A 144,179-nucleotide genomic window follows, 5' to 3' on the forward strand; every position below is an offset into this window, starting at 1 on the left:
GTGGTCCAAAGGTCCCTTTGCCCCTTATAAAAATACCAACCAGTACTGTAATGAATGCATCATCATTGGGAACTTTGTTAGGGTGAGACCACACGGTCATGATTTGGTTGGGTTATGGCCATGCTGCAGTCAAGAACCGAATGACCAATTAGCCCGCAGCTGTCTTTCATTTAACTAATGGAGACCTCACTACACAATTAGTCTTCATTGTTAATGGCCGTGCAGCAACTTCAATCCCGTGCGATCATTAACAATAAAAATCGACTAAACAGTGCGGCGGTCTTCATTAGTTAAATGAAAGGCAGCTGCAGGCTAATTGGCCGCTTGGTTCTTGACTGCAGTATTGCTGCAACCCGACCATCTCAAGACCGTGGTCGCACCTTAAGGCCTCTTTCACACGACGGATCAGGTCCGGATGCATTCAGGGTGCGTTCAATTAAAATCGCACCATTTTGCAAGCAAGTTCAGTCAGTTTTGTCTGCGATTGCGTTTAGTTGTTCAGTTTTTTCCGCGCAGGTGCAATGCATTTTGATGCGTTTTTCACGCGTGTAATAAAAAACTGAAGATTTACAAACATCATCTCTTAGCAACCATCAGTGAAAAATGCATCGCATCCACACTTGCTTGCGGATGAAATGCGTTTTTCACTGAAACCCCATTCACTTCAATAGGGCCAGAGCTGCGTGAAAAACGCAGAATATAGAACATGCTGCGTTTTTCCCACAACGCAGAATTGATGCGTAAAAAAAAAGCACTCATGTATGCAGACCCATTGAAATGAATAGGTAAGGATTCAGTGCGGGTGCAATGCGTTCATGTCACGCATCCCACCTGAGTGGAAAACTCGCTCGTGTGAAAGAGGCCTAACAGATATTGCATTAGAGCTGACGAGCTCTTACCACCATGGTTTTGAAGACAGGTTTTCCAGCCTCATAGATATCTGCCTTAGTAAATAAAGATTATTCATTGTAGGATGATAATTTACTGGAAAATCACTTTAAGGGAATACATATTCCGATGTGAGACCATTTCCAGCTACTCGTTTGATAGCTAATTTTTTGCAGTTTTTAATTTACCATTTACCTGGCTGCTCATAAAATCTTACACTTCAAAGAGAAATCTAAGTTAGAAGATGAGAAGACTGTATATAACACAATGCAACACTGCGCGCTACAATACAAATGAGTAGACAGCCAAACTAAACAAACACCTTCCTCCTTATCACGCAAATACACAGAAACGCTACAAACATACAGTATATATCTCTGTGTCTCGGTCCTACCTTAACCCAGGTGTGTCTGTTGCGAAACAGTGTTATGCGGCGGTCCTTATGTCTTTTCTGTATATGGTACAGAGCAGGGAGAGCAGATCCAAGGGAGGATGGCTGTAGCATAGGCTGTCTAATATTATTAAAGTATTGGGAGTTCGCCCCGGCCGGTGGCGGATTGCTCCCGTTACCTGTTTAGCTGACGCTCACGTCTGAGCGGGTGACGTCACCGCAGGTGAGCTACGGATAGCAGTGAGGGTCAAACTTCCTACGCGTTTCGAGTGCCTGATTTGTGTCCAGTAGGCAATGCTAATGACTAGGGATAAGCGAACCCGACCCAGCCTCTATTTAAGCTGGAGTCACGTAGCGCCGCACGTCACTCTGCTATGATCAGTATAGGGAGGGGTTGCAGCTGCGACGTTAGGGCGAGATTAGGCAGATTAACTCCTCCAAAAGACTTCATTCTGTGATCGATCTGCAGCTGTGGATCATTGAAGTGCTATTATTGACTTGCTCACTTTTTTGAGGCTGGCCAGAGCGTTTTTAGATCACTTTTTTTCTGGGGTGATCGGCGGCCATTTTGTGACTTGTGGTGCGCCAGCATGAGCTATCACCAAGTGTATTTAACCATCGATAGTGTGGTTATTTTGTGCTATATCCTACATCAGCTGCAGGCTGAGCCTGTGTCACCGAAGTGCATTTAACTATCAACAGTCTGGTTATTTTTTGGCCATATACTACATCAGCTGCAGGCTGAGCCTGTGTCACCCAAGTGCATTTAACCATCAACAGTCTGATTATTTTTTGGCCATATACTACATCTGGTGCAGGCTGAGCCTGTGTCACCCAAGTGCATTTAACCATCAACAGTGTGGTTATTTTTTGGCCATATATTACATCAGGGGCAAGTTGAGCCTGTCACCCAGCGCCTAAAAAATAGACCTGACATTTCTATTCAACCAAATCTGCACAGTTTTAGCTGGTCAAGTTATTTGTAGTGACCGTAAAAGCAGACTTTTTGTTCTGGGTTGAAAAAGCATTCCCAAATTTGCCATTCTGAAAATAACTAGTTTGTGGTATTTGAGGCCTACTTGAAATCTATCCCAAAAAGAAAATCTTACATTGAAGGTATTGATAGTGTCATTCAGAAAAACCTAAGACACACGCTAGGGTGCTGATAGAAGTGTCATTCTGTGATTAAACCTATAACTGTCAGAGTGCAAAAAAAAACAGGTCTCACATTTCTATTCAACCAAATCTGTACTGTTTTAGCTGGTCAAGTTATTTGTAGTGACCGTAAAAGCACACTTTTTGTTCTGGGTTGAAAAACTATTCCCAAATTTGCCATTCTGAAAATAACTAGTTTGTGGTATTTGAGGCCTACTTGAAATCTATCCCAAAAAGAAAATCTTACATTGAAGGTATTGATAGTGTCATTCAGAAAAACCTAAGACACACGCTAGCGTGCTGATAGAAGTGTCATTCTGTGATTAAACCTATACCTGTCACACAGCGCAAAAAAAAACAGGTCTCACATCTCTATTCAACCAAATCTGCACTGTTTTTGCTGGTCAAGTTATTTGTAGTGACCGTAAATGCAGACTTTTTGTTCTGGGTTGAAAAAGCATTCCCAAATTTCCCATTCTGAAAATAACTAGTTTGTGGTATTTGAGGCCTACTTGAAATCTATCCCAAAAAGGATATCTTACATTGAAGGTACTGATAGTGTCATTCAGAAAAACCTAAGACACACGCTACCGTGCAGATAGAAGTCTGATTCTGAGATTAAACCTTAACCTGTCACACAGTGCAAAAAAAACAGGTCTCCCATTTCTATTCAAGCAAATCTGTACTGTTTAATCTGGTCAAGTTATTTGTAGCGACCGTAAAAGCCCTATTTTTTTTCTGGGTTGAAAAACTATTCCCAAATTTGCCATTCTCAAAATAACTAGTTTCTGGTATTTGAGGCCTACTTGAAATCTATCCCAAAAAGAATATCTTACATTGAAGGTACTGATAGTGTCATTCAGAAAAACCTAAGACACACGCTACCGTGCAGATAGAAGTCTGATTCTGTGATTAAACCTTAACCTGTCACACAGTGCAAAAAAAAAACAGGTCTCACATTTCTATTCAATGGTCTGCCGGGTGTTCACTCCAAGGTCATGGAAGTCACGCCTGCGGCCACCCCGTTCTCCGAGGGATATGTCCTGAAATCCAGCTGAAAGCTGCAGAACATCAGTCGGAGGTCTCTCCACTACTGGCGGGCCTCTCTGGCGCCCTCTTCCCACAAGCAAAGGCTTGGCTGGTGGCTGCTGGGGTCTTTCAATGCGTCTAGGTTCTTGAGCCTCTTGTTCCTGTCCAGGCTGTCCTTGGCTGGGCTGCCCCCTGGCACGTGCTCTTCCGCGGGCTCTGGCTCGTCCACTCATCTTCTATTCCTGAGAGGATATAAACCGCTAATAAGGTCAATCTGCCGCCTAGCAGCTCCGCCGTGGCACAATCACCTCAGAACTCGCACCCTGGTGACTTTAGGTATCTTCACTGGTCACTTTGAGCAGAATGATGACATCCGAGTCACGGCACCAAATGTAACCCTCTTTTCCTTGCACCATCTGCGACACCTCCAGCTTTCACACTCACTCGGTCACCAGCTCCTCCAGGCATAAACTCTAAGTGGACTCTAAGGGACGACACTCAGGTCTTCTGTGGTTGAAAGCTTTATTGAGGTGTAGTGCACTTGGCTGGAGCCTGTAATACAACAGGGAAACACTGCCACTATGTGGTATACAGCCAGGTCACCAGCCCACCTATATCATAACAGGCAGTCATTATATTACATTCCCACATACATGTTACAGGATATAACAAAGCATACAGAAAAATGAACAAGAGAAAATCATTTACAAAGATATTGCAGCAGGGTGACCTGGAATACAGCATGTCTTGCAGCCATTTTCGGAAGAACACATGTCTCTTTAACTGTACATCATCTACTCAGCCTAGCAAGTGCTGCAGGGTTTAAAGGCTGCTAAAAAACATACAGTCACCTCTTTACATTCTACAGAACTATTATGGGTATATATTATAACTTTTTACAATAGATAAATGAACTTTAGATTTAGAGAACTTAGACAGAGATCCTACCTCCTTCACAGTAAATGTCTGCACTGAGGAGACCAAACCAAGTAGCAGAATACACAGGGGGCTTTCTGGAAGAGTCCACTGTAAAGACTCTGTCTGTTAAAACTTTCCTCAGTTATCTAATAGCACATTTGAAGAGGTTTATTTAGCATGTCCTGACTCTCTGCTAACAGCTTATGAATATATGGAACTATATTTAACAAGTGATCATTGCTGCAGCTCCTGTATATTGGTATGACCCTATTGCAAACCTGCAGACTGGATATTTGGTGAAACTTCATGTGGTTCATATCGACTGTACTACACCACTGACTTGGTGCCTGTGCCTAAATATGTGACAGTGGCCTGTTCCAGTGGTGGGTGACGTGATGCCTGATTCTCTGCTATGACATGAAGACTGATTCTGCGCTGACATAAGGCCAGATTCTCTGTTACGGGACCTCTCTCCTCAGCCTGGGTGCCTGGGCCTAAATGTGTGACAGTGGCCTGTTCCAGTGGTGGGTGACGTGATGCCTGATTCTCTGCTATGACATGAAGACAGATTCTGTGCTGACATAAGGCCAGATTCTCATTTATAGGACCTCTCTCCTCTGTCTGGGTGCCGGGGCCGAAATGTGTGACAGTGGCCTGTTCCAGTGGTGGGTGACGTGAAGCCTGATTCTCTGCTATGACATGAAGACTGATTCTGCGCTGACATGAAGCCAGATTCTCTGCTATGGCATGAAGAGACTGATTCTCTGCTGACATGAAGCCAGATTCTTTGCTATGGCATGAAGAGACTGATTCTCTGCTGACGTGAAGCCAGATTCTCTGCTATGGGACCTCTGTTGATATTGGTTCATTTTTATTTTTTTTATTTTAATTTTAATTCATTTCCCTATCCTCATTTGTTTGCAGGGGATTTACCTACATGTTGCTGCCTTTTGCAGCCCTCTAGCTCTTTCCTGGGCTGTTTTACAGTCTTTTTAGTGCCCAAAAGTTCGGGTCCCCATTGACTTCAATGGGGTTCGGGTTCGGGACGAAGTTCGGTTCGGGTTCGGATCCCGAACCCGAACATTTACGGGAAGTTCGGCCGAACTTCTCCAACCCGAACATCCAGGTGTTCGCTCATCTCTACTAATGACATGTGAGTAGTATCATCATGACAAGATAATGTGGGGAAGTGATCACTGCTCAATAAAAAAAATCAATTATTCACTAATATATTTTACTGATACTTACATTACTCCTTGTATGAATGAGTGACATTAAAATAGCAGGTGAGACCAGCTTGTAAAGAGGATAAACTATGGTACCCCCATTTTTAGCCTATGGACTGCCCACATATTCGTTAAGTTTACCTGTTTCTTTAAATAGACTGCAATTTTGCCGCAGATGTTCATAATTTATTCTATCTATCTATCTATCTATCTAAAAATAGACCTTCTCATTCAAAGAGTTTTCTTTTTTTCATGACTATGAAGGCATCAAAACTATGAATTAACACATGTGGAATTATATACATAACAAACACCCAGTGTCAGGCAATACTGGAGTGGGGACGTCCTCTACCAGACCCCACTCTACAGTATGGCCATAACACGCTCCCGGTTTGAGGCCATCTGGAAATGTCTGCATTATTCAGATAATGCAGCATGTCCCCCCCCGAGGTGATCCTGCCTATGACCGTCTGTATAAGATACGGCCGGTCATCGATCACTTTGGGGCCAAATTTGTACAGGCCTACGTACCTGGAAGGGAGGTCGCGGTTAATGAGACTCTCGTTGCGTTCAAGGGGAGACGCAGTTTCCGCCAATACATTCCTACTAAGCGGGCGAGGTATGGCGTGAAGCTGTACAAAATTTGTGAGAGTTCCTCAGGGTACACTTACAAATTTCGTGTGTACGGGCAAGATTCCCGTATTCAACCCCCGGAATGTCCCCCCACTCTGGGTGTTAGCGGGAAACTCGTGTGGGACCTTATGTACCCACTGCTAGATAAGGGTTACCACTTGTACGTGGATAACTTTTATACTAGCATTCCCTTGTTCAGGTCCCGTGCTGCCAGATCCACATTCGCTTGTAGGACCGTGCAGAAAAATCAACACGGCTTCCCTGCCCACCCGCTCCAGGTACCTATCCCCAGGGGTGAGACCCGTGCACTTACCAGTGGAAACCTGTTGCTGGTCAGATATAAGGACAAGAGGGATGTCCTTGTACTGTCCACAATCCACGGTAATGGCATCACCCCTGTCCCTGTGTGAGGTACCGCCGCAAAGGTCCTCAAGTCCGATTGTATCGTCGACTACAATCGGTATATGGGAGGAGTTGATCTCTCTGATCAAGTCCTCAAGCCATATAATGCCATGCGCAAAACCCGGGCATGGTACAAAAAAGTTGCGGTCTACTTGGTACAGGTTGCCTTGTACAACTCTTTTGTACTATTCCGAAGCGCTGGCAGCACAGGGACATTCCTCCAATTCAATGAGGCAGTCCTTAAGGACCTGATTTTTTCAGACCGGGAAAGAGCAGGCCGGAGTACCTTGGGAATTGGAGGTGCCCGGATAGTCCCTGGCCAACATTTTCCAGGTGTGGTCCCCCATTCTGAAAAGAAGGGACGAACCCAAAAAAGATGCAGAGTGTGTCACAAGAGGGGGATACGGAAGGACACCACTACTCAATGTGAAATGTGCCCCGATCATCCGGGCCTCTGCATTATCGATTGCTTCAGGGAGTACAACATTTTTATAATCCCCAACAGTCCCCTAGAGAACATAAAAAACGATGGCTCTCAGACTTTGGAGACACGGAAACAATTTTTTTTCCACAAAAAATATTAGTTTTAGTGCAGGCATCCTCAAACTGCGGCCCTCCAGATGTTGTAAAACTATAACTCCCAGCATGCCCAGACAACCTACAGCCATCAGCAGGGCATGGTGGGAATTGTAGTTTTACAACATCTGGAGGGCTGCAGTTTGAGGATGTCTGCTTAGTGTCTCCAAAGTCTGAGAGCCATACATATTGGGCATCGCCGCGTCCTTAAAAAATCTTCTCTATAAAAATAACATTTAACCCAACCCCCCCGGATGAACAGCGATGTTGTCACCTAACATCACAAAAAGTGTAATAGCGAGCGATCAAAATGTCATATGCACCCCCAATTAGTGCCAATAAAACCGCCATCTCATCCCACAAAAAATGAGCCCCTACATTAGATAGTCGCCCAAATAAAATAAAAAAAACTGTAGCTCCCAGGCTATGGAGATACTAAATTTTTTTGGTTCCTAAAATGATAATATAGTGTAAAATCTAAATAAATTCTAAAATGTAGACATGTTAGGTATCGCCGCATCCGTAAGAATCTGCCCTATAAAAATAACATTTGACCAAACCCCTCGAATGAACAGTGTTAAAAATACCTCATATGTGGTCGTAAATGGCTATATAGCCACACGGCAGGGCATAGAACGAAGGGAACGCCATATGGTTTCTGGAAGGCTGATTTTGATGGACGTTTTTTTTTTACACCATGTCCCATTTGAAGCCCCTCCTGATGTAGCCTAGACTAGAAACTCCAAAAAAGTGACCCCATCTAAGAAACTACACCCCTCAAGGTATTCAAAAGTTACTTTACAAACTTTGTTAACCCTTTAGGTGTTCCACAAAACTAAATAGCGAATGTAGAAACAATTTTAGAATTTTAATTTTTTGTTACCTTGCCTCAAAAAAGTGTAATATAGAGCAACCAAAAATCATATTTACCCCTAAAATAGTCCCAAAACAACAACCACCTTATCCTCTAGTTTCCTAGATGGGGTCACTTTTATGGAGTTTCTACTCTACGGGTGCATCAGGGGGCTTGAAAGGGTACATGGTGTAAATAAACAAGTCCAGCAAAATCTGCCTTCCAAAAACCATATGGCGTTCCCCTTCTTCTATGTCCTGCCGTTTAGCCAAATAGTAGTTTACGACCACATATGGGTTGTTTCTTCAAACTGCAGAATCAGGGCAACCCATATTGAGTTTTCTTTGGCTGTTAACCCATTTTTCCAGTAATAAAGTAAGGGTTAAAATGGAAAATTTTCAAAAAAATAGAAATTCCAAAATTGTTTCCTCATCTGCCATTAACTCTTGTGGAACACATAAAGGGTTAACAAAGTTTGTAAATCCAGTTTTGAATACCTTGAGGGGTGTACTTTCTTAGATAGAGTCACTTTTTTGGAATTTCTATTCTAGTGGTGCAAGGGGGGGCTTGAAATGGGACATGGTATAAACAAAACCAGTCCTGAAAAATCTGCCTTCCAAAACCCATATGGCGTTCCCCTCTTTCTATGTCATCCCGTTTGGCCAAACAGTAGTTTAGGACCACATATGGGGTGTTTTTGCAAACTACAGAATCAGGGCAACCCATATTGAGTTTTGTTTGTCAGTTAACCCTTACTTTATTACTGGAAAAAATGGGTTAAAATTGAAAATTTTCCAAAAAATATACATTTCTAAATTGTTTCTCCATCTGCCATTAACTCTTGTGGAACACCTAAAGGGTTAACAAAGTTTGTAAACCCAGTTTTGAATACCTTGAGGGGTGTACTTTCTTAGATGGAGTCACTTTTTTGAAATTTCTATTCTAGGGGTGCAACGGGGGACTTGAAATGGGACATGGTATAAACAAAACCAGTCCTGCAAAATCTGCTTTGCAAAAACCATATGGCGTTCCCCTCCTTCTATGTCCTCCCGTTTGGCCAAACAGTAGTTTACGACCACATATGGGGTGGTTCTGCAAACTAAAGAATCAGGGCATCCCATATTGAGTTTTGTTTGGCAGTTAACCCTTGCTTTTTTCCTGAAAAAAAATGATTATATTGGAAAAATTTCCAAAAAATCGAAATTCTTAAATTTTATGTCCATTTGCCATGAAGTCTTCTGGAATACCTAAAGGGTTAACAAAGTTTGTAAAATCAGTTTTGAAAACCTTGAGGGGTGTAGTTTCTAGAATGGGGTCATTTTTGGATGGTTTCTATTATGTAAGCCTCACATAGTGACTTTAGACCTGAACTGGTCCATATAAAATCCGGTCCGGTATTTGACCTTACCTGGCTGTAAATCAGCCCAGCAGCACATGCTGGGAGGAAAATACCTGTTTTCCCAGACGAAACCTCTCACTGTGTCACAACATATATATATATATATATATATATATATATATATAGTAGTTAACTGATAGTCAGGTCACGTGAAACTTATGAGGGTCACATGACAGCTCACATGACAAGTTTAGTCCTATTCAGCTCTCCTATGGATGCATTTTACAGGACTAAAATGGGACATACCTTTATTCTTCTTTAGGGAAAGGATACAATGTGGATATAATAAATGTCTGTGAGTAAAATTTTAAATAAATGTATATTAGAAAATTGTTCAACATCTTAGTCTCTAAATAAGTAAATGTAATCATTAAATCCATAATACCTCTCTAATTAACATAGAATGTGATATCTCATAAGATATCATTATGACATCATTACATGTGGTATCCTAAGATATGATTATAATATCATAAAAAAATCTAAATCAAAATGCATGACTGTGACATCATTAAACTTGAACTATGACACCATAAGTCATAATAATGACATCTTAAGGTATGTTTGTGATATAACCAGCATAATTTATGACATAAGACATGCATATGACATCATAAGACATGATTATGACTGCATAAAACAGGAATATGACATCATATCATATGGAAAGATATCATTAGAATGGATTATAACATACTGTAAGACTAGACCATGAAATCAGCAGAGGTGATTATTATATCATAAGACATTATGACATCAAAAAAGGAGATTATACACTGCTCAAAAAAATAAAGGGAACACAAAAATAACACATCCTAGATCTGAATTAATTAAATATTCTTCTGAAATACTTTGTTCTTTACATAGTTGAATGTGCTGACAACAAAATCACACAAAAATAAAAAAATGGAAATCAAATTTTTTAACCCATGGAGGTCTGGATTTGGAGTCACACTCAAAATTAAAGTGGAAAAACACACTACAGACTGATCCAACTTTGATGTAATGTCCTTAAAACAAGTCAAAATGAGGCTCAGTAGTGTGTGTGGCCTCCACGTGCCTGTATGACCTCCCTACAACGCCTGTGCATGCTCCTGATGAGGTGGCGGACGGTCTCCTGAGGGATCTCCTCCCAGAACTGGACTAAAGCATCTGTCAACTCCTGGACAGTCTGTGGTGCAACGTGACGTTGGTGGATAGGGCGAGACATGATGTCCCAGATGTGCTCAATTGGATTCAGGTCTGGGGAACGGGCGGGCCAGTCCATAGCATCAATGCCTTCGTCTTGCAAGAACTGCTGACACACTCCAGCCACATGAGGTCTAGCATTGTCTTGCATTAGGAGGAACCCAGGGCCAACCACACCAGCATATGGTCTCAAAAGGGGTCTGAGGATCTCATCTCGGTACCTAATGGCAGTCAGGCTACCTCTGGCGAGCACATGGAGGGCTGTGCGGCCCTCCAAAGAAATGCCACCCCACACCATTACTGACCCAATGCCAAACCGGTCATGCTGGAGGATGTTGCAGGCAGCAGAACGTTCTCCATGGCGTCTCCAGACTCTGTCACGTCTGTCACATGTGCTCAGTGTTAACCTGCTTTCATCTGTGAAGAGCACAGGGCGCCAGTGGCGAATTTGCCAATCTTGGTGTTCTCTGGCAAATGCCAAAAGTCCTGCACGGTGTTGGGCTGTAAGCACAACCCCCACCTGTGGACGTCGGGCCCTCATATCACCCTCATGGAGTCTGTTTCTGACCGTTTGAGCAGACACATGCACATTTGTGGCCTGCTGGAGGTCATTTTGCAGGGCTCTGGCAGTGCTCCTCCTGTTCCTCCTTGCACAAAGGCGGAGGTAGCGGTCCTGCTGCTGGGTTGTTGCCCTCCTACGGCCTCCTCCACGTCTCCTGATGTACTGACCTGTCTCCTGGTAGCATCTCCATGCTCTGGACACTACGCTGACAGACACAGCAAACCTTCTTGCCACAGCTCGCATTGATGTGCCATCCTGGATAAGCTGCACTACCTGAGCCACTTGTGTGGGTTGTAGACTCCGTCTCATGCTACCACTAGAGTGAAAGCACCGCCAGCATTCAAAAGTGACCAAAACATCAGCCAGGAAGCATAGGAACTGAGAAGTGGTCTGTGTCACCACCTGCAGAACCACTCCTTTATTGGGGGTGTCTTGCTAATTGCCTATAATTTCCACCTGTTGTCTATCCCATTTGCACAACAGCATGGGAAATTGATTGTCACTCAGTGTTGCTTCCTAAGTGGACAGTTTGATTTCACAGAAGTGTGATTGACTTGGAGTTACATTGTGTTGTTTAAGTGTTCCCTTTATTTTTTTGAGCAGTGTATTATGACATGACATGACATGATTAGGAGGCGGCCAAGAGTTTGCATATCTTGTGACTCACAGTCAGCCCAGCTATTAATACTTTCCAGAATCCCCAGAATCCAGGATGTAATAGATAGCACAAAAACAAAGAACAATAATAGTACTAGTAATAATAACAACCAATTGAAGGAAAACAACTTCACAGTTCACACTAAACATATCATCATCACCACCACTCAGGGGTGTAGCTGTAAGGGCTGCAGAGGTACAGTAGAGGTTGCTACTGTACCCTGGAGCCTTAGGTGTCCCAAAAGTCCCTCTTCCACATAAGAAAACCCGGTATTACGATTACGAATAGGGTAGGTGGTGGTCCAATTACAGATTTTGCATTGGTTTCCGAAGAGCTTCAGTTTACTCTTCTGCCACCATTGCCTTCATCATCATCTGGGGCAGCCACTTAACTAAGGGCTCACAGGCACTGGTCCATTGTTTATCATGCTTTCCAGCCTGTCCTAAACCTTTTTAGAATGTTTCTTAAGTGACCCATAGATAAAGCACTAGCAGCCAGTAATTACAGAGCAGTTACGTCTTCTCTGATTGGAGTTGTCCGATTCCCACATAGTGACTGCAGCATCTAAGGTGTTTGACAGAAGAAGGAGAATTTCAAACCACATTGTGGTTTTTGTGTACTTTTATGTATGCATTTGCTCTCGGGTGTCAGCTAGTGCATAAATATTCTATTGTAATCTACTTGGGCTGTACGTCCTGATATGGTTCTCATATTACTGGATACACCACCACTATAGGTAGTTGCAGAGGTGGAGTATCAGTAGTCTCTTCATATTGACATGTGCTATGATAACAATGCAACCCTCACAGCTGCCCAACCGCATTTTTCTCCACAGCTTCATCGCTTTGTCTATATACTGAGCTGCTTCTACATTTGGCATTAAAAGGTTAATGATCTCCTTTCTGACAGGATTTCCAGCATCATACGTATTCCTCCCCATGTCTCCTCCACCACAGTGTTTCATTTTTATAATACTTTGGATGCCAGACATCAAAGAAAATCAGAAATGAGAGCAAACAAATAGTGTGGTGAGGGGGCATGGTTTGAGGACCCCGACTGCTGCTGTTCCAATCTTTATAGTTACACCACTGATCTGGGGCATAGTTCTTGGACCACAATTTGTAATAAGCCTCCCCCTACCATCTGCCATTTATAACACTGGTATCTCTCAGAGGGGAATTAAGGCTTCATCAGGCTCCAAAGCCTGGTTGAATATGCTACCTTTGCACTCGTTGTCCTCATAATCATTCCTCCCTTTCCCATCATAACCTGCATCGACATCTTAAACACCACTTTCAGAATGTTCCACTATCTTCATTATCACCACCACCACTTCCACCGCCCTAACCTGTTAAGGTTTCCACGTATTATTTTGGAACTGCTTTTCTGATCATTTTTAAGGGGGAAAAAAAAAGCAGCAACAATATAACAACCTAAGCATTTCTCTTCAAATTTCCCAAACTTTCCAAATAAACTCTTCAGCATCTGCATGTGTTTATCTCTCATCATCCTCCTGAAACACGATTTTCCTTGACACCACTACAATCCATCCAGAGACACCAACCCTTTTAAATGTTTGCAGAACTCAGATGACGTCATTAAATCAACTGCTGATGGAGCCCATTATTGCTTTGCCCTTAAGACACGTCTATCTGGCAGATACATGGCTGGCACCGTACGGGAAGAAGAGACTGCGGTGATTTACTCAGGCTGTTGCTATGGTTACCAGAAATTGTTCCTAGCGCTCACCTGTCAGTATATCTATGAAGGGAAGGCCCCATGCATTGTTCGTGGGAGAACGGAGCTAGTGTATAATTTAGAAAACTCATGAATATTATTTTTCCATTTCTTACACCTGTCTTTGATAAACAATACCGTGCAGCTTTTTTTTCTGCGCACAACAGGTTATTGTGCAATTGTTAGTAATACAGCGCAGCTTAGCGACTTTTCTACTTCAACAACCCCCTTGTCACCACAGAGGTAAAAGCAATTGGGTTCCCGTTCATTTAAGGCCCCCACCCCTTGGGAAATAAGTAATTCTTCCGCATACTCTGTGTTCACAAATGAATAACCAGTCACAAAATATAGAAATGTTTCTCAGGTAACAGATCCATTGCAACAGGCCTATTAAACAGTCTGATTGTTCACAAATACACTTTCCATTCTCATTTAAAAGCCATCAAATAGATAATCCGATTCTGCAACCTTTCAAGCATCACATCAAATAAATGCTCTGCGTTGCAGTCCTGGCTGCTGTGATATTGATGGACCATCAGCTTCGGACATGTATGTTTTAGCAATAATTATTGTCAGTAAAAATTGATTTTGTGAGCTCAGTCGGCCAGAATTAGATTGTCAGCCATGCAGAAAGGAGCATTTCATGTTCAGAGCATCCGCAGTCTAATGACTCTTCAACCACTCAGCTTCCTTCTTCCTGTTCAATATTGGAAATAAAACTTAACACTCACTGAGACAACAGGTTATCAGGTTACACTATAAGTCAGAGTTGATGACATCACAAAACCACAAGTTGGTAGTCGGAGAAGAGAAAATGAATGGGCTCTTCTACTGATTTGGCAATGCCTCTGACATTGTTGAGTCCATCTTCAACAATTGATTTGATCTGAATGGACTGGTGGGTTTATCCATGTCTACGAGTTCTTAAGATTCATAAGGGATGCAGTCAAAGGGTATATGGCCCATGAGAGATGCAATTGTTATGGTTTCAGTTTGGATTTAAAGGGCTTAACTATGCCTAAACTATGCCTAAAACAGGCGTAGAAAATGGTGAATGAGATGGGTTTGCCGGACCATCCCCTTCCCTACCATGCCTTTATTAGACCTGTTGGGAAAAGTTGCAGATTGCACCTCAATCTGCGCCAGAAGTACACCTAATACAGGCATATTTACCCCCATGACTTTTCTTATTGCTATCAATTCTCTAAAGAGATACTACTATCAACATGTTTCATTAAATACTAATTGCATACAAGTGAATATTCTATGTCATTTTTTTATTATTATAAAAATGAGCACATGGTTTTCTGGATATAATTCTTCGAAGTCACTCCATGTAAGGTATTCTCTATTCTTCCTGTCCTGGCGCTTCAACTTCCACGTTAGATTTTTAGCATGGCAGACAGGCTTGCTTACCTTTTTCAGTCAGACCGTCACTTCAACAAGGGATAGCCCCATGTAGAGACTCAACTGGGGACTCACGCTTTGCACTAATCAATGCAATGCTCTTCTGTGAACAACTTTATCTAGGCCTATGAAGAGAACAGCAGAGTTGTCAGGTTGCATGTGTTATTTCATTCACTTTAGAGCTGAGCTGCTTGTGAACATGTGAGTGGTGCATGTCTTAACTAGGTTGGTAATATCAAAATCAAGACCAAAGCATTGTTCTTCCAAAGGCACAACTAAAAGCACCTCTGACCTAATATAAAAGCTGTATGTAACAGGGCCTTCTATTTAGAATTAAAGGGGTTATCCAACCACTATAATGGCTACACAATGCCTGGGCCCCTCATATAGATTATACTTACCATACTTCCTAGCACCCGCGTCGCTCCTGATGCCCATCTCGGCTGCATCTCCCCGTCATGCTGATCAAAACATCCGGCAATGGGGGGAGCAGCCAATAGCAGGCCAAGCCTCCCTAGCATTGCAGGTGGGGGCCCGAGCATTGGGAGGGTCATCATAGGGGTTGTATAACCCCTTTAAATACTGAATACCTCATACGTGAAAGAGATATACAGTCAGGTCCATAAATATTGGGACATCGACCCAATTCTAAAATTTTTGGCTCTATACACCACAACAATAGATTTAAAATTTAACGAACAAGATTTGCTTTAACTGCAGACTGTCAGCTTTAATTTGAGGGTATTTACATCCAAATCCGTTGAACGGTGTAAGAATTACAACAGTTTGCATATGTGCCTCCCAGTTGTTAAGGGACCAAAAGTAAGGGGACAATTGGCTTCTCAGCTGTTCCATGGCCAGGTGTGTGTTATTCCCTCATTATCCCAATTACAAAAAGCAGATAAAAGGTCCAGAGTTCATTTCAAGTGTGCTATTTGCATTTGGAATCTGTTGCTGTCAATTCTCAAGATGAGATCCAAAGAGCTGTCACTATCAGTGAAGCAAGCCATCATTAGGCTGAAAAAAACTAAACAAACTTATCAGAGAGATAGCAAAAACATTAGGCATGACCAAAACAACTGTTTGGAACATTCTTAAAAAGAAAAAGGGGGTCAGTCAGCACATCCCAAAGCGCAGGGGCACGTTGCTATGGCTGAGAACAAGACTGTTAAACAAAACAAGCAATGCAACAGCTCACTGCAAATCAAAAAGGTACAAAATTGCATCATAATAGCAAATGCTGAACTAATAAGTTAGAGATACTTGGCAAATCGTTTTGTACAAAATTATTTGAGCCCGTCTGCCGAACGTCAAGGCAATCTCTAGTTAGACAGGTTCCTAACACTAAATATACCTGTTATGTGCCATAGCGGCTATCATAAAATTCAGAAAGTGCAGGTTCCACTTACATGCTGGATCCGCCTGAATTTCCGTCATTTTCGGTGCCAAAATGGCCTCCATTATATCCAGGGAAAGCAGTTACCAGCATGCATGCCGGGCCCACTCCACACCACCCCTGGCGCCACATGGTCACCAAGGACTGCAATGAGAGTCCACACACTATCTCTCTCCTGGTGCCAGATGGCTTCAGTGAGTGAGGAGAAGCAGGCCAAGCTAAATACTAACACTAATAAAAGAGAAGAGAAGAGTATGGAGAAGGAAAGGAACTGCTCATGATCCTAAGCATACCACCTCATCAGTGAAGCATGGTGGTGGTAGTGTCATGGCGTGGGAATGTATGGCTGCCAATGGAACTGGTTCTCTTGTATTTATTGATGATGTGACTGCTGACAAAAGCAGCAGGATGAATTCTGAAGTGTTTCGGGCAATATTATCTTCTCATATTCAGCCAAATGCTTCAGAACTCATTGGACGGCGCTTCACAGTGCAGATGGACAATGACCCAAAGCATACTGCAAAAGCAACCAAAGAGTTTTTTAAGGGAAAGAAGTGGAATGTTATGCAATGGCCAAGTCAATCACCTGACCTGAATCCGATTGAGCATGCATTTCACTTGCTGAAGACAAAACTGAAGGGAAAATGCCCCAAGAACAAGCAGGAACTGAGCATAGTTGCAATAGAGGCCTGGCAGAGCATCACCAGGGATGAAACCCAGCGTCTGGTGATGTCTATGAATTCAAGACTTCAGGCTGTAATTGACTGCAAAGGATTTGCAACCAAGTATTAAAAAGTGAAAGTTTGATTTATGATTATTATTGTGTCCCATTACTTTTGGTCCCTTAACAAGTAGGAGGCACATATGCAAACTGTTGTAATTCCTACATCGTTCACCTGATTTGGATGTAAATACTCTTGAATTAAAGCTGATAGTCTGCAGTTAAAGCACATCTTGTTCGTTTCATTTCAAATCCATTGTGGTGGTGTATAGAGCCAAAAATGTTAGAATTTTGTTGATGTCCCAATATTTATGGACCTGACTGTATTTGGGCCTTCAGGGCTGAATGTAACTGTTACCGCTGCACTGTCTATGTCCTTCACACTAAACCTTTACAAGTAGGTATGGACTTGTTGCTGCCTTTTAGAAGTTACATATGAACATATAACAAGGTATGTAGTTACAGTTAGTGTCGGACTGGGGTGCCAAAGGCCCACCAGCAGAAGTGACTCTAGGGGCCCACCCTATAGTTAAAATATTTAAAATAATCCTTTATATAGGAAGCTGTAGTGTAATAGCGCACATGACCGCTGCAGCTAATCACTGGCCTTGGTGCTGTACACCAGTGAGGCCAGTGATTAGTTACAGCAGTCAGGTGCAGTACACAGGCATTTTACAGAGGCAGCCAAAACATTATGTCCCAGCTGCAGCGCGAAGGAGAGGGTATTGGTGCTGGATCAAATAGTGATCAGGATGGTGAGTTTAAGTTTTTTTTTTTAAAAGCATCCCTGTAGTTTGGCCTAAAAAATTTGAACGTGGGCCCCCCTTCAAGCTCAGTACTTACACTCTTACATACACTCTTACAAACACACACTGTCATACATGCAGGCACCCTTTCATACACACACTGTCATACAGGCAGGTACTCTTACATACACACACACACACACTGTCATACATGCAGGCACTCTTTCATACACACACTGTCATACAGGCAGGTACTCTTACATACACACACTGTCATACATGCAGGCACTCTTACATACACACACTGTCATACATGCAGGCACCCTTTCATACACACACTGTCATACATGCAGGTACTCTTACATACACACACTGTCATACATGCAGGCACTCTTACATACACACACTGTCATACATGCAGGCACCCGTTCATACACACACTGTCATACATGCAGGTACTCTTACATATACACACTGTCATACATGCAGGCACTCTTACATACACACACTGTCATACATGCAGGCACCCTTTCATACACACACTGTCATACATGCAGGTACTCTTACATATACACACTGTCATACAGGCAAGCACTTTTACATATACACACTGTCATACATGCAGGCACTCTTACATACACACACTGTCATACAGGCAGGCACTCTTACATACACACACTGTCATACATGCAGGCACTCTTACATACACACACTGTCATACATGCAGGCACTCTTACATACACACACTGTCATACATGCAGGCACTCTTACATACACACACTGTCATACATGCAGGCACTCTTACATACACACTGTCATACATGCAGGCACTCTTACATACACACACTGTCATACATGCAGGCACCCGTTCATACACACACTGTCATACATGCAGGTACTCTTACATACACACACTGTCATACATGCAGGCACTCTTACATACACACACTGTCATACAGGCAGGCACTCTTACATACACACACTGTCATATAGGCAGGCACTCTTACATACACACACTGTCATACAGGCAGGCACTCTTACATACACGCACTGTCATATATGCAGGCACCCTTTCAGCCTGGTTACAGTCCTAGATGTAGTTGACAGAGTCATGGCTGTTGGATTTGATTAACGGAGGACATTTAATTCGTGCAAACTGTACAAAAGCAGAGGTGTCCTAGTGACAGTGGGGACCATACCAATGTTAAAAATGAGAATAACTTTGCTTTTTACTGTCTACCTAATTGCATAAACTGCATTAAAAGAAATCCAGTGACCTCCCTATCAAACTGTTGGCATAGACATATACCTGTGGATCACCTAAAAACCTGTTTTTCTTTTGTTGACCCGAGGCTCTGTATCTGAGTTATGATAATTTTTCCTAATATGCCAATTAGGCCTTTGGAACAATCACCTTTGCACTTTTTGCACCCAGGCTCCAATGCTGTTTGTGGTCCGCCCCTACATCACCACTTTGCCACTGCTAAGCCCTGTCAATGCAATTAGCAAGAGAGGGGCTTTTCACAGAAAGGAGTGAAGCTTGGGTGCAACAACAGCAATGGTAATGCACTCATTGCACCAAAGGCCTAATCTACATATTAAGAAAAGTATCATAACTCGAGAACGGAGCCTCGGATCAACCAAAGAAAAACATTAATTGTTAATCAGGTGATCCACAGCTATGTGTCTATGCAAAGAGTTGGATAAAGAGGTTGTTATTGACAGATTCCTTTTAATAGTTATGGGCCTTGGCATACAAATGATGGGTGTTACAAATATCTTGGAAAGTTCTCCCTCACACAGTTGAAAGACAAGGGTCCCTAACAGTGTTGGAATGGGGTTTCCTGGGCCCACCACAGGAAATTATTCTAGGGGGCCCAACCCCATACCTCCTCATTACCCAAATTAAGTCTAATAGGTTTTAATTTAAAGAAATTGTTGCAAGTTATTATCCCCAAAGGATTTTTTCTCTTGGACCATTAGGGATCACAATGGTATCAGAATCTGGATCAATTGGAGGATCCTCTGGTACTTGGTGAGCCAGTACGACACTGGTTCCTAAGATCAGAGTAGCCCAGTAGAGGATCCTCTGGTGGACCCATGCTTTGACACAAAAATGGTCCCCGAAGGTCCAGAAGACATCCTGATTTGGATCTGACTTTGGAAATGATTACTAGGATCTACAGAATTTCTTATTGGATAATTCCAGATAACACACTGGACCTTTTTGATGATATGTCCTGTGTCTGCAATGATAACACAATGTAATTAAAGTAGATTATGTCCTGTGAGGTAGCACCCTCAGAATAATCTCCTGTGATGGGTCCAGGAAACCCCAGTGTGACATTAAAGACCCCTTTACACTACTCAATTGAGTAGACGATTGTCAGGATGGGAGCTTTTCTTCGCGAAAGTTGCCTGCTCGTCAGTGACCACTGTATTTACATGCAGCAATTTCCTCCACAGTATGGGGAGGAGCGATCGCTAATGTTATCCTTAGTCCCATACACAATCATTTTTTGCAGGAAGCAGAGTGGGTTTTAGACAGCACGATCTGCTGCCGGCAAACAATGATATGGGTGACCGCATGAAAGATCCAATTACCCGATGAACGAACAGCACCTTTACAACAGCAGATTATCGCTAATGAGCATTCCTACGAGTGCTTGTTAGCGATGATCTGCTCATTGTTTGGGCAGTGTAAAGGGGCCTTAACCACTTGCCTACCTCCGCACGACTTTGTACGTCATGGCGGTAGGCTCTTTTGTGTAACCCGACGTATAAAAGCGTCTGGTTACATAGCGATCTGCTGGCGGCCCGTCATTAGACAGCTGAGGTCACAGGAAGATAAGCCGTGTCAGCTGGAGCGGTCAGGCAGTAATAAACGCTTGTAGCATCCAGCTACAAGTGTCTATTACATTGTAAAATCTAAAAGCCGACAGGGGGCGTTTTTTGTTAGTTAAGAGCGCCACCTGCTGGCTATAAAATGAAATGTCAGCCTTCCTGTCTTGACTGTGGCAAAAAGGGGTTAATTCACAAAAAAATATAAAAAAATAAAAACAAAAAAATGTAAAAATCTATAAAAAAAAATTATAAAAAAAAAAAAAGAAATAACAAAAAAAAAATCACTTTAAAGAGGCTTGTAGCGTTCTGGCGCTATACAAAATTGTTCTGCCACTACGGTGCTATAGATCCAGCAATAGAAAAATAGACTGCCAAAATCCAAAATGCGCTCAAGTCTTGCAGTGGGCCCAGCTAGTAGATAAATTACATAAATAGCGCTTCTTTTCAGAGTACAATAGTACGGTAATGGTTTTAGAAATGTTTTGTCTTGAAACCTTTTATAATAGTTAGAAAAAAATTGATTAAAAAAAATAAAAAATTTCATCACTTTCACAGTTTTTCCTTATTTTTTTTTTTAACTATATCTAGAGAGGAGCGAATCGAATCCCAAGAAGTGGAATTCGATCCGAATTCCAGGATAAATTCCATTCGCCTAGAAGACAAATTTCCTTGTGCTTCGTGTCAGCGAATCGATTTAACCTGAAATAGTCTAAAAAACAAAAAAATGTAAACTAACCTTCTCTATTTGCTCGCGACGGGCTGCCAACCTCCATCTTACTTGAAGATTTTAGCCGAAATCCCGTGCGGCGCGAGATTACACGACATACGTCACCACTAGAGATGATCAAATTTTTTTAAAATTCGGCTGGTTCACCGAATTTTATGAAAAAATTTATTTAGATCTGAATTTATTCTCGGTGAATCTCGTTAACAAACGTCTATTTCCTGGCTGCAGAGATCTGTCATGGCTGAGGATGGGGGAAATCCTCAGCCGTGCGATGCCAGAAGATGTTAGTGACTGCTCGGCCAGGATGACAGAAATACGGAGCAGGTCACCTCCTAGAGCTTCCCTAATCTGACCCTGACTCCTAGCTGCATGAGCCGACCTTGAAGGTAGGAGGACTCATGCTCAGGAACCTCGGATCCCTACTGACCCTCCGCCGATCCCTGAGCTAGGAGCTGGGTAGACAGCACGTTTCTCCTGGACACGGAGGAACAGGAGTCTCACTGGCCAAGCTGCAAGGAAAAGGGATACAAAAACAGACCTATGGATATGGCAGGTGAACTGCACTAGTTCCACCTACCTGCCACAGCCTTGCTGACTGGATCCCTGTGCTGACACGCTGACGTCCACACAATACTTAAAAGGACACAGCCAACACACATACAGACAGGAACCCAGATCCATAGCTGCATTAAATAACAGAAGGAAAACAACATCGACTAAACATCACATAACATTTGCTATGACCATAAGGGTGGCCCTCACTGGCAGATGGTATAAGGTATGAGGATGACTCCAGCAGACCATGGCTGAAGTACCCCTCCGACTACTGCTTTCAGCAGAGGCTATATAGGCCCAAGTAGCCACACCCACACAGACACACCCAGTGCTCACAGTCTTGGAAGGGAATTAACCCTTCTCAAACCAGACAAGGGAAGACAGCAACTTAAAGGGGAAGTGAACACAAAAACAACCACGTGCACACCAAACATGGAAAGTGCAGACATACACACACACAAACCGAACCAGGTGTAACCGCATGCACTTGACAGCAAGCTGCCTAGCAAGTACAAACATGTTGCCAGCAGCAACCACATGTGAGGCAACATAACAGCAGCCCTCACCATGTGGATGACAATAAAACCAAACCGCAGGCAACTGCCTGCGGATCCAGAAGTCACGACCATAACCATGGTCGTGACAAGATCCTTTATAGAGGTGTAGAACACTGTGCCTTGCAGTAACATGCATAGGGAGAGTCTGCTCTGGTAGTGAAATAATACTGTGAGTCAGTATGACATGCAGATGACAGGCGTCGCTCTTAGAATCACTGCACACTTCACTTATTTGGGCCAAAACTGACCAAATAACTTAAGTATGAACTCAGCCTTACAGGTTGATGTTAGCACTAAGAAGAAGTGCACTCCTTATGCACCGTCGTCAGTTGATTCCACATAGATGTCAACAGAACCTGTTCTATTAAACACTTATACAAGTAGAGCCCCCCGACAGAGTGGAGAGGGTGTCAGCAGTAAGTTTGTGTTGACGTCACAGATTATTTTGCCCTTCCTCTGATCCGTCAGAACAATAACCCACAAAAACGGATCCTGTCTGTGGAGCATCCGCCTTCACTTAGTCAGCATTTGGTCAGTAATTCATCAGTATTGCTAATGAGAAAAAAACAGGAGAGGATCCAAAACAGAGATGACACGTGAATGGAATATTTGTATGTCTTCTGTGTTTTGTACCCACTCCTGCTTTTGGCTACCAAATCATAAGCCAATTCTGATGGGACCATAAAGGCCTTACAGCTGCTACACAGACAGGATCCGTTGTGCGTCTCATTTTTCCTTCCTTCTGACAGATCAGAAGAAGGGTCAAATAAATGAGGATGTCAGCCAGGCCGAAAGGCAAAATAGTGGCCCAGTCATGAAGTGGGGAGGGTGGGAACAGCATGAGAAGTCCACAGAGAGGCTCTATGAGATAGTGGTGAGGTGAAAGCAGCATGAGAAGGCCACAGAGCGTCCCAATGACAGAGTCTGGAGGTGGCAGAAGCATCAGGAGGAGACCACAGAGTGGCACAATGGCAGTGTGGAGATGGCGGCAGCATCAGTGGGCTGTAAAGGACATGTATTGTCCCTGACTGTAGTTACAGCTCCACACGTTGGTGCTGCCGTGCACTTTGGCAGACACCGACAGGCTCAAGGACTGGACTACCACCTTCTGTTCTACATGTGTGTGCAGGGCTGGTACTGCCTTTTTGGCAAAGAAATGATGGCTTAGGACTCTCCACCTCGGCTTGGCACAAGCCATCAGTTCTCTAATAGGTGCAGAGTCCACCACTTGGAAAGGGAGGGACTGCAGCACCAGCAACTTGGACAGGAGCACGTTCAGCTTCTGCACCATTGGATGAGTGAACGCATACTGTTGTCTCTTTGCAATCGCTTCGGTGATCGATTGCTGATGAAATGACTGACAAGGAGTAGGAGGGCGAGTAGCAGGAGCATCAGGACCAGCAGATGATGGGAAGGACAGACAGATCCCTTCGGCTGAGGTGATGGACCCTTGACTGCCTGAAATTGGCTGCGTGCCACTTTTTCGGCAGGCTGAACCACCACATCGGAGCCACGGTTCTCCCAGACCACTTTATGGTGACGCTTCTTATGTTGACGCAGGGCCATGGTGCCAACATTGACACCCTGGCCACGCTTCACCTTCTGCCCACAGATTCTACAAATTGCCATGTTCACCTCCTCCAGCAGCTTACCAAAAATCTGCCACACCGCCAAGTAGGTGATTTTACCCAACACTACGCACTGACTGACTACTACCGCAACTGTCTTTGTGAACCCGTGCACCACTACTTCCCGGACAGGTAGGCTCCTGCAAAGTGAGTGGTCTACCCCGGGCACATTTTGCTCCCAACCTCCCACTGCTGCCACCCTGCTGACTCCCGGCCACGCTAGCGACTTGATGGCTCCACTGCTGCCTTACGGGCAAGCTGCCACCCTCTTCTTCCGATGAGGATGAAGTCCTTCGTCACCCGGCTCCCAAGTGCGATCAGCTACATCATCATCATCATCAAGTTCTGTCTGCACGTCACTGATTTCCTCCTCAACCATCTCTGGGTCAGAAGCCTGACCGCTCACAACACCATCTCCCACGCCATTCTCCTCATCACTACTTGCCCGCTTAGTGGAGCAAGTGGCGGATGTCTCCTCCACATCTTGGCTTGGCAGTAGCTGCTGACTGTCTTCTAGTAGATCATCCTCACTGTATAGTGGAGCTGAGCCCACAGCATACAATACTTCTCTGGCTGAGGGAACAGAAAAGGACAGATGCAGGTTGAGGACAGATGAGGGCACAGGGCTGCTCCTGGGCCATGCCAACTAAGGGTTGTATCTGACAAACCCACTGACTCTTGGCTGGGGGGTGTCTAATATCACTTGTGACAAAGTCGAAGATCGAGTCAACCATTCAAGAACCACTGGGTTGCTGGTCAAGACACGACCGCTAGCTGACACTGGGAGCTCAGGCCTCTTGAAGTGACCACTGCTGCCACGTCCCCTTACTCTGCTGCGACCTCTGCCTTTGCCAGAAACATTTAGGCCTCTGCCTGACATACTGTTAGATCAAATAAATAAAAAGGAAATCAAAAACACCCTAAATAAGTCTGTAATTTTCTCACTTCACCACACAATGGCTAATAAGCCCTTTTTTTTCACACTAATACGCACAAAATTTTAGAACATATAACTGCCCCTCTGAACGGCAAATATATTTTTCTTTTGCCACTAATACACACAAAAAAGGGCTATAGAACATATAACTGCACCGCTGAACGGCAAATATATTTTCCACTTATACATGCCACAGAAGGCTTTAAAACTTTTGCCAGTAATACATGACAAAAAGGGCTTAAGAACATATAACTGCACTGCTGAACGGCAAATATATTTTTATTTTGCCACTAATACACGCCACAGAAGGCTTTAGAACATATAACTGCACCACTAAACGGCAAATATATTTTTCTTTTTTCCACTAATACATGACAAAAAGGCTTTAGAAAATATAACTGCACCGCTGAAAGGCAAATATATTTTTATTTTTGCCACTATGTCACGAGTTGGAGGTCCCAGGAGAGACCACCGCGTCGTCAAGCAATAAACGGAAATCAGGTATAGACATATTAGAGTTTATTGCACAAACAAAAACATGAAAGGCAGCACAGAGAAAACATGAGCTCTATGTACCGTCAGCACAGTGGGAGAAAACCCCCACTGCGCCACTGTCTAGTAATACTCCAGAGGGGCGTGACTAAGCAACTCCTGGTTTTCACTAGGGCCTCAGAAGGTAAGGTTAGGCTTTGCCGCAGGAAGTTGCCAGGGTCCACTCTGGAGCGTGAACTAGACAGTGACAGCAGGAGCGAATGGACAACAGGTAACAGAAGGTACCGACGGCACATAGGCATACATAACATACAGGCAAATACAAAACAGGGCAACTAATAATACAAGCAGGAGTTCACGCAAGGGAGCAGGAGTGGCAATGAGCAGAGAAGGACTTGCTCCACCAGTAGTAAACTGCATGGCCTTGTCATGCCACTCTGCTGCAAAGGCTTGCTGAACACAGACATCAGAATAAACACAAAGTAACTAAAACATAACTGACAGAACAGATAACAGACAGGAAAGAGGACATCAAAGAAGACGGGAGAGAACGTAAATGAACAAGTAGGGAAACCCACAGAGCACAGGCAGACAGACACGGATCCCATGGGGAAGCAGCATGGGAGAGAGAGTACAAACCAGGAGCAGGACAAGACAACACACACCAGGAGAGCTGACACAGAACTGAGGAAACCTCAGCCTAATATACAGGTTCCATGGGTGCAGCAGAGAGACCACACCCATGGAACAGACAGAGGATTAACTCCTAATAGGCACACAGGGGAGTTAACCCATAAAGAACCACAAATGACACAGGAACAGAACTTCAGCGAGGAGCGCCGAACAAGCAATGACGGAAGGTCACAGCCAGAGATAGTGGCTGTGACACACTAATACACAACAAAAAATGCTGTAATTTTAGCACTTCACCACAAAATGCTTTAGAACATATAACTGCACCACACTAGGGCAAATTAGACATAGAAATTTTTCCTTGTAATAAACCCCTTTAATGGCTTTAACACCCCAATAACAAGAACGGTTTGCTGGAATTACAGAGCTGTATAATGGCAATTTGGCTGCCCAGTCAGTGCAGCAAGGTGTAATAGGATTGTTCCTATTACCCAGGCTATAACCACCCCTAGTGAACCTTGTTCAACATAAATGCTGTGGAATGATTCCTCCCTATCCTTTCCCTACTCCTTGAATAACCTTTCCTTGCACTTGTAAATCTTTTTTTAGCCCAATGAAGTTTTTTCTAGAACTGTCCCTAGCGCCTGCGGACATCTCTCCCTGCACTAAGTACACTATTTATAGGGCTGTGACATCACAGGGTCGCTGGCTGCTGATTGGCTGCATGCATGGCATTATGGGTGATCCCCCCCTTCCCAGAGTTTCTTGCTCCATGTCCTCACATGTGCAGCAACCACTTCGTCAACTTCGATTCGCTCATCACTAGTCACCACGCCAGCCGACGTGATGACGTAATCTCACGCTACACAGAATTTCGGCCGAGATCTTCAAGCAAGATGCCGGCGGTCGGCCCGTCGTGAGCAAATGGAGGCGGTAAGTTTGTTTAAAAAAAAGTATTGTTAATTTTACACTCATGTATGAATGCGGCATCTGAGGGGTACAATGACGGGGGCAGCGCTATCGCAGCTCCCTGTAATTGCACCCGTTACTTACAAGAAAATGCACTTCGTGACAAAGTAATTCGTCACAAAGCTAATTTTTTTGTGAAATTCGGCGAGTCAGCCGAATCTAACTTTTAACATATTTGCTTATCTCTAATTATAGCCATCATCTAATGGCACAAAAGAAAGTTCTAAGGTGTCCCGAGAAAAATTATATCAAATACATGTAGGCTGGCTCAGAAGTTATTTGCAGTTAGATAGACGCATTGCTACAATTGAAAAACTGGCCTGGTAAGGAAGGAGGATAAACACTCCGGTAATGAAGTGGTTAAGAAACATGTTAGAGTGCATCTACCCCTGAGGGTAATACATAGGATGGAGTTGAGTCTGGTAGAGATCATTAGAAACTAGCCAAATCACCCCATTTAAGCTCACAGGAACTTGAACGTTGAGAGCTAGCCTCTCATAACTTGGCCTTCTAAAGAATTATACAGTATGTCTCGTAGGACATAAATTCTAAGGCAGCAGGCGTCTGAGAAGACTACTCCATACCATGCCCCCCTGGCCGCCCTAAATGTAATGGTAATGTTCTAACAGAATAAAAGAATATATTAATGTAGTATTTTTAATTTTTAACATAAGCTATTAGCGTTTTCTGTTGGTTGCTGCATTAGCACAAAGTCTTTGATGTTTGATATATAGAAATCATTAAATGGATAACTGTAACGCACATGAATCATACAGACTCCATTTTATCTTTGCTTAAATCCTCATAAACAAGCCATGCATTGATATGGAAATGAGGGCTTCACATACTTTTATGTACACTTTATCAGGAAATAATTATGTGACTGACAACTGTAGAAACTGGAACAGAAAAAATCAAGGTCCTATTCTTATCCATCAAAATTATTCACCCAACCTGTGCCCAGTATAAAAGTTTTAACAGGCCTCCTACCACGTACAATGTTCTCTTTATAACAATGGTGTCTTCTTATATATCAGAGGTAACCTTTGGGCCCCCTTCAGACACCCCCATAGCTAAGTGCTGCTTTCAATCCTGACAAAAGCCTAGTAAGTAAAGTCTATTGTTTGTCTTTAACATGATAAGTGGGTTAAAGAGAAAATTTAACCACCAAATTAAGTGCCATTTGCAGGCAGCATGTTATAGGCCTGTGTACAGCTATCGCTGTATACACCCTTATGGCGGGTTTACATGACCTGATTGTTAGTCTGATTACCGGCAATGAACGTTCCTATGAACGCCTGTTCCCAATCATCTGTGTTAGCCCAGCGCTCAGTGCCTGCGCTGCTGGCCCTACACGCAGGCTCCCTCATTTCCTCTTGCTGCCGTGCACCGTCCTGACAAGCGTGGGCAGCAGGTACCTTAAATGTTGTATCTGTGCTCGATTCCAGAGCTTACTTCATGCTTGAGTCCTGTAGTGCTGTTGAGGCATGCACGGGTGTGTCTCTTTTCCTTGGTAAGGCAGCACGGACTTGATCGCTGCCTGCCCAGACTCCGGTCTTCCTTACTACATCTTTTCCATTGGTGCTTGCACTGGTATCTCTGCCCCCCTGGTCAGCTGCCACTAACCCGGGGACTGCTCTGGAGTGGTACCTGGTAACTACCCTAAAGGCCCAAGCCTATCTATCAGAGGCTCTACTGAAGACCACATAGTTACTTAGTCACGCCCCTCCAGGGTATAGTCGGTTAGAGACGCAGTGGGTCCACACCCGCTTGCATGACAATCTGCCTGTCCAAAGGTGTAACTGATCACCCGATGAATGAGCATAACACTGTGTAGATGATCCCTGCAGTTCTTCATCTGCACTGAGCAAGCAGCCAGTTGTCAGGAAGGAAGGCTTCCTTCCCGATGATCATCTGCTTCTCGTTCGAGTAAACCCGCCATTACACAGAGAATACTATTAATCACTAATAACACCTCCTCCACGGACAACTAAACTCAGCGAAAGCAGAGATTTAAATTAATAAATTACAAGTTTTACTGAACGTATACATCAATCTGCTCAGCTCCTCCTGTTCTATAACATGCTGTCCTCAGATTGCACTGCATTTTGTGGGCACGGGTCCTCTTTATTTTTTGGGTTTGTCACAGCCAGGGTTTGTTCAAAAACATTGAGGCTGCATGGCTCAGTAAAGCACCAGACCTGTGAATGTTTATAGGCAGCTCTAATGCGTGCACCACCCTCTTGTATATGTGCCAGGCAGTAACCAGACTACATGGGGTATATTTTATTTTAATAGAAACCATTAAGAATATGAGCTTTGCATACTGCCAAGCTGTTTCGCCATCTTCCTAGTGAGGGACAATTCTGCCTAGAGCTAAGGACCCATGTAACGGACAGTGAGCAGGACAGCCATTTAAAATGGTCAGTGTCCTTCATATCATCTCTTGAGGTCTGTACCCTTTCATCTGCTGTTGATATTTTTTTTTTTTTTTTTTACCTTTCCTCAATGAACTCTGAAATAAACTTACCCGTATTTTTCGTTTTATAAGACGCACTTTTTCCCCCTCCAAAGTGGATGGAATAAGTCACTGCGTCTTATAAAACGAATGCGATGCAAATTAGGTGGCCATTATCTCCATCCCAGACCCAGAGACCTGTGCCAACCAAGCCCGCCCGCGGTATACCCCCCCGTAGACCTGGCTCCGATAGTATGCTGGTGGTGTCAGGAGCCTGGCCACGTAAGGGCCGACTGTCCCCATCGGGGTTAACCCATGGAGACTAATTATGGATACCGCAAATCGTTGTACGCCAGGAAGCTGTGGGCATCAGGTATCCCAGAGACTGTAGACAATAATCACCTGTGCCAGGTAAAAGTGGGAGACACTCTGGCAGTGGCTTTGTTGAACTCAGGGAGTCTGGTGTCCCTGGTAAGAGCTACCCTGTTGCGGCCCGACGAGTATACTGGCCGAATAGTGTGTTCAGAGAGGTTAAAGAGTTTTGTAAGTCTTGTCCAACCTGCCAGATAAATAGCCCCCAGCAACATTTTCGGAGCCCCCTGGTGCCTCTCCCGATTATCAAGGTCCCGTTCGAGCGAATCGCTATGGATCTCATAGGCCCAGTCCCGAAGTCCGCTAGAGGGCACCAACACATCTTGGTCGTCCTCGACTACGCAACTCGGTACCAGAGGCGGTGCCACTGCGACATACATCAGCCAAACTCATAGCTAAGGAGTTAATGGAGATGTTTTCCTGAGTGGGACTACCTAAAGAGGTTCTGACTGACCAAAGGACCCCTTTTGTGTCCAAGGTGATGAGGGAACTCTGTAAGTTGCATAAAACATAAAACAGCTACGGACGTCCGTGTATCATCCACAAAACGGATGGCCTGGTAGAGAGATTTAATCAAACATTAAAAAACATGTTAAAAAGAGTGGTGTCTAAGGATGGGAGGAACTGGGACCTTCTTCTGCCCTATCTCATGTTCGCAGTGCGAGAGGTGCCCCAGGCCTCTACTGGGTTCTCGGCCTTTGAACTGCTATATGGCAGACAACCTCGTGGTCTGTTGGAAATAGTCAAAGAAGCAGGGGAACAACAACCCACACCGCACAAAAGTATTTTTGAGTACGTCACCTAGATACAAGGACGGACGGAGACAGTGTTGCATCTGGTCAGGGAGCATATGGAGGCAGTGCAGTGAGCCCAGAGTAGGGTCTATAATTGACAGGCTCGGGTCTGGAACTTTAACCCAGGTGATCTGGTTTTGGTTCTGGTACCAACTGTAAACAGTAAGTTCCTAGCTAGGTAGCAGGGGCCCTACAAGGTACTAGAGAAAGTGGGAGAGGTAAATTACAAGGTACACCAACCGGGGCGGCGAAAGCCGGAGCAGGTGTACCATGTGAATTTACTTAAACCTTGGAAAGATAGGGAGTCCTCTACTGAAGACAGCCCACGGCCAGGTTTTCTAGGAGAAGAGGTTCAGGCCCCTCAGTCTGATGCAAGAGAAGCTGTTGCCACAGTAAAGATTGCTGACAGCCTCTCATCTAAACAGGCTCAGGAAGCCAGGGAGTTCATTAGTCGGAACACGGATGTGTTCTTGGACCTCCCTGGACGCACTTCCATAATCCAGCATGAAATTGTCACTGAGCCTCAGGCAAAAGTCCGGTTAAAACCATACCGGGTACCCGAGGCTCGGCGACAAGCCATCGTGGAGGAAGTACAGCTAATGCTGCAACTAGATGTCATTGAGGAGTCCAAAAGTGAATGGGCCAGTCCGAAATTCTTAATACCCAAGCCGAACGGGACGTTTACGGTTCTGTAACGATTTTCGCAAACTAAACGAAATCTCTAAGTTCGATGCGTATCCCATGCCCCGGGTAGATGAGGTTATCGAGAGGTTAGGACAAGCCCAATATTTTTCTGTTTTGGACCTCACGAAGGGCTACTGGCGGGTGCCCTTAAAGGAGGCTGCCAAAGAGAAAACTGCCTCTGTCACCCCTGAGGGGCTGTATCAGTATAAAGTGTTACCCTTTGGTCTGCATGGTGCCCCCGCCACAATCCAACAACTCATGGACAGTGATGGACGAACATCGTCCGGAACGGTTTACTAACGCTGTCAAATGTTCTCGAACTGCTATTTCGCGGCGGGCCCTATTCACTTTAATGGCATGAAAAACTTCAGCTCATATTTTTAGCCACCAAATACAAAACATGGACATACTAGAGGGGGATCTATGACAAAAATTACATCAAAAAAATATGTGTCTTAATCAGGGGACATGTTTATGTGTCTTAAAGGGAAATTCTCTTAAATGTGCCCTGTTGGAGCCTAGAAAAAATGTATTTCAGGCAACGGGAGTACGGGCCTTAAAAATGTGGCATTCACCTGACATAAAAGAAATTCTGATTATGTGGCTCGAGGTACATTATGCGGTCAATAGATAAAAATTTTACTGCAGGCCACTGGACTACAAGCCCCAAACATTAGCCATTCACTGGACATAAAAAATTAAGGGATTGTGTGGCCGGAGGTATATTACACGGTCAATGGATATCAATTTTACTGCAGGCCAGTACAAATACAGGTCAAATACATATATTTAAAATAACAAAAAATATAAAATTGGATCAAAATCATGGCTAAAATAATCCCCCCTCTTGAAAAAAAAACTAATGATAGTTGAAATTTGATAATACGTGGTCATCACTGGTGTTGAATTCCTTCGAGGCCGCAACAATTTATCATTCAACATACAGAAAAAAACAAGTAAGTATGTGGCTGGAGGTAGATTACACGATCATTGGATATCAATGTTACAGCAGGCCAGTGGAAAACAGGCCCCAAAAATAATGCATTCAGCGTACAGAATAGAACAAGTAAGTATGTGGCTGGAGGTAGATTACACGGTCATTGGATATCAATTTTCCAGCAGGCCAGTGTACTACAGGCCCCAAACATTATGCGTTCAGCGGACAGAAAAGAACAAGTAAGTATGTGGCTGGAGGTAGATTACACGGTCATTGGATATCAATTTTCCAGCAGGCCAGTGTACTACAGGCCCCAAAAATGATGCATTCAGCGTACAGAAAAGAACAAGTAAGTATGTGGCTGGAGGTAGATTACACAGTCATTGGATATACATTTTCCAGCAGGCCAGTGGACTATAGGACCCAAAAATTATGCATTCAGCAAACAGAAAAAAACAAGTAAGTAAGTGGCTGGAGGTAGATTACATGGTCATTGGATATCAATTTTACTGAAGGCCAGTACAAATACAGGTCAAATTCATATGTTTAAAAGAACTCAAAATATAAAATTGGATTAAAATCATGGCTAACAAAATCCCCCCTCTTGAAAAAACCCCTAATGATAATAGTTGAAACACGTGGTCTTCACAGGAGTTGAATTCCTCCGAGGCCCAAAACATTATGCATTCATTGGACAGAAAAGGCCTTTTATGCCGCTGTATTTACCTAAGACAGGGATCATTATTTGTTCTGGGTGGTGGCGGATATTTGTGGGCTGTCATGAGGAAATTCAATTAAACGTGGTCGACTCATCACGTGTTGAATTCCTCTGAGATCCGTGCCTCATTCATTTTTAGAAATGTGAGGTAGTCCACACTGTCGTGAGCTAGGCGAGTGTGCTTATCAGTCATGATCCCCCTGCTGCGCTGAACGTCCTTACAGACATTACTCTGGACGAGGGGCAAGCCAAGAGTTCCAGGGCAAATTGTGCCAGCTCTGGCCACAGGTCAAGCCTACACATCCTTGCTTCTCAGAACGTCCACATCGGCCGTTAACCCAATGTAGTCGGACACCTGTCGGTCTAGGCGTTTCCTGAGGCTGGATCCAGGAGGGCGGCTGTCGATGGGTTGACTACAAGAATTATCTCATATCCGATGTGACCAACACATCTTCAAACCGGCCTCTTCTTGCATGCGCTGTTGGATTGGTACCCGCAACTGTTTGTGAGTGGAAATTCCTCTGCCAGCGCCCGCAAAAGCAGAATGCAGCATTTCTCGAAGCAAGGCTGGAAATGCTGCATTATAACAACCCTTAGTGATGCTGGTAACATGTCCACCATTTTGTGTTTGTACCGGGGGTCTAAGTACATTGCCACCTAGTACTGGTCCTTACCCTTTATGATTTTTATACGGGGGTTCCTCTTTAAACAATGGAGCATGAAGGCCCCCATTTGCACTAAACTGGCCTGGCTCCTGCTCATCGTCCAGGATAATGTTGTCCTCTGTCTCCTCCCCCCAGCCACGGACAACACCAGGGATCCCAGAAATGTTTAAAGCATGCTCTTCTTGCTCCTCCTCCACCCCAGCACCATCCTCCTCTGACTCCTCTTCAGACTCCTGTTGACTTGTCTCAGATGGAGTAGCCCGCCCCCTGGGAATTCATCCAGCATTGCGACTTCCTCCTCTTCCTGCTCCTGCTCCTCGATGGCTTGATCAATGACATGATGCAATGCACGCTCCAGAAAGAAGGCGTAAGGTACGATGTCACTGATGGCACCCTGGCTGCGACTGTTCAGTTTGATGATCTCATCAAATGGCCGCAGAAGTCTGCATGCGTCACTCATGAGCAGCCACTGGCGTCGTGAAAAAAAAAACAAGCTCCCAGAACCTGTCCTGCCGCAGAGTTCGCACAGGTAGTCATTAACTGCACGTTTCTGCTGGAGCAGCCTATCAAGCATATACTAGTGTTGATCACGAATATTCTAATTTCGAATTTTTATTGCGAATATAGGTACTTCGAAAATTCGCGAATATTTCGAATATAGTTATATATATTCGTAATTTCGAATATTCTAATTTATTTTTTTATTTTAATTTTTTTTTATCAGTACACATGATCCCTCACTGCTTCTAGCTTGTGGGCCAATAAGAAGGCTGCAATATACTTGACTTTGAATATTCGCTATATTGCTATATATTCTTGTTTTAGAATATTACGAATATTCGAAAAAACGAAGTTATAGCAATATAGAGAATATTCGAAAAAAATCGAATATAGAGCAATTTAGCTAATATAGTGCTATAATCTTCTTTGTCTAATAGTTATAAGTTGAAAAATTTGCAATAAAAAATTTGAATCCGAAAATTCGCATATTACACAATCATTACCTTTCTGATTTTTCGAGAAAAAAAAAAATAAAAATCGAGAATTTTCAAATTTGCGAATATTCGACGAATATTCGACAAAATATTCGCGAAATATCGCGAATTCGAATATGACCCCTGCCGCTCATCACTAGCATATACAAGGTGGAGTTCCAGAGCGTTGGGCAGTCACAAATCAGACATCTGACATGCAGGTGGTGTCGCCGCTGAACGTCAGCAAGGCGAGCCATGGCCGTGTAAAATCTTCTAAAATGGCCAGAGATTTTCCTGGCCTGCCGCAAGACGTCCTGGACCCCGGGGTATTTGGCCATGAATCGCTGCACGACTAAGTTCAGGACATGTGCCATGCATGTCACGTGTGTCATTTTGCCCTGTTTCAGCGCGCTTAGCAGATTGGCACCATTGTCGCACACCACTTTACCAACTGTCAAATTGAGCGGGGTTAGCCACTGATCGGCCTGTGACCGCAAAGCTGAAAGGAGTGCAGGACTGGTGTGGCTCTTGGTTTCAAGGCACAACAGCCGCAGGACAGGATGGCAACGTATCACTTGGCACGTCAAATAGGTTCTGGGGAGCTCGAACATTTTGGCCACGGAAGCCTTGCCTTTTGCCAGATGAATGCGATGACGGCATGGTGGAAGGTCGAGTGGAGGACAAATGGGAGGAGAGAGGAGAAGAGGCAGGACGTGGAGCACCAGGAGTGTGGCTTTGTGGGTTCTGACGGTGTTGCTCCCACTGGGCTCGGTGATGGGAGGCCAGGTGCCTTCTTAAGGGGGTCGTCTCTAGGTGAGTGTTGGCCTTACCGCGACTTATGCGTTGACAGCACAGGCTGCAGATGGCAACACTATTGTCAGCAGCGGACACATTAAAAAAAGCCCACACTGTGGAGCCATGTGCCGGCATCCTAGGAGCGCCAGATGTGACCGTGCATGGCGAATGGGTCGTTCCAGACACATTAGCATTACCTGTGCACTGTAAGTTCTGCCTGCTTCTCCTCCTTCTCCTCCCTATCTGCTGCTCCGTCTCTCCCTCTGAACTCCCCTCATATTCCTCTCTTGTGGGCACCCACGTGACGTCCATAGATACGTCATCACCGTCCCCTTCACCACCACTGACATTAGAGATCTCGGAGTAGGCAGCAACAGCGGGGATCACCCTCCTTGGGCTGATCTGGGTCTTTGGGGTGCACACAGCAGAGAGTGAAGAGGGTGCAGATAGACAGGATGAGGATGGTGCAAAAGCGGAAGGCTGAGTGAGCCACTCAACCAAGTCTGGTGCGTCCTTTGACGTAATCGCACGGACCTTCTGCAACTTCCCACTTAGGCTCCGGCCTGATGCACCTGCCTGACCCCTACCACCCCTGCGGAATGACCTGCCTCTTCCTCTGCCTGTCATTTTCAAGATGACCCTGTGACAAAAGTCCCTTGTGGAAGAAGGTATATCAAACTCCTATTTCAATCACTTTTTGGGGGGGGGCAACTGGTATATCACACCAGTAGAAAGTATTTGTTCCAATGTCGTTTTTCATTATCTGTAGCTGAGGTAACGCAGCTAAACCACAAACAAATGCTGCACTAACCAAATGCAGAAAGTATATAATTGACGTTTGTCGCTATCTTTAGCTGAGGTAACGCAGCTCAGGGGCAGACATACCGGCTGCACAGGGGCCCAGCAAGGGAGGGGACCCATCCCAGTGCCAGCAGAGGCGTTTATTTTTTTATCTTATCATATTTTAGATGTGTATAGTTATGCTTTTGGCAGAGTTAAAGGCCTGACCTAGTATGAAAAGAATATATATACATATTGTAAACATATTCACAAGATGTTTTTTATTTGCACATATATGTTTATATTTGTATGCGTGGTTTGGGGGCGGGGGGATGGGGCAGGTACATCCTTTGCACAGGGGCCCATTGCTGCCTGTGTCCGCCCCTGATGCAGCTAAACCGCAAACAAATGCTAAACTACCCAAATGTGCTATATAGAAAGTATATAATTGGTATATAACACCCCTGCTTCAATCAGTTGTTTTTGGGGGGGGGGGGGGGGGCAACTGGTATATCACACCAGTAGAAATTATTTGTTCCAATGTCGTTTGTCACTATATGTAGCTGAGGTAACACAGCAAAACCACAAACAAATGCTGCACTATATAGAAAGTATATTATTGGTATATAACATCCCTACTTCAATCCGTTTTTTCGGGGGGCAACTGGTAAATCTCACCAGTAGAAATTATTTGTTCCAATAGCGTTTGTCACTCTATCTTGCTGCGGTATCTCAGCAGAACCGCACACAACTGCTGCACAATACAAATGCACTGTAATATAATTTCTATGTTAGAAAGTATATTATAAGTATATCACACCCCTCAGTTGTTCACACCTATCGATAGCACACCTATACCAGTCCTTAAAAGGACTTTTGTGAACCTATTAGCTAGCGTTTGGTGTCCCTAACAGTCTGTCCCTGCTCCACACAGCAACCTCTCCCTACACTGGCAAAAGACGGAATGTAAAATGGCGGCCACATCGGGTTTATTTATAAGGTAGGGGGTATGTCCATGTGCGGAAATGTCTCAATTGGCTGTCATGTACCACCTGATGGATGTGTCATGGATCAAAGTTCTTCACAATGTAAAATAATATGCCACCTGCGGACATCGCCATATGTTCGCCCGTTCGGCAAACCACAAACGAGAAAAGTTTGCCGCGAAACGACAGCCGGGGCGAACCGCAAGGCCATCTCTAATTATGAATATTACAAAGCATTACATTACAAACCAATTGTAATACCTTCAGGTCCAGGGTACTACACTGTGATGACACATCCATATTGATTCTCCCCAACCTTCTCAGAATATATTTGACACTATTCAGAGATCTTTTTTTTCTAGATACAAATTCTGACAGCCCACTACGAATTCCTCATAGTTACCTCTCAGTAGTATATGCAACATATATATTTTCCTATTTTATTCCAAATAAACCTTTTGTTCCAATTAAGGTTCTCTTATTTCTTCACGTTCCTTCTCCAACTGTGCACAGGTTTCATTTCAAAGCTATGACACGATGAAGACGTATTTTGCTCTCTCACATGTAAGGCGGTGAGGAGAGATTATGTGTGAGGAGCTAAGTCTCACCTTTTATCAGTTAGTGACAATGTGAAGGACTATTAGTGCGAAGCTGGAATTTTCACCATGTAGTCATTATAATGGCATTCCACTTACCTGTCATGAGACTATAGCTGGAGGGAAATTTCCAGCTCATTAAAACTGGGCTTTGTTGGCTGTCATTATCAATAGTAACTGCGCAGGGATTTAATATTTAAATACTGCTCCTTGCCGGCTCCTACATTGTCATTGTCACACATGTAAGACAGACCTGGTGAGCAATTTTTAGGCTTAACTGAGAATGACTAATATCATTCAGTCAAAATATAGACAGACAGAAACTGAGAAATTCAGGATTGATTGGACAGACAGATAGATATATAGATAGACAGACATACAGTATTGTGCAAAGGTTTTAGGCAGGAGTGAAAAAATGCTGCAAAGTAAGGGCGGGTTCGCATTGGCTTTAGGGAATTCTGTAATAGGTTCCGTTATAACTGAGTTATAATGGAACATAACAGAATTTTAGGACGGAAAGCAAAACGGAAGCCTTTAAGAGGCATTCCATTTTGCTCCGTCCTAATACATGTCTATGGGGCCAAATAACGGTTACGTTTGTTTCCGTTACGCATGATGGAAAAAAAGTCCTGTCGACAGAACGCTTTCAAAAATAGAACTATTAGCTTTTTTTTTTAGCAATTAATAAAATGCAAAATTTGGAACCAGTCAGACGCCTCCCTGATGGTATTTTATGATGGATAAGTATCTGCCTGTATTTCTCAGCATTGAGGACACCATTAATCCTGATAAAAATCCCAGCTCCGTTTACTGAAAATTTTGTGCCGCAGATGAAAGACACATGATGCTTAGTTCCATTGGAAATTGGAAGATGTCCAGCTGTGTCATCAGCTCAGAACTGGGAGAAATCAGTGGGACCAAGGTATACCCATGTACCGTTCAAACCAGAAGTGGTTTAAATGGAAGAAATGCGGCCAAAAATCTATACCTTTGACATGGAAACAAGGCCAAGAAACTCAAGCATAAAAACATAGGAACTAAGGAGCAGAGAAATGTGAACCCCAAAAATCACATGACCTCTTTCAGATTTTCGGGTCGATCCCAGTCCAACACAGCACAGACTTTTTCCGGATCCATACAAAAACCCGAAGATGAGAGTAGGTATCCCAGGAATTGCTCTGGACTTATGGGTAAAATTTGAAATATTTGTAAACACAAGGCAGTTTGTTACCGAAGGGCTAAAGAACAGTACAATAGTGAGCGTCTGCATGCACCAGTGAAGCATGTTGGAGGTTCCTGGCAAGGGCCTGCCTTTCAGCAAATAGAGTTGGGGATTTGGTCAGAATTAATGGTGCCCTTAACCCCCAGAGGACTCTGCTATTTTTTCATTCTTGCATTTCCGTTTCACTCCCCACCTTCCCAGAGCCTTTTTCATTTTTACATTCACATAGACATATGAGGGCTTATCTGTTGTGTGTCACAAACTTACCTGTCCGGGCTTCAGCGCTGCAGTCTCTGGCTTTGGCGCAGCTGGGTGAGGCATGCAGCCAGGCCATGCCCCCTGTGATGCAGTCACATCACTAGCAACAGAGTGCAATGCTCTGTTTCTCCCCACAGCGTGCATGCACTGGAGGAGATTTGCAGCAGGCTGAATGACTGCCCAGCTGCCCAGTTACTGAGTACTTTGTATCCTATCCCATGGAGCACCGAGTCCATGGACCTATCAGGTTCTGATCCAGGGACTCAGCGCTCTATTTAAATTCCCTCCTGGCCATACACCTTTGCCAGTGATAGTCTCTGACTCACTAGCTGTGTTCCTGGTTCCTGTATTTTTGGATTACTTTTGTTCTGACCTCAGCTTGCCTTTTTGAACACTCTCTATCTCGCGTATTGGTACTGAGCTTCTTGTCTGGTTCTGATCTCGGCTTAGCTTTTTGACTACTCTCAGTCTCTAAATTTGGTACTTTGTGGTCCTACTGGTTCCGACCCATTTCTGTACGACTCTGTCTTTGTGTCTTGTTTTGTCCCTTGGTGTTTGTTTCACACCTTAGCACATTGCTGAACATCAACCAGTTGTAGACTTGCTACCTAGGACTTGCACTGATAGTAGGCATGGAAAGAGGGCGGAGTTCCAGTTAGGGCTCACTGTCTGTATCTGTCCTTACCTACAGTCATTACATTGCAGGAGAAGTTGCACTTTCTAATGACACCATTTATTATTCTTTGTGATGTTGTGAGGACTGAAAAAAAATCCAAATAGGGTAGAATTGGAAAAAAAAAAGCACAATTCTAACAGTTTTATATATATATATATATATATATATATATATATTTATTTATTTTTTTACAACGTTCCCTATGTGCTAAAATTGACATTCTCCAGGTCAGTACAATTACAATACCACACTTTTATAGTTTTTCTATAAAAAAAAACTTGAGGGCTTATTTTTGCTGGGCAATCTGTTCTTAATATTCAAGTGTGTGTGACTTTTTAATTACTTTTTATTCAATTAGTTTGGGAAAGTAAAGTGACAAAAAATGGCAAACTGGCATTTTGTTTTGTTTTTTTTCTGGTACGCCATTCAACGTAAGTGAAAAATAGTGTTATATTTTAATAGAACGAGTGTTTTCGGACATGGAGATGCCTATGATTTTTTTATTATTATTTGTTTATCTTTATTTTAATTCTGGGGAAAGGGGGTGATTTGAACTTTTATATTTTTAAAAACTTTTTTTTAAGTCACCCATGGTGACTATAACCAGCAATCATTAGATTGCCAATTGTATTCTGTGATGTGTATTTATTCATTACAGAACACACCATTCATTGCATTCCAATATAGTGCTGCCACCTGCAGATCTGCATTGGAATATAACTGTCACGGTACCTTCTGTAACAGAGGTTAGAAGATCGGAGAGACTGACTGCACATGAGGTTAGTCTCTTGATTCTTAGTGTTGTGGTTTGGTAATGACCACACCTCTTGCCAGGTGCAGCCCGTGGTCATTACTGCTTTCTCTACTTAGTTTGGTCTCACACTTCATACCATGCTGTTGGTATTCTCTGCTTGGATTTGGAAGAGTTGGTGTGTGGACCTTACCTGAGTTCCTGCTTATCCATTTTCTATAAGATAAGTTGTACTGCTCTTGTATTTGGTTGTTCCCCTGTGCTTGTTGTTACTAGGCCTCAGGAAGATGCTTGTTCGTTCACCTGGGAAGGGACCAGTAGTCTCATTCCCTGCCACTACCTAGGACATTTCAGGGTTCCTAGGGTCTAGGCATATGTATTTTCCCATTTTCAGGGTCTATACATACTGAGTCAGGGCCAGGTTTAGGGGCTTCCTAGGAGGTGACCTTTTCCCTCTCCCTAGCCTTGAGGCCTAGTTCTGTGTTCCTCCCCTGTATTTGTGACAATACCAGTGATAGGTATCGGAGCCTGCTTGAGGCTCTGAGCTATTACTGGGATTTAATAGCTTCCCTGATCTCAGCCAAGAAAGGCCATTACAGGTGTATGAGCACGCAGCTCCCACGTCTTCATCACGCAGATCAAATGTGACCATGGCATTTGAGGGGTTAAATGTCTGCCATCTGCCTTATGGCTGATCACAGACATTCACCCCGAGTCTCTGCTGTTGGAAACAGCAGAAATCTGGGGTATGTGGCGCCCACTGCAATTGCGAGCGGCGCCATCTTTAAAGTGACAACTTCAACAGTCATCAAAGGGTTAATGCTGAAAAATACAGGCAGATATTTATCCATCATGCAATACAATCAGGAATCCAATTTTATTTAGCAATAGGATAACCCCAAACATACAACTAATGTCATCTTCAGTGTAAAGAACAACAAGGAGTCCTGGAAGTAATTAAATAGCCTCCTCAGAGCCCAAATCTCAATATCATTGATTCTCTCTGGGATAACAAGACAGAAGGATTTCAGTAGGTCTACACCCACAAATGATCTATGGTTAGTTCTCCAAGATGTTTGGTAAAACCTCCCTGTCGAGTTCCTTCAAATTCTATGTACAGTTGCAAGAAAAAGTATGTGAACCCTTTGGAATGATATGGATTTCTGCACAAATTGGTCATAAAATGTGATCTGATCTTCATCTAAGTCACAACAATAGAAAATCACAGTCTGCTTAAACTAATAACACACAAAGAATTAAATGTTGCCATGTTTTTATTGAATACACCATGTAAACATTCACAGTGCAGGTGGAAAAAGTATCTGAACCCTTGGATTTAATAACTGGTTGAACCGCCTTTGGCAGCAATAACTTCAACCAAATGTTTCCTGTAGTTGCAGATCAGATGTGCACAACGGTCAGGAGTAATTCTTGACCATTCCTCTTTAGAACTGTTTCAGTTCAGCAATATTCTTGGAATGTCTGGTGTGAATCGCTTTCTTGAGGTCATGCCACAGCATCTCAATCGAGTTGAGGTCAGGACTCTGATTAAGCCACTCCAGAAGGCGTATTTTCTTCTGTTTAAGCCATTCTGTTGTTGATTTACTTCTATGCTTTGGGTCGTTGTCCTGTTGTAACACCCATCTTCTGTTGAGCTTCAGCTGGTGGACAGATGGCCTTAAGTTCTCCTGCAAAATGTCTTGATAAACTTGGGAATTAATTTTTTCTTCGATGATAGCAATCCGTCCAGGCCCTGACACAGCAAAGCAGCCCCAAACCATGATGCCCCCACCACCATACTTCACAGTTGGGATGAGGTTTTGATGTTGGTGTGTTGTGCCTCTTTTTCTCCACACATAGTGTTGTGTGTTTCTTCCAAACAACTCAACTTTGGTTTCATCTGTCCACAGAATATTTTGCCAGTACTGCTGTGGAACATCCAGGTGCTCTTGTGCAAACTGTAAATGTGCAGCAATGTTTTTTTTGGACAACAGTGGCTTCCTCTGTGGTATCCTCCCATGAAATCCATTCTTGTTTAGTGTTTTACGTATCGTAGATTCGCTAACAGGGATGTTAGCATATGCCAGAGACTTTTGTAAGTCTTTAGCTGACACTCTAGGATTCTTCTTCACCTCATTGAGCAGTCTGCGCTGTGCTCTTGCAGTCATCTTTACAGGACAGACACTCCTAGGGAGAGTAGCAGCAGTGCTGAACTTTCTCCATTTATAGACAATTTGTCTTACCGTGAACTGATGAACAGCAAGTCTTTTGAAGATACTTTTATAACCCTTTCCAGCTTTATGCAAGTCAACAATTCTTAATCGTAGGTCTTCTGAGAGCTCTTTTGTGCGAGGCATCATTCACATCAGGCAATGTTTCTTGTGAAAAGCAAACCCAGAACTGGTGTGTGTTTTTTATAGGGCAGGGCAGCTGTAACCAACACCTCCAATTTCATCTCATTGATTGGACTCCAGTTGGCTGACATCTCACTCCAATTAGCTCTTGGAGATGTCATTAGTCTAGGGGTTCACATACTTTTTCCACCTGCACTGTGAATGTTTACATGGTGTGTTCAATAAAAACATGGTAACATTTAATTATTTTTGTGTTATTAGTTTAAGCAGACTGTGATTGTCTATTCTTGTGACTTAGATGAAGAAGATCAGATCACATTTTATGACCAATTTGTGCAGAAATCCATATCATTCCAAAGGGTTCACATACTTTTGGATAAGGGAGAAGGACACCTCCTATCGCCATCCTCATCCTATTCTGGCTTCCAGGCCTAGTGGCTTTCCTTAATTTCAAACTTTGGATGGTGGAGAGTTTCCCCCACTCCCCATCGTGACAGTATGTCCAACAAGGTGGCCCTCAAAGACTGGGCAGATGGAATGGCCACAGAATGGAGCATAGCTTCCAGCCCACAGCAAGGCTAGAGCACAACTAAACTCCAAGATACAAGCAAAGGCTAAATAGCTAGAAGAGACCAGACCCTGATCTAACCAAGTCAGGATATTAACCCCACGCACACCACACAGCAGTGAGACACGACTTAAAGGGAAAGTGCACGTGTAAACCACAAACTACACATTGCCACAAGCAACGAGTCTGCACGGCAACCTTGTCACGGTCAAACAACAATATGACCGTGACACTAATGCTTTGATTAAGATTCATCCTTGCATGTGACTTTGTATTTTGTTAACTAATAAAAATAAACTGTTGGTACTTTAGGGGGTGTATATCTCACCTACAAAGCTCTGAGGGATCTTTGCATGGGCATAGCCATCAGGGAGAGCTCTAGGGGTTTTATAGGGCTCACCCATATGCTCCTTAGTTTGGGATCAAGCCAGTCGGATGTTTATTTATAAGTTCCAGCTTTCTGCAACACCATCCGTGACACATGGACTAACTTTAGAATTTTCAGTCTTATTGTTTCGGGTATATATAGCTGCTGCCCATGGGTCCACACCTTTTTCTTAAGCATTAAATGCACATCATCAGGTGGTCGAGACAGCAAGGAGTCGGTGTCATAGGCTTTTTTTTATCTTTTCAAGCAAGTCCTTATGGATTACTCCCATAAAATAGGAACAATAGTCTTGAGCGGAATCGTAGAAGTGGAATCATTGGAAAAGATTCTAGATAGAACATCTGCCTTGCCATTACGGGAACCAGGCCTGTACGAGATTACAAAGTTGAATTTATTGAAGAAGAGACTCCAACGAGCTTGGCAAGGAGATAAACATTTGGCAGATCTAACGAATTCCAAATTACGGTAATCAGTCAGAACTATTATTTGCTGTGAGGTTCCTTGAAGATAATTTCTCCATTCCTTAAAAGCTGCAATGATACCCAACAGTTCTTTATTCCTCACATCATAATTCTTTTCAGCAGGGGATAAACGTTGGGAGAAAAAAGCACACGGATGCAATAAACCCTTGTTTCCTGTTCTCTGAGACAGAATAGCCCCTATAGAAAAGTCTGAAGCATCTACTTCCACAATAAAGGCGAGTTCGGGGTCGGGATGAACTGATACAGGGGTTGTAGTGAACTTTGACTTTAGGAGACAAAAGGATTCCTGTGCTTCGGGAGACCAGGCAAAAATATTTTTTTTCTTAGTCAACTGTGTAATAGGAGTAATTATTTCTGAGAAATTCTTAATGAAGCATCTATAAAAATTGGCAAAACCTATGACACATTGAACATCTTTTATGCTCCTGGGAGTAGCCCAGTCTACTATTGCTTTAATTTTGCTAGAGTCCATGTGTAGACCATAAGGTGAAATTATATAGCCAAGGAATTGGATCTCAGTCTGGTGAAATTCACATTTTTCAATCTTAAAGTAAAGTTGATTCTTTCTTAGACGTTCCAAAATGAGTCTCATATGTCTCTGATGTTCTTCTATAGAGTTGGAAAAGATCAAGATATTGTCCAAATAAATGACTACGAACTGGTCCAGAAGATCTCTGAAGATATCATTGACGAGATGTTGAAAAGTGGCCGGAGCATTGCAAAGACCAAAAGGCATAACAAGATATTCAAAATGTCCGTAACGTGACTTAAAAGCTGTCTTCCATTCGTCTCCAGATCTGATACGGACCAGGTTATCGGCGCCTCTCAGGTCTAACTTGGTAAAAATGTTTGCATGTCGTCAGGGGCAGACAAAGACGGCAGAGGGCCCCTGTGCAAAGAATGTGCCTGGGCCCACCCCCCTCCACAAACCATACATACAGACAAAAACATATACAATACGTGCATAATCCTGGAAGACCAAGAAGCATATAAGGCTGCACAGTGCTTTTGGCCAACAATGTGTCGTGCAACCAACGATCACAGCAGCACAATGCTGCAATGTATTGAGTTAAAATGAACTGGGTAGCATTGTGACCTTTGAGTTTCTTACAATCACAATCAGAAAGTCGCAAGAAATTCAGCAGGTTGGATTTTTTGTGACCGTCGGGTCACGGCCCCATTTACTTTACTAGTTGCTAGTGTAGAGTAGTGTTGCTTCAGGCTTTGGCTGCACAATGTGTGTTGCAGCCACAGCCACCTTGTGGTGCTAGCCTAATGGACCATTAAGACCTTCTTTTTTGCAGGGCCGAGGAACAGAAGTACGGATGCGGACAACACACATTGTGCTGTCTGCATCATTTGTAGCCCCATTGAAATGAATGAGTATTTTTCACACATCCTCACAGGCACTCTCACATACACAGACTGTCATACATGTATGTACTCTTACATACACACACTGTCATACATGCAGGCACTCTCACATACACACACTGTCATACATGCAGGCACTCTCACATACACAGACTGTCATACATGCAGGCACTCTCACATACACACACTGTCAAACATGCAGGCACCCTCACATACACAGACTTTCATACATGTAGGCACTCTCACACACAGACTATCATACATGCAGGCACTCCCACATACACAGGCTGTTATACATGCAGGCACTCTCACATACACAGACTGTCATACATGCAGGCACTCTCACATACACAGACTATCATACATGCAGGCACTCTCACATACACAGACTATCATACATGCAGGGCCTCTCACATACTGTACACACACTGTCATACATGCAGGCACTCTCACATACACAGACTATCATACATGCAGGGCCTCTCACATACACACACTGTCAAACATGCAGGCACTCTCACATACACAGACTTTCATACATGTAGGCACTCTCACATACACACACTGTCAAACATGCAGGCACCCTCACATACACAGACTTTCATACATGTAGGCACTCTCACACACAGACTATCATACATGCAGGCACTCCCACATACACACACTATCATACATGCAGGCACTCTCACATACACACACTGTCATACATGCAGGGCCTCTCACATACACAGACTATCATACATGCAGGCACTCTCACATACACAGACTATCATACATGCAGGCACTCTCACATACACACACTGTCATACATGCAGGCACTCTCACATACACAGACTATCATACATGCAGGCACTCTCACATACACACACTGTCATACATGCAGGCACTTCCACATACACAGACTGTCATACATGCAGGGCAGCCACTCTTTTACACTACATTACATATAGATCCCTTCCTCACCTCCTGGCTCTGTATTGCTGGTTCTTGTGTCCTCAGCCAGGCTCCTCCCCCTCTCAGTAGCAGGGCTCGGTCTACACACAGCAGCAGCCCTTCATTCCTTCTAGAAGAGCTGGCTCATTGGAGAAGAGGCTTCCAGTGTTTTTGAGTGACAGTTTGTACACCAATCAGCTCTCCATATCCTGGTCAGTAAGGTTGGGTCCAGAAAGTCCTATTTTTCGATAAAAGCGCGGCAAAATGCGGTATTTTTTTTGTCGCGATTTGTTAAAAATCAGACCCTGTGGATCCAGCCTTACTGACCAGGAGTGCTGATTACACTAAAACCTACCAGCCCTCCTATGAATCAGCGCTGCTATTCAGCCCCTGACCAGCAGATCATCACTTAGTCCCTCTGAAGTTCAGGAAGGGGGCCCCACTGCAGCCAGCTACTTTTCCTACTGTGTGCAATCGCACAGTGGGAGGAGCTTACCGGCAACTCAGAAAGCTCATTTGCTTGTCACGATTTCCCCAGTGGGCCAGTTCAGGCTGGGCCCCCTCACACTCTGGGCCCCTGTGCAGCTGAACCAGCTGCACAGGTGGTATGTCCCCTCCTGCATGTTGCACTTTCTCCAAAAGCTCGGGGATCAATGGTAGAGGATAACGGTTTTTGATTGTAATTTTGTTAAGTTCTCCGTAATCAATGCAAGGTTTTAGAGAACCGTCCTTCTTCTTAACAAAGAATATGGGAGCCCCCGCCGGTGAGGAAGATGGGCGGATAAACCCCATAGCCCAATTTTCTTCTATGTAGTCCTTGAGGGCTTTTAGTTCAGGGCCTGCCAAAGGGTTGATGTTTTAAAAAGGTATAGATGCACCAGGAAGCAATTCTATAGGACAATCGTAGGGTCGGTGTGGGGGGACCTTGTCCGCATTTTGTTTATCGCAAACTTCCACAAATTCCTTATATACAGAGGGTAACTCTATTACTTTATTATCTTGAGCTGGATTTTCTGTACCTTGTTCAGACTTAGCTGTTGAAAGAACATCCTCTACTGGGAAACTTATTTCTTTGGTTTCCCAGTTGATAACAGGGTTCTGTGCTTGCAACCAGGGTAGGCCTAGAATAACAGGGAAATGTAGAGAAGAGATCAATAGAAACTATAGGACTTCACGGTGATGGGTTGTTATAATGATTTCAAGAGGTTCAGTCTCTTGATCCACTGGCCCTGAGCTCAGTGGAGATCCATCCACGGGTGAGAGTATTTTCTGAAATTTAACCCATGCCTTTAAGCAAAAGAAAGGTCCATGAAATTGCCACTAGCTCTAGAGTCCACAATAGCAGAGGTGGATATCCATGGAGAGTTAATCAAGAACTTAATGGGAAGGATGCAATGGGAGTCTTTATTCTCTTTCTTAATATGAGGGGCCACTGATGAAATGGAATGGATGATTGCTTTCTCAGATAATTCTGTTTCCGAAGCAATTGATTTTCCATCTGAAAAGTCAGGATCTGTAATAGCTGCCACCAACCACTGCGGACGGCTAGGGCAGTTGATAAGGAAGTGGTCAGACTTTCCACAGTAAAAGCATAGACTTTCCCGGAGCCTGTGCTCCCTTCAATCATGGCTTTCACGTCTTAATATGGAATCTACTTGCATAGGCTCACTTCCTGATTCTCTGTAAATCTTTCCTTGGGGTTCCTTGGAAATATAGACAGGAAAAGAGGGGGACTGCTTAGTATCATAATTCAAGATAGCCCATTTCTCTTGTCATCGTTCAGACAGTCAGGTATCGATTCAAATGCAATGGTTAATAAAAGCATCCAAACCTAAAGGAGCCTCAGCACGGGCAAGTTCATTTTTTAATGCGCTGCATAGTCCTTTCCTAATAAAATACATTTTCGCTGTGTCGTTCCAATCGGTGTCGACAGTCCACCTTTTGAACTCCATTGCATACTCTGTGACAGGGCGTCTGCCCTGGCGCAATGCTAGTAATGCTGCTTCAGCTGTAGCACCTCGATTGGGATCGTCAAACATTTGACTCATGGCATCGATAAAGTCCTCTAAGTGATTTAGCCGGGCGTCTTGAGTCTCAATCAATGGACTAGCCCAGGCAATGGCTCTATGTGTCAGCAGCATAATAATACATAAGACTTTAGATATATCAGTAGGAAACTGAGTTGAATTTGCATCAAAGTATAGCCTACATTGATTGAGGAACCCCCGAAATTTGTTGCGGTCTCCGCCAAATCTGAATGGTGGCAACTTAGGGGTCATTGCAGGCACTGTAGTGGGTGGTACAGAAACTCGATTCTCCAAGTGGACTATCCGGTCAGATAAGGTCTGCACGGTACCACGTAGCTCTTGAATCACTTGTCCATAAATTTGGATGTTGTGGGAAGTCTGCCCTTCAAAGGCGTCATATTTATTTTTTAAAGTCTGCATCTCTGTGCGCATATTAGCCATAGCAGTCTGGAGTTGCTTAATGCAAACCTCTGAACTCCCAGTCCCGGCGGACTCCATCTTTGGCTTGAGTATTCTGTCACGATACTAGTGGAATACTGCTAGAATCCAATGGCAGGGACAAGGCCTAAACACAGGAGGTACCGGAGTCTTGAACAGGAGGTAGCAGGAATGCAGATGAAGGCAGGGATCCAGACGAGAGGTCAGGGGGAAACCCAGCGAGCGGTCGGCAGGTGTCCAGGAGTAGCAGGGTAAACCGCAAGGAGAAGGAACAAACCAGAGAGCAAGTTCCAGACAAGAGGACTGCACAAGCAGGAGCTAAAACACAATACTCAAGCAATAAGTAACAGGCTTGAGAGGTTTATATATGAAACAGGAAGTAAGATGGCACCCAGCTGAGACACAATCCATCATCTTAACTGAGGGAAAACTTAAGGGCAAGACAGTCTGAATTAAACAGACATAACAGGATGATTCGTGACACTAGTAGATGAATTACCCACAACAGTAGGCGGCATATTTATGTACGCTATGGCATGCATGAATGCCACCTAGCCTGGTGAGTTTTTGTTTTTTGTCAGTCTGTGGCTTTGCGTTGCATTGCGCACAAGAGCCATCATGTTAGAACCAGGAATAACCAGGAATAACCATATTCTTTTACATTGTGAAGAACTTTGACCCATGACACATCCATCAGGTGGTACAGGACAGCCAATTGAGACATTTCAGCACATGGACATACCCCAACCTTATAAATAAACCTGATCTGGCCGCCATTTTACATTCAGTGTTTTGCCAGTGTAGGGAGAGGTTGCTGTGTGGAGCAGGGACAGGCTGTTAGGGACACCAAACGCTAGCTAATAGGGCAACAAAATTATTTTTAAGGACTGGTATAGGTGTGCTATCGATAGGTGTGATACACAGAGGGGTGCGATATACTTATAATATACTTTTATAATGAGTCAAAAACACATAGATCTATATAGTGATTACCTGGAAGTCAGGGGCTAGGGGATAGGGGCTTACTAGTGCCATTTTTATATAGGGTAAGGTTCCGGACGGGGTCGCTCTTATCAGGGTGGGTGGTCTGTGGTTAGTCTATCAGGGCCAGAATAGCACTCCCCTGTAGGGCAATATCAGGGACAGTTCTTTGCCCACCCTGTCCTTCAATACCACATCATCATATAGCCAAGGGATAGATGGTGTTTGCTTTCCCTCCGGGATTCATGGATGTGCACTGGAACCCCCCGGATTGTGGTAGGACATATTGTTTCTGATTTGGTGCCGCCGAGCACCTGATTTAGTGCCGCCGAGCACTTGTTATTGCCTACCACATCTATGCTTTTTGCTTAACTTTAATAATTTCATTTATTTTCATTTTGAGGGATATCTTTTCCATTCACACGTCCGCAAAATGAGTCTGCATCCGTTCCACAATTTTGCGGAACGGGTGCAGACCCATTCATTTTCAATGGGGCCGGAATGTGCTGTCCGCATTTGCGGATCCACATCCACATTTGCGGATCCGCACTTCCGCATCCGTGCTTCCGTTTCCGCAAAAAAATAGAACATGTCCTATTCTTGTCCGCAATTGCAGACAAGATTAGGCATTTTCTATTATAGTGCCGGCGATATACGGTCCGCAAATTGCGGAATGCACATTGCCAGTGTCCGTGTTTTGTGGATCCGCAAAACACTTACGGACGTGTGAATGGACCCTCATAGTAACATTATTAAAGGTTACGTTTTATCTTTATGTATATTCTAATGGATTGCCTTCATTGTACAATGTTATAATATACTTTCTATGTTAGAAAGTATATTATAGTGCATTTATATTGTGCGGCAGTTGTGTGCGGTTCTGCTGCGATACTGCAAGTATATAGAGGGACAAGCGTTATTGGAACAAATAATTTCTACTGGTGTGATATATACTAGTCGTCCCCCAAAAAAACTCATTGAAGCGGGGTGTTATATACCAATATACTTTCTTTATAGTGCATTTGGGTACTGTATAGTGCATTTGCGCATGCGCATACGCGAAAATTATATTGCCGATATTTCGCATAAAAAAAATAATGAATGGAGATCGCAAATTAGAATAATACATCTGGTATGTCACTGTCCATGCTGTGGGACTATTTGTGCACTTCTAGTAATTATTTCTGGGCTGCAAATATGAGCTGAAGGTTTTTCAGGTTCGCCTGCCATTAAAATTAATGGGACCCGCCGCGAACTTGCAGTTCACGAACATTTGATCGCGTTTGTGCAATCGCGTTCGCGAACCATCCCGGCAGATGTTCATCCTTCACTAGTCAAAATTAATATCCCTAGCATTAGCAACGTTTAGTGTGATCTATACTGCTGAAACTGACCAACTCATTATCAGGAATACCCAAATCAGTGTGTATCTTTCTAGCCCGTGACAATAAACTACCGTTGTCGACATCACCATCAGCTATCAGAGGGCATAAGCTGGCAGCAAGACACAAATTAGAGTCGTCATTATTAAAGTCATACAACCACCTCTTTTTCTGCTGAATAATCTTACTGTAAACAATGGATTTCAAATAACGTTTCATCCCACCACGTCGATTTCTAATGACCATAACCACAAGTTTGAGCTGCTGTGAAGAGAGGATTTCAGTGTTACTCTGGAGATCAGCCGCAACCGCATTGAGAAACGTCTCTGCGTTAAAGACCTCTCGCGACTGCTTTGTAGAATAAACCGCGTCTAAGGTGTGACCGCCTTCAAGTCTTAACTGAACAAAAATCACCAGGGTTAATATCTCTGAGGTCTCTGTCCAGTAAAGACTGAATGGCAGCATGCACAGCCTCCTGAGCATCGACAAACTAATGTATACGTTCTAAATTCGTAAACCTAAAGTGATTAATATACTCAACACCGTTAAACCTGTTTAGACCTCTCTCATTTTGAAAATGATGGTCTAGTATCACAGGGATGTCTACCGGATGAACAATGTTGTCTGGTGACGGTAATATTGGGCTGGATGCAGGATGTACAGATCTGTCTGGTGTTGCCCTCTGTGTACGGGTTTATGAGACACGCAAGGTAGTATCGCCGCCTTCTAGAGGAGCACCATAACCACGCGTACCAATCTCGGGTGTGTGTTCTCTGTCATTCAAACCTGCACCGCTAGGACCTTCTAAGGGATCGTCATAGTGTTCGTGTTGTTGCGTCGTTGGCTGTTGCGCTGTGTCTGGTGCTTTTGCTCTGTTAACCCTTCTGCGTCTCTTGGGGCTAAAGATCTCTTAGAGACCGTCAACATTTTCAGAGCCCTTTTTACAGACTTTGACCTTTTAAAAAGGTGCTGTTTACGTTTAGACATTTAATTCAAACTACCACCAACCATATGTAGCCATAATGAATCAGGTCTTGTCAGAGCAGTTTGAATTTATGACTTGTTGCTTACCAGTGTTGTCTTGATCGGCTATGCTTTCGTCCACTTCAGGTATCGTAGCTAGCGTTGTAGGGTTATTACAAGTGTTTTGCTGGTGGAACAATGATTGTGCAACAACGGGGTCCTTCGCTTTACTAAGCGTTATACGTCGCTTTTGGCGTGTAGCTGTACGTGTACGTGTTTTTGCCAGCGACGCAAACTCTTGATAAAGGCGTAGATTCGTCGTGCGGGTGAGAAGTCACGGGTGTTGGGATGCTCTTTTTCATCGGAGTGTCCTTGTACGGATGTGTCAACGGCTGATGGTGTGACGGTGATTTGACTTTTCCTGTTATTACACCTAAAAGAGAGTAAGACTTTGTATCATGTATCAATTATAAACAAACGCTAAAATACACTGTTGAACCGACACCTCGGGAAATAACAATTTACCTACGGGTAAAACTAAAGCGGATGCTGGTCTCGAATCCACGCGGATAACAACTCGGCCGCTTTTTATAACTTATTTGTATAGCACAGGCTAATTATATATACTTACTAGGCTGGTTCGATGTGCTAGGACCGGGGGTTTCACATTTGTACACTGCTCGGTTGGGGTGTATGTTCTCTTTAAAACTGTTGTTTCTTGATTTAGTAAATTCCCACTCTATCAACAAAATTCTAAATGTGTGAATATAGATAATAAACTTATTTTACTGTCACCCATTTTTTCTTTTTAAACTACAATATGCGCTAGTACCTTTTTTAGCCTGGGAGTTGGGTGCTGTCATCTTTTTCCGTGCGTAGTGAGTATAACAGGCATTCAGCGCTACCGTTGTCTCGTCTACACTAGATAAATTGACCGCTGTATAAAATCAGCAAATAATGTTAGATTTTTGCATATGTTTTGTTAGATGTTTATGTACATTTATGAAAATTACTTACAGTTGAGGATTGGTTCCAAAATATCATTGGCGATGCTGATCTGACCCTGAGTTACACTGCATTGCTTCGATGCTAGGTGTGCTTTATCGAGAGGGATTTCAAATGCCTCAATTTAAGAAGAATACAGATTACCAACAGTGTATAGTGTTTGTGTGTGTAAAAGCATAAAACTGTTAATAAACTCTATTTACCTAGTTGAGAATTCGTCATTCCAGGAAACAAATCTTCAAAACCACAGTGATTCAGTTGCGACATCTAAAAATGAAAATTTTATTAAAATAGGTTTACTACAGGCTATCTGGTAAGAAGTGTATGCCTTTTATATGTTGGTTACCCTTCTTAGGTATTAACACATCTTCATGGTAGGGGCTGCTGGTGGTAATAGCCCATCTAGCAGTGGTGTCTATGAATTGGATTGTGGTCCTCTCTATTTTAAAGGTATAATATTAAAAGTTACATTTTACTACTGCCCGTTTTATTACTTAGGTTTACTACAGTGCTCACGTCACGAGTTAACTTTCAAATATTAAATTATAAATTGGAGGACGCTCACCAGCTAACTGGTGCCTGGCCTGCTGGCCACCTTCCAGTAAAAAGGTATTATTAAATATAAAAGCAAATAGTGCCTTTACTCACTCTACTACTGATAAAAATACATAAAACATTTTATATTCCATTCAATTCATAAAATTAGAAAAATAAAAATTGTAGCTTCAATTTGATGATACAAGTCCTTTACATGCGGAGCTCACGCATAAACATTTTACTAAAATAGTATAAAATGCGGTTGTTACTATCTTGATTAAACTTATAGCCAATTGGTGTCGGATTTGCTGTAAACTCGTGATGTTCTCAATGGAACATAGCTCAGAAGCGTATTAGTTTCATGTTGTCTACCAGCATTTTTGTTGTTAAATAATTTTGGCACTAATGTGGCAGGTAGCTTCAAATGTGCTGTTAATAGGTGTTAAGGTGTTTATAAAACACTTGTGCGGTCCACCTGTTGTTATACCAGGTTTTCATTATGCTGTTAGCAGTTAATATAAGTGAAATATTGGATGCCACCACATATAAATAGGTTAGCTTCAGATATATTGTTAGTTAGTATTTGAGGTGTTAATAAAAACACTTGTATAGTCCGGTTATTATTGTAACCAATTTTGATTAGATTGTTGATCCAGAGTTAGTAAGTAGGTTGGATGCGGTCACATGTGATTTATTCAGTTGCGTATGTCAAAAGTTCATCAGAATAGTCTCTGTATTTATGCAGCCCTTGATATATTCACATAGTGCTTACTGCATTCAGCCTTCATATGGCACCTGTTGTGTTCATGTGGTGCTCATGTTCGTCAATACAGCTCTTAATATTGTGACACTTACTTTCATCCACCTTTTAACAATGTGTCCGTGTTATTCACTTTTCTGCTGGACCCATTCAGTCTCGACTTGGCTGTATAACTTCTTTTTGGAATGCTCCCAGCTAGGCTTGCACATTAGCGGGCTATGATCTTTCGTCGGATGTTCTCTGGCGCATGCGCTTAGAGATCTCTGGGACGCAGGCACTTGTTTGAAAACCGTGACAGTAGTTATGCTTCTAATCTTCCATGCACACTATTTTCTTGTAAACCAACACACCACAACCGCCACCAGACTCGTTTCGGAATAAAGTCCTTCCTCAGTGGTAAAAAATGCAAAATTAAATGAGGTACTGGGACCTGATACTAGGCTTTTAAATGGTATCAGGTAAAATCAAATGTCCGGACCGGATCATCTTTAAACAAAGTATCGCTAATTACATAATTTGATCAGTCATTCACATTGTGCATCTTTGTTTTCTTTCATACAAAAATTCAACAATAACAATAAATAGCTGAAAATGGATAAAATAAAATAGAAATAAAAATAAAATATAATATATGGGATATATGGAAAATACATGCATTGTGGCATAAGGGTGGTGGGAAAGTCACAAAAGGCTCCAATGCACTGACAACAACCCAGCATTGGCGCCCATCCCCACACCCATTATTAGGAATCCAAAAATCTCTAATTCTGCATTGAGGCCTTTTGGCATCAGGGAACCAAAATCATATATTTTCTTTGTTTCACATCTAGACATTTGGAAATAAAGTCCTTCCCCTCCAATTTTTGCTGACTGACTTAATTGCAGAAAATTCTGAAATCCTTCGGATTACTGGCATGATGTGTTTTGAAGTGACTGGACAATGTGTGTTTTTCATATCCTTTTTTGATGTTATTGATATGTTCTGCAATTTTGACTTTCAGAGCCCTTTTTGTTCGTCCAATATATTGCTTTTTGCACTTTCAAATATTACCGAAATATTACCGAAAGTAAAACAATTAGCACTTGTGCGGTTATTTGATAATACCGCAGCGGATAACGAAATATAGAATAACACTAAACACTATGTTTCAATACATTTCTAGTGCAGAAAAAGACATCTAGGGCTTATACTATACAAATTTCGAGCTCTACTCAAACAAAAATTCAAATTTGAGTTAAACTGTATAGTATCGGGTCACTGGCTGTCTCGCAAAATAAAAATAACAAGATAATAAAATACATTTTTAAAATTTGCAAACTAATTTTGTATACACAAAACTGTGAAAAACAAATATAAAACAATAGCCGTAAAATGATACATAAAAAATGTATGCAAAAAAACGACTTACATTTATGGATGATCCGCCGTGAGGGTGTGTGTAAACTTGACAAGTATCTAGTGAGTCTGAAATAGACTACAAACATACACGCCCCCCTCCCCCTCCCACCAGAACTGTACACATGGTATTAATTTATTTAGAGGAACAATCCATTAATATAGTGTAAAACAGTATATAAAAGCTGTGTTAGTATATACGCGGTGATAGCTTTGCTGATATAGCACACACGTATGAAATAAACACGCATAAGGAGTCTTCTTCACGGATCTTGATACAATCATGATGACTCAGCAGCCTGAAAAATATTTGCAAAAGACATATTTTAATCCTAAAGCACCCGGCTCTTTTGGTGAGTTTATACAGATTTGTTAAAAAACATGGTATAAAGAGAGCGACTATAGCCGCGTGGTTAAACAACCAAGACGTGTACATGCTGCATAAACCCACAACTAATTTTTTTGTGAGAAATAAGCTCATAGTGGCAACCATCGACTCACAATGGCAAAGCGACCTGTGTGATACGTCAAACTACGCCAAAGAAAATGACGGTATAAAATATATTTTAACCGTAATTGACGTATTATCAAAATATGCGTGGTGTGTTACCCTGAAAGATAAGACAGGTGCCTCTGTAGCGAAGGCCTTTGAATTAATTTTCAAGAATGATCACCGTGTACTTAAAAAACTACAGACGGATGGGATCAGGAATTTATGAACAATGCTATGAAGCAGCTTTGTAAATAGCGCAATATCCACCATTTCTTTACTACAAACACGGTGGAAGCCGCTTTAGTGGAACGATTTAACAGAACGTAAAAAACAAAAATGTTAAAAAATTTTAATAGATGCAATACATTTCAATATATAGATGTTCTAAATAATTTTTTTATACAGCTATAATCATACATACCACAATACAATCCTGTGCAGACCTGTTGACGTAACAAAAAACTATTCTTTAAGACTATGGAGGATCATTTATGGCAAATGCATGAGTCTTAAACCAGCGAGACCTACTTAAAAAATTGGGGACCATGTCAGAATAAGTCAGTATAAAGGAACTGTCGCTAAAGGGTATGAACAGTCTTTCACGGAGGACGTTTTCATCGTATTGGGCGTTAGCACAAGATTTCAAAAACCTATGTATAAACTCGTTGATTTGGGTAATAATCTAATATAAGGCTCGTTTTACAAATAAGAGTTACAGAAAGTCCCAGCGGATGCTGAACGTGTGTACAGAATAGAAAAGATACTGAGAAAAAAACGTGTGAGGGGTCAAACTAATTTTTTCGTAAAGTGGCGTGGTTACCCCGCAAAATTCAATAGCTGGATCGGTGAAGAGCAACTGACTTCTCTATAAGCCATGGAATCTGGGTCCTTTTATATAACGCTGTCTTGTAACGCATCTTCCAAAATTTACCCTGAAAATTCAATAGCTGTTTATACAACAAAACTCGCAAAAGCCATTCATTTGTCGGGTCCTTATTATGTCGCCTGACCGAAATCCAACTTTTAAAACTGTTGAAATTACCGGTAGAAACAAGATTGTCACCCTAAAGTATATGCGACCCGACTATATCCCGGTATCCAAGCATAATTTTGATGCAATTTCAATAGCCGTCCTAACGGACCAATCTCGACCTGTTAAATTCAGGTACGGTAAAACCATCGTGAGATTACATTTCAGACCATGCATGGAGGTGACACGCTAAAAATGCTGTCCCAGAGACTGTACGGCGATCCCGGTGTGTATGCCCGGTACTACGTTAATCAGGCAGGTAGCGGGTTAGAGGGTTTTCTGGCCTTGCTGGCTTGTTTAGAGGTCTTTTTAGGAGAGCAGTCCCTCTTTTCAGGAGGGGTATTGAGTTTTTGAAACCGCATGTAAAAACTACGGCCAGAAATTTCGCTAAAGACGCCGTCACGAGTATATCAGCCGCTGAGATGGATAAATTAAACCAACGCCCAAAAGATCAGAAAGGCCCGGCCTTGTTTATGTTGTGAAAAAATCCGCTAAAAGAAAATCACGCTCCGGTTCAAAGTTTCCGCCCGCGCTCAAGAATAAAACACCGGCACGTAAAAGAGACGTCAGAAAGCTGTTAGACGATCTGGAGACAACATCTTTAAGTGAAATACCAGGGCATTCATACACGACAGTTCTGTGGAATGTACCAAATCGGAGCTAGATATTTTTGATTTACCCCCGACGCAGACGAGTATTGAAAATTCGCTCTTTGTAGAAGTCCAGTCCATAGCTGCCTTGGCCGACAATGCCCCGTTGAAGTTCTTCATTATAGGCAGCGGCGAATATTATTACAACCTGAACAACACACTCTTGTATATCAATTGTCATATTGTGAAGTCAGATAATATCGCTATTCCCCCGGATGCCTGTGTTGGTTTGATTAATTATCCAATCGCCACGCTTTTTTGCCAGACGGACGTGACACTCGGCGACAGACTAATTTCACACTCAGATTATTTGTATAGTTACAGAGTGTACATAGAGACTATTTTAAATTACAGTCCGCAAGCGCCGTCGCCGCAGTTTACGGCTGGCCTGTTCTATAAAGACACAGCGGGTCATCATCATGAAAGAGCTCTTGGCGGTAACAATTCGGGTTTTAACAAAAGGGTTAGGGCTACAGCCCGGTCTAGGCCTGTAGAGCTTTTGGGGCCCATTTTTGGTAATATATTTAATCAACCAAAACTCATACTGAACGGACTGGACCTGGAAATTAAACTGACCAGAAATAAAAATGCTTTTTGCCTGATGTCTGCAGATGCGGAGCATCTCTGTATGTAAAAAGAGAACAGGTATCCCCTGCAGTCAGAATAGGCCACAGTTGGGCCCTTCTATCAGCTACCGCAAAATACGCCATCGATAGAGCCTGTCTCAAGGTGTACAGCATACGGGCTGCTATGAGAATTACGAATCAGGAGAATCTGTTTCTAGCAGTGGCGTAGCTAAAGGCTCATGGGCCCTGGTGCAAGAGTTCAGCTTGGGCCCCCTTCCCTCAGTGCTCTGTGGCAAGGGGCAGGGAAGCACATAGGCTTCGTGCTGCCTGAGGCAAAAATTGAAATGCCAACCCCCCATGCCAAATTCTTGACCTAACCCCTTCCCTCCAGCCAGAGGTGTAACCTGACCAGCATGCACTTTCTATAATACTGGTGTCTTCTTATGTGGCACAAGTCTTTTTGGGCCCCCTCAGGCTCCTGGGCCCGGTAGCGACTGCTACCTCTGCACCCCCTATAGCTATGCCCCTGGTTTCTAGGGCAGCTTCCTAAAACAGTAATAATAGGTTTTGTTGAAAATGAAGCCTTTAGCGGATCATACTATGATGTGAATCAGGCATCGCTGTACTTGGATGGCCAATAGATACCCGCAAGACCATTTCAGCAGGATTTTGAGATGGACTCGGCAGTTAGGGAGTACACGGCACTTCTACATATATCGGGAAAACAAAGAAGTGATAGTGGATTAGCCATAGACAGAGATGAATTTATGAACAGCTACACATTTTTTGCATTTGATTTGTCACCAGATCAAGAACCAGGTGGACATTTTTAGCTTATTAAAACTGGGAATCTTAGAGTAGAGGTGCGCTTTGCAGTGCCAACACCTCACACAGTAAATATAATAGTTTACTCTATAAATACAAATATAGTGGAAATTAATAATAGAAGGGACATAGTGTGTGACTTTTAACTAAACCGCCCTGCAAGTTTGAGAAATGAATAATCTACAATTTACGATTCTGGCTAAATCTGATCCATATATGAGGTTCCTATTCGCAGGGGTATTTCCGAGCGACTTTCTTCCGGACGAGCCTGTACTACAGAGGCCTGCTGCATACATCGTGAATACAGATGAACTCCGTAAACAGGGCAGTCACTGGGTGTTAATTATACTGTAAGATAATGACGCTATATTCTTTGACTCTTATGGGTTATCACCGACTTTTGAAATGTACCCTCGAACCCTTTTTCAATTTATAAAAAGGAATTGTGAGAGATATATCTATCAAAGTAGCCAATTGCAAGACATGAACAACACTGTTTGTGGGGAATACTGTATTTTTTTTTATATCATCTAGCGCGGTGAGCCTCTTATAAGAATGTTTTAGATTTCCTTAATAAAAAATGTGACCATAATGATAAATTAGTTGAAATATTTATAAAAAATAAGTAACCAGGTTTTAAAGCCAATTCTTTCTCATGGTGTATTTATCACCAAATTTGTGGGGCTCATTGTTAAGTTACTTTTCAGACTTTATTGTAGTCTGCATCTTAATTATTTGCCAACGTAATTAGTTAAAGTTGATTGACAGCTAGATAGTCAGGTGATGGATAGTTAAAGATATGAGATAGATAGATAGATAGATAGATAGATAGATAGATAGATAGATAGACAGATAGATATCATGCTTGATAAAGACTGCAATGAGCAGTTGAAACATTGCAGAGGGAAATAAAGCGAGTCTTTTCACTTTTTACATTGGAGTGCTGCCTCTTTTTTGGAGAATTAGATAGATATAGATAGATAGATAGATAGATAGATAGATAGATAGATAGATAGAAAAGAAGGATAGCACTGGAAAAGAAGGAAAACAGGAAAAACAAAGGTGCAAGCCAAAGAGGGCTAGACTATATCCTAATAGAAAAAAGGCAAAAACACTCAAGTAAATGGTAAATTAGTAAAAAATTACCAAAAGGTCTATTATTTACCCATGTGATAGATAGATAGATAGATAGATAGATAGATAGATAGATAGATACGATAGATAGATAGATAGATAGATAGATAGATAGATAGATAGATAGATAGATAGATAGATAGATAGATAGATAGATAGATAGATAGTAATAGAGATGAGGGGCACTCCGTATAAGGGAAAAGGAGGCGGTGGTGAAGGATTAAAATTTAATTAAAAATAGCACACTAATACATCAAATGGTCATAAATACAAACGTATTATCATATCACAATAAAATAAAATAAAATAAATCAATGAGAGCAGGGCCCTAGAATAACCAGATAATGATAAAAGTTCAAGGGTTAATGGGACACTCCCCACAATGTAAGTCAGTCCCAGCAGGTTAAATCAAACTAGATGAGGCTCCAAAAGCGCATAGCTCAGACGGAGGGTATGAATATCCAACACTGTCCAACTTCACACCTCCACAGTAGGAGTATAGACAATTGTGTCAAGTCCAGAAAGGTATAATTATTCGGATGTTGTAGCGAATAAGTGGCAAAACGTCTCTTACCCTGTGTCTTCACTCGGCTTACTGCGGTGAATCCAGGAAACAGCCGATCAAACGTGGCGTCCCACGTGATGTAGAGTCTAAACGTGACGTCTCACGTGACTCATCGGCTGGAGCTGTAGTAACGTAACCAGTTGAATTTGAAAGCAGCCCCTCATGCGAGACTGGCTATGCAGATCACCCCGACCGATGTGATTTCTTCTCGGTCACTTGTAGTGCTTGGGGGAAAAAGGCTCACTGTCCCGACTTGTCCAAACGCGTTTCAGGGTATACACCCCTCTACTCACCACTGTGGAGGTGTGAAGTTGGACAGTGTTGGATATATATATATACACTGGTTTCTATGTGGCATCAATATGATGCAACTTACACTATAGCACTTTAGTTTTGTATTGTGATTGTTATATTATGTGGGATATTGCAGTAATTATACTACAGATAACGAAGGTAGTTTTTATAATCACAATGTAGGTATATTATTAATTTGTATGTGCACGGGTCACCTTCATCACTTGGAGATATTTACTCCATTTTCATGTTTATGTAAAATACCCAACATCTTATATATATATATATCTATGTATTTAATTATCTTTATTTATTTATTTATATTCATCTTTATTTATGCCATCACTATTATACTTATCTGTTTACATATATATAGCAGAGAGTGTTGATCATATACTATATGATGTGGACCCTGGTCTTTTCCGCAAACAATAACACTGAAGTTTCGATATGCCGCTGGTCCGATCATGTGACCCGCCTCGTGACTCGGTTGCTAGGAAACAAGGTTGCAATGGAAGTACGGCGTTAGTACAGAGGGTGACGTCACTCTCTGGCGCCGCTGGCTGATGTAGCCGAGTCATGATGCGGATCGCGTGACGGCAATGGATCATCCGAGTGCCACCTGTGATCTAGTATATGCAACCTTGGGGAGCGATGCGGAGGTACAGTGAGAGGAAAGATACAATAGTGTTTAAAGCTCAGGATTGAACGGTGCCGCAACACGATCTGGAGAGAGAGGTGGGCGGTGCCAATACCTTATGATCAGGTGACTGATGACGAGACTGAACATGACTGACTATTGGTTGGGCATGTTCCCCACGGCCAGGAGTAACTGATTTGCTCAATTATGGAAAGCTGAGTAGGTGTGTGTTGATTGGATGAATGTAGATGTCTGGAGTATATAGGAGATCAGTATGGAGTAGTTCAGTAGGCCCCAAGAGGAAGCATTTTGCGAAACGATCGTCGGGCGGCTGTTTCAGACCAGGGTCAGTAGGTATTTATTGCATTTGCACTTTAAACTGTGTTTTTTCCCCCCCTCTTCCCTTGCAGTCTCCGCTTGATGTGGGCGGCACCCAGGCTTACACTCCCTTAAATGTTTGGAGTGTTTGTGTATGTATGCTCTGGATGCTATCATTGCTATATGCGCCCCACCAAGCTGATACTGCCTCATTGTGTATGGGGGGATACTAGTCCCTTATTGGTTTGGAGCTTACTCTGTTTTTATACATTTATTGTAACACCGTTGTATATGTTTTTTAATTGATATACCATCTATGTGTTGGATATCCAATAAAGAATAATTAATTAGAATTACTCTCTGTGTGGTTGCTCTCTGAGCTGTGTAGGTGATAATACGAATAACTCCATGCGAGATATTTATGATATAGTTGTTTTTTGGTGCTTCAAGATAGATAGATAGATAGATAGATAGATAGATAGATAGATAAGATAGGTTATGTCTTGTAAGAGGATTAGACTGCTGCTATTTCCGTTTTACATAAACTACACTTGGTCTCTGTTTGTTCAGATTGGCCACTGGATATAAGCATAAGCCCACCAATTAGGAAGCCAGTTAAAGGTGAGCCAATTTCCATAAAAGACAGGCTAGACGATTATTAGGTAACCCCAAACACGTGGTGGTAAAGTAATCTGAATTAAGCTTTGGAGCTCTGCTATGCATATATACGTACCATAGAGGGAGACCATGGAGAGAGGAGCCAGACCTGGTTGGCTGCATCCAATTTGCTACCTGATGATGAGAATGAACATTCATAAATGTTCAAAAAAATTTGCGGCATGTAGTTCTACTCTTTTTATGATTTCTACATTTACCCTGATGATGATGTTACTGATCTTCTCTTATATTCCCACAGACCTATTGATCCACTGTTGTGGGCATGCTTTAATTGCCAGATCTGGCTTTCATTATCTCCAGCACGGATGATGTGTCGTGCAGTAAATATACAATGTGCATCTCTTTCAGCTAATAAACTCTCCGTTTCCATGTGAAGCACAAAGAGCTGTCAGGGCTGCTCCTGCAGTATCACAGTTAATCACATTACAATATAGATGCCGTACAATATGTTTTATGGGAGTTTACTTCGTTCCTCAGAGCTCAATTAAAAATTAAATTTGACTTACTGTCCGAAGCGCTAGAAATTAATGTCTTAATTTGATAGTGTTGGATTTGACAAATTGGATAGTGTAGAAAGTTAATTTACACGTTCTAAAAATAATGAAGTCGCATTTCTTTATTAAAGGGATGATGGAAACTGATCTGCTATTGTAAAGGAAGACTAATGTAATGATAATGGATTTAACCCATGGGTAGCCTTTTTCAGTTTCTTCATGAGATGCTTTATATCGGGCTGATGATGGATCAAAAGAATATTCACAAAACTTCAAGTTCTAGCTGAATGTTCACTTCATGGAAATAAATCCTAAGAGGAGAGTGGATTTCTAATTGCCAAGGTGCATGTGGCCTGTAATGTCCCCACATTGGTGTAGAAGTAACTTCCCCTTCTGTACCAATAAAAGAAAGGTGTGGTTACATGTATAATTGTATACTGGTGGGTGACTGGGTGATCAAAGACAGCCCCCCCTAATTTCTAAGATGGCTGACCAAGATTAGAACTGTCCACTTCAATTACAGTAATATTGGAATAGTGGTATTGAAGCATGAAGGGCTGATCTAATAAATGAAATTGTTTGGAGATTAAAAAATAAACATATTAAAGGTAGATAGATATAAGATAGATAGATATGAGATAGATATGAGATAGATAGATAGATAGATAGATAGATAGATAGATATAAGATAGATAGATATGAGATAGATAGATAGATAGATAGATAGATAGATAGATAGATATAAGATAGATAGATATGAGATAGATAGATAGATAGATAGATATGAGATAGATAGATAGATAGATAGATAGATATGAGATAGATATGAGATAGATAGATAGATAGATAGATAGATAGATAGATAGATAGATAGATAGATAGATAGATGATAGATAGATATAAGATAGATAGATAGATAGATAGATAGATTAAAAAAAAAAAAGCAGCAAACAGAAGTGAGGGTCCACTCAATAGTGAGGGTCCACTCCATAGTAGTAGAAAAAAGGCAGCACTCCAGCGTAAAGTGAAAAAAAGTGGATGGTTTATTAACCCATCTAGCAGCAACGTTTCAGCTCTACTCAATGGAGACTTTGTCAAGCTGTGACAACAGGTATGAGGGTTTAGTAAGACCGCAGAGTGCACCTGTCTTTGTAAAAGTTATTGTTATTTTGTTTTATTGTTTATCACATCCACACATTTGCTATCCTGTGTAGGATGTCTATTGTGGTACTTGTAGTCCGCTGCGGTCATCCTCCATTGTATGCATTTTTGCTGGGGATTGCCATTAGCAGCGGACCACAAGTGCAGGATCTGCCCCCCCAGTTCAGATGCACCACTGCATATGGGGTTGAGCACTTCCTGCTTTCATTACCACGCCAATTTGTAGTTTATTTATAGAATTGTTTGGAGGTGTAAAAACTCCTAGTCTGAATGTGCCTTTATTTCCATCTACAGGCAGCATTCTGGTGCACATGTGAGGCCTGGGGTATATCAGCCAGTCTTGGGTGGGGCTCAGAGCTCTCTCCCTCCTCCCATTGTAAGCATGGCTGCATGCTGGAGGTAACTGGGAATTTGCTGTGAGTCAGACCTTGTGCTTTTGTAATTCGCCCACTGGCTCCTGGTATTGCCCATACGGCACAGGTAGGTTTAGCGTTTGGTCCCGAGCTACTTGAGAAACCTTGGTGCAGTGCTCAGGCTCAGACATGTCCTCCACAGTAGGATATGTTGGCTAATCTCAAAATTTTACATCAGTATGAGGGTTTAGTAAGACCGCAGAGTGCACCTGTCTTTGTAAAAGTTATTATTATTTTGTTTTATTGTTTATCACATCCACACATTTGCTATCCTGTGTAGGATGTCTATTGTGGTACTTGTGGTCCGCTGTAGGCATCCTCCATTGTATGCATAGTTGCTGGGTATTGCCATTAGCAGCGGACCACAAGTGCAGGTTCTGCCCCCCCCCCCCCCCGTATAGATGCACCACTGCATATGGGGTTGAGCACTTCCTGCTTTTCATTACCACGCCAATTTGTAGTTTATGTGATAAGCTGATAACATGACGTGTAACATAATTGCATAATTATCAAAACAATCTAATAAAACATGATTACAGTTCAAAAATTTAAAAAATGCATGATTATACAGTGTCTCTTTGATTACAAAAAAGTAAAGTAAATCTAGTGCATAAAATCCATAAAGTGGCATGATACACATTAGTGAATTAATCAGGTGTACAGAATAAATTAATTGTGCATAATAAAAACAATTCAAAATCTCTTTGTAATCTATAGGCAAGTCTCACCAGGAGCTGGAAAACCACGAGATCTGGTTCAGCGTCAGGAAACATGGTGCTCGCATGTGCCACCCATCCGTACTCACGCGAGATATGGGATTACAAAGAAAGAACTCAGAAACCACAGTAAAGATGGCCGCCGTCTATTAAGTATTCAGAGCGCATGCGTCTGCCCATAGAGTTACGCAGCCAGCCTGGTTCGTATCAACATATTGGTCACCTAGCTGACCTTAAACAAATCATGTTCCATGGATACCATATAGCGATCAAATACCTGTTCACATTCATATATAGTGATATTGCCTAAAGTAAAAGCAAAGAGAATATAAGTAAATCAAAAGTACATGTCTTTCTATATACTACGTAATTTCAGTGTGAACACTACAGAATTGCAGATCTGTAATGTATAGATTTCCCTATCTTATACCACCTTAAATTCCACATTCAGTCCCCTCGGTTTGACGGTCTGAAGTGTATAGATTCAATAGAGTTCCCTTTTCTTTAATAGAGCTGTCCTATCGCCACCATGTCTCAATACAGGCATCTGTTCCAGAATCCTGAATCTGAGATCTCTTTCAGAATGCTTGGCTTCTATGAAGTACTTGGCCATGGGTAAATCCAACCTTTTCTTCCTAATGGAATATCTATGCTGATTCAGTCGGGTTTTTAAGTCCCATGTCGTTTCACCTACATATAGTAGGTGGCAGGGATATTGTAGCAAATACACCACATACGTGAAATCACAGGTCAAAAACTGCCACACTATAGGTGAAATCACAGGTCAAAAACTGCCACACTATAGTCTGAAACAAATGGAATCTGCAATGCTTGTTGCTTAATCACAGTGGATCCCTTAATAGTATCTTGTCTGTCAAGGGCCTTAGTTCTATTTAGGCAGTCAGAGACTAGCTTCCTGGGGTAACCCCTTGAAATTAATTAATTTCCCATCTCTCGTAACATAGACTCAACCTTTGTTGGATCCTGGGCTATCTTTTTTACTCGCAGCATCTGACTATATGAAAGAGACCGAATTATCGGTTTAGGATGATGACATTTCTTATCAGTTGCCTTAACGTATAAATCAGTGCTAAGTGTCTCGCCTTTTATGCTGACCTTAGTATCCAAAAATTGTACCATGCCTGTTGAGTAGGTCAATGTAAACTTAACCCCCGGATTAATTGAATTAAGAAAAGAATGGAAACCCATGAGGTCCTCCGCGGCGCCGACCCAAATGAGAAAAATATTGTCTATGTAATGCCACCACCCCAGTACATGGCTGAAGTGGTGACTCACATAGACAAACTCCTCCAGATGTGTCATATAAATATTTGCATAGGTCGGTGCCACATTAGACCCCATAGCGGTCCCTCGAATTTGTACAAAATAATCATCTTGAAACCCAAAATTTTTTTGAGTTAGAATGAACTTGAGTAGAGATAAAAATAATTCCTTACATTCTAGGGTATATTCTGTAGAGGAGAGACACCGTGACACTGCCTGTAGGCCCAAATCATGCTCTATCTGTCACAACCAGACAGCTGAGAAGCTCTGACAGAAGCCTTTCAGAACCTCCTCCTTGAGTTTTCTTTGTTTTGGTTTTCAGTTCCTCATCTCGTTAGTCTCTCTCAGCTGTCATGTAGTTGGACTGATTGCATCCCTTTAAATTCCTTCCCATAATGCATTAGTGTGCGGCTTATACAACTTCCTGGAGTGTGTGTGCATGCTGTTCCTATTTCCCAGTCTTCTACAAGATAAGTGCTGTACATTCATTTGTGATTTTCTGTTTGCTGGATCCCAGATGACCCTGACTCCCTCCGTGTCTAGTGTAGGGAGCCGGTGGTCGTGTCCCCTCACTATTGTAGGGTGTTCAGGTATTATATAATCGAGGTACGGGGATATGCGATCATCCACCTTTGGGGTGTTCGCATAAGTTGAGCAGTCAGGGAGAGTGCCAGGTCTCATGCAGGGGTCTCCCTTTTGTTCCTTAGTTTTGGATCCAGTGAGTCATAGATTCTTTTGCATTGTCTTGTTTCCTGTACACCTTCCGTGACATTATAAGGCTTATAATGTCACGGAAGGTGTACAGGAAACAAGACAATGCAAAAGAATCTATGACTCACTGGATCCAAAACTAAGGAACAAAAGGGAGACCCCTGCATGAGACCTGGCACTCTCCCTGACTGCTCAACCTATGCGAACACCCCAAAAGTGGATGATCGCATATCCCCGTACCTCGACTATATAATACCTGAACACCCTACAATAGTGAGGGGACACGACCACCGGCTCCCTACACTAGACACGGAGGGAGTCAGGGTCATCTGGGATCCAGCAAACAGAAAATCACAAATGAATGTACAGCACTTATCTTGTAGAAGACTGGGAAATAGGAACAGCATGCACACACACTCCAGGAAGTTGTATAAGCCGCACACTAATGCATTATGGGGAGGAATTCAAAGGGATGCAATCAGTCCAACTACATGACAGCTGAGAGAGACTAACAAGATGAGGAACTGAAAACCAAAACAAAGAAAACTCAAGGAGGAGGTTCTGAAAGGCTTCTGTCAGAGCTTCTCAGCTGTCTGGTTGTGACACTATCGATGTGTACAAACTTACTACGTCGAAGAAAGCCAAAATGGCTTCCTTTCGGAACCTGTATATTACTTATTTTAGTAAGGAAGTTATTAGTATGCTTTATGTAGGACCCAGCTGATGTGGCAAACGGACGTAGTATTTTGTCCCAAAAAATAGCTGCATTACAGAAAAGTGAACATCTCCCTGATACAATGGATACAAAGGATTTGTGTATTTTAGGGAGGGTATACAGTATAGGAGTAATGGGCTTCTCACAGTATAGAAAAGAAAACAATTTGTCTTCTATAATGCCACCATTTCTAGCCATGTCCAACATACTCCTCAGTTCACAAAAAGTGAACTTCGGATCATTCTGAACCTTTCTGTAAACTTTCTTATCTGCCAGTTGTGATTTTATCTAATTAACATAAATGTGGTATCCATGACCACAATCCCACCCTTATCTGCTGGTTTGATGGTAAGGCTGTGGTCTGATGCCAAATCAGTAAGTGCTTGAGTTTGCTCAGAGGTCATATATATTCACATTGTCAAGTGGTCTATGGACGGACCTTTGTCTGAGTATTTCAATTTCCTTTCTCACAGCATTAACAAAATGCCTCAATTGCCGGATGGTTAATTATTGAGTAAAGTAACTTTTCAGAAAAAGACCCTTATTTTTCAGACTCAGTTCGCTTATAGGACCCAAATATAATGCGGGTCTCTGATTTTGCTCCGCAAAAGCATATTTTTAACTTAATCGATCGAAAGAACCTATGAAGGTCCATCGCTACATAAAAGGGGTTGTCAGACTTCAGGAAATAGCATTTATTATGTATAGGAAGTTAATACAAGCCACTTTCTAAAGTATTGTTATTATCCCTATTGTTTCCTTTGCTGACTGAATTCATTTTTTCATCACATTATACACTGCTCGTTTCCATAGTTACAACCATAGAAACATAGAAACATAGAATGTGTCGGCAGATAAGAACCATTTGGCCCATCTAGTCTGCCCAATATATCTGAATCCTATTAATAGTCCCTGGCCCTATCTTATATGAAGGATAGCCTTATGCCTATCCCATGCATGCTTAAACCCCTTCACTGTATTTGCAGCTACCACTTCTGCAGGAAGGCTATTCCATGCATCCACTACTCTCTCAGTAAAGTAATACTTCCTTATATTACTTTTAAACCTTTGCCCCTCTAATTTAAAACTGTGTCCTCTTGTGGTAGTTTTTCTTCTTTTAAATATGCCCTCCTCCTTTATCGAGTTGATTCCCTTTATGTATTTAAAAGTTTCTATCATATCCCCTCTGTCTCTTCTTTCTTCCAAGCTATACATGTTAAGGTCCTTTAACCTTTCCTGGTAAGTTTTATCCTGCAATCCATGTACTAGTTTAGTAGCTCTTCTCTGAACTCTCTCTAGAGTATCTATATCCTTCTGGAGATATGGCCTCCAGTACTGCGCACAATACTCCAAGTGAGGTCTCACCAGTGTTCTGTACAGCGGCATAAGCACTTCACTCTTTCTACTGCTTATACCTCTCCCTATACATCCAAGCCTTCTGCTGGCATTTCGTGCTGCTCTATTACATTGTCTTCCCACCTTTAAGTCTTCTGAAATAATTACTCCTAAATCCCTTTCCTCAGATACTGAGGTCAGGACTGTGTCAAATATTCTATATTCTGCCCTTGGGTTTTTACGCCCCAGGTGCATTATCTTGCACTTATCCACATTAAATTTCAGTTGCCAGAGTTCTGACCATTCTTCTAGTTTTCCTAAATCCTTTTCCATTTGGCGTTTCCCTCCAGGAACATCAACCCTGTTACATATCTTTGTGTCATCAGCAAAAAGACAAACCTTACCATCGAGGCCTTTTGCAATATCACTTATGAAGATATTAAACAAAATTGGTCCCAGTACAGATCCCTGTGGAACCCCACTGGTAACATGACCTTGTTTTGAATGTTCTCCATTGACTGCAACCCTCTGCTGTCTGTCACTCAGCCACTGCCTAATCCACTCAACAATATGGGAGTCCATGCCCAATGACTGCAGTTTATTGATAAGTCTTCAGTCAGTGTCAAAAGCCTTACTAAAATCTAGATATGCGATGTCTACTGCACCTCCACCGTCTATTATTTTAGTCACCCAGTCAAAAAAATCTATAAGATTTGTTTGACATGATCTCCCTGAAGTAAACCCATGTTGTTTTTCATCTTGCAATCCATGGGATTTTAGATGTTCCACAATCCTATCCTTTAATAGGGTTTCCATTAATTTGCCTACTATTGATGTCAGACTCACTGGTCTATAGTTGCTCGATTCCTCCCTACTACATTTCTTGTGAATGGGCACGACATTTGCCAATTTCCAATCTTCCGGGACGACTCCTGTTACTAATGATTGGTTAAATAAATCTGTTAGCGGTTTTGCCAGGTCACCACTAAGCTCTTTTAATAATTTTGGGTGTATCTCATCAGGCCCCTGTGACTTATTTGTCTTCACCTTAGACAGCAAACTTAGAACATCTTCCTCTGTAAAGATACATGCATCAAATGATTTATTAGTCATCCTTTCTAGTGGAGGTCCTTCTCCTTCTTTTTCTTTTGTAAAAACTGAACAGAAGTATTCATTAAGGCAGTCGGCTAGCCCTTTATTCTCTTCTACATACCTTCCGTCCTTTGTTTTTAATTTAGTTATTCCCTGTTTTAATTTCCTTTTTTCATTTATATATCTGAAGAATGTCTTATCCCCTTTTTTCATAGACTGAGCTAGTTTTTCTTCTGCCTGCGCTTTAGAAGTTCTTATAACTTGCTTGGCCTCTCTCTGCCTAATCTTGTAGATTTCCTTATCTTCATTGCTCTGGGTTTTTTTTATAATTACAAAATGCTAGCTTTTTATTTTTAATGATTTGGGCCACTTCTGCTGAGTACCACAGTGGTCTCTTCCTTTTTTTTGCTTTTACTGACAAGTCTAATGCAATTTTCTGTTGCCTTCAATAATGCACCTTTTAAGTAGTCCCATTTCTCCTGGACTCCATGTAATCCGTTCCAGTCTGATAAGGACTCATTTATGACTAATTTCATTTTTGAAAAGTCTGTTTTTCTAAAATCTAAAACTTTTGTTTTTGTGTGGTGGGACTCTTTCACAGTTCTTATATTAAACCGCACTGACTGGTGATCACTAGATCCCAAGGTTTCGCCTACAATGACATCATATACCGAATCCCCATTTGTGAATACCAAATCCAAAATGGCCTCCCTCCGGGTTGGCTCCTCAACCACTTGTTGTAGAGATAACCCCAGTAGGGAATTTAGAATATCTGTACTCCTGGTAGAACTTGCTATTTTGGTTTTCCAGTTTATATCTGGAAGATTGAAATCTCCCATAATGATAACTTCTCCTTTCATTGTCATTTTAGCTATTTCTTCAACCACCCTGCAATCCAGCAGTGGTGGTCATGTTTGAACTCTATAGAAAAAAAATGCTGGCCTCTCTGGTGGTCGGGACTGTAGGAGCACACATAGGCTGGAGCATTTTTCTATAGTGTGCAAGCATGACCACCACTGCAGGATTGCAGGGTGGTCATAATCATGGAAACGAGCAGTGTATAATGTGATGGAAAAATGAATCAAGCCAGCAAAGGAGGCAATATGGATAATAACAATACATGAGTAAGTGGCTTGTATTAGCTTCCTCTACATAATTAATGTTATTTGATAAAGTGAGACAACCCCTTTACACCCTTAAGGACCCTGCCATTTTTCACCTTAAGGACCAGGCCATTTTTTGCAAATCTGACATGTGTCACTTTATGTGGTGATAACTTTAAAATGCTTTTACTTATCCAAGCCATTCTGAGATTGTTTTCTCATCACATATTGTAATTCATGACCGTGGTAAATTTGACAATGGTAGTGAGAAACCGGCGCTCTGTATGGTAGCTTATAGAGTTGCTTTTTATTGTAACATATCTCTGATACTGTGACGCGTTTCGGCAATGAATATGCCTTTCGCGTCACAGTATCAGAGCTATGTGACAATAAAAAGCAACTCCATAAGCTACCATACAGAGTGCCGGTCTCTCACTCCTATTGTTGAATTTGGGACGCCAACCGTGGGACACGTGCACCGACCAGCAGGTACATCGCAGTGCCGACTGACTACTGTTACAGAAGTGGTAAATTTGAGTCAAAATGTTTTGTTTTTATTTATAAAAATATACCAAATTTACCAACAAATTTGGAAAAATTAGCAATTTTCAAAATTTCTATTTCTCTGCTTTTAAAACAGATAGTGATTAGAGTTGAGCGAACACCTGGATGTTCGGGTTCGAGAAGTTCGGCCGAACTTCCCGGAAATGTTCGGGTTCGGGATCCGAACCCGACCCGAACTTCGTCCCAAACCCGAACCCCATTGAAGTCAATGGGGACCCGAACTTTTCGGCACTAAAAAGGCTGTAAAACAGCCCAGGAAAGAGCTAGAGGGCTGCAAAAGGCAGCAACATGTAGGTAAATCCCCTGCAAACAAATGTGGATAGGGAAATGAATTAAAATAAAAATAAAAATTAACCAATATCAATTGGACAGAGGTCCCATAGCAGAGAATCTGGCTTCACGTCAGCAGAGAATCAGTCTCTTCATGCCATAGCAGAGAATCTGGCTTCATGTCAGCAGAGAATCAGTCTTCATGTCATAGCAGAGAATCAGGCTTCACGTCACCCACCACTGGAACAGGCCACAGTCACATATTTAGGCCCAGGCACCCAGGCAGAGGAGAGAGGTCCCGTAACAGAGAATCTGGCTTCATGTCAGCAGAGAATCAGTCTTCATGTCATAGCAGAGAATCAGGCTTCACGTCACCCACCACTGGAACAGGCCACTGTCACATATTTAGGCCCCGGCACCCAGACAGAGGAGAGAGGTCCCGTAACAGAGAATCTGGCTTCATGTCAGCACAGAATCAGTCTTCATGTCATAGCAGAGAATCAGGCTTCACGTCACCCACCACTGGAACAGGCCACTGTCACATATTTAGGCCCCGGCACCCAGACAGAGGAGAGAGGTCCCGTAACAGAGAATCTGGCTTCATGTCAGCACAGAATCAGTCTTCATGTCATAGCAGAGAATCAGGCTTCACGTCACCCACCACTGGAACAGGCCACTGTCACATATTTAGGCCCAGGCACCCAGGCAGAGGAGAGAGGTCCCGTTACAGAGAATCTGGCTTCATGTCAGCACAGAATCAGTCTTCATGTCATAGCAGAAAATCAGGCTTCACGTCACCCACCACTGGAACAGGCCACTGTCACATATTTAGGCCCAGGCACCCAGGCAGAGAAGAGAGGTCCCGTAACAGAGAATCTGGCTTCATGTCAGCAGAGAATCAGTCTTCATGTCATAGCAGAGAATCAGGCTTCACGTCACCCACCACTGGAACAGGCCACTGTCACATATTTAGGCCCCGGCACCCAGACAGAGGAGAGAGGTCCCGTAACAGAGAATGTGGCTTCATGTCAGCACAGAATCAGTCTTCATGTCATAGCAGAGAACCAGGCTTCACGTCACCCACCACTGGAACAGGCCACTGTCACATATTTAGGCCCCGGCACCCAGACAGAGGAGAGAGGTCCCGTAACAGAGAATCTGGCTTCATGTCAGCACAGAATCAGTCTTCATGTCATAGCAGAGAATCAGGCTTCACGTCACCCACCACTGTAACAGGACACTGTCACATATTTAGGCCCAGGCACCCAGGCAGAGGAGAGAGGTCCCGTAACAGAGAATCTGGCTTCATGTCAGCACAGAATCAGTCTTCATGTCATAGCAGAGAATCAGGCTTCATGTCACCCACCAATGGAACAAGCCACTGTCACATATTTAGGCCCAGGCACCCAGGCATGGGAGAGAGGTCCCGTAACAGAGAATCTGGCTTCATGTCAGCAGAGAATCAGTCTTCATGTCATAGCAGAGAATCAGGCTTCACGTCACCCACCACTGGAACAGGCCACTGTCACATATTTAGGTCCCGGCACCCAGACAGAGGAGAGAGGTCCCGTAACAGAGAATCTGGCTTCATGTCAGCACAGAATCAGTCTTCATGTCATAGCAGAGAATCAGGCTTCACGTCACCCACCACTGGAACAGGCCACTGTCACATATTTAGGCCCAGGCACCCAGGCAGAGGAGAGAGGTCCCGTAACAGAGAATCAGTCTTCATGTCATAGCAGAGAATCAGGCTTCAAGTCACCCACCACTGGAACAGGCCACTGTCACATATTTAGGCCCAGGCACCCAGACAGAGGAGAGGTTCATTCAACTTTGGGTTGCCCCGCAATATAATGGTAAAATAAAAATAAAAATAGGATTGAATGAGGAAGTGCCCTGGAGTACAATAATATATTGTTAAGGGGAGGTAGTTAATGTCTAATCTGCACAAGGGATGGACAGGTCCTGTGGGATCCATGCCTGGTTCATTTTTATGAACGTCAGCTTGTCCACATTGGCTGTAGAGAGGCGGCTGCGTTTGTCTGTAATGACGCCGCCTGCCGTGCTGAATACACGTTCAGACAAAACGCTGGCCGACGGGCAGGCCAGCACCTCCAAGGCATAAAAGGCTAGCTCTGGCCACGTGGACAATGTAGAGACCCAGAAGTTGAATGGGGCCGAACCATCAGTCAGTACGTGGAGGGGTGTGCACAGGTACTGTTCCACCATGTTATTGAAATGTTGCCTCCTGCTAACACGTTCCGTATCAAGTGGTGGTGCAGTTAGCTGTGGCGTGGTGACAAAACTTTTCCACATCTCTGCCATGCTAACCCTGCCCTCAGAGGAGCTGGCCGTGACACAGCTGCGTTGGTGACCTCTTGCTCCTCCTCTGGCTTTGCCTTGGGCTTCCACTTGTTCCCCTGTGACATTTGGGAATGCTCTCAGTAGCGCGTCTACCAACGCGCGCTTGTACTCGCGCATCTTACTATCACGCTCCAGTGCATAAAGTAAGGTGGGCACATTGTCTTTGTACCGTGGATCCAGCAGGGTGGCAACCCAGTAGTCCGCACACGTTAAAATGTGGGCAACTCTGCTGTCGTTGCGCAGGCACTGCAGCATGTAGTCGTTCATGTGTGCCAGGCTGCCCAGAGGTAAGGACAAGCTGTCCTCTGTGGGAGGCGTATCGTCATCGTCCTGCGTTTCCCCCAGCCACGCACCAGTGATGGGCCCGAGCTGCGTTGGGTGCCAGCCAGCTGTGAACCTGCTTCATCCTCATCCTCCTCCACCTCCTCCTCATCCTCGTCCTCCTCATCCTCCAGTAGTGGGCCCTGTCTGGCCACATTTGTACCTGGCCTCTGCTGTTGCAAAAAACCTCCCTCTGAGTCACTTCGAAGAGACTGGCCTGAAAGTGTTAAAAATGACCCCTCTTCCTCCTCTTCCTCCTCCTCCTCCTGGGCCACCTCCTCTTCCATCATCGCCCTAAGTGTTTTCTCAAGGAGACATAGAAGTGGTATTGTAACGCTGATAACGGCATTATCGCCTCTGGCCATGTTGGTGGAGTACTCGAAACAGCGCAACAGGGAACACAGGTCTCGCATGGAGGCCCAGTCATTGGTGGTGAAGTGGGGCTGATCCGCAGTGCGACTGACCCGTGCGTGCTGCAGCTGAAACTCCACTATGGCCTGCTGCTGCTCGCACAGTCTGTCCAACATGTGCAAGGTGGAGTTCCACCTGGTGGGCACGTCGCATATGAGGCGGTGAGCGGGAAGGCCGAAGTTACGCTGTAGCGCAGACAGGCGAGCAGCGGCAGGATGTGAACGCCGGAAGCGCGAACAGACGGCCCGCACTTTATGCAGCAGCTCTGACATGTCGGGGTAGTTGTGAATGAACTTCTGCACCACCAAATTCAGCACATGCGCCAGGCAAGTGATGTCCGTCAAACCGGCTAGTCCCAGAGCTGCAACGAGATTTCGCCCATTATCGCACACCACCAGGCCAGGCTTGAGGCTCACCGGCAGCAACCACTCGTCGGTCTGTTGTTCTATACCCCGCCACAACTCCTGTGCGGTGTGGGGCCTGTCCCCCAAACATATGAGTTTCAGAACGGCCTGCTGACGTTTACCCCGGGCTGTGCTGAAGTTGGTGGTGAAGGTGTGTGGCTGACTGGATGAGCAGGTGGAAGAAGAGGAGGAGGAAGCTGAGTAGGAGGAGGAGGAGACAAAAGGCAAAGAATGTTACCCTGCGATCCTTGGCGGCGGAAGGACGTGCGCCAAACAGCTCTCCGCCTGGGGCCCAGCCGCCACTACATTTACCCAGTGTGCAGTTAGGGAGATATAGCGTCCCTGGCCGTGCTTACTGGTCCACGTATCTGTGGTTAGGTGGACCTTGCCACAGATGGCGTTGCGCAGTGCACACTTGATTTTATCGGATACTTGGTTGTGCAGGGAAGGCACGGCTCTCTTGGAGAAGTAGTGCCGGCTGGGAACAACATACTGTGGGACAGCAAGCGACATGAGCTGTTTGAAGCTGTCTGTGTCCACCAGCCTAAATGACAGCATTTCATAGGCCAGTAGTTTAGAAATGCTGGAATTCAGGGCCAGGGATCGAGGGTGGCTAGGTGTGAATTTACGCTTTCTCTCAAATGTTTGTGAGATGGAGAGCTGAACGCTGCCGTGTGACATGGTTGAGATGCTTGGTGACGCAGGTGGTGGTGTCGGTGGTACATCCCATGTTTGCTCGGCGGCAGGTGCCAACGTTCCTCCAGAGGCGGAGGAAGAGGCCGAGGCGGCGGCAGCAGCAGAAGAGGCCGAGGCGGCAGCAGCAGAAGAGGTAGCAGGGGGAGCCTGAGTGACTTCCTTGTTTTTAAGGTGTTTACTCCACTGCAGTTCATGCTTTGCATGCAGGTGCCTGGTCATGCAGGTTGTGCTAAGGTTCAGAACGTTAATGCCTCGCTTCAGGCTCTGATGGCACAGCGTGCAAAACACTCGGGTCTTGTCGTCACTCAGCACATTGTTTGAAGAAGTGCCATGCCAGGGAACTCCTTGAAGCTGCCTTTGGGGTGCTCGGTCCCAGATGGCGGCGGTCAGTAGCAGGCGGAGTCTCTTGGCGGCGGGTGTACTGCTTTTGCCCACTGCTCCCGCTTTGTCTTTTGCTACGCTGTTGGCTCGGTCTCACTGTGAAAGTCAGTGGCACGACCTTCATTCCATGTGGGGTCTAGGACCTCATCGTCCCCTGCATCGTCTTCCACCCAGTCTTGATCCCTGACCTCCTGTTCAGTCTGCACACTGCAGAAAGACGCAGCAGTTGGCACCTGTGTTTCGTCATCATCAGAGACGTGCTGAGGTGGTATTCCCATGTCCTTATCATCAGGAAACATAAGTGGTTGTGCGTTAGTGCATTCTATCTCTTCCACCCCTGGGGAAGGGCTAGGTGGATGCCCTTGGGAAACCCTGCCAGCAGAGTCTTCAAACAGCATAAGAGACTGCTGCATAACTTGAGGCTCAGACAGTTTCCCTGATATGCATGGGGGTGATGTGACAGACTGATGGGCTTGGTTTTCATGCGCCATCTGTGCGCTTTCTGCAGAAGACTGGGTGGGAGATAATGTGAACGTGCTGGATGCACTGTCGGCCACCCAATTGACTAATGCCTGTACCTGCTCAGGCCTTACCATACTTAGAACGGCATTGGGCCCCACCAAATATGGCTGTAAATTCTGGCGGCTACTGGGACCTGAGATAGTTGGTACACTAGGACGTGTGGCTGTGGCAGAACGGCCACGTCCTCTCCCAGCACCAGAGGGTCCACTAACACCACCACGACCATGTCCGCGTCCCTTACTAGATGTTTTCCTCATTGTTACCGTTCACCACAATAAGAAAAATATTATTCGGGCCAATGTATTGAATTAAAATTCAGGCCTTTTTTTTACAGACACCTAACACTATCTGGCTATCTATTTAGGTACCGTATTACACTAATACAGGCACACCAGTAATGACAGATTTAGCTGAATATAAATTTGAGGCCTATTATTTAGGCGCTGGGTGACAGGTATACGTTTACGGACAGAATTAGACTTTATCTGCACTGTAGCATGTGTGTGAAGTTCTTGAGAATTACCCTATCAGCACCTTGAATCTAATATACCCTTTTAGGGATAGATTTAAAGTAGGCCTGATACAGCAGAAACCACTAATTTTGAGAATTGCAAAATTGGGAATTGTTTTTCAACCCAGAACAAAAACTGTGCTTTGACGGACACTAAAAATAACTTGACCAGCTAAAACAGTACAGATTTGAATGAATATAAATGTGAGGCCTATTTTTTAGGCGCTGGGTGACAGGTATATGTTTAATCACAGAATTAGACTTGGATCTGCACTGTAGCGTGTGTGTGAAGTTCTTGAGAATTACCCTATCAGCACCTTGAATCTAATATACCCTTTTAGGGATAGATTTAAAGTAGGCCTGATACAGCAGAAACCACTAATTTTGAGAATTGCAAAATTGGGAATTGTTTTTCAACCCAGAACAAAAACTGTGCTTTGACGGACACTAAAAATAACTTGACCAGCTAAAACAGTACAGATTTGAATGAATATAAATGTGAGGCCTATTTTTTAGGCGCTGGGTGACAGGTATACGTTTAATCACAGAATTAGACTTGGATTTGCACTGTAGTGTGTGTGAAGTTCTTGAGAATTACCCTATCAGCACCTTGAATCTAATATACCCTTTTAGGGATAGATTTAAAGTAGGCCTGATACAGCAGAAACCACTAATTTTGAGAAATGCAAAATTGGGAATTGTTTTCCAACCCAGAACAAAAACTGTGCTTTGACGGACACTAAAAATAACTTGACCAGCTAAAACAGTAATGACAGATTTGGATGAATATAAATGTGAGGCCTTTTTTTTAGGCGCTGGGTGACAGGTATACGTTTTATCACAGAATTAGACTTGGATCTGCACTGTAGCGTGTGTGTGAAGTTCTTGAGAATTACCCTATCAGCACCTTGAATCTAATATACCCTTTAAGGGATAGATTTAAAGTAGGCCTGATACAGCAGAAACCACTAATTTTGAGAATTGCAAAATTGGGAATTGTTTTTCAACCCAGAACAAAAACTGTGCTTTGACGGACACTAAAAATAACTTGACCAGCTAAAACAGTAATGACAGATTTGGATGAATATAAATGTGAGGCCTATTTTTTAGGCGCTGGGTGACAGGTATACGTTTTATCACAGAATTAGACTTGGATCTGCACTGTAGCGTGTGTGTGAAGTTCTTGAGAATTACCCTATCAGCACCTTGAATCTAATATAGCCTTTTAGGGATAAATTTAAAGTAGGCCTGATACAGCAGAAACCACTAATTTTGAGAATTGCAAATTTGGGAATTGTTTTTCAACCCAGAACAAAAACTGTGCTTTGACGGACACTAAATAACTTGACCAGCTATAGCAGTAATGACAGATTTGGATTAATATAAATGTGATGCCTATTTTTTAGGCGCTGGGTGACAGGCTCAACTTGCCCCTGATGTAGTATATGGCCAAAAAATAACCACACTATTGATGGTTAAATGCACTTTGTGACAGGCTCAACTTGCCCCTGATGTAGTATATGGCCAAAAAATAACCACACTATTGATGGTTAAATGCACTTGATGAAAGCTTGACTCTGATGTAGGATATAGCAAAAAATAACCACACTATTGATGGTTAAATGTACTTGGTGGCAGCTTGTGCTGGCGCACCACAAGCCACAAAATGTCCGCAGATCATCCCAGAAAAAAGTGACTGAAAAACGCTCTGGGCAGCCTAAAAACACTGAGCAATTGAATAGCAGCAGTTCAATGATCCACAGCTGTAGATCGATCGCTGAATGAAGTCTTTTGGAGGAGTTAATCTGCCTAATCTCACCCTAACGTCGCAGCTGCAACCTCTCTCTACACTTGTATCAGCAGAGTGACGTGCAGCGCTACGTGACCCAAGCTTATATAGAGGCTGGGTCCCATGCTGCACTGGCCAATCACAGCCATGCCAATAGTAGGCATGGCTGTGATGGCCTCTTGGGGCAAGTAGTATGACGCTTGTTGATTGGCTGCTTTGCAGCCTTTCAAAAAGCGCCAAGAAAGCGCCGAACACCGAACTCGAACCCGGACTTTTATGAAAATGTTCGGGTTCGGGTCCGTGTCACGGACACCCCAAAATTCGGTACGAACCCGAACTATACAGTTCGGGTTCGCTCATCCCTAGTTACTGGGGTGAAAAAACCCTCTAATATACTGCACATCTGGGATTAGACAAGCATAAGTGACTGTCACATTTAAGCCAGAAATACGGCTTTTTGGTTACTGGGGTGAAAAAAGCCTCTGATATACTGCACATCTAGGATTAAACATGCATAAGTGACTGTCACATTTTGGCCAGAAATAAACTTTTTGGTTACTGGGGTGAAAAACCCTCTAATATACTGCACATCTGGTATTAGACAAGCATAAGTGACTGTCACATTTAGGCCATAAATACGGCTTTGGCATACTGGGGTGAAAAAGCCTCTGATATACTGCACATCTGTAATTACACGTGCATAAGTGACTGTCACATTTAGGCCAGAAATACGGCTTTTTGGTTACGGGGGTGAAAAAACCCTCTAATATACTGAACATCTGGGATTAGACGTGCATAAGCAACTGTCACATTTAGGCCACAAATAAGGCTTATAGGATACTGTGGTGAAAGCACAATGCCAGGGAGCTTTGCGGCTCCCCACGCGGTATGGGTGCCCAGCCGGCGGTGGGTCGGCCCCTGGCTGAAGGGGGGCTCCCCCGCACTGGTGCTCTCTGCCAGGGAGCTGCTGTGCGGCTCCCCACGCGGCACACGATTCAAACCGGCGGGGGGCGGGGCCCATGGTAAAGGAAGGGCTCCCCCTGCCCCGGTGCACATTGCCAGGGAGCTGCGCTGCTCCCCACGCGGTACAAGTGTCCAGCCGGCGGTGGGTCGGCCCCTAGCTGTAGGGGGGCTCCCCGACACTGGTGCACTCTGCCAGGGAGCTGTGCGGCTCCCCACGCGGCACACGATTCAAACCAGCGGGGGGTGGGGCCCATGGTGAAGGAAGGGCTCGCCCGGCCCCGGTGCACATTGCCAGGGAGCTGCACTGCTCCCCACGCGGTACGGGTGTCCAGCCGGCGGTGGCTCGGCCCCTGGCTGAGGGGGGGGGCTCCCCCGCACTGGTGCACTCTGCCAGGGAGCAGCGTGAGCTCCCCACGCGGCTATGTGTAAAGGTACAGGGGACACCGTGTCCCCGCTCCTCATATTTAATAAAGTCTGGCACGGGCTGCCGTGCCGTTAGTTAGGCAGGGATCAGTGGTGGGAGTACTAGGCTCGGTCAGGAGGAGCAGATCATAGGCGGTGGCTTCCTTCTGCCGGCCGTACATAAGGTTTCCAAGGGGGTTATTTAGGCACAGGGTGTTAGTTAGTCCATGCAGGTGATCTGCTTTATACTATGCTCTTCATGCTCATACTCAGAGCTGTGCCCATACCATGTTTTTAGGCACCACTTGCATCCAGAGCTGCATTCACCCACTTGTTCTTACATTATGTGTTATACTCTGCTTCCACTTAACCGCCTCCGGACCGCCTAACGCAGATTCGCGTTCCGGAGGCGGCAGCCCTGCCCTCAGCGACGCATATACGCGTCATCTCGCGTGAGCCGGGATTTCCTGTGAACGCGCGCACACAGGCGCGCGCGTTCACAGGATCGGAAGGTAAGAGAGTGGATCTCCAGCCTGCCAGCGGCGATCGTTCGCTGGCAGGCTGCAGATGTGATTTTTTTAACCCCTAACAGGTATATTAGACGCTGGTGGTCCCCTTTGTTTGGATCGACCACCAGAGGACACAGGTAGCTCAGTAATATGTTACACCAAGCACCACTACACTACACCCCCCCTGTCACTTATTAACCCCTTAATCACCCTTGATCACCCTTGATCACCCCTGATCACCTTATATAGACTCCCTGATCACCCCCCTGTCATTGATTACCCCCCTGTCATTGATCACCCCCATGTAAAGCTCCATTCAGATGTCCGCATGATTTTTACGGATCCACTGATAGATGGATCGGATCCGCAAAACGCATACGGACGTCTGAATGGACCCTTACAGGGGCGTGATCAATGACTGTGGTGATCACCCCATATAGACTCCCTGATCACCCCCGTCATTGATTACCCCCTGTCATTGATCACCCCCCTGTAAAGCTCCATTCAGATGTCCGCATGATTTTTACAGATCCACTGATAGATGGATCGGATCCGCAAAACGCATACGGACGTCTGAATGGAGCCTTACAGGGGCGTGATCAATGACTGTGGTGATCACCCCATATAGACTCCCTGATCACCCCCCTGTCATTGATTACCCCCCTGTCATTGATCACCCCCCTGTAAAGCTCCATTCAGATGTCCGCATGATTTTTACGGATCCACTGATAGATGGATCGGATCCGCAAAACGCATACGGACGTCTGAATGGAGCCTTACAGGGGCGTGATCAATGACTGTGGTGATCACCCCATATAGACTCCCTGATCACCCCCCTGTCATTGATTACCCCCCTGTCATTGATCACCCCCCTGTAAAGCTCCATTCAGATGTCCGCATGATTTTTACGGATCCACTGATAGATGGATCGGATCCGCAAAACGCATACGGACGTCTGAATGGAGCCTTACAGGGGCGTGATCAATGACTGTGGTGATCACCCAATATAGACTCCCTGATCACCCCCCTGTCATTGATTACCCCCCTGTCATTGATCACCCCCCTGTAAAGCTCCATTTAGATGTCCGCATGATTTTTACGGATCCCCTGATAGATGGATAGGATCCGCAAAACACATACGGACGTCTGAATGGAGCCTTACAGGGGCGTGATCAATGACTGTGGTGATCACCCCATATAGACTCCCTGATCACCCCCCTGTCATTAATCACCCCCCCTTGTCATTGATCACCCCCCCTGTCAGGCTGCATTCAGATGTCCGTATGATTTTTACGGATACATGGATCGGATCCGCAAAACACATACGGACATCTGAATGGAGCCTTATAGGGGGGTGATCAATGACAGGGGGGTGATCACCCCATATAGACTCCCTGATCATCCCCCTGTCATTGATCACCCCCCTGTCATTGATCACCCCCCTGTCATTGATCACCCCTCTGTAAGGCTCCATTCAGACATTTTTTTGGCCCAAGTTAGCGGAAATTATTATTTTTTTCTTACAAAGTCTCATATTCCACTAACTTGTGTCAAAAAATTAAATCTCACATGAACTCACCATACCCCTCACGGAATCCAAATGCGTAAAAATTTTTAGACATTTATATTCCAGACTTCTTCTCACGCTTTAGGGCCCCTAGAATGCCAGGGCAGTATAAATACCCCACATGTGACCCCATTTCGGAAAGAAGACACCCCCAGGTATTCCGTGAGGGGCATATTGAGTCCATGAAAGATTGAAATTTTTGTCCCAAGTTAGCGGAAAGGGAGACTTTGTGAGAAAAAAATAAATAAAATTAATTTCCGCTAACTTGTGGCAAATTTTTTTTTTACTATGAACTCGCCATGCCCCTCATTGAATACCTTGGGGTGTCTTCTTTCCAAAATGGGGTCACATGTGGGGTATTTATACTGCCCTAGCATTTTAAGGGCCCTAAAGCGTGAGAAGTCTGGGATCCAAATGTCTAAAAATGCCCTCATAAAAGGAATGTGGGCCCCTTTGCGCATCTAGGCTGCAAAAAAGTGTCACACATCTGGTATCTCCATACTCAGGAGAAGTTGGGGAATGTTTTTTGGGGTGTCATTTTACATATACCCATGCTGGGTGAGAGAAATATCTTGGCAAAAGACAACTTTTCCCATTTTTTTATACAAAGTTGGCATTTGACCAAGATATTTATCTCACCCAGCATGGGTATATGTAAAATGACACCCCAAAAAACATTCCCCAACTTCTCCTGAGTACGGCGATACCACATGTGTGGCACTTTTTTGCAGCCTAGGTAGGCAAAGGGGCCCACATTCCAAAGAGCACCTTTCGGATTTCACAGGTCATTTACCTACTTACCACACATTAGGGCCCCTGGAAAATGCCAGGGCAGTATAACTACCCCACAAGTGACCCCATTTTGGAAAGAAGACACCCCAAGGTATTCCGTGAGGGGCATGGCGAGTTCCTAGAATTTTTTATTTTTTGTCACAAGTTAATGGAAAATGATGATTTTTTATTTATTTTTTTCCTTACAAAGTCTCATATTCCACTAACTTGTGACAAAAAATAAAAACTTCCATGAACTCACTATGCCCATCAGCGAATACCTTGGGGTGTCTTCTTTCCAAAATGGGGTCACTTGTGGGGTAGTTATACTGCCCAGGCATTCTAGGGGCCCAAATGTGTGGTAAGGAGTTTGAAATCAAATTCTGTAAAAAATGACCGGTGAAATCCGAAAGGTGCTCTTTGGAATGTGGGCCCCTTTGCCCACCTAGGCTGCAAAAAAGTGTCACACATGTGGTATCTCCGTATTCAGGAGAAGTTGGGGAATGTGTTTTGGGGTGTCATTTTACATATACCCATGCTGAGTGAGAGAAATATCTTGGCAAAAGACAACTTTTCCCATTTTTTTATACAAAGTTGGCATTTGACCAAGATATTTATCTTTCAAAAGTCTTTCAGGGTGTTTAAGCTAGGGGGGCTGAGGTGGTTAAAGCTGCATTTCTTTTCATTGCTACATTATCGTTACTCAGTATTCTTACCAGGGCAACCAGCACACCGCTCTGATACTGCTCTTCCTATAAACATAGCTGCTTTCTTTTCAGGCTTACGTTTCTTTCCTCAGTGGTTTGTTACATTCCATAGGTCTACCTTTTCTGTTCACTTCGAAAAGAAGAAAAAAAATGTAAAAAAAATTTTTTGTGGTGTTCTTTAGTCCTGCTATGCATTCACTTAGACTGGTCTCCTTTACTTCTTGTTCGCATTCACTCAGATTGGTCCCCTGCCCCAGTTAACCAAATAGCTCCCTAGCGGTCAGTGGGCCAATAGGAGTAAGTTCCTACTATGTTTTCACAGTTGTTCATTCGTTTGTCATGACAAGGGTCTTCTCTTAGCGAACTGCAATGCCTCTGGCTCATGTTTTTCTCCCATCTGTTTCAATTTCGCGGTTGGTTTGATGTTTCGTTTATGCACGTGGTTCAGATCACTAATGTCTATGCATTTTCCTTTAGGTCTGGCTCACGTTGTAATTACTTATCGTCACTGTAAGGTCATATAGTTCAGTCTCTTCGCTTCGGGGGGCCTCATGGCTTCGGGGGCCCGATGACCATTCTTCATGTTCGTTAGGTGTACAATATGGTTGTAGGCTGGTTAGCGTCCTAGGTTATTGTCGGAGAGGGTCATGGTTATGTGAGTCCACAAGTCATACTGGTGCTGCATAAGTGGTTTATATTTAAAAAATATATATATATATTTTTTTAATAATAATAATAATCTGCCATTAGAGTAAAAAAAAAAAAATTTGTCTCTCACGTAGGACTCCGCCATTAGTCTCTCACGTAGGACTCCGCCATTAGTCTCTCACATAGGACTCCGCCATTAGGGTCCCTCACGCATGGCTTCTCCGTTTTAGGTTTACACATATGACTCCGCCATTAGAGTCTCTCGCGCATGGCTCCGCCATTAGAGTCTCTCACGCATGGCTTCTCAGTTTTAGGTTTACACATATGGCTCCGCCATTAGTCTCTCGCGCATGGCTTCGCCATTAGAGTCTCTCACGCATGGCTTCTCCGTTTTAGGTTTACACATATGACTCCGCCATTAGTCTCACGTATGACTCCGCCATTAGTCTCACATATGACTCCGCCATTAGTCTCACGTATGGCTCCGTCATTAGGGTCTCTCACGCATGGCTTCTCTGTTTTAGTTTTACACATATGACTCCGCCATTAGAGTCTCTCACGCATGGCTTCTCCGTTTTAGGCTTACACATATGACTCCGCCATTAGTCTCACGTATGACTTCTCCATTAGTCTCACGTATGGCTCCGTCATTAGGGTCTCTCACGCATGGCTTATCTGTTTTAGTTTTACACATATGACTCCGCCATTAGAGTCTCACGCATGGCTCCACCATTAGAGTCTCTCACGCATGGCTTCTCAGTTTTAGTTTTACACAGGACTCTGCCATTAGTCTCTCACGCATGGCTCCGCCATTAGAGTCTCTCACGCATGGCTCCGCCATTAGAGTCTCTCACGCATGGCTCCGCCATTAGAGTCTCTCACGCATGGCTTCTCCGTTTTAGTTTTACACATATGACTCCACCATTAGTCTCTCATGCATGGACACATATGACTCCGCCATTAGAGTCCCTCACGCATGGCTCAGCCATTAGAGTCTCCCACGCATGGCTTCTCCATTTAAATTTTACACACATAAACTCCGCCATTCGAGGCCGGCTGCATGGTCCCACCACAAGTAGGTTCCATGTCTTTTTCTGCCTTCAGACCCGCTTGCATGGCTCTGTCATCTGTGGCTCGCAATACAATTTTTCTTGTGGTGGCTCGTGGCATTAGAGCCTCACTCACATTATTGTTTTCTCTAACTTTTTAATTTTCTAGGTTGTTGGGTCTAAAAGGAAAATCATTGTTTTCTTTATAAGCCGTCATCCCGAGCCTGTCTTTGCGGACATCACCTTCTCCCAGGCATGCTTACTTCATCTACAAACTCGGGCTGAGGGTGTTGGTGTCCGGCCTAAGTCCTGGGTATCGGTCTGTCTTCCAGTAGGAGGTACAGTAATAAGGCGCAATTTACAAAGTCTCTCACGTCTACAGACACGACAAATCCTATCACGACTACAGGCGCAGCATACATAGTTTATCGCGACCTTAAGCTTATTTCTGTTACAACTGCAGGTATGGTGTGTACGTTCTGTCCTTATTACAGGCAACATTAGCTCGTTAATCAAAATAAGCATGTATTCCTGTTTATGGTTCCCCAGGCCTGGTGGGTTAACACATTTCGCTTAATCTACTACTAGAGTAAGACTGCATACGCCATGTTCTAACTTTTGGGTCCTTTATAAAAAATAAAATAAAAAGTGTGGCCTGGGGAATAAGTAGAGGTGAAGTATTTTGCCACCAGGAACAGTTGGTGTCCTATCAGGGCCCTTGGCGAATGGTTGGAGTTCATTTAGGCCCTTCCAACAGATTCACCATTGTTTTTTCAGTCTGCAGCGTTCAGGATTCAGACCTTCTCGTTATATGGTCATATGTTAGTCAACATAGGAGTAAATTCCTGGTTACCGGCCACTCTTTCAATCTCGTCAGCATTAACCATCTCCAAGAACGATGTGCCGGTGCACAAGACAAAGAGGTAAGGTAGATGGAAGTCACTGTGTTATATACGGTATATTCCGCACCTTCATCGTGAAAGGTCTTTTCGTTCAAAAGTGGGTGTCGTAACGGTATGTATATATTTACTCTAAACTAAGGTCTGCTCTTTTTGGCCACTTTAGGCTGCTCTTCCACAGCAGTTATGGCATAACTCTACTGCTTGTTGTAGATGGGGTTAGGTTCACCTTTCTGATAGCCGATCCGACCACAAGTATAAGCAAGATATTGCTGCATTTGTGGGAGGGGAGGCTGATTACAAGGCTATTCATACGTACCTGTGAGCCCAGGCTGGCTGATTACTAGGCTATTTATAGGCACCTGTGGGCCCAGGCTGATGCCGATTCAGCTGATTTCACTCACCCACCCACACCATCTTACAGTCACTTCACATTAGGGTGGCCCACTTTAGGCTGCCCTTCCACAGCAGTTATGGCATAACTCTACTGCTTGTTGTAGATGGGGTTAGGTTCACCTCTCTGATAGCCGATCCGACCACAAATAAGGCTTTTAGGATATTGTGGTGAAAATTTTTTTTTTTTTTTCATATGCTGCACATCTGTGATTACACTCGCATAGGTGACTGTCACATTTAGGCCACAAATAAGGCTTTTAGGATACTGTGGTGAAAAAACCCTCTGATATATTGCACATCTGTGATTACACGTGCATAGGTGACTGTCACATTTAGGCCACAAATAAGGCTTTTAGGATACTGTGGTGAAAAAAACACTTTTTTTCATATACTGCACATCTGTGATTACACTTGCATAGGTGACTGTCACATTTAGGCCTCAAATAAGGCTTTTAGGATACTGTGGTGAAAAAAACACTTTTTTTCATATACTGCACATCTGTGATTACACTTGCATAGGTGACTGTCACATTTAGGCCACAAATAAGGCTTTTAGGATACTGTGGAGAAAAATACCTCTGATATACTGCACATCTGGGATTACACTTGCATAGGTGACTGTCACATTTAGGCCACAAATACAGCTATTAGGTTACTGTTGTTAAAAATAAAAATAAAAAATCATTTACTGCACATCTGTGATTACACGTGCATAGGTGACTGTCCCATTTAGGCCACAAATAAGACTTTTAAGATACTGTGGTGAAAAAACTCTCTGATATACTGCACATCTGGTATTACACTTGCATAGGTGACTGTCACATTTAGGCCACAAATACGGCCATTAGGTTACTGTTGTTAAAAGAAACTTTTTTTTCATATACTGCACATCTGTGATTACACTTGCATAGGTGACTGTCACATTTAGGCCACAAATACCGCTGTCATATAGAGTTAAAAAAAAAAATTAGTGCAATACCCTACATCAGGGTTTTTATTGGCGGTTAATTATTTTTAACAGACTTAACCACTTTTTTACTTTGCTTTGTGAACACTAACTATGAGGCAAACATCTAATAAGGGACGCGGTCATGGTCGTGGTGGTGGTGTTGGTGGAGCCTCTGGTGCAGGGAGAGGACGTGGACGTTCTGCCACAGCTACACGTCCTACTGAACCTACTACCTCAGGTCCCAGTAGCCGCCAGAATCGACAGCGACATTTGGTCGGGCCTAATGCCGTTCTAAGGATGGTAAGGCCTGAGCAAGTACAGGCGCTAGTCAATTGGGTGGCCGATTATCTCCACATTATCTCCGACCCAGTCTTCTGCAGAAAGCGCACAGGTGGCACCTGAACCCCATGCCCATCAGTCTGTCACATCACCCCTGTGCATATCGGGGAACCTGTCTGAGCCTCAAGTCATGCAGCAGTCTCTTATGCTGTTTGAAGGCTCTGCTGGCAGGGTTTCCCAAGGGCATCCACCTAGCCCTTCCCCAGGGGTGGAAGACATAGAATGCACTGACGCACAACCAATTATGTTTTCTGATGAGGACATGAGAATACCACCTCAGCACGTCTCTGATGATGACGAAACACAGGTGCCAACTGCTGCGTCTTTCTGCAGTGTGCAGACCGAAAAAGAGGTCAGGGAGGAAGACTGGGTGGAAGACGATGCAGGGGACGATGAGGTCCTAGACCCCACATGGAATGAAGGTTGTGCCACTGACTTTCAGAGTTCGGAGGAAGAGGCAGTGGTGAGACCGAGCCAACAGCGTAGCAAAAGCGGGAGCAGGGTGCAAAAGCAGAGCAGCCGTCGCCAAAACAGTTCGCCTGCTACTGGCCACCGTCAACAGGGACCGAGCACACCAAAGGCAGCTTCAAGGAGTTCCCTGGCGTGGCACTTCTTCACACAATGTGCAGATGACAAGACCCGAGTGGTTTGCACGCTGTGCCATCAGAGCCTGAAGCGAGGCATTAACGTTCTGAACCTTAGCACAACCTGCATGACCAGGCATCTACATGCAAGACACGGGCTGCAGTGGAGTAAGCACCTTCAAAACCAAGAAAGGTCTCAGGCCCCTCCTGCTCCCTCTTCTTCTGCTGCCTCGGCCTCTTCCTCCACCTCTGGAGGAACGTTGGCACCTGCTGCCCAGCAAACAGAGGATGTGCCACCAACAACACCAACTCCGTCACCAAGCATCTCCACCATGTCACACGGAAGCGTTCAGCTCTCCATCTCACAAACATTTGAGAGAAAGCGTAAATTCCCACCTAGCCACCCTCGATCCCTGGCCCTGAATGCCAGCATTTCTAAACTACTGGCCTTTGAAATGTTGTCATTCAGGCTGGTGGAGACGGACAGCTTCAAACAGCTCATGTCGCTTGCTGTCCCACAGTACATCGTTCCCAGCCGCCACTACATCTCCCTGCACAATCAAGTATCGGATAAAATCAAGTGTGCACTGCGCAACGCCATCTGTGGCAAGGTCCACCTAACCACAGATACGTGGACCAATAAGCATGGCCAGGGACGCTATATCTCCCTAACTGCACACTACGTAAATGTAGTGGCAGCTGGGCCCCAGGCGGAGAGCTGTTTGGCGCACGTCCTTCCGCCGCCAAGGATCGCAGGACATCATTCTTTGCCTCCTGTTGCCTCCTCTTCCTACTCGGCTTCCTCCTCCTCTTCTACCACCTCCTCATCAAGTCATATAACTGCCTTTTTAATTACCCTAAACTGTATTTTATTACACAGCATTGCCTGACCAAGTATAATAGCAAAGCCACAGTGCTTCAGTCATATTTAATTAATCTCTGGCAAAGCATTGTACTACATTGTCAGTAAAAGTGACCGGGGAGCATTAATCGAACAGCAAACATCCAGCTGCACCTGCAGCTGAAGCACACCAGACTTGATAAAGGGTTCATGCGCACCCCGAAACGCGTTGTCTCTCAATAAACCCGTACTTGTCAAATCCGGTTGTGATTTGCGCCTCACGTCCACCAGCTCACCAGACTACAAAAGTCGTGACAGGCACTGTAAATACCATCCGGTCAGCGACAGACCTTCATCACCAACTTCAGCACAGCCAGGGGTAAACGTCAGCAGGCCGTTCGGAAACGAATGTGTTTGGGAGACAGGCCCCACACCGCGCAGGAGTTGTGGCGGGGTATAGAACAACAGACCGACAAGTGGTTGCTGCCAGTGCTCCTTAAGCCCGGCCTGGTGGTGTGCGATAATGGGCGAAATCTCGTTGCAGCTCTGGGACTAGCCGGTTTGACGCACATCCCTTGCCTGGCGCATGTGCTGAATTTGGTGGTGCAGAAATTCATTCACAACTACCCCGACATGTCTGAGCTGCTGCATAAAGTGCGGGCCGTCTGTGCGCGCTTCCGGCGTTCTCATCCTGCCGCCGCTCGGCTGTCTGCTCTACAGCGTAACTTCGGACTTCCCGCTCGCCACCTCATATGCGACGTGCCCCCCAGGTGGAACTCCACCTTGCACATGCTGGAGAGACTGCGCGAGCAGCAGCAGGCCATAGTGGAGTTTCAGCTGCAGCACGCACGGGTGAGTCGCACTGCGGAACAGCACCACTTCACCACCAATGACTGGGCCTCCATGCGAGACCTGTGTGCCCTGTTGCGCTGTTTCGAGTACTCCACCAACATGGCCAGTGGCGATGACGCCGTTATCAGCGTTACAATACCACTTCTATGTCTCCTTGAGAAAACACTTAGGGCGATGATGGAAGAGGATGTGGCCCAGGACAAGGAGGAGGAAGAGTGGTAATCTCTAACACTTTCAGGCCAGTCTTTTAGAAGTGGCTCACAAAGAGGATTTTTGCAACAGCAGAGGCCAGGTACAAATTTGGCCAGCCAGGGCCCACTACTGGAGGATGAGAAGGATGAAGAGGAGGAGGAGGAGGAGGATGGGGATGAAGCATGTTCACAGCGGGGTGGCATCCAACACAGCTCGGGCCCATCACTGGTGCGTGGCTGGGGGGATACGGAGGACGCAGACGATACGCCTCCCACAGAGGACAGCTTGTCCTTACCTCTGGGCAGCCTGGCACACATGAGCGACTACATGCTGCAGTGTCTGCGTAACGACTGCAGAGTTGCCCACATTTTAACGTGTGCTGACTACTGGGTGGCCACCCTGCTGGATCCCCGTTACAAAGACAATGTGCCGTCCTTAATTCCCTCACTGGAGCGTGATCGGAAGATGCGCGACTACAGGCGCCCGCTGGTAGATGCGCTCCTGAGAGCATCCCCAACTGACGCCGGAGGACAAGTGGAATCACAAGGCGAAGGCAGGGGAGGAGGAAGAGGTCGCCAACGCAGCTGTGTCAGCGCCAGCACCTCAGAAGGCAGGGTTAGCATGGCCGACATGTGGAAAAGCTTTGTCACCTCGCCGCAACAACCGGCCCCAACTGCTCATATGGAGCGTGTTAGCAGGAGGCAGCATTTGAACAACATGGTGGAACAGTACCTGTGCACACAACTACACGTACTGACTGATGGTTCTGCCCCATTCAACTTCTGGGTCTCCAAATTGTCCACATTGCCAGAGCTTGCCCTGTATGCCTTGGAGGTGCTGGCCTGCCCTGCAACCAGTGTACTCTCTGAACGTGTATTTAGCACGGCAGGAGGCGTCATTACAGACACACGCAGCCGCCTGTCCACAGCCAACGTGGACAAGCTCACATTCATTAAAATGAACCAGGCTTGGATCCCACAAGACTTGTCTGTACCTTGTGCAGAATAGACATTTATACCACCATCAAACATACATTCTTGTACTCAAGTCAAGTGCAATGATTGTTTTATTTATTTTTTATTTGTCCCAATATTTTGGGGGCTACCTACCCCAATAAAAAAAAACATTGTTGTCTACCTCCTCCTCCTCCATTGCTGCCTCCACCTACAACACCACATTCACCGCCTCCTCAACCTCCGACTCCATATCCACCTCCTTCTCTGAGTTGCAGGTTAATAATTTGTAACTTTTTGTTATTTTATTTCATTTTAAGTTATTTCCCTATCCACATTTGTTTGCAGAGCAGTTGCCATCCCTCTAGCCTTTTCAAGGACTATTTTAGAGCCATTTTAATTTAAAAAAGTGCCAATTTTAGTGCCCTAAATTAAAAAAATTCTTATTTTCAATTGTCTGGTGACATTTTACCATTTTTGGCATATACAAACCCCTGCTGTGCCTGGGTGACAGGGGCCTAAATCTCTCAAATTTCCCTGTTGTATTGCTGGGTGACAAGAACCCCCTTTTGCCGTAAATGAACCCCTGCTGTGCCTGGGTGACAGGGGCCTAAATCTCTCAAAATCCTCTGTTGTATTGCTGGGTGACATGAACCCCCTTTTGCCGTGAATGAACCCCTGCTCTGCATTGCTGACAGGGAACTAAATTTTGAGAAAACATCTGTTACTGATCGAAAGATGCGCAACTACAAGCGCATGCTGATGATAGCATTCCTACCTGACAGCGGGGGCACAGTGGAAGCACAAGGCGAAGGCAGAGGAGGAGGAAGAGGTCGCCAACGCAGCTGGGGCACCACCAGCACCTGAGAAGGCAGGGTTAGCATGGCCAAAATGTGGAAAAGCTTTGTCAGCCTTGGAGGTGCTGACCTGCCCTGCAGCCAGTGTATAGTGTGAACGTGTTTATTATAGCAGAGAGCATTATCACAGGCCGCAGCCAATGTGGACAAGCTTACGTTTATTAAAATGAACTAGGCATGGATCCCACAGGACTTGTCCGTACCTTGTGCAGAATAGGCATTTATACCAGCCTCAACCATCCATTCTTGTACTCAAGTGCACTTATTCTTTGTTTTATTTTGTTATATGTCCCAATATTTTGGGGGATACCCCAATTTAAAAATAAAAAATAACACAAATCAGTGTTGTCTACCTATTCCTCCTTCACCGCCGCTTCCACCTATACCACCATGTCAACCTACACCGCCACATCCACCCATCCACCGCCTCCTCAACCTCCTACTCCTAGATCCAGATTGTTATTTTTAATTTTTCTGTATTTTCTGTTATTTTAAGTCATTTCCCTATCCACATTTGTTTGCAGAACAGTTGTCATGCTCTTAAGCACATTTTGATGCATTTTGCAGCCCTCTAGCCCTTTACAGGACTATTTTAGAGCCATTTTAGTGCCCAAAAGTATGGGTCCCCATTGACTTCAATGGGGTTCGGGGTCAAGTTCGGGTCCCGAACCCAAACTTTTTTTCAAGTTCGGCCGAACCTGCCGAACCCGAACATCCAGGTGTCCACTCAACTCTACCTGCAAGTATTCTTCCTAGATGTGAGCAATCCACTACTATAGATCGCTCTTCCAGGGTGACCGAGTAAATAAGGAATTATCACGTTTATGCAAGACAAAGGATTAGCAAGATAGTCATAACCTGAGGACTTATTAAGCACCTTTGTAGTAGGTGTAGGAGATAGCTTGAAGCATCTACATCTCCAGTTTAAATCCTGAGGACAGTCAGGCCAACTGTCAGAACAGCATTGGAATAGAAGTTTTAGGATTTAGAAAAGCACCTTGTTGTTCAAGGATTAGAATCAGGCCGGAGTTGTTACCAGTGTAAGACTTTCATTATTACCAGCCTAGTCTGAGCAGTAGTCTTCTTATGTATCACAAGAGCCTGTACTTCATTGAGGATTTGCATTTCCCTTTCCCCATATGCATGGGAGATTGTGCTTAATGCCGGATTGTATCAAGAGACTGTTCAATGCCTGTGGATGTATTGTAATCAAGAGTTATCATCAGTAAAGTGCCATTTGAGTTTCACCTGCTTGTTTCAGACTCAATTCCTCTATTAACACTATAGTAAATTGTTGTAGCTCCATACAAAAGGTACTGGCGTCACAATTACAAGGGACATTGCCACTGGCACATTAATACAGACCATTAAGGGCACCTCAAACCCACATCTGGCCAGTGTCCCTTACACCAGAGTGTGCCCCAGAGAATCCTTGTGCCATTCTCCTTTTCACTTATGCGAGCCTTCCCAGGGATGACAAACCGTGAGTAACCAGAACTGTATTTACCTCGGCCCACCTACTGCTCACACCGTGACCTAACACATAATTCCCCTGCAAGGTCTGGCATACCGCACATACTCTAGGATCATGTTATACAAGACCTGCGCTTCTAGAGTGATCTCTCTCTCTCGGCTAGCAGTAGGCGTAGCTAGTGCTACGTCACAGACTGACTGAGCCAGATCAGCTCAGTCAGATGAATCGACGACTCAGATTCAGTGAAAAGAATAGATTCAAAAGAACGATTCGTTCTTGAACCGGACATCTCTAGTGCCGAGCATAGTGATGCTTGAGCCGAACTGCTGTTCTGCCGAGCATGCTCGCTCAACACTATTAAAGATATATTTAGATGGACATTACATTCAGCGCTACCAAACATGCAGGAGAATACAACATTACATACCTATTATCTCCAGCGACATCTCCTCTTTTCCATTTCGAGCAGAGTTTGCCACACAGACATCTTAAATTCCTCACTTTCCCATCATCAGCTGCTGCTACCCACAATACTGTGCCCGCTGTGCTCCCCAATGCTCCCAAATACTATACTGAAGAAATAAATGCACCATAAACATAGTCCCCCCATAGTTTTGGTGTTCCTAAAAGTCCCATGAATAGTAATACTTCTCTCCCTGAGTGCCCTCTTTAGTAATAGTGCTACTTAAAGGGTCCACAATAGTGGTATTGATCCCTGAGAGTACCCGCATTAGTAGTAGTGCCCTCCAAATTGTGCCAGCTAATAATAATGATCCCACAGAAGCCCCAGTAGTAATAATGCCCACATGGAGCCAAATAGTGATAATGCCCCCACAGTGCTCCAAGTATTAATAAAGCCACACAGTGTCCCCAGTAGTTATAATGTGCCTATAACTCTCAGCTTTTGAAAAGCCCAAGGAGGGACAACAGCAGCAACAGGAATTTTTTGTTGCACTAAGAGGGCCTCTAACTCCGCCCAATACCTGCTTATGTAATACCCCAAACAGGGCTGGTTCTAGGTGAAATGGGGCCCTGGGGCGAAAAACAATAAGGCCCCCCCCCCACATGACACTTGCTGACTTTAACGTCTCTGCTCATCACTACAGAAATACAGCGCCCCATACCTCTTACATCCAGTGACGTCTCCTTTGATGTAGATGTTCTCTGTCCTCGTCTTCTCCCTTCAGACCAGACCACTATTTTGTCGCCATTTTCCATCTATGCAGTTTGACAACAAAAAAATCTTAGTTTACTACTTTTCCATCATCTTCCCATCTTCTGGATAAATCATCCTACTACCCCCAATACTGTGCCTCTTTGCTCCCCAATACTATACTGCAGAAACAGATAATACTAGTACCACACAGAGCCCCCCATATAAAATACCCCTTTTTTGTGGCCTCAGTAGAAGCCCCCATAGTGCCCCATAATAATGTGCCAGTAACAAATGCTTCTCTTCCTCACCCTCATGTACCAGTAACAAGTGCCTCTCCATGTCCCCATGTGCCAGTAACAAGTGCCTCTCCATGCCCCCCATGTGCCAGTAACAAGTGCCAACCCCCCATGTGCCAGTAACAAGTGCCAACCCCCCCATGTGCCAGTATCAAGTGCCAACCCCCCATGTGCCAGTATCAAGTGCCAACCCACCATGTGCCAGTATCAAGTGTCAAACCCCCCATGTGCCAGTATCAAGTGCCAAACCCCCCCATGTGCAGGTATCAAGTGCCAATCCCCCCACACCCCCATGTGCCATTATCAAGTGCCTCCCGATTCCCCCATGTGGCAGTAACAGATAGTCCAGTATATAAAAAAAAAAAAGCACTTATACTTACCTCCATCACACAGCGATGCAATGCAGGCCTCTTCCGGCCTGTGTCCCACGCTGTGCGGCTCAGGCGGCGCGATGATGTCATTGCGCCGCCTGCACCGGCCTCTGATAGGCTGCGGGCCTTGTGCCGGCAGCCTATAAGAGGAACAGGGAATGGAGATGCCTCTCCCTCCCCTGCCCCACAGCACAGCCATCTGTATCGCTGTACTGAGGAAGGCGATACAGATGACTATGGAGATGAACACTTCCACAGTGGAAGCGTTCATCTCCCTGTGACCTGCCGTTAGTTGCGGGCCGGTGTCGGGTTGCGGGCTTGGGAGCCCCTAAGGACTCGGGGGCCAGGGGGCAATTGCCCCCCTTGTCTATATGGAAGCACCGGCCCTGACCCCAAACCTGGGGGTACTTAAATTTGTATATAGTTCATATTGTTAAGTTTTATGTATTTCACTGTTTACTTCCGGATGTAGCTGACAGCAAGGAATGGTCTTTAAAAGTTCACAAGGGACAGGGTTAACCAAACTGTTCCTCCCTTCTTGGCAGGAGTGGGCTGGCCTTGTTCTCTGTCATAAGGGGAGTTCTTGTCCAGAGAGGAGAGGAAGCGTGATAAGGTGATGTCATTGTGCCCGCTAAGTTGGGCAGGACAGAGCACAGGCCAGTTTCTCGGCCGGGGAATGATCCTTCACCTGTGCGCTCTCCAGTCTCCATCTCAGAAGGCATGGTGACATCACTGCATCATGCCTCTTTCTTCTTATAATGTCTCCAGTATTAGTGATAAATAAATACCTGATTTCAGCCTTGCTGTGATTGGGTTTGAGATGATCCCCAACCCTACATTGGGTCCCTTGGAAAGCGTTGAGGTGGCATCTCTTGTTACTGCTCACCGAAGCAGATGGTAAGTTGTGGTACATTATATATATGTAGGTGGGTGGCTCACACCTAATAGCTACGGTGGGTGCTACTAACTCTAAATTGGGTGCCCGATCCCAAAGATAATAAAAGCTTGAAATGAAAAGAGGAGAGTGAGCACTCACAACATCTGTATCATATGGAAATAATTTTACTTGGACCTAATAGGTCAGAAAAAGTTATAACACTAATACATTCTCTAATAAAATACATTCACATTAAAACACAATAAACATAAAATGGTACCAATTTGATTATACAACTGTGGTCGGGGTAAAGAATCCGTGGCCGCACTCCGTGACACTTATATGAAATAGTGTCAGTATCTGTAACGAATGAAAGCGTCCTAAGAGTTCCTCATATGGGGCACTTTTCACGGCTTGTTTCCAATGTGAGCGGACACCGTGTATATTAATTCTGCAGAAAAGTTCGCTCCTGCCAGAACAGTAGAGGCAAAGTCCCAGACTTATAATTTTCAGTTCCTACCTGGTTCCTTAGTTATGTATCTCGCTATGTGGCGTCTCCTCGAGGCGAACGGTGCCGGCCGTCCGAGCGTCCTCCGCCGCAAGTCTCAGGCGGGTGACGTCACAGTATCGCGAGATCCAGCAGGTAGGATTCCAGACAGCAATGTGCGCTAAAGGCTGTATGCGCTAAAGACTATGTCCGTACTTGCTTTGCTGGAGATTCATTCATGCATGGCCATGCAATCCATAGGGGGGTCCGGACCCCCCTATGGATTGCATGGCCATGCATGAATGAATCTCCAGCAAAGCAAGTACGGACATAGTCTTTAGCGCATACAGCCTTTAGCGCACATTGCTGTCTGGAATCCTACCTGCTGGATCTCGCGATACTGTGACGTCACCCGCCTGAGACTTGCGGCGGAGGACGCTCGGACGGCCGGCACCGTTCGCCTCGAGGAGACGCCACATAGCGAGATACATAACTAAGGAACCAGGTAGGAACTGAAAATTATAAGTCTGGGACTTTGCCTCTACTGTTCTGGCAGGAGCGAACTTTTCTGCAGAATTAATATACACGGTGTCCGCTCACATTGGAAACAAGCCGTGAAAAGTGCCCCATATGAGGAACTCTTAGGACGCTTTCATTCGTTACAGATACTGACACTATTTCATATAAGTGTCACGGAGTGCGGCCACGGATTCTTTACCCCGACCACAGTTGTATAATCAAATTGGTACCATTTTATGTTTATTGTGTTTTAATGTGAATGTATTTTATTAGTGAATGTATTAGTGTTATAACTTTTTCTGACCTATTAGGTCCAAGTAAAATTATTTCCATATGATACAGATGTTGTGAGTGCTCACTCTCCTCTTTTCATTTCAAGTTGTGGTACATCCCAGTGGGAAATAAATCCAGCCAGTCAGAGTTTGCAGTGAACCAGTGTGCTTCTTTCCTGGAGGAACTCAAATACAAAACAATACAGGCAAGGCATAGGGCTAGCTTCTCCAGTCTCCCCTTCCGTTTAGTAGCAGAAAATTCTGTGCTGAGGAAAGGCACGAGCTAGCTGTCCCTCTCTTTCTTAGAAGGCAGGTTCCTTGGCCAAAGGGCTGGTTGCCCAGTGTTTGTGTCTCTGTAATCTGGTTGGCTCCCTGGTCAAAGAGCTGGTGACTCACCACGTCAGTCTATCTTCTGCTTGGCGGCCTGTACCCACTTCTCATTCTCCTGCTGCTGATAGGGGGCCCAGGCACTGGTGTTCCACATGCTCCCCCTGCCTACTCCTGCTATCAAGGTTTCTTCTGCTATCTTTATGTAAAATACATTTCAACAGTATAAACTGATGTAAGTGCAAACAACAGCATAAAACACAGTGCAAGATAACCCTTCAAAGTGCACTAAAGTAGTCAGTTGATGGCTTTGCATAGCTGCAATAGGGGCAAATGTCCACAGCTGTCCATACTCTGTACCCTTGCTCTACGGCCTACAGCCTTAGTTCTCTACATCCCAGCTCACGTGGTCCCGGTGACATAATTGGGCTGTCTAAGACCTGATTGTGGTATTGTCATTGTTTTGTGACAGCCTGTGCCACTCTACTGCCTACTAGGCTTCAGGCTTAGTGGCCTATTGCCTATGAGAGTGAACAACTTTGATGGGAGCCATTGGCTTCTATACCCCCTGTGCAGTATTCAAACACAACATCTGTGACCCCGGGTTGATGAGCACAAAACCCATTATTATAATCCGCCATTGGTCTTGAGCCCCCTATGACAGCAGTCTGGCTGTGCAGGCTACAGCTCCTCCTATGACAGCAGTCTGGTTGTGTAGTCTAGAGTATCTCCCTATAACGGCTGTCTGGTTGTGTAGTCTGGAGCGACCCCCTATAACGGCTGTCTGGTTGTGTAGTCTGGAGCGGCCCCTATAACGGCTGTCTGGTTCTGTAGACCGGAGCGCCCCTTTTAACGGCTGTCTGGTTGTGTCGTCTGGAGCGCCCCCTGTAACGGCTGTCTGGTTGTGTAGACTGGAGCGCCCCCTGTAACGGCTGTCTGGTTGTGTAGTCTGGAACGCCCCCTATAACGGCTGTCTGGTTGTGTAGCCTGGAGCACCCCCTAGAGCAGCCCGGATCATCCAATATCAGTAGTTCAGTTGTATAATATGGAGTTCCCCACCCTATAACAGCAGTGTGGCTGCATAATCAGAAGCGCTCCCTAGGACATCAGTCTAGTCGTGGAGTCTGGAGCACCCCCTTTAACAGCAGTCTGTATGTGGAGTCTGAAGCAAAGGGATTTGCCTGGATTAAGAATGCCAAAAAGACCCAGAAGCTACAGATGCAGCAAAGAGAAGTTTTTCTATGTAGTAGAGTTGACTTTGTCAATAACCCATGACAATAGCATTGTCATTTTATTTCCCATAGACCTGTGTATAAAGCTTCAGCTTTATTTCCACCCCAGGGGTTTCCAAGAACAAAATAAACAGCTTTCAGCTCTGCTAGATCTGCACATTGTTATATAACCCAAGATGGACAACAATACATCTCATTACGTACAAAACATAAGACTCTCCAAAGGGAGCCCGGAATCATCAAAATTTCATAATGTTGCAGTAAAAGTCCCCTTATCTCGTTGGCTCATAGCGTAAATCTTTCATCCAGCATCTTAAGCCGCTCATCTGCTGATTTGGATGTATGGCTGCTTATGGACACATTAGACAGAATTTCTGCATGCTGTTTGAACTCCTGTTAAGGCATCTGCCTTCAAAGCAAATGAATAATTAATTGTCATTCCTTTATTTTTTTGCCATGATGCAAGAGCCCACAGTGCCTCCCCACTGTGATAAAGTGGCCTCCATATCCAGTCTCATGTTCCAGCCAGGTTGGGCAATAAATGTTCTTATAAAAGTCTTACTGCATAGGGGCAACTGTGGGCTGAGCCACAATACACTGCTTGTAGCCTGCGGCTCTGTACTCTCCTAAAAGCTGACACTGAATCCCTAGGCCAGTATCATAAAGAGCAGACATCAAAGATCTTCTCCTCCTAAATAATAAAGCTTATATGTGTTCATTTAAATCTGAACGGTTTTAGAGCTTCAATTTTTTGCTACAGAGCTGCTCTTCCTGGAGACAGGAACTGGCTAGCATTGTCAGCCATTTTTAATTTCAATGGGAACAGCACTTACCAGCACTGTCAACTACACAATATATCTACAAGGTAATAGCTGATCATCGGGGTGCAGGGTGTTGGACCCCTGCTGATCTGATATGATTGCCTATCCAGAGACTGGGGAATCAATGGCAAAATCCTGAGCGACCCCTTCAAGGTCATCTGGCCACCTACCTGTATAGTGTAATGCAGTGAGTGTATACCCTATGTGTCACCAAACGGATTTGGCTTAGGGCTACTCCTAAGGACGTTATCTAAGTGGCACCCCGATACAAGGATCTGGTCTTTGCAGCAGGGGAACCACCAGGTTGCTACCTTTTGGAGTAGTCTCCATTCAGTGATGGCTTAACCAGGAGGGCCAAGAGACACCAGTGAGTAGCAGCAAACTGATAGCCAGTGAACAAGCCAAGGTCAGGGCAGGCAGAGTTTAGTAAGCAGGCCATGGGTCAGGATAGGTGGCACAGGGTCAGTATGATAAACAGGCGGAGGTCAGGGCAGACAGAACAGGTACAATATGGTGAAAGACCAGAGGTCAGGCACAAGAGATTAGATGTCACTAATCACACCGTTGAAAGGAATAGGCAAACTAGGAAACTTTTTGCTCAGGCACCCTCCCATCGGTGAAAGTGCCTTAATTATGCAAGAAAGGCTAGCAATAGGCTGTGAACTGATTAGATTGCACACTCACTGGCCCCTTAAAAGCTGGAGGAAGTGCACATGTGCGCCCTACGATTACAGAGAAGTGCAGGCAGGAAGTAAGGAGGGACATAGGCTTAGCATGGGGCGGGCAGATTAACATTGCTCTGTCAGCCATACGCAGAAAGATGCCAGCGGGCATGGACCACCAGAACTACAGGTTGGCAGGACAGATGAGCATACTGTTCTAGTGGCGATGCTTGCTGGAATGGGTAGATGCCAGCAGGCATGGCCCACCAGCTTTAAACGTAGCGTCTCCAACACGTGCCTCTCCAACTGTTGCAAAACTATAACTCCTAGCGTGCCCTGAGAGTTGCATGCTGTAAACCACAGTATACATAAACATTCATGCCTGGTTCTTTCTCCCTTCTCATTTGTGTATGCTATAATTGGAAAAGGAAGACTCTCTGACCCTGAGGTAGCCGCAGTCCATATGCAACTTTGCATCTAGTAATGAAAGCTTCTCCATCTACGGTTTCCATTCATATTTTTTTATAAGTTCAAAAATATCTGAACAGTTGCTTAGGCTTAGAGGCTCTCTAGGAACTTGGTGACCACCCCAGAGCTCCGTACTTCAGTAAAATCTAGTTTTGTCACCTCTGGAAAAGAGGGGTTACATTGTACTAATGTCGTGACTCCAGTTCTTTTGTGCCCATGACCCAATGATGGCAGAAGTCAAGATCATTAGATATGCATTATTTTTGCCACTGAAAAGATTAACAATAATGGTTCTCTAGACACTTTGAAGCAGGCATCCTCAAACTGCGGCCCTCCAGCTGTTGCCAAACTACAACTCCCAGCATGCCCGAACAGCTTACAGGTATCAGCCTACAGCAGGGCATTGTGGGAGTTGTAGTTTCACAACAGCTGGAGGGCCGAAGTTTGAGGAAGCCTGCTTTGAAGTCTCAGCAAACTTAGGCTAAAACTTCCCAACTCGTTTCCTCTTCTCTGTCAAGTGCACTGTTAAAACAACACAGCCGATCATTCAAAGCCTATTCCTGCAGAAACCGCCTTTATGTAGACATCAGAACTTCCAGCATTCTCCATCTATATTGCAGCATTAAAAACCAGTCACTTAGTCATGCCAACTGTCAAAAAAATGTATCTAACCGCTCAAAAATAAATATATATTTTTTTTTTAGGTTTCACTATGTAGACATCTGCGGAAGGAATTCAGCTCGGCTGGTGAATATAAAGAGAATTCATAATACAAGGTGCTAGGGGAGTGAGGAGAGAGGGGGTAGGGTCCTTTTGGAGCAAATGCCAGCGTTGCTTTAAGGCAAGCAGGCAAAAAAAATCATAGAGAAGATTCCCTTTAATCTTGCACACAAACCTACACCTGAAAAGTAAATAAGTTTGGAAAGTGCAGAACATCATAGTGGCGGCTCACAGATGAGGCTTTCATATTCGCAGAACATCCCTCGCCTGTTTATTAAAGTCATGTATAATGCTGCTACCAGGCACAGGGAGCGTCCGCCGCGCTGTACTGAATAGGTGCAGTTTGTGGCACCTCATTTAGCTTAGGCTGCAAACATTTGTGTTGAATCCTTTTTCCCGAATGTTTTCTCTGTATTTTCTTTGTTCTGTCGTCCTCAAGAGATGTCCTGCTGCATTTGTCAAATTATTCCAAGAAGAAAAAAAAGAAGGAAGATTCTGCCTCTTGGCTTAAATGCAAATTCAATTATTCTACATACTGAAGCTATTGACGATTGGGGAGAAGAAATAAAGCAAGGAGGAGTCAGCGGAGCAGCGGCATAGCCGTTATCACCAGGAGAACTGTTGTCCTCGGAGTGAAAGGGGCTAATGAGTCTGTTGCTCCATGGCAATACTGTATGCCATTCTTAGTGGTAAGTCCCATATTATCACCTGTTTCTCTCCTATCCGTAGATTGCAAGCTCATATGAGCAGAGTCCTCTTTTGTCACCGCCATTTTGTGTTTTCTGTTAAAATGGTCCCCAAATGAAAAAGTGATCTTTCACGTTGCTATCGATCCATCTGTTGTCTGCAGACAGCGCCACCACCAGACTCATTAAGAATGACACAGTTCCCACTGAAATCAATGGGTTGTGTCATTCATGGGACACACTTTGTAGCCATAGATAAGGATACTGAATAGGATAATGTATTAACTATCCTCCGGATTCTCCATACTGATAGGTAACTTAGATTGTGAGCCCCATTGGGGACAGGTAGATGTTAATGTCTGTAAAGTGCTGCGGAATACAGTAGCGCTATATAATTGCATAAAATAAAATAAAAAATAGGCGGGGCAAAAGTGCACAAGAATGCTACTCTCAAGATAAAATAGAAGCACATTCACACATTAAGGTGTAGCGTTCTTGTGCACTTTTTGCCCCACCTATCTGACAGATGACCTTGATTAGGTGGTACATATAGCTGTGCATGCTTGATGCACAAGGTAACTTGACGCAGCACACTATATGTGCAGGGTCTGCTCTCCTGAATATATATGCCCAACGGCAGGCATGTCCAAACTGCGGCCCTCCAGCTGTTGCAAATCTACAACTCCCAGCATGCCTGGATAGCCTACAGCTATTTTAGGCTGTCCAGGCATGCTGGAGTTGTAGTTTTGCAACAGCTGGAGGGCCGCAGGTTGAGCATCCCTGCCCAATGGTATAGGTAGGTTTAGAGTAGAGCCTGCCTGACTGAGACCTGCGGTCCTCCAGCTGTTGCAAAAGTACGACTCCAGCATGCCTGGATAGCCTAAAATAGCTGTAGGCTATCCAGGCACGCTTTACAGACATTAGCATCCAACTGTCCCCAATGGGGCAGTTGGTAGGCGGGCACAGATGTGTTTTGGTCAAAATATATTGTCTGAGAGTTTCAGATTTTATCATATCAGAGTGAGGGCTTAGTCCATATATAATGCTTGCATCTGTTGTGTTAGTGCATTATTTTCTGTCATTATTTTCATAAATGTAGCCATGCACATCCACATATTCAGTTATCATATCATGCAGGGTGTTTTGTTTCTTTATTTTTCTGTGATTTTTGACTAGTTTGTAGTGTACTCTTGAAGGAGTGGCACCTTCAAGTGTGAATGTGCTTCTATGATTGAAATCCTCGGTCTCCTCCGTGCCCCGCAAATCCCGCACCTGCGCCGTCCATTTTAGTATTAGGCACAGTCCTTTACTCACTGCACCTTCACCTAATACTAAAATGGACGGTGCAGTTGCACCAAACGGTGAGAGGATGGAGCCTCTAGGTGCTGCAGCAACGCCCCACTAGCACCTGGAGGCTCATTTGCATATTATAAAGGTTATTATTTAGCGCGACCGGTGGCAGGCAGGGAGATATAAGTCATACAGTTATGTTCTGCTGACATTAGCACATCGCTAATGTCAGCCAGCTACATAACGACTTTTCTGATGACAGAAACCCTTTAAGCTGTACTTGGAGTTTTCATTTCCTTTCAGTACAGCTGTAGGACCTTCCTCCCCATGCTCTCTCCTACGAGCGCTAGGGTGGCCACTAAGACCACCCTTAAAAAGCCAGACTTTATAACCCCGCCCTGGCTCCACTAAGCCACGTCCCCTCCCAGCCCGCAGCCAACGGAGATTTAAAACATGAAACACTATTCCCACAGCCTACACCCTGGGTGGAGAAGGAAGTTAGAGTGAGTGTAGGGTGTGTGTGTTAGGAGCTCCCCGATATAGGAAACAAAGCCAGGACCAAGTCTCGTGCTGAGACATTGATCACAACCCCCATCCTGAGCCCTGCAGCCTCAGCTGGATGACAAGACAACAAACAACCTCCAGTTCCAGGAAGAAAGCATTCCCTGAGAATATAACTGTGAGTAAACTCCAGAGACCTAGGAGAAGCCATATTCCTCCTCAACTAGTCAGTCCCCACAAAGCAGAAGATATAAAGAAGTGCAGAAGCCAGATTTCCTGTCACAGTTTTAGAGCTACTAAGCAGACGTTCTTTCCTGCAAGCTCCAGGTTTATAGAGCAGATGATTCATTCCTGCCAACCAAAGCCTGCTGGGACCTAAGACTAAAGCTGTACATTGCTTGGATGAAAGTTATCTTCAGTAAAAACAAGTTTGAACTTCACCTAAAGGTCTGGACATCAATTTTTGCTGTAAAATCCCTCTATTACTCCTCCTATCACTACACTAAAATTTATTGCAAGTAAGCCAGGAGCCAGGAGTCCAGCCGTACCCAGGTAGGAGACACAGTTGACACCATTATCATCACCATACAGAGACATTATAGGCAATCACACCACTCTGGCATTCCTAATGTCACGTATGAATTTGCAGATAGCTGGAACTTATAAATAAACAACCGACAGGCTTGATCCCAAACTAAGGAGCATATAGGTGAGCCCTTTAAAACCCTAAGAGCTCTCCCTGACTGCTGTGCACATGCAAGGGTCTCAATGGTAGACGATTGCATGCCCAAGTACCTAAGACTGTGTGACACCTGAAAACCCTATAATAGTGAGGGGACACGACCACCGACTCCCTGCACTTAATACGGATGGAGTCAGGGTCACCTAGAATCAAGCCAGCAAGGAAACACAATAAAGGAAAAGACTTATCTGAGCAAACAGCAGCAGCAGCCTCCAGCAGTGAACACTTCATCCAGGAAGTAGTATAAACCACAAACTGAGGCAGTATGGGAGGGAATATAAAGGAAGACGATTAGTCTAAATAAGTGACACCTGGCAGAAGGAAAGGAGATTACAAAGTGAAACCAAAACAAAGAACGTCATACAAGAGGTAGAGAAGAACGTCTGTCAGACCTTCTCACAGAACTGGCGGTGACACCTAACCTGGGACGTGCGTTATAACACCTTGGGAGGGCCCTGTGATAGTACCCTGCGCACGCTGCAATTGGCGTCACGAATAACTACAAAACATAGACTATCATCTACACCTGACCCAGTCATTGCATAATTTGGCGTCAGTGTGTATACCCCGTATCCTGCTCATTGCACAGGCACTTTTTAGCAAGATATTTTCTTGCTAAAAAGTGCGTCTTATAAAGCAAAAAATACGGTATCTCTCTGTGTACTATATATTCCAAATAGTTGTGTATGGACATAAAACAGTTAACACTGGTAGTTTTGGTTAGGTTTACGTGGAGATCGGCTGCACCAGTCTCCTCTGATTAGTAAGAGAGTCTTAGCTGAGCAGAGCTAGAGACAAGATCTACATGCGTGAGCTCATAGAAAGTCTAAAATAGAAGCCTTAAGGGCTCATGCACACAAACGCGTGTCGGCCATGCCTGTGCTTCAGACCGCAAATTGCGGTCTGGAATGCACTGACACCGACCATAGGGTTGCCATATGTGGATGCAGGACCCATTCACTTGAATGGGGTCCGCGATCCGCATCCGACGGTCCGGAACACAAAAAAGTAATGCATGCACTACTTTTTTGTGGTGCAGAAGCATGACAGAAAACCCACGGAAGCACTCCGTAGTGGGGTTTCGCAACGCACCTTCCAGATTTGCGGGCCGCAATTACGGGCACCGACCAACAATGGTCATATGCATGAGCCCTAACTGAGAGATTACCAACTGAGGAAAAGAGCACAGATATCTACACAAGGTTCAGAAACATCAAGGCCATGCACAAGATTCCAACAATAAGGTACTGCTTGTTTATGGCATTAAGACTTTACTGCTTGCGGAAATTTATAGTTGCCTCTGGCACCCACCACACTTTGAGACGGGTTGGCCATTTGAATTTAATATTTGCACCCCTTAGCCTGGGAATAGTAGGAGAAAATGAGAATGGAATTGCTTGCCTGTGGTTATTTGGGAAGATTACAAAATATGTTTAGAGCCAGACTCAGGGAGGATTACTACCATCAGTGCTACTAACTATACACAATTATTGGGAGAACCCTACTCTGCAATGTACCTTAAAAATGTGCCTTTTGCTGCAGTATGAACTTAGGGGGTCATTTAGCAAATAGAAATATGCCTAAATAGGCGTATTTCTGGTGCAGATTGTGGCACAAAGTTTTTTTTTGTCACAATCTGGGACTTCTCCCCTCTCACGTAAGGTCTAAAAAAGTGGGCATGGCAAGGCAGGCCCATCTCATTTACTATTTTCTACGCCTGTCTTACATTTAGAAGTGGTGGTGGATCCGCTGAAGTCATTTAGAGGTCGTCACCTTTTCATAAGGTCCACCGCTAGGTATAGGGGTTTTTAAGTCCGGCATCTGTAACACCCCAGAGTGGTGATACCACTACTGCACCTTGCTACTATCTTTAATGGGCTAATATAATGTCATCTTATGTATGTCTTTCCAGGTCCTCCACAATGTGCATTTATAATCTGTCTGCAACTGTTATGTTCATGTAATGTTCCTGGTTCACCAGCAGGTGGCAGAAAACACGGCAGAGCTATACTTACATAGAATGGAGCTTTCAATTCCATTCTAACTCCCCTCTGTGGAGAAGTGGGCGAGTCGCACTTCCTGCAGAAAGGGTTGGGACCAGTGACAGTTAGTCTAGTTTACCCCTAGCTAGGGGAGAGGTGTGCAGGGGCATGTCTCTGCTAGATGTGCCTACTCCAGCCAGAGCACCTTAAGCTCTGCTGGCCATGGAGGCCACAGCTTAAAGCCTCAGGATCCAGGTGGAAAATTCCCTAGTATAACCTAGAGCCAGACTACAGAGAGAAAGTGCAGCATACAGAAGAAGCTGAGCTATACAGTAAGCCTGTCAGTAAAACAGAGTGAGAGAAAGATATAGCGGAGTGGAGTTTGCCTGCCAGTTTAATGCTAAAGCCTGCTAGGACCAAGACAAAGATTGAAGATTGTTTCTGATGAACTGATGAATTCAAGTAAAGCTGCTGTTCAACTATATACAAGAAATTAAATCTCTGGTGGTCTCAGTTAAACGGTACACTCCCGAAATCCATTCGAATAGCAACAATAAGGAGTGCGAAAAAACACCATATTTTAATAATAAAATATATAAAGTTTATTGATATAAGTTTAAAAAGATAAATCACAGTACATGCTTGTGAATGAGCGGGGACAAAACACAGTAGCACACCACCTAGTTGATATCCCCTGAAGCTATAATAATAAGCAGCAATATAACAATGATCTCAGCAAATGAAAATAGCAAATCCCAAACTGGGTAAAGAAGGACATATATATATAAAGTGCAAATGCAATGACAAGTATGCCATAAAGGTGACCAGTGCAAGGGTAACATAGCAAGAAAGCCAAACAGGTATATTAGCTATAAAGTTCCTATAACAGAAATGGTGACATACCAATAGAGCAGGGGAAGAAAAACCTGGTGGTGGCGCTCCTCGACGCGCGTTTCGCGTGTGATCGCTTCCTCAGAAGGACTCCGCCCCAACGTGTGTCCTGAGGGAAGCTAAGTGTGCCCTCCCTACACTGCTGAACAGCCCCAGGTGGCACCAAAGTGAAGACAGCCACTGTGAACCACTGCTACTTCTGTCTGTGCCACCACTACCACTTCCATCCTCCTCCTCAAAGCTTTCCCCCTGCGGCTCGCTGCATTTGAAGTATTTGGTAATATGACAAATGTTTGCATTGGTGCAAGACCATTGTTTGTCACAGAGTAATAGATTTTATCTGGGCAATAGGCACCCATTACAGCCAGTCAACTGTTTCTAAATGTCCAGAGCCAATGGAGAAGATGGAGGTTTAGGCCTCATGCACACAACCATGTTTTTGGTCCGCATCTGATCCCCATTATTTTCATTTCTATGGGGCTGCAAAAAAATTTGAAAAGCACGCTGATGTCATCTGTGTGCTGTCCGCATCTGTGCAGCTGGTCGGCAAATTATAGAACATGTCCTATTCTTGTCAATTTTGTGGACAAGAATAGGCATTTCTACCAAGTAATTGAAGCATGAACACAACCAGTATCCGTATTTCCAGATCCACAGTTTTTGGATCACAAAATACATACCACCACATTCATGCATTCATGTAGCCTCAAGGGAATAAGTAGCATTTAAATGTATCATTATACATCTGACAACTTTAATGCTGATCATGAGAGCCCAAATGTGGACAGAGCAGTGAATGGTAATACACCGCCTTTGCGCATCAAGAAAGCTTGTCCTGACCCTGCATAAGCACAGGTTGATTTTATAGGAGCAAAGTTATAACATGATAATGAAATGTGCTGTTACAGTATATTATTGCTGCTCTATAAAGAATTTCTACTAGATTATTTATGGGCAAATAATGCAGGATATGAAGAAACATGTCAATATTTCTCTGGTATCCACATTCTGTGTAATACTCCAGTAATAGATGGCACTATTATTCTTTGAATTTTAAACTAGCGCTTCATATATGATGTAATTTTGTGATTTATAATGCACAAGGCCGTCTTGGTAATGCAATTTAACACTTTAAAATGCTCATAAAGCAGTAGTTCACTCACATTAAGTTGCCATTGAGTGTTATAGACAATCATGCCATATTAAAGCTGAGATCTGTGCAACCCAGTACAGCTCTCAACCCTGGAGGTAAAATGTATCCCATCATAAAGAATGGGTGCCATTAGATGTCCATTAATTAGTATAGGTTATGAATATGGGTGTAGAGGTAGCAGCTGACAATGAGCACTGGTTTAATCGGCCACATATGCCGTACTAACATTTCAAATGGCACATGGAAGGTAGGATTTATACTACTCACAAAAAGATAGGGATATTTGACTTGTGGGTGAAATTTCAGGATGAACCTAAAATGCACTCTAACCTTTACAGGTAACCTTAATGTGACTTTCTCTAAACTTGTGAATGCACATGTCCAACTGTTCAATGTTTTAATACATTTTGCACAGCTTACTGTTCTCTTAACGGCTAAATTCACAACAGGTGTTTGATCCATGATTCGCCCAATAATTTCCTGGTTCAATTAGAATTGGTATTTAAACAGTCCAACTTATCATGCTGTTCACATTTTGACAACATGAGACCAAGATGACACCTAATAATTGATCAACAGTACCTCCCCATTGCGAGGCTTCAAGCAGGATGTTCTCAGACCGAAGAACTGAACTTAGAGTGTCACAGAGTGTCATCAGCAGGTTGCAACAGAGAAACTGGAAGAATCACAGAAAGGCATAGAAGTGGATGTTCTTTGGCCACATCCCCCGCTTCATTGTGAACAATGCCCTGAAGAACCAGATGATGAATGCCACACAACTCCAGGAATATTTAAGGGCATCCAAGTGTCATGTCAGACTATTCAAAACTGTTTACATCAGCGAGGTCTGCGTGCTAGATGATGTGCAAGGCTACCTGACCATAGGCGCCATCGTCTTGCATGGGTCATGGAGCATTTACACTGGATAAGGGACCAGTGGGCCTCAGTCCTGTTCACTGATCAAAGTTGATTCATGCTGAGCAGAAATGACGGCCACCAACGATTTTGGAGACATCAAGGAGAGTGCTATGAATCAGCCACCGTTGTCACCAGATGAGCCTTTGGTGGTGGTGGTGTTACAGTGTGGACAGGTGTTTCTAGTCAATACAGAACTGCCCTACACTTTGTGAATGGTACAATGACAAGCCCATACTACTTGAATAACATAATTAATCCAGTCATTTTACCTCTGCATGAACAAAATAGGCCTAATTTCATCTTCATGGATGATAATGCGCCAGCTCATCGAGGTCGCATCATTAGGGAACGGCTGCTGGAGACTGGGGTACCTCAAATGAAGTGGCCTGCACTTTCTCCAGACCTGAACACATTGAAAACCTATGGGATCAGCTGAGTCGCTGTGTAGAGGCTAGTAACTCTGTACCCCAGAACCTCAATGACCTGAGGGCCGTCCTTCAAGAAGAGTGGGATGTCATGCCTCAGCAGACAATAAGTCGACTTGTGAACAGCATAAAACGTCTTTGTCAAGCTGTGATTGATACTCGAGGCCACATGACAAATTTTTGAGCCATTGACATTTTTTGCGGGAGTATACCCACCACTGTTGCTGGCTTTTGTATTAATAAATTGTTTGATATGAGGAAATCACCATTGCATGCTTCTACTTAAATGCCCTACTTTCACGATATAATATCACTGTAGTTTGAACTTTTTATGTTCTACATAAATTTCACCAGAAAGCCAAATCTCCCTAACTTATATATCAAATTATATATCAAAAACAACCACAAACCTTCTTGTATCCATTTTCAAACAACTAATCACAGACTTCTATCAATGAAGTACAAAAAGAAGAAAAATGAAAATGGGTCACAATTATGGTGGCAAATTGTTCCACTCAGGCCAGGAAGGTCATGTTTGTAACAATGCAGTTCCTCTGGAAAATCATTCATTCCTCCACAGTTCTAGAAGCTTAAATAATGGTACCACCATGCTTTGGCCCTGCCTCTTTCCTAGTGTCCTATAACAGCCACATGGTCTGTCTATATGGTACATACAATCTTGGCTCCAACCATCCACACCTCCAACAATGGTAATTAAAGAAAACATAAAAAATGAAACCATATTTAGAGTGTAACTCTCCCAAATGCTTAAGAAATACCTAAAGTTTGACTGTGATTATCGAGATTTATCTGCTTCCTCCAGTCAAGTGACCAGTGACCTATCTCCTGACTAGTGATGAGCGGCAGGAGCAATATTCGAATTTGCGATATTTCGCGAATATTTAGGAAAATTTTCGTCATATATTTATTTTCTTGATTGCGAAAAAACGGCAATGTAATATGCGAGTATTGCGCGCACAATACAGGCGTGGGTCACTGTTGCTACATTTTTCAAGCTGCTAGAAGTTTCCTAAGACTGGAGAAAATGGTTGGCATGGCAGAACTTTACAATAGCTTTATATGCAGATAGAGTGCTCCAATATATTTGCGATTGCGCAAATCGGCAATTAATGATTCACATATTTTTGTGCAATACGTGCAACTTCACATTTTAGCAGGTCTGACTACATATTACTGATTGGTGGAGTAAGTATTGTCACACTACCTCACACCCTGCACTGGAACCTATCAGCTACACTATATCACGATCTAACCTACACTGAATATCTCCCACTATCTTTATTATATATATATATATATATATATATATATATATATATATAAGCTAACTAACTAAGTATCTAATGTAATTAAACAGTAAAGCACAGAGCACAGCAATGACACTGTTGTCTCTCTCAGAACTCCATAAAACTACAGAAAATGGCTGCTGGGGAGGTTCTTATATAGTAAGGGGTAGGTAACTTTCCTATTGGTTGCTAGGGGTGTTGCTAATTTCAGAGAAAGACATTGCAGCCTTCTCATTGGCCCACAAGCAATTAGAGAGGTTACTGATGGAAAAAAAATCGAGACGTGCCTATGAGATCTAGCCCCCTGAATCTCACAGGCCGGAAGCTGTATGAGTAATACACACAGTATTACTCATACAGCCAATGCATTCCAATACAGAAGTATTGAAATGCATTGTAAAAGGGATTAGATCCCCAAAAGTTGAAGTCCCAAAATGGGACAAAAAATAAAGTAAAAAAAAGTTGAAAAAATAAAGTTTTCCCCCCAAAAATTAAAAGTTTCAAGTAAAAATCAACAAAAACTTCATTTTCCCCAAATAAAGTTAAAAATTGGTAAAAAATAGGGGGGGGAGAGAAAGTAGACATATTAGGTATCACCGCGTCCGTATCGACCGTCTCGATAAACATATAAAATGACCTAACCCCTCAGATTAACACCGTAAAAAATAAAATAAAACATTTTTTGTCACCTTGCCTTACAAAAAGTGTAATAGCAAGCGATCGAAAAGTCATGTGCACCCCGAAATAGTGCCAATCAAACCGTCATCTCATCCCGCAAAAAATGAGACCCTAGCTAAGATAATCGCCCAAAACTGAAAAAACTATGGCTGTCAGAATATGGAGACATGATATTTTTTTTTTGGTTCAAAAATTATATTATTGTGTAAAACCTACATAAATAAAAAAAAGTATACATATTAGGTATCACCGCGTCTGTATCGACCGGCTCTATACAAATATCACATGATCTAGCCCTCAGATGAACACCGTAAAAAATAAAAACTGTGCTAAATAAACCATTTTTTGTCACCTTACATCACAAAAAGTGTAATAGCAAGCTATTAAAAAGTCATATGCACCCCAAAATAGTGCCAATCTAACCGTCACCTCATCCCGCAAAAATTAGCTCCTACTTGAGACAATCGCCCAAACAATAAAAAAAAATATGGCTTAGAATATGGAGATACTAAAACATAATTTTTTTCGGTTTTAAAAAAGCTGTTATTGTGTAAAACTTACATAAATAAAAAAAAGTATACATATTAGGTATCGCCGCGTCCGTATCGACCGGCACTATAAAAATATCACATGACCTAACCCCTCAGATGAACACCATAAAAAATAAAAAAATAAAAACTGTGCTAAATAAACAATTTTTTTTCACCTTACATCACAAAAAGTGTAATAGCAAGCGATTAAAAAGTCATATGCACCCCAAAAATAGTGCTAATCAAACCGTCATCTCATCCCACAAAAAACATACTCTACCCAAGATAATCGCCCTAAAACTGAAAAAACTATGGCTCTCAGACTATGGAAACACTAAAACATGATTTTTTTTGTTTCAAAAATTAAATCATTGTGTAAAACTTACATAAATAAAAATGAAGTATACATATTAGGTATTTCCACGTCCGTGACAACCTGGTCTAAAGTACATACATTAGTAAGCCTGTATCTATACTATAAATGACTGACAGAGACAAACAAGGGGGTCGTCTTCTTACTCTCACTGTTGGGGGTTGTTGCTGCTAAAGAAGATGGAGGACACACATGGAACCTGAGAAGGAGGTTCCTACCCTTCAGCAATGATAATTTATGGACATTCATATTCACGCATGGACAATAGACTAAGACTTTTTTCTAAACTGTTTTTGTAAGTAATCAACTTTTATGAAGACCGAAAATAAATCACATTATTAATTTTTTATTTAACTCTTGTTGAATCCTGTTGAATGAGCCCTCCGGGTGTTCCCTACTCCAAATAACACATACACTATATTTGGAGAGGAGAACCAAAACAGATCTTATATTTTTCATACATATTTATTACATTTGGCGAGCCAGCCAGGAGTTTTAAAAACAACATTCTGAGCTAAATTTGTTGACTTCGTGGGATGGAAGATTTTCCTGGCTCTAAACCTATTAACCCCATATAATCCAAGAAAGACACAAACACATGACTTGGGTAAAAAGGCCGTAGCTTAATTTATTAAACACAATAAATTTCTAAGTATTGTACAAATACCTAGTAGCATAACAAATAGTCCACTAAATTGCACCAAACATTATTAACAACAATATGTAACATTTGAACATGAAGGGATCCTAGAAGGCAATCCAAATAACCAGATTCGCCCCTCGCAAACCTCCTCACATGATCCAGGTTTAATCCAACCTTACCCTCGACCCCACTCTCCGACCCAAGGGCACCAACTATTGGAATTAAACCCCTGTCAGGCTATTAGCCCAAACAGGATCCCCCATCTTGCCATTCACCACAACGTCCTAGATGCACGCCGTAACAGATATAGCCATGCACCTAATCCAAGTTTTGCCTCCCAGGATCCCTCCTTTAACCTGCCCGCTACGACAAAATAAGATTTCCAATCCGTTGCAATCTAAAATTAATTTAATCACTATATATATATACAGTTGCAAGAAAAAGTATGTGAACCCTTTGGAATGATATGGATTTTTGCACAAATTGGTCATAAAATGTTATCTGATCTAAATCTAAGTCACAACAATAGACATTCACAATCTGCTTAAACACACAAAGAATTAAATGTTACCATGTTTTTATTGAACACACCATGTAAACATTCACAGTGTAGGTGGAAAAAGTATGTGAACCCCTAGACTAATGACATCTCCAAGAGCTAATTGGAGTGAGGTGTCAGCCAACTGGAGTCCAATCAATGAGATGAGATTTGAGGTGTTGGCTACAGCTGCCATGCCCTATAACAAAAACACACCAGTTCTGGGTTTGCTTTTCACAAGAAGCATTGCCTGATGTGAATGATGCCTCGCACAAAAGAGCTCTCAGAAGACCTACGATTAAGAATTGTTGACTTGCATAAAGCTGGAAAGGGTTATAAAAGTATCTTCAAAAGCCTTGCTGTTCATCAGTCCACTGTAAGACAAATTGTCTATAAATGGAGAAAGTTCAGCTACTCTCCCTAGGAGTGGCCGTCCTGTAAAGATGACTGCAAGAGCACAGGGCAGACTGCTCAATGAGGTGAAGAAGAATCCTAGAGTGTCAGCTAAAGACTTACAAAAGTCTCTGGCATATGCTAACATCCCTGTTAGCGAATCTACGATACGTAAAACACTAGATAAGAATGGATTTCATGGGAGGATACCACAGAGGAAGCCACTGCTGTCCAATAAAAACATTTCTGCACGTTTACAGTTTGCACAAGAGCACCTGGATGTTCCACAGCAGTACTGGCAAAATATTCTATGGACAGATGAAACCAAAGTTGAGTTGTTTGGAAGAAACACACAAGACTATGTGTGGAGAAAAAGAGGCACAGCACACCAACATCAAAACCTCATCCCAACTGTGAAGTATGGTGATGGGGTCATCATGGTTTGGGGCAGCTTTGCTGCGTCAGGGCCTGGACGGATAGCTATCATCTAAGGAAAAATGAATTCCCAAGTTTATTAAGACATTTTTCATGAGAACTTAAGGCCATCTGTCCACCAGCTGAAGCTCAACAGAAGATGGGTGTTGCAACAGGACAACGACCCAAAGCATAGAAGTAAATCAACAACAGAATGGCTTAAACAGAAGAAAATACGCCTTCTGGAGTGGCCCAGTCAGAGTCCTGACCTCAACCCGATTGAGATGCTGTGGCATGACCTCAAGAAAGCGATTCACACCAGACATCCCAAGAATATTGCTGAACTGAAAAAGTTCTGTAAAGAGGAATGGTCAAGAATTATTCCTGACCATTGTGCACGTCTGATCTGCAACTACAGGAAATATTTGGTTGAAGTTATTGCTGCCAAAGGAGGTTCAACCAGTTATTAAATTCAAGAGTTCACATACCTTTTCCACCAACACTGTGAATGTTTACATGGTGTGTTCAATAAAAACATGGTAACATTTAATTCTTTGTGTGTTATTAGTTTAAGCAGACTGTGATTGTCTATTGTTGTGACTTAGATGAAGATTGGATCACATTTTATGACCAATTTGTGCAGAAATCCATATCATTCCAAAGGGTTCACATACTTTTACTTGCAACTGTATATACATACAAATAATTTTTTTATTTTTATATACATATATATATATATATACATCGGGCCGGTGGTTGTGACTCGTTTCCTCACGGATCCAACTGCCCTACAAACCCCTCCCCTAAGGCCATATATCCCTGGCGCAAATCACCGCTCCACCCCCCACCACAACTCCACCCCTCCAACCAGACTGACCAACTATTAACCCTACGTGCCACAACCTTCCACCATAGTCAAGCCGCAATTCGCTACGGCTGCACCCCGCTCCATTGCTTTTCTGACTTCGTGGGATGGAAGATTTTCCTGGCTCTAAACCTATTAACCCCATATAACCCAAGAAAGACACAAACACATGACTTGGGTAAAAAGGCCGTAGCTTAATTTATTAAACACAATAAATTACTAAGTATTGTACAAATACCTAGTAGCATAACAAATAGTCCACTAAATTGCACCAAACATTATTAACAACAATATGTAACATTTGAACATGAAGGGATCCTAGAAGGCAATCCAAATAACCAGATTCGCCCCTTGCGAACCTCCTCACATGATCCAGGTTTAATCCAACCTTACCCTCGGCCGCACTCTCCAACCCAAGGGCACCAACTCTTGGAATTAAACCCCTGTCAGGCTATTAGCCCAAACAGGATCCCCCATCTTGCCATTCACCACAACGTCCTAGATGCATGCCGCAACAGATATAGCCATGCACCTATTCCAAGTTTTGCCTCCCAGGATCCCTCCTTTAACCTGTCACCAGACGAACATAGGGGTCCCCTCACATATGTTCGTCCCTCCACACCTTAAAGGCCACTTCCAAACCTTCTTGCAAGCCCAAAGTCCACATGTCAATCCCAATCTCATAGTAACATAGTACATAAGGCCGCAAAAAGACATTTGTCCATCCAGTTCGGCCTGTTATCCTGCAAGTTGATCCAGAGGAAGGCAAAAAAAAAACTGTGAGGTAGAAGCCAATTTTCCCCACTTTAGGGGAATAAAAAATTCCTTCCCGACTCCTATCAGGCAATCAGAATAACTCCCTGTATCAATGACCACTCTCTAGTAGCTATAGCCTGTTATATTATTACGCTTCAGAAATACATTCAGGCCCCTCTTGAATTCCTTTATTGTACTCACCATCACCACCTCCTCAGGCAGAGAGTTCCATCTCGTTCAAATGAACACCATCACGCCTTAAAAACATACTGGACGCCCCTTCCAACTCCTTATGGCGCACTACAAAACCCCCTTGTCTCCTCACAAAACGGCCTACTTCCCTGTTAACCTTCGCTCGTGCTCTGTTAAGTTTATCCACGGAGCTCGCAAATCTCCACGCCCGCCGGGCAACAATGTCGACCATACCATCAATAAGCCCGGATAATCCGCTAACAGTCTCAACAAGTCCAACTTGATGTCCCTAATCACATCCCGGGATCGACGAATGGACAAGTCGTTCCCTCCCACGTGTAACACCACTATATTCGGGGGGCGATGCAACGCAGTGTGATGACAAAATTCAGGAAGCACTCGACCCCACATCAAACCCCGTATACCTATCCATCTAACCTGCAACTCTCCGACATCAAACCCCAACTGCCTACAGTTCCTTCGTACGTCCGCTCTCCGACCCCCCCAATACACATAAGAGTGGCCAAAAATCCAGGCTAAACATGGTACGGGCCCTGAAAGACATGCAAAATAAAAGAGAGAAAATTTTTTTTTTGTCAGCAACATAAACAAAACCATTCCTTAGAACCACCGTTAGAAACCAACAACCACCATCCTCCCATCCCTCAACCCACATGAGACAACAAATGCGGATGGATGTAGGAACGAAAACTTGCCGACTCCCATCTACCTATGCGCCTAATCACAGCCTCTCCCAGACCCCACCTGGATGCTTCGGTGGCAGCACCAATCCTAAATGAGTGAAACGCAAACTCATTTGCTGCAAGGCTTTCCGCTGTCAAGCATTTCCGGAATATTGCCATGAACTGAAAACGAGACAATGCGACCCCGTTCTGATGTATTAAAAAGGGGCCATCCATGTCCGGCCTTACCGCCAAAAAATCCCCAACACAACGAACCGGGCAAACTACTGACTCCCCCAGTAATCGCAACACAAAATGAGTTCCCCTTCCTTCAGGGTCAGTTTTTGATTTCCTCAAAAAACACCTTAACCCCTCCGCACACAGTACTACGTCCCCTCGCTGCAAACCACCTGCCCCAAGTTTACTCCGCGCAACTAACTCAGATACCCTGAATGCACCAAAAAACGCCAATGAAAGCGCCGCCCTAAACAAGTACACCTCATAACTTGCTACACAAATCACATTCACCTGCCTCTACAAACGCTGCAACAATTCATATAACACCGGGCGGCGTCTGTCCTTGCTAAATATACTCCGCCTGAAACCATTTAAAGCTTGACGCACCAAGAAACATTTTGAAACGTCCACCACACCCCGCATCCGTAACCAAAATGAATCTGCCGACACCCTCTTCGTCACCACAGAATAAGACAACCCATCGCTAAATGCTAAACCCACAAAATAAATCAATAGGATTCTAAAATCATCTGCCGTATCACAACCCCCAACTTGCTCAATCAACTGTTCCCATAAGGACCACACAGCGGTGTAAGCCGACCACGTACCAGTACTCACTGACTGCCTGATGAGTGCTATGGAGACCCCAAGGCCACGCTCCAAAGCCACTGAGGACACGGGCGCCCTTTGCTCTACTGCCTCCGGCACCAGTCGACAAAAACTATCCCACTGAAAACGAGAAAGAGCGTCAGCCACAGAATTTTCAACACCTGGAACGTGAACAGCAACAAAACACTCATTTAACAACAAACCCTGTAAAACCAAATGCTGCAACAAACGTATCACCGGCGGGGAACTAGCCGATTGCGAATTGATAGCCTGGACTACACCCATGTTGTCACAGCAAAAACGCACTCGCTTATTCCGCAGCAAGTCCCCCCACAATTCAACCGCCAAAATAATAGAAAACAGTTCCAATAATGCCATGTTGGAAATCAAGCCAGCCCGCTGCCATTCCTCAGGCCACGCCCCTGCGCCCCATTCCCCTTGACAATAAGCACCGAACCTGCAAGAACCAGACGCATCAGTAAAAAGTTCTAAGTCGACGTTGGAGATATTCCCGTCCATCCACACCGACCTACCATTGTACTGCGCCAAAAATTGCTCCCACACCGCCAAATCCTCCCTCACCTCCGCAGACAATCTCACATAATGGGACTGGTAGACCACGCCCGCCGTTGCCATAGCCAAGCACCTGCAAAAAACCCTGCCCATAGGCAAAATCCGGCACGCAAAGTTCAGCTTACCCAAAACAGACTGAATCCTACGCAACTGCACCTTCTTAGCCCTCCGCAAACTCTCAACTTCCATTACTAAGTCACTCAATTTCTCCCCTGGCAAACGAGATTCCATCTTAACCGTGTCGATGACAATGCCCAAAAACTTTACAGCAGTCGCCGGGCCTTCCGTCTTCTCGGGAGCCGACGGGACCCCAAACGCCGCCGCCACACGCTCCATCGTATGCAGGAAAATAGAACAAGTCCACATGCCGGCCGGCCCTATGAACAAAAAATCGTCCAGATAGTGCAGCACTGACTGACAACCGGACTCCTGCTTCACCATCCATTCAAGAAAGGAACTAAAAGTCTCAAACAACGAACAAGAAATTGCGCAACCCATAGGCAAACAACAATCAACGTAAAACTGCCCTTCCCATTTGAAACCCAACAAGTGAAAACTCTCAGGATGAATAGGAAGCAGACGAAAAGCCACCTCTATATCCATTTTCGCCAATAACGCGCCCTGCCCTAAACGCCGCACCCAAGCGACAGCTTCGTCGAAAGACGTATAAGACACAGAACAAAGCTCCTGATCTATACCATCGTTCACCAAACTCCCCGCTGGATAAGACAGATGATGAATGAGCCAAAACTCATTCGGCTCTTTTGTGGGTACCAACCCAAAGGCGATATGCGCAAGTCTGGCAACGGACTCTCGGCGAATGGCCCAGCTACTCTGCCCACCCTAACCTCCTTCTCAATCTTTTCACGCACAACTCCAAAACCTAGACAGAGCCGACACTAAATTCCGTTCGCTACCCCCAAACCCCAGCTGACGTGCACGGGATCCTAAAACCTTCCACAAATCCTTTCCTCAGCAACTCCGCTGCCGCCCTCTTAGGGTATGCGTTTAGGAACGGAAGCATCTCTTCCACTCTCACCGGCGTCAGACCTCTTCTGAGCAGCCTCCTTTCCCTTCCCTTTTCCCCGTTTAAAACACCGGCTAAAACTATGGGAGCCCCCACATCCCGAACATTCATGTTTAAAACGGCAGTCGGACAAGAACTTACAATGCCCCTCGTTGAACTAACAACAGCACCCTTTTCTACTGCCAGAAGGCGACTCCGCTGCAAAAGTACTTCCCGACGTCCCACGAAAGGGCTGCGCCCCACCCTTAGGGGCGACCATAAGTCACATCCCCAAACTGATATCCTTGTGGTCCCACCTTATACTCGGCCGGATTGCCCTGCGCTGACGAAATTGCTCGTCATATCTCAGCCACGCCACTCCGCCATACACTCGATACGCCTCCCCAATTGAGTCCATGTACCCAAAAAGCGCAGAGCAATGTTCCGGCACTTTTTGCCCTATCACACTCGCCAATATCGCAAAAGCCTGTAACCAATTTGCGAATGTGCGAGGAATCAAATGAAACCGCTGCCTCTCCTCCTCCTCCTTCTTGCTCTCGTCCGGCCTCACCCTATCAAGATTAAACTTCTCTAACGGCAAAAGGGAAAAAATCTCTATATATTCATCCCTATGAATCTTCTCTCTAATCTCCAGCTTCAAATGAGCCCCCAACTGCCCCTCGAAGCAAACATAAACTTCCCCATTCGCTGCATCCGCTAACCGCACTGAACTAGACGCCGCCTCTGCCGCCGGTGTAGCTACCGGCAGAACCGCCGCTGGCACGGAAACCACTTGGGGGACGGTGTCCCCCCCCAACCACCCCAGTCTGACCAGCAACCACAGTGGATCTCAAACTGGCCCCATTCGCCGGTGCCCACACTGCCGCAGGAGAAGGCGCGACCCCTGCACCCACCCATGCTACCAACATCGCCAAACCCTCAAGCAATTCCTGCACCGCCCTGCTAGCCCCACCAATACTTGAAACACCCGCCCCCGCAACATCACCCAAAACCCCGCCCCCCTGTGACCTGCTATCACCTGGCAGTCCCTGGGGATGGATCCCAGCAGCCGCTGACCGCCTCCGACTGTGTTCTTGAGCAACCACGGAGCCGACAGCCGCCGCGGCCAGCTCAGCCGCAGCCCTAGACATCGCGTCCCGTCCATCCTCCGAATCCTGGGACACTTCACCTTCCTCATCAGATGGCGACGCTGGCGTCCTGCCTCCAAGTCCGCAAAGAGCAGGGTCATCTTTTTCATCCCTTTCAGCGTCCGGCCCACCAGCAGGTGGCCGCATGTCAGTGGCTGATGGTGCTGGATCTCCCCCCCCTTGCTGCCTATACTGAAGGCTCCCTTCCCCCACCGCAGACATCTTGGGGGGAGGAGCCGTAGATGGATCACTTCTCCCTCTTCTCCTGCTGTACCTCTGGCTCCCACTAGAGGGCCTCGGTGCCGACACCAGCTCTGACCTGGCTTGTCTTGCCTCCCGCTGCTCAGCTCTCTCTCCTCTGGACTGCGATGCCTTGGAGCCGGCCCGCCGGCCCTGCGCTGCGACTCTGTCTCCAGATTTCCTCCTGCTCCGTTCCCCGCTACAGGTAAGCTGTTGGGGAGCCACCGTTCCATCGCTGAGCGCCGCACCCGCTGGCAGGGAGCAAGGCAGGGGGTTAACCCTTCCTTTTCCAACTGTGGCCGGCCACGGTGCAGGATTCCTCCCAGTGCGGCCGCGGGCAGCGCTGGCTCCACTGCCCTGCGAACGCGCTGGAGGGTCCCTGGGGGGCCTCCTTAGGCGCCGCCGGACACGCGGCGAATAATCTTGGCTCAGTCGCTCTGGGGGCCTAGATCTCCTCGCTCGCTCCCTACTGAACGGAGCCACTTCCGCCCGCCCGCTGCCTTGCAGAGCTACTTGCAGGGTCTCCTGAACCCACTGCTCGCCATTACTGGCTGCAGCGGCCATAACCTGAGCAATTAAAAGTTCCAAGCCGGACATGCTGATGGCGACTCGTTTCCTGACGGATCCAACTGCCCTAAAAACCCCTCCCCTAAGGCCATATATCCCTGGCGCGAATCCCCGCTCTACCCCCCACCACAACTCCACCCCTGCAACCAGACTGACCAACTATTAACCCTACGTGCCATAACCTTCCACCATAGTCAAGCCGCAATTCGCTACGGCTGCGCCCTGCTCCATTGCTTTTCGTTTGTGCCACTCCTTTCACTAAAACCAACAATTGTACAAACAGGTGCATTTGGAATTAGAGGCAAGTCCTGATTAGTCACGCTTAATTGAGCTCTTGTGTCAATGAGAAAGGTAACCTCTTTGCCCTGTAAGGATCCCCTTACAAAGGGTCTCCCGCACTTGTCCAATGAAACGGGAGCTACTAATTCCAAAGGACGAGGGGTCTTAGTCATGGAGAAGGTATCAAACCAGTTGTCCCTTCAATCTTAACACCATAAGATTTCCCCTTGTGCTTTGTGTTGTTCAATGTTAATGCCCTAATTTGTCTTATTAAAGGTGCATATGGTGATTGTGACTAATCCTGCTCTGGAAGAAGAGCTGTTGGCACAAAACCATTTTCTTTCCCTGAATTTTGTGTCTCACTAAATAATTTTCTACAATGCCATTTATTTTCCCAAATTAACAATTTTTGTCTACTCCTCAAAAAGATTCAATAGCAAGGTCCAGGTGGTTAAAGTTATTACAGGAGAATTTAAGTACAATTCTTCCATATGCTGCATCCAAAATGCAAAGCATGATACCACCTCACTCTTCTAAATTTGTGAAAGGTGCTTTTGAACAACAGAAACCCAGGGTATTGAGAGAGTATAAGGAGAGACTAATGGAGACTAGAGTGTTACCTCAGCCGATAGACTCTATTAGCACCCAATGTGAGACAGGAGTTAGCCTATGGTGCCTGTTTACAGTCTATAGTGAAGTACAAGCTGTAAGAGGAGCTACATTCCTCTATGGACAGTGTGTATGTATTATTGGAAATTGTGAGTAAGCCAGGAAGATATATGTACCGGTCATGTAAAACAGAGAAGTTTATTGATGTAAACTCCACACCTGGAAGATACAGTCAGCCAGAAGTCACAATAGCCTAAGAGTGATCAGAGTCAATACCTCACCAAGAGCCTGTTACTAGGATTACAGATACAACTGACTTGTGATGTCCTTTGAATAGATTATAAATACCATTTTGCATTGCAATAATCTGTATATCTACCTGAAGGCAAGTAATTCTCAGTAAATGTTCCAGTTATTTATTCAAACGGACTCCTCTTTATCTTACCACCTCATTTGCACCCAAGGGTGCTGGCGTCACAACATCAGGGGACCCTGCCTTCTCTGCACCTTAAACCCTATGCCAGGACTGGCCAACCTGCGGCTCTCCAGCTGTTATGAAACTACAATTCCCACCATGCACTGCTGTAGGCTGGGCATGCTGGGAGTTGTAGTTTTGCAACAGTTGGAGAGCTGCAGGTTGGCCATCCCAGCCCTATACCATCAAGGGCACCTCAATCAACATCTGGCAGGAGATCCCTCAACACCAGAGTGTGCGCCGAAGGAATCCGGTGCCTTCCTTCCTGCACGGCAGCCCAGGGAGCTGCAAAAATGTGAGTACCAATTACTACACCCATCAGGCCACCACACTCACATATGTGGCCTGGTCGCTGCATGCATAAAGGTTTAGATACACACTCCAGCAGGCAGTATCATACATAATGGGATTAGATACACACTTCAGCAGGCTGTATCATACAAGATGGCATTAGATATACACTTCAGTGCCTGATACACAAGCAGTATCGCACACGGCAGGCTGAGTATCAGACAAACATACCTGATAGGATTAGATACAGATGTGTTTGGATGTGCCTACTGATTAAAGCTGTTTATTACACTCTGCAGATGGTGAGGGAAGAGCCTGTGGACTGTCAGTGATGAGATTTAGAAACGGAGTGAGAAACAGAGTAGCAGGATTAATTATGGGTGTAGGAACATGGCCACAGGAGTTATAGTGGGTGTAGCTCCTGCAGACTGAGCAGTCGGGGTGTGTCCAGGCTGTGACTCATCACTGTGCAGAGCAGCCAGGCTTTTATTTATCAGTAATGTTATGTATTTAACAAAACAGGAAGGGCAGAAAGTAAACAGATCTGCCAGGGTAGTCTGATGCCCAGACAGGTTGAAGGAAACCATAGACATGAAAAACAGGTATTGGGGCCATATGTATGCATGGTGAGGGGAGTTAGGAGCTCATGAAAAGAATTTTGATTTTGGGACTGGATGTCCTCTTTAACCACCTCCGGACCGCTGTACGCAGATTCGCGTTCCGGAGGTGGCAGCGCTGCGCACAGTCACGCATATACGCGTCATCTCGCGAGACGCGAGATTTCGCTCCAAGCCGGCCCGCGCATGCGCATCGCGGGCCGGCAAAAGTTAAAGAACAAGTTCGTCACCAGCCTGCCAGCAACGATCATTGGCTGGCAGGCTGGCGATTTTTAAAAAATCCAATCACAAGCCATATAACAGATCATATTAGTAAATATGATCTGTTATATGGCTTCTCTGCTCCTCTGCTGGTCCTTTTCGTCGGTTGGATCCAGCAGAGAAGCAGACATCACTGTGAGTACACCAAACACTTCACTGTAGCCCCTGATCACCCCCCTGCACCCCAATTAACCCTTTGATCACCCCTTTGATCGCCCCTGTCAATCACCAGTGAAAGGAAAAAAAGTGATCAGTGTAAACTGTCACTTTTTTTTTTCCACTAGTATTGGCTGTTAGGTTTTAGGGATAGTTTAGGCCCCTTGGTTAGGTAGTTAGCGTCAGTTAGCGCCCACCCCACCGCACCGCAGTCACTTTTATTCGTTGAATAGCGTATCGCTAATCAGCATTTGTACTTTTATAGTATCTGTAAGTGATCAAAACTGATCACGGTCAGATCTATAATAGTATTAGTGTCACTTTAGTTCGCCCTCCACCCAAAACGCAGTGTTTGCCCGATCAGGCCTGATCGGTCGCCCACACGTGCGTTCACCCACGCCCGCCCCACCGCAGTGACAAAAAATATATATTTTTTGATCACTGCACATTCATTTTACACGCACTGCGGCGATAAAAAAATCAGTTTTGATATTTTTTATCAACCGCAGCGGCCTCCGGTACTTCGCTAGCCTCCCCTTTGTAAGACAGGCTTGCTTTTTTTCTTGGGTAGTCTCAGGGAATACCCCTAAATTTAGTAGTCCAAAATGTCAAACAGGGGGTATTCTTCTGAAGAGGCCTACAGGATTCTGACCCAGTCGGATGAGGAGTGGGAACCCTCATCTGATGAATCTAGCGGGTCAGAATATGAACCTGTGGAAAGCAGTGGCTCTCTGACCCAAAGTTCGGACGAGGAGGTGGAGGTCCCTGGCAGCACCAGGCGTACCCGGCCCCGTGTCGCTAGACCACAGGTTATGCAGGATCCGCTTCAAGAGCAGCAGAGTGGGGCTGTCGCTGCCGGATCACGTGGTGAGGCATACACCAGCAGCGCAGCCCTCCCTGGACCTAGTACCAGCACTGCCGTACAACATGGTGACGTGGCGAGCACCAGAAGGGCAGTTGAAGCTGGTACGGTGGCACGTGCACTAGTTACCCCGTCGCAGCCACCGCACAGACAGGCCCGTAGAGCCCCTAGAATCCCTGAGGTGCTGGCAAACCCTGATTGGCAGTCACCAACTTCAGCCGCACCTGTAGTTCCCCCTTTCACCGCCCAGTCTGGAGTTCGGGTTGAGACGGCTCAAATCGGTTCGGCCCTGGGATTTTTTGAGCTGTTCTTGACTGCGGAGCTCTTGGACTTAGTCGTGGCAGAGACCAACCAGTATGCCACACAATTTATATCCGCCAACCCGGGAAGCTTTTATGCCCAGCCTTTCCGGTGGAAACCAGTCCAAGTTTCCAAAATTAAAATTTTTTTGGGCCTTCTCCTCAACATGGGCCTGACAAAAAAGCATGAATTGCGGTCATATTGGTCAACGCACCCGATTCATCACATGCCCATGTTCTCTGCTGCTATGTCCAGGGCACGATTTGAGGCCATCCTCCGTTTCCTGCATTTTAGCGACAACACCACCTCCCGTCCCAGAGGCCACCCAGCTTTTGACCGGCTCCACAAAATTCGGCCCCTCATAGACCATTTCAACTAGAAATTTGCAGATTTGTATACCCCCGAGCAAAACATCTGCGTAGACGAGTCCCTAATACATTTTACCGGGCTCCTTGGCTTCAAACAGTACATCCCAAGCAAGCGTGCCCGGTATGGGGTCAAATTGTATAAGCTCTGTGAAAGGGCCACAGGCTATACCCACAAATTTCGTGTCTATGAGGGAAAAGATCAGACCCTGGAGCCGGTCGGTTGCCCTGACTACCTGGGGAGCAGTGGGAAGACAGTCTGGGACTTGGTGTCACCCTTATTCGGCAAGGGGTACCATCTTTATGTGGACAATTTTTACACAAGTGTGGCCCTCTTTAGGCATTTGTTTCTAGAACGGATTTGCGCCTGTGGCACCGCGCAAACTAGTCGCGTGGGCTTCCCCCAACGGCTTGTAACCACCCGTCTTGCAAGGGGGGAGAGGGCTGCCTTGTGTAACGAAGAACTGCTCGCGGTGAAATGGAGAGACAAGCGTGACGTTTACATGCTCTCCTCCATTCACGCAGACACGACAATCCAAATTGAGCGAGCAACCCGTGTCATTGAAAAGCCCCTCTGTGTCCACGACTATAATGCGCTCATGGGAGGGGTGGACTTCAATGACCAGATGTTGTCTCCGTATTTAGTTTCCCGCAGAACCAGACGCTGGTATAAGAAGGTGTCTGTATATTTAATTCAATTGGCGCTGTACAATAGTTTTGTTCTCTACAGTAAGGCTGGGAGAACACGATCTTTCCTCAAATTCCAGGAAGAGATCATCTAGAACCTCCTTTACCCAGGAGGTTCCGTGGCCCCATACCCCAGTGTAGTTAGCCGTCTACACGAGCGACATTTCCCCAGTGTCGTTCCTGGTACCTCAACCCAACCGTCACCCCGAAAAAGATGTCGTGTCTGTAGCAGGAGTGGAATAAGGCGTGACACCCGCTATTTCTGTCCTGACTGTCCGGACCACCCTGCCCTATGCTATGGAGAGTGTTTCCGGAAGTACCACACACAGGTACACCTAGCATAGGGATTGCATCTCACAGGACAGGCACACAGGGCTATTAGGGCCCTTTTACTCTCAGCTGCTGCAAACCTCTCCTTTCACCTGGGATAAAGTGCATAACGTACTTCGCCACATCTTTGGGCGATTTGCGCTTTGCACATTGTCCCATGGGGAAGGAGAGGTTTGTTCTATAAAGGTAAAAAAAACTAAACAAAAAAAAAATTACCGGTAAGTAAAAAAGTTAAAAAAGTTTAAAAAAGTTAATATGTTCTGTTCTAAAGTTAATAAAGTTATTGCTTTGCGGCCTGGTTTTTTCTTTTTTGTTTTGTTTTTTTTACCTTCCAGGTGGACCAACCGATCGACCAGCTGCAGCACTGATGTGCATTCGGACAGAAACATTGCACTGCTGTCAGATTACACGCAAGTCGGTGTATGCGGCGCTGCAAGACGAGATTTCTCCTCTGCAGTAAAAGATATGTTTGCCGAGGCATATGAGCTGAGGAGGTGGCGGTGTTCATATACTTTGGCAAACACTTTGTATATATAAAAAAAAAAATCCCGGCAATGATTTATTCATCCACATCGATTGATGTGAATGGAGAAATCTGGTTTGCCAGGGCATACGAGCTGAAGTGGGTATGGATGTTGGGCGGAGCTCCTATGTCCTGGCAGACGCCTTTCCCCTCCTTTTTCTTTTTTTGGCAGAGATTTTTTCATCCACATTGATCGATGCGAATGAAGAAATCTGTGCCATTCATTTTTTTCTTTCAGCCCAGAGGCTGAACGGAAAAAAAAAATCTCATTACCCGTATGCTCAATATAAGGAGAATAGCAGAAACTCCTAATGCTGGGCATACATGTAATGATTGCGGAGACCCTCAAATGCCAGGGCAGTACAAACACCCCACAAATAACACCATTTTGGAAAGAAGACACCCCAAGGTATTCGCTGAGGGGCATATTGAGTCCATGAAAGATTGAAATTTTTGTCCCAAGTTAGCGGAAAGGGAGACTTTGTGAGAACAAAATCCAAAAAATCAATTTCCGCTAACTTGTGCCAAAATTTTTTTTTTTCAATGAACTCGCCATTCCCCTCATTGAATACCTTGGGGTGTCTTCTTTCCAAAATGGGGTCACATGTGGGGTATTTATACTGCCCTGGCATTTTAGGGGCCCCAAAGCGTGAGAAGAAGTCTGGTATCCAAATGTCTAAAAATGCCCTCCTAAAAGGAATTTGGGCCCCTTTGCCCACCTAGGCTGCAAAAAAGTGTCACACATGTGGTATCTCCGTATTCAGCAGAAGTTGGGGAATATGTTTTGGGGTGTCATTTTACATATACCCATGCTGGGTGAGATAAATATCTTGGTCAAATGCCAACTTTGTATAAAAAAAATGGGAAAAGTTGTCTTTTGCCAAGATATTTCTCTCACCCAGCATGGGTATATGTAAAATGACACCCCAAAACACATTCCCCACCTTCTCCTGAGTACGGAGATACCAGATGTGTGACACTTTTTTGCAGCCTAGGTGGGCAAAGGGGCCCACATTCCAAAGAGCACCTTTCAGATTTCACAGGTCATTTACCTACTTACCAGACATTAGGGCCCCTGGAAAATGCCAGGGCAGTATAACTACCCCACAAGTGACCCCATTTTGGAAAGAAGACACCCCAAGGTATTCCGTGAGGGGCATGGCAAGTTCCTAGAATTTTTTATTTTTTGTCAAAAGTTAGTGGAAAATGATGATTTTTTTATTTTTTATTTTTTTTCATACAAAGTCTCCTATTCCACTAACTTGTGACAAAAAAAAAAAATTTCCATGAACTCACTATGCCCATCAGCGAATACCTTGGGGTGTCTTCTTTCCAAAATGGGGTCACTTGTGGGGTAGTTATACTGCCCTGGCATTCTAGGGGCCCAAATGTGTGGTAAGGAGTTTGAAATCAAATTCTGTAAAAAATGACCAGTGAAATCCGAAAGGTGCTCTTTGGAATATGGGCCCCTTTGCCCACCTAGGCTGCAAAAAAGTGTCACACATCTGGTATCTCCGTACTCAGGAGAAGGTGGGGAATGTGTTTTGGGGTGTCATTTTATATATACCCATGCTGGGTGAGATAAATATCTTGGTCAAATGACAACTTTGTATAAAAAAATGGGAAAAGTTGTCTTTTACCAAGATATTTCTCTCACCCAGCATGGGTATATATAAAATGACACCCCAAAACACATTCCCCACCTTCTCCTGAGTACGGAGATACCAGATGTGTGACACTTTTTTGCAGCCTAGGTGGGCAAAGGGGCCCATATTCCAAAGAGCACCTTTCGGATTTCACTGGTCATTTTTTACAGAATTTGATTTCAAACTCCTTACCACACATTTGGGCCCCTAGAATGCCAGGGCAGTATAACTACCCCACAAGTGACCCCATTTTGGAAAGAAGAGACCCCAAGGTATTCGCTGATGGGCATAGTGAGTTCATAGAACTTTTTATTTTTTGTCACAAGTTAGTGGAATATGAGACTTTGTAAGAAAAAAAAAAAAAAAAAAATCATCATTTTCCGCTAACTTGTGACAAAAAATAAAAAGTTCTATGAACTCACTATGCCCATCAGCGAATACCTTAGGGTGTCTACTTTCAGAAATGGGGTCATTTGTGGGGTGTTTGTACTGTCTGGGCATTGTAGAACCTCAGGAAACATGACAGGTGCTCAGAAAGTCAGAGCTGCTTCAAAAAGCGGAAATTCACATTTTTGTACCATAGTTTGTAAACGCTATAACTTTTACCCAAACCATTTTTTTTTTACCCAAACATTTTTTTTTTATCAAAGACATGTAGAACTATAAATTTAGAGCAAAATTTCTATATGGATGTCGTTTTTTTTGCAAAATTTTACAACTGAAAGTGAAAAATGTCATTTTTTTGCAAAAAAATCATTAAATTTCGATTAATAACAAAAAAAGTAAAAATGTCAGCAGCAATGAAATACCACCAAATGAAAGCTCTATTAGTGAGAAGAAAAGGAGGTAAAATTCATTTGGGTGGTAAGTTGCATGACCGAGCAATAAACGGTGAAAGTAGTGTAGGTCAGAAGTGTAAAAAGTGGCCTGGTCTTTCAGGGTGTTTAAGCACTGGGGGCTGAGGTGGTTAAAGAGGACCTTTCGCTAGATTAAAAAATCTAAACTAACTATACAGACATGGAGAGCGGTGCCCAGGGATCCCCCTTCACTTACTATTATCCCTGGGTGCCGCTCCGTTCTCCCGGTATAGCCTCCGGTTTCTTCACATGTTAGGCTCCACCCAGTGGAACCTGCCGGCGTCTCTTTCTCCCATGCTGTAGCGCTGGCCAATCGCAGCGCTCAGCTCATAGCCTGAGAGAAAAAAAAACTCTCAGGCTATGAGCTGAGCGCTGCGATTGGCCAGGGCTACAGCATGGGAGAAGGAGACGCCGGCAGGTTCCACTGGGTGGAGCCTAACATGTGAAGATACCGGAGGCTATACCGGGAGAACGGAGCAGCGCCCAGGGATAATAGTAAGTGCAGGGGGATCCCTGGGCGCCGCTCTCCATGTCTGTATACTTAGTTTTGATTTTTTAATCTAGTGAAAGGTCCTCTTTAAGTAACAGATCTGAGGAGGAGGCCAGATGTGTGGGAGAGATAAATAGTTGTTTGCTGGGTGCAGGAGTTTGGGGGTATATTAGGGAGTGTAGGACAATAGGTGTGATGATTTTGAGAAGCAGAAACATTATTTACAGTGACTTTCTTTAGTTAACTATGGTTCCCTTTTGGTTCAATTCTGATATAATTCAATTATATACACTTTAAAGAGTGGCACTTAAATGATACTGTGGCGAAACCAACCTCGCCACTGGGTTTCGGAGGGGCCTGGCTACCAGCCTCTTGCCTCAGGATTATGGCCCATACTAACTTTAACCCAGTGGCGAGGTTGGTTTCGCCACAGATACCTTCCACCAAATAGTGACTATTCTGAGGACCATGACCAAAGCACATCTCCTTGCAGGGATTCTAGGGTAAAGAACAGGGGGATTCCTTGGACTCTACACCTCAATTTAGCCAGTGTGAAACCAACTACGGTTTAGGATCTACAGTATTACTGTAACAGTAACATCTTTAAGGCAGTTGGAAAAACATCTCAGGTAAATTCCTCATGTAGATGGTTATAAGTATACAGTATTTTTTATCTTTTTTGGGCACTAATTCTATTTATTGCCAAGCTTTGATGACAATTACATTGCAAAAATAATGTAATTCCAATTAATTAAGTAGAGTACACTTACTGAATACAATGCAAAACACTATCACCTTTACAGAAAATTATCTGAAAACTTTTGCAGAGCAATCACTTTCAGTGTAAAAAGGAGCAATTATTTTGCAATACTGAGGATGTAAATTGGAGAGAAGAACCAACATCTTAAGGGCTCATTCAGACGGCCGTATGTGTTTTGCAGTCTGTCATTCTCATAGAAAATGCCTATTCTTGTCCGCAATTGCGGACAAGAATAGGACATGTTCTATATATTTTGCGGAGCCGCAGAATGGAACAACAGATGTGGACAGCACACAGTGTGCTATCCGCATCTTTTGCAGCCCCATTGAAATAAATGGGTTCGCACCCGTTCCGCAAAAATTTGGAACTGGTGCTGAACAAAACATACAGCTAGCTGAATGAGCCCTAAGGGCTCGTTCACATGAACGTTTATTGCGTTCCGTATACGGGCCGTTTTTTGAGTTCCGTATACGGTCTGTATACAGAACCATTCATTTCAATGGTTCTGCAAAAAAAAATGAATGCATTCCATTTCCATATTTTCATTTTTACGTTCTGTTCAAAGATAGAACATGTCCTATTATTGCCCGCAAATCATGTTCCGTGGCTCCAATCAAGTCAATGGGTCCGCGAAAAAACGGAACACATGCGGAATGTACTCTGTATCTCTTCCGTGTCCGTTCCGTTTATGCGGAACCATGTATTGAAAATTTTATGCCCAGCCTAATTTTTTCTATGTAATTACTGTATACTCTATAAGCCATACGGAAAACGGAACGGAAAAACGGAATGGAAACGGAAACACTACTGAAACAAAAAACGGCCCACAAAACACTGAAAAAGCCATACGGTCATGTGAACAAGCCCTTATACTGTGGATAAGGAGAAGAACATCTTAATTGAATGCTATCTACTGTACTTTGTGAAAAGCTGATATGGTATTCTCTACTGGAAAAACCCCACTGGTAGAATTTTTTAATATAATTTTTAGAATGATGCACATTTTCATAGCAGGCAGATGTTTTGATAAATTATTCACATCACTTTTATCTCACTGCATCTTTTGTTGATTTATGAAAACTCCGAAATATGGCAGAATGCAGAATACAATATCCAGAAGAAATCTCAGTATGTTCCAAGTCAGTATCGGAAGCATGGAGCCCAATAAATCTCTACAATGACTTTATATACTGGCCAACACAAGTACAACTTTACAGAGTTCTATTTCCTGCCATAAAGTGAGGAACGATCCACCGTTAATTTGTATTGAAATTGTATTTGCATTTTAACAATTATCTGCAGACTTTTAAATGTTTGTGCTTTTCCCCCGCACTGTTTTGAATGTAAAATTGCAATTATTTATGATGCATTGTATTTAATTCTATTTGGCAGATAAAAAATAAAAAAAAGGCGACATAAAACACACACCAGAAAGTGAGGCATTAATTTTCCTGCAAAACATGTCTATGTACATTAAAAGATAAGGGAGCCTTCTTCTTGTGTTTGCAAGGAAGGAAATAAATGAGACAGATTGATTTGAACTGGCTGAATGGAAGAGAAAATAGGAGTAATTGTGCCTTATGAATAAGGAGTAAAGACTATGGAAGAATGGAGGATGTTGGCACTGGACAAATAGAGATAGCTTATTGTAAGCAAGTTAAGTTAAAAAAGAAGCAATGTGAATTAGACAAGCATTACGGCAACAGGTTACTTAGGACATCTGCAGGGGTACCATACAGGTGAAACTCGAAAAATTTGAATATCGTGCAAAGTTTATTTATTTCAGTAATGCAACTTAAAAGGTGAAACTAACATATGAGACTCATTACATGCAAAGCGAGATATTTCAAGCCTTTATTTGTTATAATTTGGATGATTATGGTTTACAGCTTATGAAACCCCAAAGTCACAATCTCAGGTCCCCTTTGTTCAGGGGGTATGGATTAATTAGCTTACTAGAGTGTGACACTTAGAGCCTAGAATATTGAACCTTTTCACAAAGTTCTAATTTTAAGCTGCATTAATGCAATTCCTTTTAAGTTGCATTACTGAAATAAATGGACTTTTGCACGATATTCAAATTTTTCGAGTTTCACCTGTATGTACAAGTTCACAACAAATGTTTTGCTATTGCTCCAATGTATATAAAATGAAGAACATCTCCAAATAGTCTTCAATAAAAATGCCCTACCATTTTTGTGTATACAGCTGCTAGATAGCACTATGTGTCTCCATGGTAACAGACGACAAACAAACCCTGTGTAGTCTTGAGTCCATTACATTTTTCCCTAAACTAAACAAAGGTATGTTAAAAACTAAAGGAGTATGGTTGTGGAATTAGACTACTGGGTTGCTTATTGTCTATTACTTAGGTTGTCAAACTATGGTATAATTACCCCAGAAGGTACCTGCTGCCATGTCTCTAGGGGGTACTCCCACTGTTCTCATGCTGGGCTTTTACAAGGCAGCACAGTACATGATTATAGCTGTGTGGGTTCTTTGATGTGATTTATTTGAGTAGGGAGCACTTACAGTAGCCTACAAGCATTGAGAGACAAATAGGTCTGCATAGGAGCTTTAGACTCCCTTTTTTTTAAAAAAAAATAAAGGCTATTTGTAAAGTTGCTTGGGTTTTCATTTTAGATGCATAGTAGAAATACATTAATTTGTTAATGAAGAATGACATAACTTTTATAAGGAATTTCTGGGTATACACATAGCCTATACTAGGATAGGCCACCAATGTGCCATCCATTCATGTTAACCATCAAAGGTGTCACTTAAAGGGGTTGTCTCACTTCAGCAAGTGGCATTTATCATGTAGAGAAAGTTAGTACAAGGCACTTACTATATGTATTGTTTTTTCCATATTGCTTCCTTTGCTAGATCGATTCATTTTTCCATCACATTATACACTACTTGTTTTCATGGTTACGGCCACCCTGCAATCCATCAGTGGTGCTCGTGCTTGCACACTATAGGAAAAAGAACTGGCCTGTCTCTGGTGGCCGGGACCGTTGGAGTGCACATAGGCTGGTGCTATAATGTGCAAGCACGGCCACCGCTGATGGATTGCAGGGTGGTCGTAACCATGGAAACAAGCAGTGAGGGTGAAATGAATCCATCCAGCAAAGGAAGCAATATGGATAGTAAAAATACATTAGTAAGTGGTTTGTATTAACTTTCTCTACATAATAAATGCTATTTGCTGAAATGACACAATCCCTTTAAGCAAACATGCCTTGGGCATTCCTGAGCAAATTTATTTGAGTTTAAAAATATCTCATGAATGAGGATTCCAATGTTGGAGGATCTGGTGATCAGTACTAGTATAGTAACAGGTATGGCCACATGTTAAGTCAATAATCAAAGAGAAAAAAATTTGCCCGAGCCTCGAAACACAGAAAGGTTACCGCATAACTAGCCACAAAATACATATATTTAATCTTTTTTTTTTTTTTAAGTCCAATTGGATATACCTCATAGAGCAATCAAACTTCCATCTGACGCTGCACATAACTTTAGCCTCAGACAAACCTTCTCCCTCCTACACAGCATCGCCAATAAGGAATGTGTGGGCGCCGACATCTTTTGTATCAAACCCCATTTGTGTAAGCAGGTGCGAAAGGCCGCAGAAAATTGGAACTCTGCCAGCGTAGGCCGTCCTGATGGGAAAAGGAATTGGGACCCCCCACCACAGCGCGTAAAATTCGGATAAACAACTCACGGAGGGTAGCAAAAGAGGGGTAAACCAAAACAGAAGGAAGCAGTGCGGCCTCATCGATAGCGAGACAAACACATAGGGAACTATCGATCAGCTAGCACAAAGGGCTGAAGGAGCACAGGAGCAGGCATTCCCGGACGAATACTACATGCCCTATACCCGTATCACCTCCCGTACCCTAAAGTGATTTGTCAACTCGGACCACCCGCATAACTGAAAATAAAATGTAACGGCCGAAAAACAGAAAAGAGCCGCCGGCAATAGTCTGATGCTCTACTGACTGAGCTATCTGTGCTCAGTAAAAGAAGCTGAAGAAACCATTCAACTGTGGCCTACCCCGAAAATCATCTCTAGAAGAAGTGTCTTTAGAGCCCCAACCCCGACAACCAGTCGAAACAGGCCTAAACCTACGTTTACCAAGCAGCTGAACAAGTTTATAGTAGCGGTGATGAACAAAAGCAGTGTAACCCGGTAAATATCCCTGAAAGTTGAAATAATGGCTATTAGTTAATCATCTAATTTAAAATCATCTCATTTAAAATAATCATCTCATTTAAAATAATGGCTATTAGTTAATTATCTCATTTAAAAATAACCAATATGTATGTCAGTGTTTCAGCTACACGTGTGGTAATCCTTAACCATTCCTGATCTTATGCATGCATAAACTGTGGGTACTCATGTCACCCCACTTTTAGATCAGGCCAGACGCATTTCGGAGTACCAGACTCATGGATGTAGCTATCGGGGGTGCAGAGGTAGCAGTCGCTACCAGGTCCAGGAGCCTGAGGGGGCCCAAAGACCCTTTTACAACATAAGAAGACACCTAATAGAAATTGCATGCAGGTCAAGTTACACCTCTGGCCGGAGGGAAGGGGTTAGGTCAAAAATTTGGCAATGAGGGGAGGGATTTGCTGTTTTAATTTTTGCCTCAGGCAGCACAAAGTCTATGTGCTTCCCTGCTCCTGGCCACAAAGCAGAGGGAAGGGGGCCCAAGCTGAACTCTTGCACCAGGGTCCATGAGCCTTTAACAACGCCCCTGACCAGACTCCTTCCTCACTGGCTCATAGTTTGTTCTGCATACTTTCCTTTTTATTTGATTTCTTTAACCAAAATATGAAGTGGATTGAGTCCAATCTTTAGTAGTAGATAAAATCTGTTGGGGACTCATATTATGAGTTCATTATTATACTATAATACCTTTTTGTGGTGTCAATCAATAGTTTATAGCAGTTGCTATGATATTCCTCAAAAGCTTAATACTGTATACTTTTTTTAATACATTTTTAAACCTTAAATCACTTTGCGCTTTTCCTGCGTTTTACAAAAACTATTATAAAATTATTATAAAATTTTTGGCTCTATACACCACAACAATGGATTTGAAATGAAACGAACAAGATGTGCTTTAAGTGCAAACTGTCAGCTTTAATTTGAGGGTATTTACATCCAAATCAGGTGAACGGTGTAGGAATTACAACAGTTTGCATATGTGCCTCCCACTTGTTAAGGGACCAAAAGTAATGGGACAATTGGCTTCTCAGCCGTTCCATGGCCAGGTGTGTGCTATTCCCTCATTATCCCAATTACAATGAGCAGATAAAAGGTCCAGAGTTAATTTCAAGTGTGCTATTTGCATTTGGAATCTGTTGCTGTCAACTCTCAAGATGAGATCCAAAGAGCTGTCACTATCAGTGAAGCAAGCCATCATTAGGCTGAAAAAACATAACAAACCCATCAGAGAGATAGCAAAAACATTAGGCATGGCCAAAACAACTGTTTGGAACATTCTTAAAAAGAAGGAATGCATCGGTGAGCTCAGCAACACCAAAAGACCTGGAAGACCACGGAAAACAACTGTGGTGGATGACCGAAGAATTATTTCCATGGTGAAGAAAACACCCTTCACAACAGTTGGCCAGATCAAGAACACTCTCCAGGAGGTAGGTGTATGTGTGTCAAAGTCAACAATCAAGAGAAGACTTCACCAGAGTGAATACAGAGGGTTCACCACAAGATGTAAACCATTGGTGAGTCTCAAAAACAGGAAGGCCAGATTAGAGTTTGCCAAACGACATATAAAAAAGCCTTCACATTTCTGGAACAACATCCTATGGACAGATGAGACCAAGATCAACTTGTACCACAGTTGATGGGAAGAGAAGAGTATGGAGAAGGAAAGGAATTGCTCATGATCCTAAGCATACCACCTCATCAGTAAAGCATGGTGGAGGTAGTGTCATGGTGTGGGCATGTATGGCTGACAATGGAACTGGTTCTCTTGTATTTATTGATGATGTGACTTCTGACAAAAGCAGCAGGATGAATTCTGAAGTGTTTTGGGCAATATTATCTGCTCATATTCAGCCAAATGCTTCAGAACTCATTGGACGGCGCTTCACAGTGCAGATGGACAATGAACCAAAGCATACTGCAAAAGCAACCAAAGAGTTTTTTAAGGAAAGAAGTGGAATGTTATGCAATGGCCAAGTGAATCACCTGACCTGAATCCGACTGAGCATGCATTTCACTTGCTAAAGACAAAACTGAAGGGAAAATGCCCCAAGAATAAGCAGGAACTGAAGACAGTTGCAGTAGAGGCCTGGCAGAGCATCACCAGGGATGAAACCCAGCGTCTGGTGATGTCTATGCGTTCCAGACTTCAGGCTGTAATTGATTGCAAAGAATTTGCAACCAAGTATTAAAAAGTGAAAGTTTGATTTATGATTATTATTCTGTCCTATTACTTTTGGTCCCTTGACAAGTGGGAGGCACATATGCAAACTGTTGTAATTCCTACACCGTTCACCTGATTTGAATGTAAATACCCTCAAATTAATGCTGACAGTCTGCAGTTAAAGCACATCTTGCACCAAATCCATTGTGGTGGTGTATAGAGCCAAAAATGTTAGAATTGTGTCGATGTCCCAATATTTATGGACCTGACTGTATATATATATATTATACATTGGGGACATCATAGTGTACCGGTCTTCACATCCGTTCTTCAGATGGTATATTGTTCTTATATAAATCAATTCCCTATCAATCTCTATCAGAATCTCTATTGTTAATGTCTATTTTTAATTATTACAGCTTCCTTGCTGGCTTACATTTAGACCTTTTTCTACGCCTGTCTCCTTCCCCACCCACACCACGCCCACAATCTTACACCTGGTGTGAGCGGCAGTTGTGACGCAATCTGCGCCTAAAATACACCTAATTTAGGCGTATTTCTGATTAATAAATGTCCCCCTATGTGTGAAACCAGCCCTAAGGTAAAATGACAGCTTCATTTTCATTCTTTATTTTTTAAAACTGTAATTTTATTGGAGAGATTTTTCAAAAATACAGAAAATAAAATAAAATTGATAAATAATCCTCATACAGTTGTCTAGTGAATGTATATCTCTAATAAACACATAGTAAGCCGGTTTTGAAAGAATGTAATACAGGTTAATCTAATAGTCTCTATGGCCAAAAAGCAACAATAAGACCTCTGCATGAAATAAGACCTCTGCATGAAATAAGACCTCTGCATGAAATAAGACCTCTGCATGAAATAAGACCTCTGCATGAAATAAGAATAAGAAAAAGGAGAGAGGGGAAAAAAGAAACAAACAAGCCAAATATTGCTCCAAAAGTATGACGCCTTTACCCAGTAAATACCCAGTAGGAGTCCCAAGCCTCCCAAATCCTATCAAAGTGGTATATTGTAAAAAGATGCTGTTAGGCATCTGACAGCCGATTTGTACCCATAAAACCGGCTTGCTTGGCAGCTGATGGCATCTGTGTTGGTCCCATGTTCGTATGTGCCCATGTTGCTTAAGTTTTAATATATGCAAATGAGCCTCCACGGAGCAATGGGGACATTGTCATTACTCCTAGGCTCAGCTCTCTCTGCAATTGACCTGCTATCGGCACTTTGATTGACAGGGCCATGTAGTGTAAACGTGATCACGACAAGCCCTGTCAATCAAAGTGGAGAGATTTCATTGGTGTGATAGCGTTAGTAACCAGACGGATCTTTCAAGGCCTGCAATGGCTGTGCAAGAGTGTCATCTCTAAAAAGTGACCCTTTGGTCACAAAAGGGGTCATTTATCAAACTGGTGTAAAATAGAACTGGCTTAGCTTCCCATAGCAACCAATCAGATTCCACCTTTCATTTTGGACAGCTCCTTTGGAAAATGAAAGGAGCAATCTGATTGGTTGCTATAGGCAACTAAGCCAATTCTACTTTACACCAGTTTGATAAATGACCCCCTAAATCTCTAGATTGTACTATATATTTCACCCAAAGCCTGCATTTCTAACTCAAGCGACGTGATCCGAGTAATCACTTTCTTAGCCACAGTGTCCTTCTTTAATTGGGAGCTTGAGGGCAATACAATGTCCCCTAATAACAGCCTAATGAGCCTCACATAATATGGATTGAAAATTGAATGTACCACGGTTTTAGGATGCATTGGGAATCAACTGTGCCATTGTTTTCAGAGAAAAAAATATTAATTTTGTGATTTAAGTGATTTATGTGAAAAACAATGGCAAGACTGCATGGGGACAAGAGAGAAGGCCAACTGCAACACCATAGAGGCATGATCAGACAATGAGATCACGTCTATAGTGGCCCGTCAGAAAGTGCGGGTGGTTAAGGTGTTGCTACAAAAATAACTGAATATGGGTATTATGGGGATGAGAGAAAAAAGTGTTCACAAAAATATTTTCTGAAGAAGATAGAAAGAAAAGTTTGTGATCTAGTGACAAATCTGTTGGGCAGATCCTATCCATGTCCATGTGCTCAGATAACGGAATACTGAAATACCCAACTTGCAGCTATGGTGCAGGTGGAAGGGAGCACAGCTTAGTGAAGATCTAATGCAAAAATGTCACCTGAGAGGTAGTAGGTGCATACATATAACATAAAATTATTGGGTGACAATATAAAGAGCCCTCCAAAATAACATATGTGCATTTGGGATCAATGTGCTATCTTGCAGGATACCTGAATGAGGCAGGATCGGGAAAGTAGAATTTTAACTCCTACGGAGTAAGCATATGGATAGACATGCTTAATCAAGTTGAAGAAACCCTGTGAAGGAACCCTGGAAATCAAAATGGATCGCCTGCAAAAAATAAAAATAAAGCCTCTTCAGCACCTGAGGAACAAAGGCCCTGATTTAGCAACAAGGGACATTTTGAATTTTGTGTAAAGGTAATGGACGGTGTACCAAATGTATGGCACAGAGCACTTGTTAAATTTTGCGCAAACTTTCACATTCTGACTTATTTTCACCTGCCCCAGATACATCAAGTAGAGAGTAAAGAGCAGTTGAGACAATTTTTGGGGACTTTTCCAAATATCCCAATTTTAAATAAGACCAAAATCCAACATACTCCCTAACAACACCTAAAATACCCTGGGATTTCTAAAATTGCCTTAGCAGTAAATAAAAAAATAACACTGTACTGTCACAGACTATTGATAAATTTGTCTTAAAAGTAAAACGAGAGAAAAGCCACAATTTACTGCAAAATAAAGACAAAACCAATATGATAAATCAGGGTCAAATTTCCCTTATTGCCAATTGTCACGTGGTATTGGAATTTAACTCTTTAAAGGGGTTGCCTCACTTAGTAAATGGCATTTATTATGTATAAAAATAAAAATAAATGTGACGCACAAGAGTAACTACAGCCCCAAGAGGTGCACTCAGTCGGGTGGACTCACCCTGTCCACTCCCAGAAGTAATAAATATAGAATAAAATTAACTGGGCACTCTGGATATCTGCACCAATTGAATTTATTAGCATATATTACAATAGCACTAATCAACAGTATGTATTGGCGGTAATAAACACTATATAACAATATATAAATAAACACACAACATGCAGTAATATGTAAAACAACTGGAAAATAGAGATCTAAAATGTGATAAAATCGAGGAATAAAATTGGAATACTCGATAGTAAAATAATCGTATAAATACTCAGCCGAATACTTATATGGAAAAGTCACCTCGGATACTGGTCGCAATAAACGGTGTCCTCTAATATTGTCCTATTCGATTGAATAACAGGGGTATTCAAAACTACAGTCCCAATACGTGGTCCACTGAACCAACTTTAAGTGGCGTCCCGCTTATCACATCCACTAGCAGGGTCTCACTGGACTAAGAGTCATATGAAAAAGTGCTGGATAAAATCGCTGGATAAAATCAAACGGACTTACCATCTCCCTTGATAGTTCAACGAAGGTAATAATATGGTCCTCTGAGTCTGTAGACCGATAGTTCGTCAATAGCTTTGCACACTGGCAATTGTTTGGCACATGTGTTCAGGCCTTCCACATGGACTCAGGCCTTACAGGTTGTATTCCAAGTGAGCCATTCGTGTGACAGACGATTCCTTCTTAGCAGATATCCAGTAGATTCCAGATTTCCAAGTGGTCCAAGTTTCTGGGGTCCTGTCTAGGCTAGACGCGTTTCGGGGTATCACATTACCCCTTCCTCAGT

Source organism: Bufo bufo, chromosome 6 (genome assembly GCF_905171765.1).
Source record: "Bufo bufo chromosome 6, aBufBuf1.1, whole genome shotgun sequence".
NCBI classification, from domain to species: Eukaryota; Metazoa; Chordata; class Amphibia; order Anura; family Bufonidae; genus Bufo; species Bufo bufo.